The sequence below is a fragment of the Ornithorhynchus anatinus genome, chromosome 8, assembly GCF_004115215.2.
Source record: "Ornithorhynchus anatinus isolate Pmale09 chromosome 8, mOrnAna1.pri.v4, whole genome shotgun sequence".
In the NCBI taxonomy this organism is placed as follows: domain Eukaryota; kingdom Metazoa; phylum Chordata; class Mammalia; order Monotremata; family Ornithorhynchidae; genus Ornithorhynchus; species Ornithorhynchus anatinus.
This window is the reverse complement of record NC_041735.1, coordinates 33,052,686-33,182,696: the sequence shown is the minus strand read 5'-3', so window position 1 is coordinate 33,182,696 and position 130,011 is coordinate 33,052,686. Positions and strand designations below refer to the sequence as shown.

General features: G+C 46.4%; 1 protein-coding gene and 5 pseudogenes across 1 annotated transcript; all 6 read right to left on the bottom strand.

Moving 5' to 3' along the window:
• Positions 8,531–9,424, bottom strand: ORNANAV1R-PS3869 (vomeronasal 1 receptor ornAnaV1R-ps3869 pseudogene; annotated as a pseudogene).
• On the bottom strand, positions 27,020–27,609 carry ORNANAV1R-PS3928 (vomeronasal 1 receptor ornAnaV1R-ps3928 pseudogene; annotated as a pseudogene).
• Positions 43,760–44,700, bottom strand: LOC114813683 (vomeronasal type-1 receptor 100-like). The gene is given in 2 exon segments (XM_039912823.1): positions 43,760–44,238; positions 44,241–44,700. Coding segments are annotated over 2 exon segments (939 nt in total).
• Positions 55,671–56,283, bottom strand: ORNANAV1R-PS3583 (vomeronasal 1 receptor ornAnaV1R-ps3583 pseudogene; annotated as a pseudogene).
• ORNANAV1R-PS3682 (vomeronasal 1 receptor ornAnaV1R-ps3682 pseudogene) lies at positions 72,503–73,641 on the bottom strand (annotated as a pseudogene).
• On the bottom strand, positions 87,029–87,982 carry ORNANAV1R-PS3440 (vomeronasal 1 receptor ornAnaV1R-ps3440 pseudogene; annotated as a pseudogene).

Below are 130,011 nucleotides of genomic sequence, written 5' to 3'. Positions count from 1 at the left end.
CCCAGACTGAGCTTTCCCTTTTTCCTCTGCTGCCTCTCTGCCCCACCTTCCCCTCCCTCAGCTAAGCTCCCTTTCCCCCAACTTCCCTCTGCTCTTCACCTTTTCCCTTCCCTTCCCTCAGCACTGTGCTCGTCCGCTCATTTGTATATATTTATTACCTAATTTATTTTGTTAATGAGATGCACATCCCTTTGATTCTATTTATTGCTATTGTTTTTGTCTGTCCGTCTCCCCTGATTAGACTGTAAGCCCATCAATGAGCAGGGATTGTCTCTGTTGCCCAATTGTACATTCCAAGTGCTTAGTACAGTGCTCTGCACATAGCAAGTGCTCAGTAAATACTATTGAATGAATTGTCAGGGTTTGGGGGAACAGCCACTTCTAACAGTCATGATTTTGTTGATCAGCCCTCTCCTGGTCCACGTCTACATGACCTCTTTGGCTCACAAATAAAAGATGATCTCCTCTCCATGCCTGACCATAGAGTCAGGAAGAAGGAGAAACTCACCGTGCTGCCATTTGATTCCAGAACCATGCTTCTCTCAGCCCAGTGCGGTGACCAGGTAGATGTTTATAGGGAAGGGTTTCATGTACTCATCTGCCTCCAGGCCAGTGATTTTCTTTTCAGTAGCAGGATCCTGACACTGTCAAGAATGAGCTGGAGATGAGGAGTCCCCAGTGTCCAGAAACCACCTTTGTCGGTGCATCATAGTAATCAGGCAGATTCAGCTGGGCCCCAACTCCTCTGGCTTTCTGAACTAAATCATCATAATAATGAATATCATAATTATAACAGTAATATAAGTAAAGATAATTACCTTGACATCAGTTATGCTCTTTCTAAGTGCAGGCACTGCATTAATGATGGGGTAGATAGAAGATCAGACACAGCAAATTACCCTCGTGGGGCTTGCATTCTAAGTAGGAGGAAAGACAGCTACTGAATCCTCAGTTTACAGATGTGGAAATTGAGGCGTATAGAAGTTAAGTGATTTGCCCAAGGTCACACAGCAGGAAAATGGCAGGACCAGGATTAGAATCCAGGTCCTTTGACTCCCAGGTGTGGCATCTTTCCACTAAGCAACTCTGCTTTACATTATTAAGCATTCATTCATTCATTCATTCATTCAATAGTATTTATTGAGCGCTTACTATGTGCAGAGCACTGTACTAAGCGCTTGGGATGAACAAGTCGGCAACAGATAGAGACAGTCCCTGCCGTTTGACGGGCTTACAGTCTAATCGGGGGGACGGACAGACAAGAACAATGGCACTAAACAGCGTCAAGGGGAAGAACATCTCGTAAAAACAATGGCAACTAAATAGAATCAAGGCGATGTACAATTCATTAACAAAATAAATAGGGTAACGAAAATATATACAGTTGAGCGGACGGGTACAGTGCTGTGGGGATGGGAAGGGAGAGGTGGAGGAGCAGAGGGAAAAGGGGAAAATGAGGCTTTAGCTGCGGAGAGGTAAAGGGGGATGGCAGAGGGAGTAGAGGGGGAAGAGGAGCTCAGTCTGGGAAGGCCTCTTGGAGGAGGTGATTTTTAAGTAAGATTTTGAAGAGGGAAAGAGAATCAGTTTGGCGGAGGTGAGGAGGGAGGGCGTCCAGGACGCGGGAGGACGTGACCCAGGGGGTCGACGGCGGATAGGCAGAGACCGGAGGGACGGCGAGGAGGTGGGGCGCAGAGGAGCGGAGCGTGGGTGGGCGGTAGAAAGAGAGAAGGGAGGAGAGTAGGAAGGGGTGAGGTGATGGAGAGCCTTGAAGCCTAGAGTGAGGAGTTTTTGTTTGGAGCGGAGGTCGATAGGCAACCACTGGAGTTGTTTAAGAAGGGGAGTGACATGCCCAGATCGTTTCTGCAGGAAGATGAGCCGGCAGCGGAGTGAAGAATAGACCGGAGCGGGGCGAGAGAGGAGGAAGGGAGGTCAGAGAGAAGGCTGACACAGTAGTCTAGCCGGGATATAACGAGAGCCCGTAATAGTAAGGTAGCCGTTTGGGTGGAGAGGAAAGGGCGGATCTTGGCGATATTGTAGAGGTGAAACCGGCAGGTTGGTAACAGATAGGATGTGTGGGGTGAACGAGAGGGACGAGTCAAGGATGACACCGAGATTGCGGGCCTGCGGGACGGGAAGGATGGTCGTGCCATCCACGGTGATGGAGAAGTCTGGGAGCGGACCGGGCTTGGGAGGGAAGATGAGGAGCTCAGGTCTTGCTCATGTTGAGTTTTAGGTGGCGGGCAGACATCCAGGTGGAGACGTCCCGGAGGCAGGAGGAGACGCGAGCTTGAAGGGAGGGGGAGAGGACAGGGGCGGAGATGTAGATCTGCGTGTCATCTGCGTAGAGATGGTAGTCAAAGCCGTGAGAGCGAATGAGTTCACCGAGGGAGTGAGTGTAAATGGAGAACAGAAGAGGGCCAAGAACTGACCCTTGAGGAACTCCAACAGGTTAAAGGATGGGAGGGGGAGGAGGCTCCAGCGTAGGAGACCGAGAATGATCGGCCAGAGAGGTAAGAGGAGAACCAGGAGAGGACAGAGTCCGTGAAGCCAAGGTGAGATAAGGTACGGAGGAGGAGGGGATGGTCGACAGTGTCAAAGGCAGCAGAGAGGTCAAGGAGGATCAGAATGGAGTAGGAGCCATTGGATTTGGCAAGAAGGAGGTCATGGGTGACCTTAGAGAGAGCAGTCTCGGTAGAGTGGAGGGGACGGAGCCAGATTGGAGGGGGTCTAGGAGAGAATGGGAGTTAAGGAATTCTAGGCATCGATTGTAGACGACTCGTTCTAAGATTTTGGAAAGGAAGGGTAGTAGGGAGATAGGGACGATAACTGCGAGGGGGAAGTGGGGGTCAAGAGCGGGTTTTTTTAGGATGGGGAGACGTGGGCGTGTTTGAAGGCAGAGGGGAAGGAGCCCTTGGAGATTGAGTGGTTAAAAATAGAAGTTTAAGGAAGGGAGGAGGGCAGGGGCATGGTTTTAAGAAGGTGAGAGGGAATGGGGTCCGAGGCGCAGGTGTGGAGGGGTGGCACTGTGCCGAGAGGGGAGGAGATCTCCTCTGAGGATACTGCAGGAAGGATGGGAAAGTAGGGGAGGGGTTGTTGGGGGGAGGGGAGAGGCGGAGGGGTGACTTTGGGGAGCTCAGAACCTGATCGGTGTTGATTTTCGTGAGGAAATAGGTGGGCCAGATCATTAGGGGTGAGAGATGGGGGAGGGGGAGGAACAGGGGGCCTAAGGAGAGAGTTAAAGGTCCGGAAACAATCGGCGGGGGTGACGGGCATGGGTGTCCGTAAGTGGCATTCAGTAAGTGCCACTGATGGGTTGATTAACTGAGTGTGGAACTTGCAATCAGTTAGCACAGCAGATCTGAGACACTGATACTCAGTGTGGCAGCGTTGCTCAGTGGAAAGAGCCTGGGCTTCGGAGTCAGAGGTCAGGGGTTCGACTCCTGGCTCTGCCACTTGCTAGCTGTGTGACTTTGGGCAAGTCATTTAACTTTTCTGGACCTCAGATACCTCATCTGTAAAATGGGATTAAAACTGTGAGCCCCACGTGGGACAATCTGATCACCCTGTATCTCCCAGCACTTAGAACAGTGCTTTGCACATAGTAAGCGCTTAACAAATACCACCATTATTATTCTCTATTTCCTCACCACACACATATACATGCGTATTATACTGACATTATAAATGCACTCACTGATTTCCACTTCCCTATAAATATCTCAAAGGGATAAAGATATGTGAACATGTATATAAATATACATGTAACAGTATATCCCTATTGAAGAGAGATACATGGATATGTGGAAGGTGGAGGGGGGCGGTGTGTAGAGATTTAGAAAGAGAAAGGATATATTTCTATTCTTTGAGAGATAACGAGGTAGAACAGCATGAAGCAATACATTTCCAGCCCAACTGAAGATCCACAGAAGGGTAGCTGAGTCCCAAACTTCTGTATGGTCATGGTGCATGGTCCTTCCATAAGCGATTTTACCGGACTCCTTGAGCAGTTCTGTTTGTATAATGTCTGAACCATACTCAACATTGACTTTGGGAAGCAGTGTGGTCTAGTGGAAAGATAACAGGGCTGGGAATAGACGTCCTGGGTTCTAATCCCGGTCCCACCATTTTCCTGCTGTGTGACCTTGGGCAAATCACTTAACTTCTATACGCCTCAATTTCTACTGTTTTTGTCTTTCTCCGCCGATTAGTCTGTAAGCCTGTCAAAGGGCAGAGACTGTCTCTGTTACTGATTTTTACATTCCAAGCGCTTAGTACAGTGCTCTGCACATAGTGAGAAGCAGCGTGGTGCAGTGGAAAGAGCACGGGCTTTGGAGTCGGGGCTCATGAGTTCGAATCCCAGCTCTGCCACTTGTCAGCTTGTGTGACTGTGGGCAAGTCACTTAACTTCTCTGTGCCTCAGTTCCCTCATCTGTAAAATGGGGATTAAGACTGTGAGCCCCACGTGGGACAACCTGATTCCCCTGTGTTTACCCCAGCGCTTAGAACAGTGCTCGGCACATAGTAAGCGCTTAACAAATACCAACATTATTATTATTATAGTAAGAGCTCAATAAATATTATTGAATGAATGAATGAATAATCATGACTCTTCCTCTTGCCTGCTGAGTGACCTTGGGCAATTCACTTAACTCCTCTGTACCTCAGCTTCCTCAGCTGTAAAATAGGGGTTAGTGCTGTAAACCCCATGGGTTACATGGATTCTGTCCATCTGGATGATTTTATATCTACCCCTCTGCTTAGTACAGTTGGTATTTGTTAAGCACTTACTCTGTGCAGAGCACTGTTCTAAGCACTGGGGGGATACAAGGTGATCAGGTTGTCCCTCATGGGGCTCACAGTCTTCATCCCCATTTTACAGAGGAGGTAAGTGAGACCCAGAGAAGTTAAGTGGCTTGCCCAAAGTCACACAGCTGACAAGTGGTGGAGCCGAGATTTGAACTCATGACCCCTGACTCCCAAGCCCGTGCTCTATCCACTGAGCCATGCTGCTTCTCACAGTGCCTGGCACAGAAAAAGCACTTAACAAATGCTATTTCTTTGAGTCAATTAGTGATCACAAACACCAAAGCCACCTAACCACAGTATCTTTATTCATTCACTCATTCATTCAGTCGTATTTATTGAGCACTTTCTGTGTGCAGTCCACTGTACTAAGTCCTTGGAATGTCCATTTTGGCAACAGATAGAGACAATCCCTGCCCAACAAGGGGCTCACAGTCTAAAAGGGGGAGAGAGACAGCAAAACAAAGAAAGAGTCAGGCATCAATACCATCACAATAGATGGATAGAATCATAGATATATACACATCATTCATTAAATAAATTGGGTAATAAATGATATATACAATTATGCACAAGTGCTGTGGGGAGGGGAAGGGGTAGAGCAGAGGCAGGAAAGGGAGGGCTCAGTCTGGGAAGGCTCCTGGAGGAGGTGGAGCTCTCAGTAGGGTTTTGCAGAGGGGAAGAGAGTTAATTCGGCAAGATGTGAGGAGAGAGAGGCGTTCCAGGTCAGTGGTAGGATGTGGGCCGGGTGTCGACCACAGGACAGGCGAGAATGAGCAACATGAGGAGGTTAGTGTAGCAGATGAGCTGAGTGAACTGGGTAAGCTGTAGGAGGAGAGAAGGGAGGTCAGGTAGGAGGAGGCAAGGAGATGGAGAGGCAAGGGGATGGAGAGCTTTGAAGCCAAGAGTGGGAGTTTTTGCTTGCTGCGAAGGTTGATTGGCAACCACTGGACGTTTTTGAGGAGTTGAGTGACATGCCCAGAGCATTTCTGCAGAAAGATAATCTGGGGAGTGAAGTGGGGAGAGAAAGGAGGTTGGGAGATCAGAAAGGATGCTGCTGTAACAATCCAGTCAGGGCATGATGAGTGTACCAACAAGGTATAGGTTTGGATGGAGGAGAAAGGGCGGATCTTGGCGATGTTGTGAAGGCAAGACTGGTAGGTCTTGGTGATGGATTGGTTGCGTGGTGTGAATGAGAGTGCTGAGTTAAGGATGACACCAAGGCTGCAGGCTTGTGAGACAGGAAGGATGGTAGTGTCATCCACAGCGACAGGAATGTCAGGGAGAGGACAGGGTTTGGGAGGGAAGATAAGGAGCTCAGTCTTAGACATGCTGAGTTCATTCCAGCACTCCAAGATCACTGGGCTGGCTTCTCCCCACATTCATCCTGAATTGGGTCTGGAGGACCTAATTGTCTCTCTGCAAAACAGAGTCCAGCTGAGATTCCATATGTCCTGTACTTTCTTCATTTAACTTGTCTTGCCCAGCAAAGGCAAGGTGTGACTGGCCTGAGCACTTGGAAGAGTCCAGTAAAATAAGGTTAGTAGACACATTCCCTGTGCATAAGGAGCTCACAATCTAGAGGGTATTTTTGGTGTCTACTGCCTGTCCACCTGCCCCTCCCTGTCCCAGTCACATGTCTTTACCTTGTTCATTTCCTCTCTCAGTAGGTTAAACACCATGAAAGTAAGGAGCGGAGTAAAAAAATAAAATAATTACTCAGGACACATCGGCAGACACCTACACTTGTAAATTCTTGGTTGCAATGCTATTCCCATTTGATTTAATGGGGAAAGGAACTATAAAAATGGAGGTGAGCTTCCTGTTCTCTCTATCCCTTTGACTGTGATCTTCATGTGGGACGGGAACTGTCAGATGTGATTATCTTGCATTTATGTCGGGATTTTACATAGTACTTGGCAATACCAAGTGCTACACCCCCAGTCAGGTTCTCTCCAGCCCCCTAATGTCAGCCCCTTGTACTTGTCTTCCTTGGTCTTGAGTTCCCCTATAATGCAGTTAGCACTGAGCCCCTTCCATCACATAGAACATGCCAAGTCTCCAAGCCGCCCAGCCTCATCCTTCCCTCACCTTCTTCTGGTGACATGGTACCCTCACATGGAACTGATGCTGTTACAAGACACTAGCAAGTTGCTGCAATTGTTTCTCTTCAATCCCCCTCTTCCCTTTACCTCCTCCACAGTAAGCACTTAACAAATGCCGCAGGTTTTTAAGTTATTATTATTATCTTTGATGTCCGGGTGTTTTGCACTAATCCAGACTGAATTCAAAATCAGTGAAACTATCAATCGTTTGAAGTTATTAAGAGCTTCCTATGTGCAGATACTGTACTAATCTCTTTGGAGAGTATGATACAACAGAGTTGGTAGACACATTCTCTGCCCACAGTGAGTTTACAGTCTACGGTGGGAGACTGACAGTCACTAATATAAAAGAATTGCAGATATGCACATAAGTGCTGGGTTCTGAGGGAGGGAGTTCAAAAAAAGGGATAAATCTAAATTCAAGGGTGATGCAGGAGGCAGTGGGAGCTGAAGAATGGAGGGCTTAGACAGGGAAGGCCTCTTGGAGGAGATGGACCTTCAATAAAGCTTGGAAGATGGAGAGAGAGTAACTTTCTGTTATATAGAAATGGGAGGACTTTCCAGGCCAGTGGCAGGATATGAGCAAAAGATTGCCAGAGAGATAGATGAGATCTAGGTAGGGTGCATAGGGTGCCATTAGGGGAGTGAAGTGAGCAGGCCGGATTATAGTGAGACAACAGTGAGGAAGGGTAGGAGAAGGCAAGGTCACTGAATGCTTTAAAGCCAAGGGTAAGGAGTTTCTGTTTGATGCAGAGGTTGATGGGCAACCACTGGATGTTCTTGAGGAGGGGGGAAAGATGGACTGAACATTTTTGTAGAAAAGGGAAAGGAAGATATTTGCAGGATGCAACTGTTATGCTTTTGTGAGAGAACCTTCCTTCTTTCAAGCATTGATAATAATATATTACTAGTTGTTAAGCACTTACAGTGTACCAGATGCAACCTAATCAGATAATAAATAATTGTCCTGTTTGTTAAGTCCTTACTAGGTGCCTAGCACTGTCCTAGGCACTGGGGTAGATACAAGATCATCAGTTCGGGCATAATGGGTGTCCCACATCGGGCTCACAGTCTAAGTAGGAGGGAGAAAAGGTCTGCAATTCCCATTTTACTGTTGACGGAATGGAGCTACAGTGAAGAATATGACTTGCCCAAGATCACACAGCAGATAAGTGGCAGAGCTGGGTTTAGCACCCTGGACATCTGAATCTCAGACAGGTTCTCTTTCTACTAGGCTTCTCTGTTTCCCCACATCAAGAGAGATGGAGGGCAGACCCCGTGAATGTTCGAGAGAGATCCAGAGAGATCCAGCTAAGCATTGTGGGAGTTGCTAGAGCCACTAGAGGTTCTTGGCCATGAGACGGGGAAAGTTTCCAGAGGAGGGATGGCTGGACAGAAATTCTCAGTGCCATAACCCCTCACCTGCCCCCAGCAAGTGAAGTCCTGATTTTCTGCAGGGATTGGGTCTGGGAATATTCTTTGTTTAATGGTGTTATTGTTCTCCTAAGATCTCATTGCTAGTGAAACAGGATTTCCACTTGGATTTTCATATCAAAGAGGATTGGCAGAGAGCACTGTGGTCTCAGAGGATTTGAGGGTCCTATTTCCCAGAAAATCAGCTAGGAACTTAATGACTCTTCTGTCACAGGTGAGCAACACATAGGGGCTGAGAGTGGTTTATATACTGGTCAAAAATCTGGTAACATTGAAGACGGCAGCATTTTTCTTATTGGATGTCCCTAGAAACAGGGAAAAGACAAGGTCTTCACAATAGAAGACTACAGAGCAGCTCACCAGCAGCACAATGGTCTGGGTGGCTCATCTCTCTGGCGATATTTCATGGGCTTGGCTGGGGCTGTGAAGATGCTGGACCTGGTGCCCATGTCAGTGCAGGAGAAGGACCATGTACCCACTGCAGGGGCTCATGAGCCCCAGGGAGAGGATGTCGCGGAGAGCCATGAAGGTGAGAATCAGCCCCTGGAGGAGTGTGTTTATAGGCCCCAAATAACAGTTGATATCTCTGTTGGTTGTATTGGGAGAGGCAAACATTTGGAATAGAAGGTTGGTGCTTATCAGCAAGTTGGGAATCCACAAGATGACTAAGACCAGACGGATGGCATTTGGGATCTGAACCTTGAGCTGGAACAGATAGGAGGTGCTAGGATTGATGGTGATGGCCTGAACCATACTCAGGAGGGAGGTGGTGCAGACGGAAAGGGCCCGGGTGATGCGGTAAACAAAAGCCAAGAGCTTACACTCAGCATCATTCTGGACAAGCTGCAGCCCCAACACCCCTGCTGCTATGACGATCCACCTTGTAAGAAGCATCACGGTGTGGACCAGGGCCAGGTGGATGATGGTCAGGTCTGTGAGCTTCGGTTTCGAACCCAGGAGAAATGAGGAGAGATAGAGTGTGATGAGGAGAGAGTTCCCCAGGATACCTACTCCAGTCTGGGAGAGGAAACAGATTCCCAGAGCTACATCAACGGCCATCGCTTCCTGATACGAATTTCTGCAAGACCATGAGAGAAATCAGGATGGACCAGAGACATGAGAATTAGTACCTGGAGATGAAAAGAAGACTTGCAAAAGATCCAAAATGAATTGAGTATGTCAGTCAGATTGGTAGGCAAATAGTCAAGTTTCCACAGTCCATTTTGATCAACCTTGCGGTTTCAAACGTCATTTGAACTTCCAGCACATTATGTCCACCACTTACCCTGACACCTACAGACTGAATGGTCAATTCAAACAATTCCAGCACATGAATAGGATGCAATGACCCTTAACAAGCACTCAGAACAGTGCTCTGCACATAGTAAATGCTCAATCAATATAATTAATTGATTTACTGATTAACACAGTCAAAGTTGTCTTTCTTGCAGAAGACAGTAGTTTTCTATGGGCCTACACTTTATCACAACCCCTCAACCATTTACAGTTAGAGAAAGGACTAAACAATCCTGACGGGAAAAGTGATAGGTAAATGCTTTTCCACGTTGGGTTCTGGAGGTTAGGATCCCTGAGGAGTGGGGCTCCCATCCCTGGGGTTTTTTCCTGGGGCTCAGAAAATCAGGAGAGGGTGGACCTGCAATCAGGGATTCCTGGAGAGGCTGAAGGGCAAGGATCAGAAAGCACGATGCTTTACAGGGAAGTAGGGTCCTGGGGAAGGGAAGTGTATGGAAGGAAAGGTCAAGGCATTTTTATAGAGGAATCTTTTCACATTAACTAATTCGTTTGTTACAGATCCTGTGGATTCAAGTGGTACAAATCCAGTAGCATTCTAACATTTCCATGTAGCCAGGGTAGAGGGTCGGTGAACCGCTGGGTGTTTGAGGGACAAATTTGCCTAGGACACCAAGGGAGGGAGAATGAAGAACTGGGAGGGTGACTGACAGGACTCTGAATGATCCCATTGCAGTTCGGGGGCTTATATGACATTCAAATTCTGTCCTGTTCCTGGATGGGAAACAACGGAGGGCCTTAGGATGCAGCTGACATAACTGGAGGCCTGACCCCTCCTGAAGTGACTCTAAGGCCATTTTCATCCAGGGGAAGAGCTGAGGAGATCAGTGATCACACAAAGATTAAAGTGCGATTCACTTGCCTTGTTTTCAAGACTCAGTGTAGTGAGTAATTTGAAGATGGACCGTGAGTCAGATAATATGACCAAATTTAAGGAATTTGTCATGGAATGTGATTTCCTTCTTCTTCCTTAGTGTTCGGGATACTCTCGGTCGAATGACAGCCTCAAATGTGGTCAAAATAATCAACTGACAGGCCATTTGGAAATCAAAAGATTCATTTGAAGAGCAGTGCTGTATGGCACTGGAGCCAAGGGCCAGGTGTATTTTGAGCCAAAATCCCAGAGTGATCAACCCTATCTCTGTGGCCCACCATCCTGGAGAGAATCTCCTCCCCACTCTCAATCATGGCTCATACAGGCCCCTGTTCCAGTTGGGGAGTAGTCATATGGTGGCAATAGCTTGACTCATCCATGATCACTGGAGGTTGACTTGCTCCTATATCCATATCATTCATGAACTTTCCCCCAGCATTTAGCCCTGTATTCTGCATATAATAAGCCTTAATTGAATACTGCTACTGAGAGTGAAATGTTGACAGTGAAAGAGTTTTTGTGTGTGGTAGCATACTGCTCTACCTATGTGAAGACCAAATCAGTGTGGAAAGGAATCCATCCTATCATTCAATCGTATTTATTGAGCTCTTACTGTTTCCTTGAAGGACTGGAGAAGAGACAAGAGAGATGAGATGAGAGACAAGGGAGAAGTAACCTAAGAAGAGAGATTGAGGAGACACAACTAGTCAAATCCAGATAAGGCTGCTACCTTGATGGAGTCACCTGAGGCCAGGGAGAAGTGATTGGGTATAGTGCCGAACTGTGTCCTGGGACAGGCAGCCTGCTGGGCTTCCCCATTTGGCAATAAAGTCCTGGTTACTGGAACCATGGACTCCTTTTCCTGTTCTGCCAGACAGTCCACCGGAGTTTTGGGCTAAAATGTTGGCTCTGAGAGCACGACCTTGAAACATAAGACCCAGGTCCTGGATTGATCACCTGGAGAGGATGAGTAAGACCACAGTTTGACCACCAGCCCGGCAAGCCTGGGTCTTCATTGGACAGTTTTTTGCCAAATATATTCAGAATTGGCGTAGGCCCTTCAAGGTCCCAAGACATCCCAGAAGGTGAGGTAAGATGTCAATCTAGGACCTAAAGGGACTCCAAAAGGATAGCCAACAGTGGTCATTGGGTGTCTTGTAGGGGGCATTTACTCACTGAGTAGAGGAAGTTTGCTCTCCTGGTAATACCATCAGCAAGGACAAAAAGGGGCCATTCTATTTCAGTCATTACTGGAAGAGATAAGGGTCCTCTTGGAGGAAATGGAGACTATGTGCACCAACCTAGTTCTCCCCCTATCTTTCTGGCATCTCATTCTCAGTCTTTTTCATGGGTTTCTCCTCTACCTTCCACCCACTAACTGTGGGCTTTCCTCGAGGTTCGGTTCTGGGTCCCCTTCTATTCTCCAGCTACACCCATTCCCTTGGAGAACTCATTTGCTCCCCTGGCTTCAACTACCAACTCTATGCAGATGATACTCAAATCTACATCTCTGGGCACCATCTCTCTCCCTCTGTGCAGTCTCGCATCTCCACCTGCCTTCAAGACAACTCTACTTACATGTCCTCCCGTGACCTCACATTCAACATGCCCAAAACAGACCCCCTCATCTTCCCACCCAAATCCTGTCCTCCGCCGGACTTTCCCATCACCATACACAGCACCACCACCATTTCCGTTTCACAAGCCCGTAACCTTGGCCTTATCCTTTCATTCAATCATTAGTACTTATTGAGTGCTTACTCTGTGCAGAGCACTGTACTAAACGCTTGGAATGTACAATTTGGCAACAGATAGAGAGAATTCCTGACCAATGACGGACTCATAATCTAATGAGGAGAGACAGATAGACAAAAACAAGACAACATAATCACGATAAATAGAATGAAGGGGATGTACACTTCATTCGCAAAATAAATAAGGTAATAAAATATATACAAATGAACACAGTGCTGAGGGGACGGGTAGGAGGTGGGGGGAGCGGAGGGAAAGGTGGCTTAGCTGAGGTGAGGAGAAGGGGGGAAGGGGGAGGAGCAGAGGGCGGAGGGGAGCAGAGAGGGAACAGAGGGAGCAGAGGGAAAAGGGGAAGCTCAGTCTGGGAAGGCCTCTCGGAGGAGGTGAGCTCTCAGTAGGACTTTGAAGAGGGGAAGAGAGTTAGTTTGGTGGAGGTGAGGAGGGAGGGCATTCCAGGACAGTGGAGGGATGTGGGCCAGAGGTCGACGGTGGGATAGGCATGAATGGGGGACGGTGAGGAGGTGAGCGGCAGAGGAGCGGCTGCTCTACTGAGCGGGCTGCTCAGTAGAAGGAGAGAAGGGAGGTTAGGTAGGAAGTGGCAAGGTGACGGAGAGCTTTGAGGCCAAGAATGAGTAGTTTTTGCTTCGTGCAGCGGTTGATAGGCAACAACTGGAGGTTTTTGTGGAGGGGAGTGACATGCCCAGAGCGTTTCTGTAGGAAGATGATCGGGGCAGCGGAATGAAGAATAGACTGGAGTGGAGAGAGACAGGAGGAAGGGAGATCAGAGAGAAGGCTGAGACAATAATCCAGCTGGGATATTATGAGAGCTTGTACCAGCACGATAGCTGTTTGGACGGAGAGGAAAGGGCGGATCTTGGCGACACTGTAAAGGTGAGACCGGCAGATGATGATGACGGATTGGATGTGTGGGGTGAATGAGAGAGCTGAGTCAAGGATGACACCAAGGCTGTGGGCCTGTGAGACGGGAAGTATGGTCGTGCCGTCCACAGTGACAGGGAAGTCAGGGAGAAGACAGGGATTGGGAGGGAAGATAAGGAGCTCAATTTTGGAGATGTGAAGCTTTAGATGGCGGGCAGACATACAGTTGGAGATGTCCTGGAGGCAGGACGAGATATGAGCCTGAAGGGAGGAGGAGAGAACAGGGGAGAAGATGTCGATTTGCTTATCATCAGCATAGAGATGATAGTTGAAGTCGTGGGAGCGCATGAGTTCACCAAGGGGAGTGAGTATAGATGGAGAACAGAAGAGGGCCAAGAACTGATCCTTGACTGATCCTTGACTCCTCTGTCTCATTTAACCCACATATTCAATCCACTATGATGTTCTGTCAGTTCCACCTTGAGGACACCGCTAAAATCTGTCCTTTCCTCTCCACCCAAACTGCTACCATGCTACTACAACCACTTATCCCATCCTGCCTTGATTACTGCATCAGTCTCTTTGCTGACCTCTTGGCCTCATGTCTCATCCCTACCACGTTTTCCACGTTGGGGTCTGGAGGTTAGGATCCCTGAGGAGTGGGGCTCCCATCCCTGGGGTTTTTTCCTGGGCCTCAGAAAATCAGGAGAGGGTGGACCTGCAATCAGGGATTCCTGGAGAGGCTGAAGGGCAAGGATCAGATCTGCCTCTGATCACTGGAGACGCCTGAAGCCTGAGCTGGGATATGAAAGCATCAGGATAAGGGGAGTGGTCTGGTAGATCACCTGGTCCAGGAAAAACAGGCAGGGACATCATCTGAAGAAAGATAAGGGCTTCCTAACCATAGGGACATTAATTGCTTTTATTTCTCCCCAAACTGGCATGAATCATTGGATGCCATTTTCTATCTACTAATAATAAGATTAATAATTGTGGTAATGTCTGAACCATACTCACCATCAACATTGGGAAGCAGTGTGGTCTAGTGGAAAGATCCCAGGCCTGTGAATACAGGTCCTGGGTTCTAATCATGGCCGTACCACTTGTCTGCTGAGTGACTTTGGGCAAGTCACTTAACCTCTCTGTACCTCAGCTTCCTCAGCTGTAAAATAGGGGTTAGAGTTGTAAGCCCCATGGGTTCCATGGACTCTGTCCAGCTGGATGATCTTATATCTATCCTGGTGCTTAGTACAGTGACTGGCACATAGAACACACCTAACAAACAATATTCTTAGGGGACAATAAGTGATCACAAACACCAAAGCCATCCACCTATGAAATCTTTATTCATTCATTCATTCATTCGTTCATTCATTCATTCATATTTACTGAGTGCTTACTGTACGCAGAGCACTGTACTAAGCATGGGCTGTACAATTTGGCAACAGATAGAGACAATCCCTGCACAACAAGGGGCTCATAGTCTAAGAGGGGGAGACAGAGAGAAAAACAAAGCAAGTAGACAGGCAACAATACCATCAAAATAGATAGAATCATAGATATATACACATCATTAATAAAATGGAGTAAAAAATAATATATGCAGTATATGTGCTGTGGGGAGGGGAAGGGGGTAAAGGGAGCAGAGGAGGGGCAGATGGAAAGGGAGGGCTTAGTCTGAGAAGGCCTCCTGGAGGAGGTGAGCTCTCAGTAGGGCTTTGAAGAGGGGAAGAGAGTTAATTTGGCAGATGTGAGAAGGGAGGGCATTCCAGGTCAGTGGTAGACGTGGATCAGGAGTCGACAGTGGGACAGGTGAGAATGAGGTCCAGTGAGGAGGTTAGTGGCGGCAGATGAGCAGAGTGTATGGGGTGGGCTGTAGGAGGAGAGAAGGGAGGTGAGGTAGGAAGGGGCAAGGGGATGAGAGGTTTGAAACTGAGTGAGGTGTTTTTGCTTCATGTGAAGGTTGACAGGCAACCACTGGAGATTTTTGAGGAGTGGTGTGAGCGTTTCTGTGGAAAGATAATCCGGGCAGAGGATTGACCTATAGATTGGAGCAGGGAGAGACAAGAGGATGGAAGATCAGAAAGGATGCTAATGCAGCAATCCAGGTGGGGTATGATGCGAGATTGTACCAACAAGGTAGCGGTTTGGATGGAGAGGAAAGGGCAGATTTTGGTGATGTTGTGGAAGTGAGACCAGCTGGTTTTGCTGACATTGACTGTATGGGGAGAATGAGAGAGCGGAGTCAAAGATGACACCAAGGTTGCGGGTTCATGGTACTGGAAGGATGGTAGTGCCGTCCACAGTGACAGGAAAGTCAGGGAGAGGACACGGTTTGGGAGGGAAGATAAGGAGCTCAGTCTTAGACATGCTGAGCTCAGTTTTAGACATTCTGAGTTCATTCCAGCACTCCGAGTTCACTAGGCTGGCTCTCCCCACAGTCATCATGAATTGGGTCTGTGAGGACCTAATTTTCTCTCCTCTGTATAACAGAGTCAGCTGAGTTTCCATCTCTCCTGTATTTTCTTGATTTAATTTGTCTTGCTCAACAAAGGCAAGACATGGCTGTCCTGAGCACTTGGGAGAGCTATCCATGAGGTTGACAGACACATTCGATTAGACTGTAAGCCCGTCAAACGGCAGGGACTGTCTCTATCTGTTGCCGACTTGTTCATCCCAAGCGCTTAGTACAGTGCTCTGCACATAGTAAGCGCTCAATAAATACTATTGAATGAATGAATGAACATTCCCTGCCCATAAGGAGCTCACATTCTAGAGGGCATTTTTTGGTGTCTACTACCTGTCCACTTGCCCGTCCCTGTCCCAGTCACATGTCTTTACCTTGTTCATTCCCTCTCTCACTAGGTCAAACACAGTGAAGGTAGTGAGGGAAGTACACAAATACAAGAATTTCTCTCATTCCCCCCCCATATCCAATCCGTCACCAAGACCTGCCAGTCTCACCTTTATAATATCGCCAAGATCCGCCCTTTCCTCTCCACCCGAACGGCTAATTTACTGGTACAGTCTCTCAGGATATCCTGGCTGGATTATTGTGTCAGCCTTCTCTCTGATCTCCCTTCCTCCTGTCTCTCCCCGTTCCAGTCTATTCTTCATTCCGCTGCCCAGCTCATCTTCCTGCAGAAACACTCTGGGCATGTCATGCCCCTTCTTAAAAACCTCCAGTGGTTGCCTATCAACCTCAGCATGAAACAAAAACTTCTCACTCTAGGCTAACAAGGCTCCCCATCACCTTGCCCCCTCCTACCTCTTCTCCATTCTCTCTTTCTACTGAACACCTCGCATGCTCCACTCCTCTGCCGCCCACCTCCTCACCCTCCCCTGTTCTCACCTATCCCACCATCGACCCCTGGGCCACGTCCTCTTACTGTCCTGGAATGCCCTCCCTCCTCACCTCCGCCAAACTAACTCTCTTCCCCTCTTCAAAGCCCTACTGAGAGCTCACCTCCTCCAAGAGGCCTTCCCAGACTGAGCTTCCCCTTTTCCCTCTGCTCCCTCTGCTCCCCCTCTACCTCCCTCTTCACCTCCCTACAGCTAATCCCCCTTTCCCTCCCTTCCTCTCTGCTCCTCCCCCTCTCCCTTCCCCTCCCCTCAGCACTGTGCTTGTCCGCTCATTTTTATATATTTTCATTACCCTATTTATTTTGTTAATGAGATGTACATCACCTTGCTTCTATTTATTGCTATTGTTTCAATGAGATGCACATCCCCTTGATTCTATTTACTGTTATTGTTTTTGTCTGTTTGTCTCCCCCGTCAATGAGCAGGGACTGTCTCTATCTGTTACCGATTTGTATATTCCAAGCGCTTAGTACAGTGCTCTGCACATAGTAAGTGCTCAGTAAATACTATTGAATGAAGAATTACTCAGGACACACTGGCTGACACCTACGCCTGTTAAATTATTGCTTGAAATACCATTCTCATTTGATTTAATGGGGAAAAGGAGTAGAAAATGGGGGTGAGCTTCCTGTTCTCTCTAACCCTCAGACTGTGATCTCCATGTGGGACAGGGACTCTGTCAGATGTATCTTGCATTTATCTCAGTATTGAACATAGTGCTTGGTGATACTAAGTGCTACACCCCCAGTCAAGTTCTGTCTGGCCTCCTCTTGTGAGCCCCTTCTATTTTTCTTCCTTCGTTTTGAGTTCCACTGTGATGAGGTTAACACCAAGCCACTTCCACCAAAAAGGCCATGCCAAATCGCCATGCTGCCCAGCATCCTCCTTCCCCCACCTCTTCCTGGTGACATGAGGCGCCCATGTGGAAGTGATACTGCTATGAGACACCTGCAAGTTGCTGCAATTGCTTCTCCTCAATCTCCCTCTTCTTTCCAGCTCCTCCATAATAAGCAGTTAACAAATGCCACAGTTTTTTTAATTATTATTATTATCTTCGGTATCCGTTTGTTCTGCAATTACCCAGACTAAATTCAAAATCAGTGAAACCATCAATCGTTTGAATTTACTAGAGATTCCTATGTGCAGAGCACTCTACCTAACTCTTTGGAGACTACAATACAACAGAGTTGGTAGACACATTCCCTGCCCACGATGAGCTTACAGTCTACAGGGGGAGCCTGACAGTCACTAATACAAATAAATAAATTACAGCTATGTACATAAGTGCTGTGTTTTGAGAGAGGGGTCAAAAAATAATAAATCTATATTCAAGGATGATGCAGAAGGCAGTGGGAGAAGAAGAAAGGAGGGCTTAGACAGGAGGGAAGGCCTCTTGGAGGAGATGGGCCTTCAATAAAGCTTTGAAGGTGGAGAGAATAGCTGTCTGTCAGATAGAAAAGGGAGGGTTTTCCAGGCCAGTGGCAGGACACGAGTGAGAGATTGGCATAGTGCGTAGGGTGACATTAGGGGAGCAAAGTGTGCAGGCCAGAAACTAGTGAGACAGCAGTGAGGGAAGGTAGCAGCGGGCAAGGTCACTGAATGCTTAAAAGTCTAGGGTAAGGAGTTTCTGTTTGATGCAGAGGTTGATTGGCAACCACTGGATGTTCTTGACGAGGGGATTAACATTGACTGAACGTTGTTGAAGAAAAGGGAAAGGAAAATAAATTGCAGGATGCAACTATTATGGTTTTATGAGGGAACCTTCTTCCTTTAAAGCAATGCCAGTTGTTACGTTGTTGTTGTTAATAGTTGTTTAGCACTTACAATGTGCCACAGGCAACCTAATCAGATAATGAATAATTGCCATGTTTGCTAAGCCCTTACTATGTGTTTAGCACTGTTCTGGGCACAGGGGTAAATACAAGATCATCAGTTGGGGCATCATGTTGGTTCCACAGTTCAAGAGTGAGTGAGAAATGGTCATCTCCATTTTACAGATGAGGAGACTGAAGGCCATATCCCCTTTTCTGATGTTTTTGCATCACATTTCAGGCTGAAGGAAGAGTCCAATAATGACAGCTTCAGGGTGTTCTGTCATCACCCGAGGCCCAAGCATGGCCTATAGGATAGAGAATGGGCCTGGGAGTTAGAAGGCCTGAGTTCTTATCCCAGCTCTGACGAATGTCTGCTGCGTGACCTTGGGAATGTCACAACTTCTCTGTGTCTCAGTTACCTCACGTATAAAAATGGAGATTAAGACTGTGATCCCCATGTGGGACAGGGACTGTGTCCAATCTGATTAGCTTGTATCTACCCCAGTACTTAGAACAGTGCTTGAAACATAAGAAGCGCTCAAACAATACAATCATTGTCATTATCATTACCTGGAGAAAGTCTCGGGAGATGCAATTAATTGCTAGGCCGACAAGGACGCGGCTGGATCAGGTACCCAGACATGAATGAGATCCATCACGTATTCAACGATTGTTACCTTTGTGTTATGACTTCTGATAGCTAGCAGGACCAAATAACCTGTTCCCCTGGTCCTCATCCAACCAGCTTTTCAACAGCAAGTGACCCTCTTTGGGTGAGTTTATGGTCGGGATCCCCTGTGGACCCTTGTCCTTGGATGGGCACCCCTTTCTGCCAGAGGAGTCAGAGACCCAAGTGGCCCAGAACCCCAGTAGCGAAGCCCCGGCACACAGACTCCTGGGTTAAAAAGGCCCCTGTCCTGTCCTCACCATCACATTAAATCTCACTCAAGTTGTGTGAATGCCATCTAGAGGGAGGAGCAAGAGTGGGTCATTTCCTTCCCTGCCTATCTTGTCCGCTGCATACTATACCCCAATCAGTTAATCGAGCAGTCACATTTATTGAGTGCTTACTTTGTAGAGCGCATGGTAGCAAACTCTTGGGAGAATTGAATATAACACTATGACAGACATATTCCCTGCTCACAGTAAAGCTTTTAACTTTCATTCATTCATTAAATAGTGTTTATTGAGAGCTTACTATGTGCAGAACACTGTACTAAGCGCTTGGATTGAACAAGTTGGCAACTGATAGAGACAGTACCTGCCGTTTGACAGGCTTACAGTCTAATCGGGGGAGACAGACAGACAAGAACAATGGCAATAAATAGAGTCAAGGGGAAGAGCATCTCGTAAAAACAGTGGCGACTAAATAGAATCAAGGGGATATACATTTCATTAACAAAATAAATAGGGTAATGAAAATATATACAGTTGAGCAGATGAGTACAGTGCTGAGGGGATGGGAAGGTAGAGGGGGAGGAGAAGAGGGAAATGGGGGGAAAAGAGGGTTAAGCTGCGGAGAGGTGAAGGGGGGCAGTAGAGGGAGTAGAGGGAAAAGGGGAGCTCAGTCTGGGAAGGGCTCTTGGAGGAGGTGAATTTTAAGTAGGGTTTTGAAGAGGGGAAGAGAGTTAGGTGGAGGTGAGGAGGGCATTCCAGGACCGCGGGAGGACGTGGCCCAGGGGTCGACGGCGGGATAGGTGAGACCGAGGGACCGTGAGGAGGTGAGCGGCAGAGGAGAGGAGCGTGCAGGGTGGGCGGTAGAAAGAGAGAAGGGAGGAGAGGTAGGAAGGGGCAAGGTGATGGAGAGTCTTGAAGCCTAGAGTGAGGAGTTTTTTGTTAGGAGCGGAGGTTGATAGGCAACCACTGGAGATGTTTGAGAAGGGGAGTGACATGCCCAGATCGTTTCTGCAGGAAGATGAGCCGGGCAGAGGAGTGAAGAATAGACAGGAGCGGGGCAAGAGAGGAGGAAGGGAGATCAGAGAGAAGGCTGACACAGTAGTCTAGCCGGGATATAACAAAAGCCTGTAGCAGTAGGGTAGCCGTTTGGGTGGAGAGGAAAGGGCGGAATTTGGCGATGTTGTAAAGGTGAAACTGTCAGGTCTTGGTAACGGATAGAATGTGTGGGGTGAACGAGAGAGACGAGTCAAGGATGACACTGAGATTGCGGGACCGAGAGACAGGACGGATGGTCATGCCATCCATGGTGATAGGGAAGTCTGGCAGAGGACCGGGCTTGGGAGAGAAGATGAGGAGCTCAGTCTTGCTCATGTTGAATTTTAGGTGGCGGGCTGACATCCAGGTGGAGACATCCTGGAGGCAGGAGGAGCTGCGAGCCTGAAGGGAGGGAGAGAGGACAGGGGCAGAGATGTAGATCTGTGTGTCATCTGCATAGAGATGGTAGTCAAAGCCATGAGAGCGAATGAGTTCACCAAGGGAATGAGTGTAAATGGAGAACAGAAGAGGGCTAAGAAATGACCCTTGAGGAACTCCAACAGTTAAAGGATGGGAGGGGCAGGAGGCGCCTGCAAAGAAGACCGAGAACGACCAGCCAGAGAGATAAGAGGAGAACCAGGAGAGGACGGAGTCCGTGAAGCCAAGGTGAGATAAGGTATGGAGGAGGAGGGGATGGTCGACAGTTTCAAAGGCAGCAGAGAGGTCAAGGAGGATTAGAATGGAGTAGGAGCCATTGGATTTGGCAAGAAGGAGGTCATGGGTGACCTTAGAGAGAGCAGTCTCGGTAGAGTGGAGGTGACAGAAGCCAGATTGGAGGGGGTCCAGGAGAGAATGGGAGTTAAGGAATTCTAAGCAGCGATTGTAGATGACTCGTTCTAGAATTTTGGAAAGGAAGGGTAGTAGGGAGATAGGGCGATAACTGGAAGGGGAAGTGGGTTCGAGAGCGGGTTTTTTTAGGATGGGGAGACATGGGCATGTTTGAAGGTAGAGGGGAAGGAGCCATTGGAGATTGAGTGGTTAACCTAGAGGGGCAGACTCACGTGAATATAAACAGTTGAATTACAATAATGTACCTAAGTGCTGTGGATTACTGTGTCAGCCTTCTCTCTGATCTCCCTGCCTTCTGTCTCTCCCCGCTCCAGTCTATTCTTCATTCCGCTGCCCAGCTCATCTTCCTGCAGAAACAATCTGGGCATGTCACTCCACTTCTTAAACACCTCCAGTGGTTACCTATCAACCTCTGCACGAAACAAAACTTCTCACTCCAGGCAACAAGGCTCTCCATCACCTTGCCCTCCCACCTCTCCTCCCTTCTGTCTTTCTACTGCCCACCCCATAGGCTCCACTCCTCTGCCACCGACCTCCTCACCGTCCTCTGTTCTCGCCTATCCTGCCGTTGACCACTGGCCCACGTCCTCCCGCTGTCCTGGAATGCCCTCCCTCCTCACCTCCGCCAAACTAACTCTCTTCCCCTCTTCGAAGCCCTACTGAGAGCTCACCTCCTCCAAGAGGCCGTCCCAGACTGAGCTGCCCTTTTCCCTCTGCTCCCTCTGCTGCCTCTCTGCCCCCGCTTCACCTCCCCTCAGCTATCCCCTTTCCCTCCCCCTTCCCTCTGCTCCTCCCACTCTCCCTTCCCCTCCCCTCAGCATTGTGCTCATCTGCTCATTTGTATATATTTTTATTACCCTATTTATTTTGTTCATGAGATGTACATCCCCTTGATTCTATTTATTGCTATTGTTTTTGCCTGTCTGTCCCTCCCGATTAGACTGTAAGCCTGTCAGTGGGCAGGGATTGTCGCTATCTGTTGCCAATTGTGCATTCCAAGCGCTTAGTACAGTGCTCTGCACAAAGTAAGCGCTCAATAAACACTATTGAATGAATGAATGAATGGTGCTGGGGTGGGGGAATGAATAAAGACAACAAGTCAGGGCGATTCAGAAGGGTGTGGAAGAAAAGGAAACAAGGCCTTAGTCAGAGAAGGCCTTTTGAAGAAAATGTGCTTTCCATAAAGTTTTAAAGGTGGGAAGAGAAATTGTTGGATAAGTCAGTGGGGAACAGGAATGGGGAAAGGGAGTAGGAGCAGGAATGAGGAGTCTTCAATTCTTCCACTTTCATTTATAATTGCTGTCCCCTCCATCATGCTATTTTGGTTCTTAATCTATGCCTTTAACTCCCCTGACCTCTTTTCTGCTGCCTTTGTTATTGCTGCCCTCCTCTCACTTCAAGATAATCTCCTCTTAATGTTTTTAATGTATTATGTGTCAAACGCTGGGACAGATATATGCTAATTGGATGGGACACAGCCCTGCCCAACATGAGGCTCATAGTCTAAATTGGAGGCAGGAAGATTTAATCCCCATTTTACAGTTTAGATAACTGAGGTGCAGAGAAGTTAAGTGGCTTGCCCAAGGTCACATAGCAAAGAAGTGGTGGAACCAGAATTAGCAACCAGGTCCTTTGACTCCCAGGCCTAACCTCTTTCCACTAGGTCCTGCTGCTTCCTAGCTCAGGATCACTGCTTCTTTCAGATTATTCCTAAATCCTAACCATTTGGCTCACAATCTATTACCTCACACCCCTCCCCAACCTTCCAGGTGCCAGTGGAACCCAAATATCCCAAACCTTATCTCACAAGACACACCTCCCAACCCAGTTCCACAACACTTAGGTACAAAACTGTAATTTATTTATTGGTATGAATGCCTGTCTGCTCCTCTAGACTATAAGCTCCTGGTGAGCAAGGAATACGTCTTTTTATTATTATAATATACTCTCCCACGTACTTATTTCAATGCTCTGCACACAGATTTGATTGAATGAATGAATGAATGAATGAATGAATATTCATTCGGAATGGTGTTTATATACCAAGTACCAGCTAGAAGCAGCATGACCTATTGGCCCAGTGGAAGGAGGATGATTCTGGGAATCAGGGGACCTGGGTCCTTGTTCCTGCTTTGTCACTTTATCTGCTATGTGACCCTGGTCGAGTCACTTTATGTCCCTCGGTCTCAGGGAAAACTGCGAAATGGAGACTTAATACCTGTTCTCTCTCCTACTGAGACTGTGAGCCCCATGTGCGATCTGATTATCTAAACCTTCCCCAGCACTTAGCAGAGTGCTCAGCACTTAGTAAAAATTTAACAAAAACCATAACTGTTTTTATAATCATTTTTTTATTAGACTAGTGTAAATCCAACAGATTACACCCATGAGGCTCACAATCTAAATTGTGGTAGGTAGTTATGTAGAGAAATGTTGATGGACTACACAAAAAGTCAGATCAAAACTTTGGCAATTCAAGGTATTTTAGCTAAGTAGCTATAAATGGTACAGAAATCCTCAGACTCTTCCTGGCTCCAGGTAACAGAATGGTGATTCAGGCAGTATTGTGTATTGTAGAATTTGTGTCTTCTTGACAGTGCTAGTCTTAGAGTAAGAACTTAACAAATACTGTAGTTAACTTACCTCTGGAGCTGGCGACTAACAGGGTTAGTGCCTGTCATTCTCCCTATCTTCATTACCCTGTTTAGGAGGGAGGAGTTACAGCGTGGCTTAATGGAAAGAGCCCGGGCTGGGGAGTCAGGGGTCGTGGGTTCTAATCCCTCCTCTGCCACTTGTCTGCTGTGTGACCTTGGGCAAGTCACTTAACTTCTCTGTGCCTCAGTTCTCTCATCTGTAAAACGGGGATTAAGACTGTGAGCCTCTTGTGGGACAACCTGATTACCTTATATCTACCCCAGTGCTTAGAACAGTGCTTGGCACATAGTAAGTGCTTAACAGGTCCCATCATCATCATCGTCATCATCAAAGTATGAGGAGAAACAGAACGGCCTAGTGGCAAGAAAATGGGCTTGGAAGTCAGAGGAAGTGGGCTCTAAACCCGGCTCCATCTCCTGTCTGCTGTGTGAAATTGGGCAAGTTACTTAGCTTCTCTGTGCCTCAGTTACCTCATCTGTAAAATGGGGATTAACTGTGAGCCTCAAGTGAGACAACCTGATTACCCTGTATCTACCCCAGCACTTAGAATAGTGCTCTGCACATAGTAAGCGTTTAACAAATACTAACATTATTATAATTATTATTATTTATTGAGTGCTTACGGTGTGCAGAGCACCGTATCATATGGGCCAGGGACTGTGTCCCATCTGATTACCTTATGCCAGTGCTTAGAACTGTGGTTAGCACAGTTATCACTTAACAAAAAACGTAAAAAAAAGAGAAAGGAGAGAGTATGTAAATCTGGTGATTCCATGGGCCTCAAGTCCATGGGCCTCAACTGGACTCTTAAATAATAATAATGATGGTAATAACAAACAATGATGATGACAGTGTTTGTCGAGTGCTACCTACGTACATTCATTCATTCAGTCAGTCAGTCATATTTATTGAGCGCTTACTGTGTGCAGAGCACTGTACTAAGCTCTTGGAAAGTATAATCCAGCAACAAATGGAGACAATCCCTGCCCACACCGGGCTTACAGTCTAGAAGGGAGGAGACAGGCATCAAAACAAGTAAACAGGCTTTAGTGGCATCAATATGAATAAATAGAATTACAGATACATACACATCATTAATATAAACAGAATTATAAATATGTACATAGATACACAAGTGCTGTGTGGTGGGGAGGGGGTTAGAGCAGAGGGAGCAAGTCAGGGTGATGAGAAGGAGAGGGGGAGCAGAGGAAAAGGGGGGCTTAGTGTGGGAAGGCCTCCTGAAGGAGGCTAGCCTTCAGAAGGGTTTTGAAGCAAGGAAGTATGCTAGTTTGGTGGATTTGAAGAGGGAGGACATTCAAGGCCAGGGGTCAGCCGTAAGACAGAGGTTGATGACAAGACAGGGTAGAAGGAGGTCCAGTGAGGAGGTTAGAGGCATCAGAGGAATGGAGTGTGTGGGCTGGGCTGGAGAAGGAGAGAAAGGAGGTGAGGTAGGAGGGGACAAAGGGATGGAGAGTTGTGAAGCCAAGCGTGAGGAGTTTTTGCTTCATAGGAAAGTTGATAGGCAACCCCTGGAGATTTTTGAGGAGAGGGGTGACATGCCCCAAACGTTTCTGTAGGAAGATAATCTGGGAGGCAGAGAGAAGTATAGAATGAAGAGGGCAAAGAAAAGAGGATGGGAGATCAGAAAGGATGTTGATACTGTAATGTAGTCGAGATAGCATGAGCAATTGTACTGACGTGGTAGCGGTTTGGAGGAGACGAAGGGGTGGATCTTGGCGATGTTATGAAGGTGAGACTGGCAGGTTTTGGTGACTGGATATGTGGGGTGAATGAGAGAGCAGAGTCAAGGGTGACACTGAGGTTGCAGGTTCGTGGTACGGGAAAGATGGTAGAGCCATTCACAGTGACGGGAAAGTCAGGGAGAAGACAGGGTTTGGGAGGGAAGATAAGGAGCCCAGTCTTGTACATGTCGAGTTTTGAGTGGCAGGAGGACATCCAGGTGGAGGTGTCCTGAAGGCCGGAGGAGATGCAAGCCTGGAGGGAGGGAGAGAGAACTCTTCTAAGTGATGGGGCAGATACAAATTGATTATGTCATGCACACTGCCTACTCCACAAAGGACTCATAGTCTAAGTAGGAGGGAGAAAAGGTATGGAATCCCCATTTTAAAGTTGAGGGAATGTAGCTACGATGAAGTGAAAGACTTGTCCAAGGTCACACAGCAGATAAGTGGCAGAACTGGGTTTAGCCTACGGACTTCTGAATCGCAGATCTGTTCTCTTTCCACTAGGCTTCTCTGTTTACCCACATCAAGAGAGACAGAGAGCAGATCCTGTGAATGTTACAGAGATATCCAGCATAGCATTGTGGGAGTTGCTAAAGCCACTAGAGGGATCTTGGCCACGAGACGGAGAAAGGTTCCAGAGGAGGGATGTCTGGACAGATTCTCGGTGCCATAACCCCTCACCCAGCCCCACCAGTGAAGCCCTGATTTTCTGCAGGGATTGGGTCTAGGAATATCCTTTGTTTACTGCGTGGCGCAGTGGAAAGAGCACGGGCTTTGGAGTCAGGGCTCATGAGTTCGAATCCCAGCTCTGCCACTTGTCAGCTGTGTGACTGTGGGAAAGTCACTTAACTTCTCTGTGCCTCAGTTCCCTCATCTGTAAAATGGGGATGAAGATGTGAGCCCCACGTGGGACAACCTGATTCCCCTGTGTTTACCCCAGCGCTTAGAACAGTGCTCTGCACATAGTAAGTGCTTAACAAATACCAACATTATTATTATTACTGGTTATATTGTTCTCCCAAGATCTCACTGCTTGTGAAAAAGGATCTCCACTTGGATTTCCATGTCAAAGAGGGCTGGCAGATTGATTGTGGTCTGAGGGGATTTGAGAGTTCTACTCCCCAGAAAATCAGCTAGGAACTTAATGACCCTTCTGTCACAGGTGAGCAACACAAAGGGGCTGATAATGGCATATCCGCAGGCCACAGACATGTTAACATTAAAGAGGACATTATACTTCATGGATGTCCCTAGAAACATGGAAAAGACAAAGTCTACACAATAGAAGACTACAAAGCAGCTCACCAGCAGCATAATGGTCTAGGTGGCTCGTCTCTCTGGCGAGGGTTTGGGAGCTTGGCTGGGGCTGTGAAGATGCTGGACCTGGTGCCTGAGTCGATGCAGGAGGACCATGTACCCACTGCAGCAGCTCATGAGCCCCAGGGAGAGGATGTCATGGAGAGCCATGAAGGTGAGAATCAACCCCTGGAGGAGTGTGTTTATAGGCACCAAATAACAGTTGGTATCCATGTTGGTTGTATTGGGAGAGACAAACATTTGGAATAGAAGGTTGGTGCTTATCGGCGAATTGGGAATCCACAAGATGGCTAAGACCGGGTGGATGGCATTTGGGATCTGAACCTTGAGCTGGAACAGATAGGAGGTGCTAGGACTGATGGTGATGGCCTGGACCACACTCAGGAGGGAGGTGGTGCAGATGGAGAGGGCCCGGGTGATGCAGTAGACATAGGCAAAGAGCTTACACTCAGCATGATTCTGGACAAGCTGCAGCCTCAGCATCCCTGCTGCTGTGACGATCCACCTTGTAAGAAGCATCATGGTGTGGACCAGGGCCAGGTGGATGATGGTCAAGTCTGTGGGTTTCAGTTTGAAACCCAGGAGGAATGAAGTGAGGTAGAGTGTGATGAGGAGTTCCCCAGGATAATTACTCCTGTCCGGGAGAGGAAACAGACTCCCTCAGCCACATCAACAGCCATCGCTTCCTGATACAAACTTCTGCAGGACCACTGGAGAAGTCTGGATGGACCAGAGACATGAGAATTAATTCCTGGGGATGAAAAGAAAACTTGCAAAGACTCCAAAATGAATTAAGTGAGTCAGATTGGTAGGGAATGGTCAAGTTTCCACAATCCATTTTGATCAACCTGTGGTTTGAAATGCCATTTGAAATTCTCAGCATAGTATGTCCACTTCTTACCTGACACCATCAGACTGAATAGTCAACTCAAAGAATTCCAGCACATAAGTAGGACTCAATGACCCTTAACCAGCACTTAGAACACTGCTCTGCAAGTAGTCAGTGCTCAATCAATACCATTAATTGATTGATTGATTTACACACGTGATGTTGTCTTTCTCCCAGCAGACAATAGTTTTTTATGGGCCTAAACTTGATCGCAACCCCTCAACCATTTGCAGTTAGAGAAAGGACTGAGCAGTCTTGAAGGGAAATGTGATAGGTGAATGCTTTTCCACACTGGGGTCCGGAGGTTAGGGTCCCTGAGGAGTGAGGCTTCCATCCCTAGGGTTTTTTTCCTGGGACTCAGGAAATCAAGAGGGGGTAGACATGCAACCTGGGATTTCTGAAGAGGCTGAAGGGCAAGGGTCAGAGAGAACGAAACCTACAGGAAAACAGGGTCCTGGGGAAGGGAAATGTATGAATGGAAAGGTCAGGGCATTATTATAGAGGAATCATTTCACATTAACTAATTCGTTTGTTAAAGATCCTGTCGATTGAAGTGTTACAAATCCAGTAGCATTCTAACATTTCTGTGTAGCTGGGGTAGAGGATCAATGAGCCGCTGGGTGTTCGAGGGCCAAATTTGCCTAGGTCTCCAAGGGAGGGGGGTGAAGAGACAGGAGGGTGACTGACAGGATTGTGAATGATCCCACTGCAGTTCGGGGGCTTATATGAAATTCCAATTCTGTCCTGTTCCTGGATGGGAAACAACAGAGGGCCTTAGGATGCAGCTGACATAACTGGAGGTCTGAGCTCTCCTAAAGTGACTCTACGGCCATTTTCATCCAGGGGAAGAGCTGAGGAGATCAGAGTGATCACACAAAGATAAAAGTGCGATTCACTTGTCTTGTTTTCAAGACACAGTGTAGTGAGTAATTTTAAGATGGACCATGAGTCAGATAATTTGACCAAATATAAGGAATTTGTCATGGAATGTGATTTCCTTCTTCTTCTTTAGTATCAGGAATACCCTCAGTCGAATGACTTAGCCTCAAATGTGGTCAAAATAATCAACTGACAGGGCATTTGGAAATCAAAAGATTCATTTGAAGAACAGTGCTGTATGGCAGCTGCAGCCAAGGGCCAGGAGTATTTTGAACCGAAACCCCAGAGGGATCAACCCAATCTCTGGGACGCACCATCTTGGAGAGAATCTACCCATCACTCTCAACCATGGCTCACATAGGCCCCTGTTCCAGTTGGGGAATAGACATATGCTGGCAACAGCTTGATTCAACCATGATCACTGGAGACATCCCTGCTCCTATATCTATATCGTTCATGAACTTTCCCCCACAGTATTCTGCATATAAATAGACATTAATTGAATACGGCTGCTGAGAGTGAAATGTTGACAGTGAAAGGGTTCGTGTGTATATTATAGCATACTGTTTCTGCCTACGTGAAGCCCAAATCAGTGTGGAAAGGAACCCACCCTATCATTCATTCATTCAATAGTATTTATTGAGCGCTTACTGTTTCCTTGAAGGACTGGAGAAGAGACAAGAGAGACCTAATGAGAGATAAGGGACAGATAACCTAAGAAGAGAGACTGAGGGGACACAACTAGCGAAAACCAGATAAGGCTACTACCTTGATAGAGTATCCTGAGGACAGGGAGAAGTGATGGGGTATAGTGCTGAACTGTGTCCTGGGACAGGCAGCAGGCTGGGCTACTCCATTTGGCATTAAAGTCCTGCTCGCTGGAACCATGGACTCCTTTTCCTGTTCTGCGGGAGGGTCCACTGGAGATTTGGGCTCAAATCATGGTTCTATGAGCATGATCCTGAAATGTAAGACCCAGGTCCTGATTTGATCAACTGGAGAGGATGGGCAAGACCACAAGCTGATAGCCAGTTCCGCAGGCCTGGGTCTTCAGAAGTGAGTTTATTGTCAAACATATTTGAAATTGGGGTGGGCCCTTCAAGGACCCAAGGCACCCCAGGAGGTTATACAAGATGTCAATTTTGGACCTAAAGGGACTCCAAAAGGAGGGCCAACAGTGGTCATTGCGTGCCCTGTGAGGGGGACTTACTTTTTAGAGGAAGTTTGCTCTCCAGGTAATAAGGTCAGCAAGGACAAAAATGGGCCATTCCATTACAAGCAGTACTGGAAGACATAAGGGTTCTCTTGGAGAAAAAGAAGGCCATATGCATCAACCTAGTTCTCTCCCAAATTTCTGGCCTTTCATTTTCAGTCTATTTCACAGGCTTTTCCTCTACCTCCCATCCATTACTGTGAGTTTCCCCCAAGGTTCACTTCTGGGTCCTCTTCTATTCTCCAACTACACCCATCCCCTCGGAGAACTCATTTGATCCCATGGCTTCAACTATCAACTCTATTCAGATGAGAATCAAATCTCCATCTCCGGCCACCATCTCTTTCCCTCGCTATGGTCTCGCATCTCTATCTGCCTTCAAGACATCTCTACTTGGATGTCCTCCCATGACCTCACACTCAACATGCCCAAAACAGACCTCCTCATCTAACCACCCAAACCCTATCTTCCTCCTGACTTTCCCATTATCACAGACAGCACCACCACCATTCCTGTCTCACAATCCCGTAACCTGGGCCTTATCCTTGACTCCTCCCTCTCATTTAACCCACATATTCAATCCACCACAATGTTCTGTCAGTTCCACCTTCACGACACCGCTAAAATCTACCCTTTCCTCTCCACCCAAACTGCTACCATGTTCCAACAACTGCTTATCCTATCCTGCTTTGATTACTGCATCAGTCTCTTTGTCGACCTCCCGGCCTCATGTATCACCCCTACCCACTCCATACTTCACTCTGCTGACCAGATCATTTTTCTGCAAAAAGGTTCAGGGCATTTCCCCACTCCCCCACATCAAGCAGAAACTCCTCACCATTGGCTTTGAAGCACTCAATCATCTTGCCCCCTCCTACTGCACCTCACTACCTCCTAGTACAACCCAGCCCCCACACTTCCTTCCTGTAATGCTAACTTTCTCACTGTACCTCAGTCTCGTCTATCTTGCCACAGACCTTTCCCCCACGTCCTTTCTCTGGCCTGGAACCCCCTCCATCTTAAAATCCAACAGACAATTACTCTCCCCCCCTTCAATGCCTTGTTGAAGGCACATCAGAGAAGCAGCGTGGCTCAGTGGAAAGAGTACGGGCTTTGGAGTCAGGGCTCATGAGTTCAAATCCCAGCTCTGCCACTTGTCGGCTGTGTGACTGTGGGCAAGTCACTTAACTTCTCTGTGCCTCAGTTCCCTCATCTGTAAAATGGGGATGAAGACTGTGAGCCCCACGTGGGGACAACCTGATTCCCCTGTGTCTACCCCAGCGCTTAGAACAGTGCTCGGCACATAGTAAGCGCTTAACAAATACCAACATTATTATTATTATTATCTCCTCCAAGAGGCCTTCCCTGGCTAAGTCCTCCTTTCCTCTTCTTCCTCTCCCTTCCAAATGCCCTGAATTGCTCCTTTCATTCCTCCCCCCTTCCAAGCCCCACAGCACTCAAGAAGGTATATGTAATTCATTTATCTATATTGATGTCTGTCTCTGCCTCTTGACTCTAAGCTCACTATAGGCAGGGAATGTGTCTGGGATAGTGTTCTATTGTTGTTTCCCAAGTGGTTAGTGTAGTGTTCTGCACACAGTATATGCTCAGTAAATGCTCAGTATATGCTCAGTATCCTGAAGGGTGGCACAAGCAGGAAATAAAATTGAACCTAAGGAATTTGTGTGAGGTGCAGGGCAGCCTACTCTGTAAGATAAATTTACTTTAAAAAGACATATTGATTGGGGTGTTTGCTAGAAGTAAGGAGACATCCAGAGTGGGAGTGGAATAATGGGAGGAAATTTGGGGAGATGGATTGATTTAGAAATTCAACCAATTAAAGAATTAAAGAGGAAATTTGCACTGTGGAGTAGTGACAAGCAGAGAAATGGGATGACATAAAGGTGTGATAGAGTGCAGGGGAGAAAGATGAAGTTGAAAAAGAGTTCAGACATTATTTACACGAAGAATGCACCTTCTTTTTTAGATCTCATAATCAATTAAATCAATCTATCTATGGTATTAATGAGTCTATATTATATGCAGCCCCTCTCATGATTAGAGAAGCAGTGTGGCTTAGGGGAGGGAGCACGAGCTTGGGAGTCAGAGGACATGGGTTCTGATCCCGGCTCTGCCACTTGTCTGCTGTTTGACCTTGGTCAAGTCACTTAGCTTCTCTGCCTCAGTTATCTCATCTGTAAAATGGGCAATAAGACTGTGACCCCCAAGCAGGATAACCACATTATCTTGGATTTACTGAACGGTTAGAACAATGTTCCACACATAGTAAGAACTTAACAAATGCCATCATTTTTATTATCACACCTGCAGAATTTCCAGTACTCTACCAGTATCTGCTATGTGAGGGAGAGTCAAGCAGAGGCAAACCCTTTCTATTCCTAGCTTGGGCAGTGGCTTGCGAGTGGAAGGCAGTCTGTTACAAGTCAAAATTCACCCGTGCTGCGCAGCAGCTGCATGAGAGAGATTCGAGGGCAGAAACACTAGTGTACTACGGGTAAGAAGGTTATGCTAAACCAATTCCATATTTTTACCAAGAAACCTCTATGGATACACCTACCAGAATGGCTGATGGAGAGTGGGGCTTTCTGGGAGAAGCATGTCTTTAGAATCGCTATGGGTCCAGAGGACTCGACAGCATGTGACGAGATATTGTATGCAGATTACTGTGCTTGGAACTGCTTGGAAGAGTATTGTGAGTTTGCAATAAAAGCCTATACATTAATATGTCTCTTAAGAGTTAATTTTTGATTGATTTATTTGGAAGAAGGATTTCTCTGGATTTCTCTTTTAATGCAAATTGTGTTTTCTTCTGAAGGGACTCAGGAAAGTTTTAGTATTTGGATTCTTAGGATTTAGGCATTTGCAAGGAGGGTCATTTTGTGATAGTGAGTATGATCAGAAGAGAATTCTTTCAGATTTTACCAATCGTGTCTGAGTAGCTGACTCTACTGGGCGTTCATCTGCCTGGTAATCGTTTGGTTAGGATTGAATCTTCTTAGGATTTTTCAGGACTTCACTGATGCAATGGGACACTCTACCTCTGATCACTGGAGATGCCTTAGGCCTGAGCTGGGATATGAAAGCATCAAGATAAGCGGTGTGCTCTGGCAGATCACCTGGTCCAGGAAAAACAGGCAGGGACATCATACAGGCAGGGACATCATCTGAAGAAAGGCAGGGACTTCCCAACCACAAGGACATTAATCATTATTATTTCACCCCAAACTGGCATCAATCATTGGATGCCATTTTCTATCTAGTAATAATAACAATTATTAATTATGGTATTTGTTAAGCACTCACTATGTGCCAAGCACTATTTTATGCACTGAAGTATATACAAGCTCATCAGCTTGTCCCAAGTGGGGCTCAGGGTTTTAATAGCTCTTTTACAGTTGAGGTAACCCAGGCCCAGAGAAGTTAAGTGGCTTGCCCAAGGTCCCACAGCAGGAAAGGTGGCAGAGCAAAAATTTGAACCTGTATCCTCTGACTCCCAAGCCCGGGCTCTTTCCACTAAAGCACTCTGCACTGATTTATGAGTAGAGAAAGAACTGATTTCAGAAAAGTTTGTTTCATCATTTCCTCAATCACGAGATCCCAGCACATACCAGGAAAACAAGCCATACAGACTTCCATTTTATGTAAGAAACATGATTTAAAGAGCATTTTGTGAAAGCTTAAAGATGGTTCAAGTAGTAAATAAAATCATATGTATCCATCTAGACAGAATAAAGTTAAATAGCAAAGCAGGATGGCACCAATACAAGATCAAAGAACAAAAAGAGAGTTTGGTCACAAAGTAAATCCTGTCTTGGAATTAGTCATTTAGTTAGAAGTTGGGAGTGAATATAAGTAGGTATTCCACAAATCACTGAAAGAATAAAAAGAATACTTACGTCCAAGACTGAGTCTGCCTACCACATGGCAATATTAATTTGTCAAATCACTCTTTAAGCAGTTGAAGTGTCACCAGTAGTAATAATAATACTAATGTTGGTATTTGTTAAGTGCTTACTATGTGCCGAGCACTGTTCTAAGCATTGGGGTAGACACAGGGGAATCAGGTTGTCCCACGTGGGGCTCACAGTCTTAATCCCCATTTTACAGATGAGGGAACTGAGGCACCGAGAAGTTAAGTGACTTGCCCAAAGTCACACAGCTGACAAGTGGCCGAGCCAGGATTTGAACCCATGACCTCTGACTCCAAAGCCTGTGCTCTTTCCACTGAGCCACGCAGTCAGGACAAGCCTTTCAATGTATCTGGAAATGAAACCAGAGGGCTAGAAGATGATGAACAGAGGTAGGATGACCAGGCTGTGGCAAGACCAGATTGCCAAACAACTTGTTAAAGTTAAATTAACCCAATTTGAGTTCAATGAAAAGTAGAGAGGAGGTCTTTTTTAGGGAGATGGTATCATACCCCTAGGAAATTATAATATGCAGGAGCAGATCTACAGGAGGAATCAGAATCATTTAAAACTAATACTCACTGAGGATTCAACAGAGGATGTAGACAATGTGGACTTGGAAGGAACTGGATTCAAGGAAAATTAGTGAAGATATCCCATACCTGCTGGAGCACCGGGTAAAGATGGGGGAAGGAAAGCGTGAGAAGTGTATTAAGGTAAACCAGTATCCTCAATGATTGTTTGAATATATTCAAAGCCTAAATGCAAGTGTTAAGAACATAAATAATTAAATCATTCTTAGGGAGATTTGGGATTAGTTTAGTCCAGTGAAGTGTTGAGGGACTAGATTGTTTCTGGTGTGAGGTAAAATGGGACTATATTTGTCTTGCCAGAGTTCTAGGTTTATATTTGTGTGTGTGTGTGTTTATGTTGGTAATAATAATGTTGGTATTTGTTAAGCGCTTACTATGTGCCGAGCACTGTTCTAAGCGCTGGGGTAGACATAGGGGAATCAGGTTGTCCCACGTGGGGCTCACAGTCTTAATCCCCATTTTACAGATGAGGGAACTGAGGCACAGAGAAGTTAAGTGACTTGCCCACAGTCACACAGCTGACAAGTGGCAGAGCTGGGATTCGAACTCATGAGCCCTGACTCCAAAGCCCGTGCTCTTTCCACTGAGCCACGCTGCTTCTCATTCATTTGTGTGGTATCATTTGTGTGTGTGTGTGTGTATTGGTGAATCCATGTCTGTGTAAGAGTGTTTGGGGGACAGAGTTTGCCTTTGAATCAGGGGTCGAAAGTGAAGAGAGAAAGTCAGCAGTAATCTGTTCATTTCAGGAAAAGACCCAGTCTAGTGGTCGTAAAACCCATCCTGTTCCCCTTCCCAGCCTCTGGCCAGCCCCAACACAGGTGGCCCTTCAGCTCTGCGATCAGCAGAGGGGTGGGGAGAAGTGAGAGAGTGTTTGTCTGAACCTCAAATAGGAGAGACTTTCTGAAAATCTGGGGGGCATAGGTGTCCTGGGAAAAGGGCTCTCTCTCTGCTGAGAGGTCCCCAAATCTGGGAGGGAGAGGCCTGCACTAGACATACAGCTATGAGGCAGGAAAATGATGGAGAAAGTGACTGAGGATACAGTCAGGAGTAGGCAGCTCGCTCAATACAGCCAGCCCATCTGCTAGAGGGTAGAAGGACCAAGGAAGCATGGGAAATCTGCCTTTGTCTGGTGAGGGTGCTGAGGTAGTGTCATTGTCAGGGTGTGGGGGAACGGCCACTTCTAACAGTCATGATTTTGTTGATCAGCTCTCTCTTGGTCCACGTCTACATGACCTCTTTGGCTCACAAAAGAAGATGATCTCCTGTCCTTTCCCAACCATACAGTCAGAAAGAAGGAGAAACTCACCATGCTGCCATTTGATTCCAGAATCGTGCTTCTCTCGGCCCAGTGTGGTGACCAGGTGGATGTTTATAGGGAAGGATTTCATGTGTTCATCTCCCACCAGGCCAGTGATTTTCTTTTCACTAGCAGCATCCTGACACTGTCAGGAATGAGCAAGAGATGGGGAGTCCCCAGTGTCCAGAAACCACCTGTGCAGGGGCATCATAGAAATCAGTCAGATTCAGCTGGCCCACAACTCTTCTGGCTTTCTGAACCAAATCATAATATTAATGAACATCATAATTATAACAGTAATATAAGTTATGATAATTACCTTGACATCTGTTATGCTCTTTCTAAGTGCAGGCACTGCATTAGCAATGGGGTAGATAGGAGATCAGACACAGCAAATGACCCTCGTGGGGCTTGCATTCTAAGTAGGAGGGAAGAGAGCTATTGAATCCTCATTTTACAGATGTGGAAATTGAGACATTTAGGAGTTAAGTGATTTGCCCAAGGTCACACAGCAGGAAAATGGCAAGACCAGGATTAGAATCCAGGGTCCTTTGACTCCCAGGTCTGGCATCTTTCCACTAGGCAAATCTGCTTTACATATATTAAGCATTCAGTAAGTGCTACTGATAGGTTGATTAACTAAGTGTGGAACTTGCAATCAGTTAGCACAGCAGATCTGAGACACTGATTCTCTATTTCCTCACCATGCAGATATGCATGCGTATTGTATTGACACTATTAATGTACTCATTGATAGAGAAGCAGCGTGGCTCAGTGGAAAGAGCACGGGCTTTGGAGTCAGGGCTCATGAGTTAGAATCCCAGCTCTGCCACTTGTCGGCTGTGTGACTGTGGGCAAGTCACTTAACTTCTCTGTGCCTCAGTTCCCTCATCTGTAAAATGGGGATTAAGACTGTGAGCCCCACGTGGGACAACCTGATTCCCCTATGTCTACCCCAGCGCTTAGAACAGTGCTCGGCACATAGTAAGCGCTTAACAAATACCAACATATATTTACCTATAAATATCTCAAAGGGATAGAGATATGTGAACATGTATATAAACACACATGTAACAGTATATCCCTACTGAAGAGAGATACATGTATTTGGTGGTGGGGGGAGGTTATGGAGATTTAAAACGAGAGAGAATGTATTCCTATTCAATCAAGAGATAATGAGGTAGAGCAGCATGAAGTAATAAACTTCCAGCTAAACTGAAGATCCACAGAAGGGTAGCTGAGTCCAAACTTCCCTATGATCATAGGACGTGGTCCTTCCATAAGCAACTCACCGGACTCGTTGAGCAGTTCTGTTAGTATAATGTCTGAACCATTCATTCATTCATTCAATAGTATTTATTGAGCGCTCACTATGTGCAGGGCACTGTACTAAGCACTTGGGATGAATAAGTCGGCAACAGATAGAGACAGTCCCTGCCGTTTGACGGGCTTACAGTCTAATTGGGGGAGATGGACAGACAAGAACAATGGCAGTAAATAGAGTCGAGGGGAAGAACATCTCGTAAAAACAATGGCAACTAAATAGAATCAAGGCGATGTACAATTCATTAACAAAATAAATAGGGTAATGAAAATATATACAGTTGAGTGGGCGAGTAAAGTGCTGTGGGGATGGGAAGGGAGAGGTGGAGGAGCAGAGGGAAAAGGGGAAAAAGGGGGTTTAGCTGTGGAGAGGTAAAGGGGGGGTGGCAGAGGGAGTAGAGGGAGAAGAGGAGCTCAGTCTGGGAAGGCCTCTTGGAGGAGGTGAGTTTTAAGTAGGGTTTTGAAGAGGGAAAGAGAATCAGTTTGGCTGAGGTGAGGAGGGAGGGCGTTCCGGGACCGCGGGAGCACGTGGCCCGGGGGTTGACGGCGGGATAGGCGAGACCGAGGGACGGTGAGGAGGTGGGCGGTGGAGGAGCAGAGCGTGCGGGGTGGGTGGTAGAAAGAGAGAAGGGAGGAGAGGAAGGAAGGGGCAAGGTGATGGAGAGCCTTGAAGCCTAGAGTGAGGAGTTTTTGTTTGGAGCGGAGGTCGATAGGCAACCACTGGAGTTGTTTAAGAAGGGGAGTGACATGCCCAGATCGTTTCTGCAGGAAGATGAGCCGGGCAGCGGAGTGAAGAATAGACTGGAGCGGGGCGAGAGAGGAGGAAGGGAGGTCAGAGAGAAGGCTGACACAGTAGTCTAGCCGGGATATAACGAGAGCCCGTAATAGTAAGGTAGCTGTTTGGGTGGAGAGGAAAAGGCGGATCTTGGCGATATTGTAGAGGTGAAACCGGCAGGTCTTGGTAACGGATAGGATGTGTGGAGTGAACGAGAGAGACGAGTCAAGGATGACACTGAGATTGCGGGCCTGAGAGATGGGAAGGATGGTCGTGCCATCCACGGTGATAGAGAAGTCTGGGAGAGGACTGGGTTTGGGAGGGAAGATGAGGAGCTCAGTCTTGCTTATGTTGAGTTTTAGGTGGCGGGCAGACATCCAGGTGGAGACGTCCTGGAGGCAGGAGGAGAGGCGAGCCTGAAGGGAGGGGGAGAGGACGGGGCAGAGATGTAGATCTGCGTGTCATCTGCATAGAGATGGTAGTCAAAGCCGTGAGAGCGAATGAGTTCACCGAGGGAGTGAGTGTAAATGGAGAACAGAAGAGGGCCAAGAACTGACCCTTGAGGAACTCCAACAGTTAAAGGATGGGAGGGGGAGGAGGCTCCAGCGAAGGAGACCGAGAATGACCGGCCAGAGAGGTAAAAGCAGAACCAGGAGAGGACAGAGTCCGTGAAGCCAAGGTGAGATAAGGTATGGAGGAGGAGGGGATGGTTGACAGTGTCAAAGGCAACAGAGAGGTCAAGGAGGATTAGAATGGAGTAGGAGCCATTGGATTTGGCAAGAAGGAGGTCACGGGTGACCTTAGAGAGAGCAGTCTCGGTAGAGTGGAGGGGACGGAAGCCAGATTGGAGGGGGTCTTCGAGAGAATGGGAGTTAAGGAATTTTAAGCATCGATTGTAGACGACTCGTTCTAGGATTTTGGAAAGGAAGGGTAGTAGGGAGATAGGGCGATAACTGGAGGGGGAAGTGGGGTCGAGAGCGGGTGTTTTTAGGATGGGGTAGACGTGGTCATGTTTGAAGGCAGTGGGGAAGGAGCCATTGGAGATTGAGTGGTTAAAAATAGAAGTTAAGGAAGGGAGGAGGGCAGGGGCGATGGTTTTAATAAGGTGAGAGGGAATGGGGTCCGAGGCGCAGGTGGAGGGGGTGGCACTTGCGAGGAGGGAGGAGATCTCCTCTGAGGCTACTGCAGGAAAGGATGGGAAAGTAGGGGAGAGGGTTGGTGGGGGGGGAGGGGAGAGGCGGAGGGGTGACTTTGGGGAGCTCAGACCTGATTGTGTTGATTTTCGTGAGGAAATAGGTGGCCAGATCACTGGGGGTGAGAGATGGGGGAGGGGGAGGAACAGGGGGCCTAAGGAGAGAGTTAAAGGTCCGGAACAATCGGCGGGGGTGACGGGCATGGGTGTCGATGAGGGAGGAGAAGAAGCTTTGCCTGGCGGAGGAGAGGGCAGAGTTAAGGCAGGAAAGGATAAATTTGAAGTGTGAGAGGTCGGCTTGGTGCTTAGACTTTCGCCAGCAGCGCTCAGCAGCTCGAGTATAGGAGCGTAGGAGGAGGACAGAGGAGGTGATCCAGGGCTGTGGGTTAGTGGAGCGAGAGCGGCGGAGGGAAAGGGTGGCGAGAGAGTCGAGATGAATAGAGAGGGTGGAGTTGAGAGCGGAGACCTGATCGTCGAGAGTGGGAAGAGAGGACAGGGCGGCAAGGTGAGGAGAGATGCTATTGGAAAGACGGATGGGATCGAGAGAGCGGAGGTCTCTGTGGGGCAGTAGCGAAGATTTGCAGGGGGAGGGAGTGTGAGAGATGAGGCAGGTCACTGTCAGTATAGAGAAGCAGTATCGCCTAGTGGAAAGATCCCAGGCCTGGGAATAGAGGTCCTTGGTTCTAATCATGGACCTACCACTTGTTGGCTGAGTGACCTTGGGCAAGTCATTTAATTACTCTGTACCTCAGCTTTCTCAGCTGTAAAATAGAGGTTAGAACTGTAAGCCCCATGGGTTACATGGACTCTGTCCAGCTGGATGTTTTTATATCTACCCCACTGCTTAGTACAGTGCCTGGCACATAGAAAACACTTAACAATTGCTAATTTTTTGTGTCAATAAGTGATCACAAACACCAAAGCCATCCAACTATAATATTTTTATTAATTCGTTCATTCATTCATTCATTCATTCATTCAATTGTATTTATTGAGTGCTTACTGTGTGGAGACAAAGTACTAAATACTTGGAATGTACAATTCGGCAACAGATAGAGACATTCCTTGCCCAGGAAGAGCTCACAGTCTAAAAGGGAGAGGCAGATAGCAAAACAAAACCAGTAGTCAGGCATCAATACCATCAAAATAGAATCATAGATATATACATATCATTTATAAAATAGAGTGATAAATAATATGTACAAATAAACATGAGTGCTGTGTGGAGGAGAAGGGAGTAGAGTAGACAGAGGGGGTAGGGGGAATGGGGAGAGGGAGGAGATGGATAGGGAGGGCTCAGTCTGGGTAGGCCTCCTGGAGGAGGTGAGCTCTCAGTAGGGCTTTGAAGAGGGTAAGAGAGTTAATTTGGCAGATGTGAGAGGTGAGGGCATTCCAGGTCAGTGGTAGGACGTGAACAAGGGGTCGACGGCGGGATGGGTGAGAACGAGGCCCAGTGAGGAGGTTAGTGGCAGCAGATGAGCGGAGTGTACAGGGTGGGCTATAGGAGGAGAGAAGGGAGGTGAGGTAGGAGGGGGCTAGGGGATGGAGAGCTTTGAAGCCAAGAGTGAGGAGTTTTTGCTTCATGAGAAGGTTGACAGGAAACCGCTGGAGATTTTTGAGGAGGGGGGGTAACAAGCCCAGAACGTTTCTGTAGAAAGATAATCCAAGCAGAAGAGTGTAGTATAAACTGAAGTGGGGAGACAGGAGTTTGGGAGGTCAGAAAGGATGCTGATGCAGTGATGTGGTCAAGATAGGATAGGCGATTGTATTAATGTGGTAGCGGTTTGGATGGAGAGGAAAGGGCAGATCTTGGCGATGCTGTGAAGGTAAGCCTGGCAGGTTTTGGTGACTGATTGCATATGTGGGTTGAATGAGAGAGCAGAGTCAAGGATGACACCGAGGTTGCGGGCTTGTGAGATGGGAAGGATGGTAGTGGTGTCCACAGTGAAGGGAAAGTCAGGGAGAAGACAGGGTTTGGGAGGGAAGATAAGGAGCTCAGTCTTAGACATGCTGAGTTCATTCCAGCACTCCAAGATCACTAGGCTGGTTCTCCCCACAGTCATCATGAATTGGGTCTGTGGGGACCTAATTTTCTCTCCTCTGTATAACAGTCAGCTGAGATTCCATCTCTCCTGTATTTTCTTCATTTAACTTGTCTTGCCCAGCAAAGACATGGCATGGCTGTTTTGGGCACTTGGGAGAGTGCAATACAATAAGGTTAGTAGGCATATTCCCTGCTCACAGTCTAGAGGGTATTTTTTGGTGTCTACTGCCTGTCCACCAGCCCGTCCTGTCCCAGTCACATGTCTTTACCTTGATCATTCTCTTGCTCACTAGGTTAAAAACCATGAAGGTAGCGAGAGAAGTAAAAAAATACAAGAATTACTCAGCACACACAGACATTTTTACACCTGTTAAATTATTGGTTGAAAGGCTATTCCCATTTGACTTAATGGGGAAAAGGACTATAAAATGGGGATGAGCTTTCTGTTCTCTCTATCCTTTATACTGTGATCTCCAAGTGGGACAGGGACTGTGTCAGGTGTGAGCATTTTGCATTTATCTCAGTATTTAACAAAATACTTGGCAATACTAAGTGCTACACCCCCAGTCAGGTTTTGTCTAATACCATCTTGGCAGCCCCTTCTACTTTTCTTCCTTGGTCTTAAGTTCCACTTTGCTGAGATTAGCACTGAGCCACTTGAACCACAAAGGCCATGCTAGGTCACCAAGATGCCCAACCTCATCCTTCCCCTACCACCTCCTGGTGTCCGGTTGTACTCCAGTAATCCAGACTGAACTCAAAATCAGTGAAACAATCAATCGCTTGAATTTATTGAAAGCTTCCTATGTGTGGAGCACTGTACTCAACTCTTTGGAGGCTATGATACAACTGTAGGATGGCTGTAGGAAGAGAGAAGGGAGGAGAGGCAGGAGGGTGCAAGGTAATGGAGAGCTTTGTAGCCAAGAGTGAGGAGTTTTTGCTTCACGTGAAGGTTGATAGGCAACCACTGGAGGTTTTTGAGGAGGCGAGTGACATGCCCAGAGCATTTCTGTGGAAAGATAATCTGGGCAGCAGAGTGAAGTATAGACTGAAGTGGGGAGAGACAGGAGGATGGGAGATCAGAAAGGATGCTGATGAAGCAATCCACTTCGGGTATGATGACATTGTACCAGCAAGGTAGAGGTTTGGATTGAGAAGAAAGAGCAGATTTTGGCGATGTTGTGAAGGTGAGACCTGCAGATTGTGGTGACGGATTTGTTGAGTGGGTTGAATGAGAGAGCGGAGTCGAGGATTACACCAAGGTTGTGGTCTCGGGATACAGGAAGGATGGCAGTGCCATCCACAGAGACGGGAAAGTCAGGGAGAGGACAGGGTTTGGGAGGGAAGATAAGGAGCTCAGTCTTAGACATGCTATCTTCATTTCAGCACTCCAAGATCAATAGGCTGGTTCTCCCCACAATCATCATGAATTGGGTCTGTGAGGACCCAGTTTTCTCTCGTCTGTATAACAGATTCAGCTGAGATTCCATCTCTCCTGTATTTTCTTCATGGCATGGCTATGTCCTGAGAGTTTGGGAGAATTCAGTACAATAAAGTTAACAGACACATTCCCTGCCCCTACGAAGCTCACAGTCTAGAGGGTATTTTTTGGTGTCTCTATCTGTCCATCTACCCCTCGCTGTTCCAGTCACATGTCTTTACCTTGTTCATTCTCTCTCTCACTAGGTTAAACACCATGAAGGTAGCAGAGGAAGTACAAAAATTCAGGAATTACACTGGACACACCAGCAGATACATAAGCCTATTAAATCCTTGGTTGAAATGCTATCCTTATTTGATTTAATGGGGAAAAGAAGTATAAAATGGGGGTAAACTTCCTGCTCTCTCTATCCCTTAGGCTGGAATTGTCATGTGGACTGTGTCAGATGTGATTATCTTGCATTTATCTCAGTATTTAACATAGTACTGGGGGATATTGAGTGCTACACCCCCAGTCAGGTTCTCCCTGGTCCCGTATTGTCAGCCCCTTCTACTTGTCGTCCTTCGTCTTGAGTTCCACTGAAGAGGTTAACATTGAGCCACTTCCAGCACATAGGCCATGCCAAGTCACCATGCTGCCCAGCATCCTCCTTCCCCCACCTCCTCCTGGTGACATGGGGCCTCCATGTGGAACTGATGGTTCTACGAGACACCCGCAAGTTGCAGCAATTGCTTCTCCTCAATCCCCCTCTTCTCTCCACCTCCTCCATAGTAAGCACTTAACAAATGCTACAGTTTTTTTCTAATTTTTCTTATTATCTTTGGTGTCTGGTTGTTCTGCAGTAATCCAGACTGAATTCAAAATCAGTGAAACAATCAATCGTTTGAATTGATTGAGAGCTTCCTATGTGCAGAGCACTGTACTAAACTCTTTGGAAAGTATGAAACAAAAGAGTTGGTAGACACATTTCCTGCCTACGATGAGGACACATTCCCTGCCCACGATGAGCTTACAGTCTACAGAGGGAGACCGACAGTCACTAATATAAATATATAAATTTCAGGTATGTACCTAAGAGCTGTGTTTTGAGGGAGGGGTCAAAAAAAGGAAATCTAAATTCAATGGGTGATGCAGAAGGCAGTGGGAGAAGAAGAAAGGAGGGCTTAGACAGGGATGGCCTCTTGGAGGAGATGGGCTTTCAGTAAAGCTTTGAAGATTGAGAGAGTAACTATCTGTCAGATCAAAAATGGACTGCTTTCCAGACCAGTGTCAGGACACGATAGAGCGATTGGCAGAGAGACAGATGAGATCTAGGCAGAGTGCATTGCTTAACTCCACTTGGATTTCCATATCAAAGAGGGCTGAAAGATAGCATCCTGGTCTGAGAGAATTTGAGGGTTCTATTCCCCAGAAAATCAGCTAGGAAGTTAATGACCCTTCTGTCACAGGTGAGCAACACAAAGGGGCTGATAATGGCATATCCACTGGCCATAAACATGGCTGCATTCAGGAGGGCAGCGTTATTCTTCATGGATGTCCCTAGAAACAGGGAAAAGACAAGGTCTCCACAGTAGAAGACAACAAAGCAGCTTACCAACAGCACAATGGTCTGGGTGGCTCGTCTCTCTGGCGATGTTTCGGGGGCTTGGCTGGGGCTGTGAAGATGCTGGACCTGGTGTCCGTGTCGGTGCCAGAGAAGGACCATGTACCCATTGCAGCAGCTCATGAACCCCAGGGAGAGGATGTCGCGAAGAGCCATGAAGGTGAGAATCAGCCTCTGGAGGAGTGTGTTTATAGGCACCAAATAACAGTTGGTATTTGTGTTGGTGTATTAGAAGAGGCGAACATTTGGAACAGAAGATTGGTGCTTATCAGTGAGTTGGGAATCCACAAGATGGCTAAGACCAGGCGGATGGCATTTGGGATCTGAATCTTGAGCTGGAACAGATAGGAGGTGCTGGGACTGATGGTGATAGCCTGGACCACGCTCAGGAGGGACGTGGTGCAGATGGAGAGGGCCCAGGTCATGAGGTAGACATAGGCGAAGACCTTACACTCAGCATCATTCTGGACAAGCTGCAACCCCAACATCCCTAATGCCATGACCATCCACCTTGTAAGAAGCATCACGGTGTGGACCAGGGCCAGATTGATGATGATCAGGTCTGTGGGCTTCGGTTTGGAAACCAGGAGGAATGAAGTGAGGTAGAGTGTGATGAGGAGAGAGTTCCCCAGGATGCCTACTCCTGTCTGGCAGAGGAAAATGACTCCCTGTGCCACATCAACCGTCATTGCTTCAGAAACAAATTTCTACAGGACCAGTGGAGAAATCAGGATGGACCAGAGACATGCCAATTAGTGCCTGGAGATGAAAAGAAAACTTGCAAAGGATCCAAAATGAATTAAGTCAGTCAGATTGGTAGGGAATGGTCAAGTTTCCACAATCCGTTTTGATCAACTCAGGTTTCAAGCACCTTTTGAACTTCTCTGCATATTATCCCCACTTCTTACCTAACACCTACAGACTGAACGGTCAATTCAAAGAATTCCAGCACATGAGTAGGACACAGTGACCTTTAACAAGCACTTAGAACAGTGCTCTGCACATAGTGAGTGCTCAACTAATGCCATGAATTGATTTACTGAGTAACACACGTGATGTTGTCTTTGTCCCAGCAGACAGTAGTTTTCTGTGGACCTAATCTCTATCGCAACCCTTCAACTATTTACAGTTAGAGAAAGGACTGAGCAATCTTGAGGGGAAAGGTGATAGGTGAATGCTTTTCCACACTGGGGTCCAGAGGTTAGGATCCCTGAGGAGTGAGGCTCCCATCCCTGGCTTTTTTTCCTGGACCTCAGGAAATCTGGAGAGGGTGGACCTGCAATCTGGGATTCCTGGAGAGGCTGAATGGCAAGGATCAGAAAGCACAATACCTACAGGAAGGTAGGGTCCTGGGAAAGGGAAATGTATGAAAGTAAAGGTCAAGACATTTTTAAAGAGGTATTTCACATTAACCCATTCATTTGTTAGAGAACCTGTGGATTCAAGTGTTAAAAACCCAGTAGCATTCTAACCTGTCCGTGTAGCCTGAGTAGAGGGTCGGTGAACTGCTGACTGTTCGAGGGACAAATTTGCCTAGGACACCAAGGGAGGAGAGTGAAGAGAAAGGAGGTTGACTGACAAGATTCTGAATGATCCCACTGCAGTTCGGGGCTTATATGACATTCAAATTCTGTCCTGTTCCTGGAAGAGAAACAGCAGAGGGCCTTGGGATGCAGCTGACATGACCGGCGATCTGACCCCTCCTAAGGTGACTTTAGGGCCATTTTCATCCAGGGGAAGAGCTGAGGTGATCCCAGTGATCACACAAAGATAAAAGTGCGATTCACTTTTCTAGTATTTGAAACACAGTGTACTAAGTTTAAGATTGGCCATGAGTCAGATAATGTGACCAAATTTAAGGAAGTTGTCATGGAATGTAGTGTCCTTCTTCCTTAGTGTCCAGGATACCCTCAGTCGAATAACGTAGCCTCCAATGTGGATAAAATAATCAACTGACAGGTCATTTGGAAGTCAAAATATTCACTTGAAGAGCAGTGCTGTGTGGCAGCTGAAGCCTTGGGCTAGGGGTATTTTGAGCCAAAACCCCACAGTGATCAACCCGATCTCTGGGGACCAACATCTTGGAGAGAATCTGCTCCCAACTCTCAACCATGGCTCACACAGGGCCCTGTTGCAGTTGGGGAATAGTCATCCGGTGGGCACAGCTTGACTCATCCATGATCACTGGAGGCTGCCCTGCTCCTATATCTATATCATTCACGTCCTTTCCACCCCGCCCCCCGCAGTGTTTAGCACATCATTTTGCACATAGTAAACATCCAATGAATAATGCTGATGAGAGTGAAATGTTGACAGTGAAAGGGTTCGTGTGTATATATAGCACACTACTTCTGCCTACTTGAAGGTCAAATCAGTGTGGAAAGGAACCCACCCAATCATTCAATCATTCAGTCATATTTATTGAGTGCATACTGTGTCCTGGAAGGACTGGAGAAGAAAAGGGAGACCAGATGAGAGACAAGGGAGAAGTAACCTAGGAAGAGAACCTGAGGAGACACAACTAGCCAAATCCAGATAAGGCTGCTACCTTGATGGAGTCACCTGAGGCCAGGGAGAAGTGATGGGGTATAGTGCTGAACTCTGTCCAGGGTCAGGCAGTCTGCTGGGCTACTCCATTAGGCAATAAAGTCCTGCTTGTTCAAACCATTGACTCTTCTTCCTGTTCTGCGGGAGGGTCCATTGGAGATTTGGGCCTGAATCATGACTCTCTGAGCACGATCCTGAAAGGTAAGATCCAGGTCCTGAACTGATCACCTGGTGAGGATGAGCAAGACTACAGGCTGACCACCAGCCGTGCAGGAGTCGATCTTCAGTGGAATTTGGAATTGGGGTGGGCCCTTCAATAACTCAAGGCACCACAGAAGGTCAGTCAAGATGTCAATCTAGGATGTAAAGGGATTCCAAAAGGGGGGCCAACAATGGTCATCGGGTGTGCCATGGGGGACATTTACTCACTGAGTAGAGGAGGCTTGCTTTCCAGTTAATAAGGTCAGCAAGGACAAAAAGGGGCCATTCTATTTCAAGCCTTAATGGAAGAGGTACGGGTCCTCTTGGAGGACAAGGAGGCCATGCGCATGAACCTAGTTCTCCCCCGTCTTCCTGACCACTCATTCTCAGTCTCTTTTATGGGCTTCTCCTCTCCTTCCCACCTCCTTACTGTGGGTTTTCCTCAGGGTTCAGTTCTGGGTCCCCTTCTATCCTCCTTCTCCACCCATTCCCTTGGAGAACTCATTTACCCCCGTGGCTTCAACTACAAACGTTATGCTGATGATACCAAATCTATATCTTCGTCCACCATCTCTCTCCTTCTGCAGTCTACCAGCCTTCAGGATATCTCTACTCGGATATCCTCACACTCAAAATGCCCAAAACTGAAATCCTCATCTTCCCACCTAACCCCTGTCCTCCTCCTGACTTTCCCATCACCATAGATAGCACCACCACCATTCCTGTCTCACAAGTCCATAACCTGGGCCTTATCCTTGACTCCTCCCTCTCATTTAACCCTCATATTCAATCCACCGAAATGTTCTGTCAGTTCCACCTTCATGACACTGCTAAAATCTGCCCTTTCCTCTCCAGCCAAACTGCTACCATGTTCTTACAACCACTTATCCTATCCTGCCTAGATCACTGCATCAGTGTCTTTGCTGACATCCCAGACTCTTGTCTCCTCTCCCCTCTCCAGTCCATACTTCACTCTACTCACCAGATCATTTTTCTACAAAACGTTCAGGATGTTTCCCCACTCCTCCTCACCAAGCAGAAACTTCTCACGACTGGCTTTGAAACACTCAATCATCTTGCTCCCTCCTACTGCTCCATGTTATCCTTCTCGTACAACACAGCCCACTCACTTCCCTCCTCTAGTGCTAACTTTCTCAATGTACTGCAGTCTCGTCTATCTTTCCACAGACCTCTCCCTCATGTCCTTTCTCTGGCCTGGAAGCCCCTCTATCTTAAAATCCAATAGACAATTACTCTCCCCATGTTCAATCCCTTGTTGAAGGTACATCTCCTCCAAGAGGCCTTCCCTGGCTAAGTCCTCCTATCCTCTTCTTCCTCTCCCTTCTCCATGCCCTGAATTGCTCCCTTCATTCATTCCCTCCCTCCCCAAGCCCCACAGCACTCAAGTACGTATACGTAATGTATTTATATTGATGTCTGTCTCTGGCTCTTAACTCTAAGTTCACTGTTGGCAGGGAATTTTTTTGGCCTAGTGTTCTATTGTTCTCTCCCAAGTGCTTAGTATAGTGTTCTGCACAAAGTATATGCTCAGTAAATATGACTGACATCACAGCCTTAATGGAAGAGGATAGAGCCTCCAAGAGGTTAAGGAGACCAATCAGGCATTCATGAGTCAGTTGACCATGGTCGTGGAGCTGAGGTCACCACAGTTACAGGAGAAGACAAAGGAGAGAAGGGGCAATTGAAAGGCATAGCGAAGACGTTCTGAGGTCTCTAAGAGATCTTAGCTCAAGTGGGGGGTATGAACTCCTGGAATCTGTCCCCTGGCATCCTCAGAAAAATAGGGGACATTGTACCCAGAACCACTGAGGGCACAGAACGATCCCATGCCTGTGAAAGGTATGGTGATTTCCCCAACCTAGGGAGGGACCATAAGGATAGAAGCAATGTGGCCAAGTGGAAGAAGTGAAGGCTTGGGAGTCTGAGGATCCGGGTTCTAATACAAACACCACCACTTGTTGGCTATGTGACCCTTGGAAAGTGACTTCAATTTTCTTTGCCTCATTTATGTCATGTTTAAAATGGAGTTTGAGACCGTGAGGCCCACATGGGACTTGAACTGTGTTCCACCTGATTACCTTGTATCTATTCCAGAACTTAGTACAGTGTCGGGCCCACAGTAAACACTTAAATAACATTATCGAATTAACCTCGGCCCAAACTAAACTGCCAGGGAGGTTCTGTGTGGACACGTGGACATCGACCCTTGATTTCCCAGCAGTCCACAGACCTCTGGACCCTGGGGCAGTATTCACGCTTTCACACTAGACCTTTGTATTCTCCTCTCCCCATTACTTAATATAGTTCCCTGCACTAAATAAGCTCTCAGTAAATACCACTGATGGATGGAGCGATTACTTCTACCATTCATTCGAGGAGGCAAACTGAGGGGTGGCACAAGCAGGAAATAAAAGAGACCCTAAGGAATCTGTGTGAGGTGCAGGGCAGCCTACCCTGTACGATCAAGTTACTTTAAAAAGACATATTAATCGGTGTGTTTGCTTGAAGTAGGGAGACATCTTGAGAGGGAGTCGAATAATGGGAGGAAATTTGGGGAGATGGATTGATTTAGAAATCCAACCAATTAAGGAATTAAAGAGGACACTTGCACTGGGGAGTATGGACAGAGAAATGGGATGACATAAAGGTGTCATAGAGTGTAGTGGAGAAAGTTGAAGTTGAACAAGAGTTCAGACACTATTTACATGAAGAATGCACCTTCTCTTTAAAACCTCATAATCAATTAAATCAATCTTTCCATGGTATTAATGAGTATATATTCTATGCAGCCTCTCTCACGATTAGAGAAGCAGTGTGGCTTAGGGGAAAGAGCATGGGCTTGGAAGTCGAGGATGTGGGTTCTGATCTTGGCTCTGCCGCTTCTCTGCTGTTTGACCTTGGGCAAGTCACTTAACTTCTGTGCCTCACTTATCTCATCTTTAGATGAGCAATAAGACTGTGACCCCCAAGTGGGATAACCTCATTATCTTGGATCTACTGCATGGTTAGAACAATGCTTGGCACATAGTAAGAGCTTAACAAATGCCATTGTAATTATTATCACACCTGGAGAATTTCCAGTACTCTACTAGTATCTGCAATGTGAGGGACAGTCAAGCAGAGGCATACCCTTTCTGTTCCTAGCTTGGGTGGTGGCTAGCGAGTGGAAGGCAGTCTGTTACAAGTCAAAATTCGCCCATGCTGCCCAGCAGCTGCATGAGAGAGATTCGAGGGTGGAAACTCTAGTGTACTGTGGGTAAGAAGGCTATGGTAAACCAGTTCCATATTTTTACCAAGAAACCTCTATGAATACACCTACCAGAATGACCGATAGGGAGTTTGGCATTCTGGGAGAGGTGTGTGTGTGGACTCGCTATAGATTCAGATGACTCGACAGCATATGACAAGACATTATATGAAAATCACTGTCCATGGAAGAATATTGTGAGCTTACAAAAGAAGCCTAAACTTTATCATGTCACTTAAGAGTTCATTTTCAATTAATTTATTTGGGAGAAGGGTGCATCATAACATGGTGGGGTGCTTAATTGCCAAGCACTACAAAAAAAAAGAATGGCAAAGAAAAATTGTGGATTTCTGTTTTAATGCAAATTGTGTTTTTTTCTGAAGGCACTCAGGCAAGTTTTAGTATTTGGATTCTTAGGATTTAGGCATTTACAAGAAGGGTCATTTTGTGATAGTGAGTATGATCAGAAGAGAATTCTTTCAGATTTTACCAATCATGTCTGAGTAGCTGACTCTACTGGGCGTTCATCTGCCTGGTAATCGTTTGGTTAGGATTGAACCTTCCTAGGATTTTACAGGACGTTACTGATGCAATGGGACACTGCCTCTGATCACTGGAGACAACTTAAGCCTGAGCTGGGATATGAAAACATCAAGATCAGGGGTGTGCTCTGGCAGATCACCTGGTCCAGAAAGAACAGGCAGGGACATCATCTGAAGAAAGATGAGGACTTCCCAACCAAAATGACATTAATCGTTATTATTTCACCCCAAACTGGCATCAATCATTGGATGTCATTTTCCATCTTGTAATAATAATAATTAGTAATTCTGGTATTTGTTAAGCACAAATATGTGCCAAGTACTATTTCATGTGCTGAAGTAGATACGAGCTCATGAGATTGTCCCATGTGGGGCTCACAGTCTTAGTACCTATTTTACAGATGAGGTAACCAAGGTACAGAGAAGTTAAGTGGCTTGCCCAAGATCACCCCACAGGCAAGGTAGTGAAGCCAGGATTGGAATCCATGTCCTCTGACTCCCAAGCCCTAGCTCTTTCCACTAAAGCACACTGTACTGACTTACAAGTAGAGAGAAAACTGATTTCAGAAAGGTTTCTGTCTCATCATTTCCTCAATCACGAGATCCCAGGACATACCAGGAAAACAAGCCATACTGACTTCCATTTCATATAAGAAACATGATTTAAAGAGCATTTTGTGAAAGCTTAAAGATAGTCCAAGTAGTAAGTAAACTCATAAGTATTGGTTTAGACAGAATAAGGTTAAATAGCAAAGCAAGAAGGCACCAATACATGATCAAAGAACAAAAAGAGAGTTCAGTCACAAAGTAAATCCTGTCTTCGAATTAGTCATGTAGTTCCTGGTACAATTTGGGAGTGGATATAGTATGTTTTCCACAAATTATTAAAAGGATAAAAAGAATACATCCAAGACTGAGTCTGCCTACCACATGGCAATATTAATTTATGAAATCACTCTTTAAGCAGTTGAAGTGTCACCAGTAGTCAAGATGAGCCTTTCAACGAATCTGGAAATGAAACCAGAGGGCTAAAAGAAGATGAACAGAAGTGGGATGACCAGTCTGTGGCAAGACCAGATTGCCAACAATCTGTTAAAATTAAATTAGCCCAAGTTGAGTTCAATGAAAAGTAGAGAGGATGTCTTTTTAGTGAGATGGCATCATGCCCCTAGAATGTTTTAATATAATAATAATAATGTTGGTATTTGTTAAGCACTTACTCTGTGCAGAGCACTGTTCTAAGTGCTGGGGTAGATACAGGTTAATCAGGTTGTCCCAAGAGAGGCTCACAGTTAATCCCCATTTTACAGATGAGGTAACTGAGGCACAGAGAAGTTAAGTGACTTGCCCACAGTCACACAGCTGACAAGTGGCAGAGCCAGGAGTCGAACTCATGACCTCTGACTCTGAAGCCCAGGCTCTTTCCACTGAGCTACGCTGCTAGCAAAACTACAGGAGGAATCAGAATCATTTAAATAGTCACTGAGGATTCAACAGAAGATTTAGGCAAGGAGGGCTTGGAAGGAACTGGATTCAAGGAAGATTAGTGAAGATATTCCACACCTGCTGGAGCCCATGGTAAAGACAGGGGAAGGAAAGAGGGAGAAGAGCATTAAGATAAAACAGCAGCCTGAATGACTGTTTGAATCCATTCAAAGCTTAAATACAAGTGTTAAGAACATAAAGAATTAAATCATTCTTATGGAGATTTGGGAATAGTTTAGTCCAGTGAACTGTTGAGTGACTAGATTGTTTCTGGTGGGAAGTGAAATGAGGCTGTAATTGTCTTGCCAGAGTCCTAGGGATATATTTGTGTGTGTGCCTATGTATGTTGCTGTCATTTGTGTGTGTGTGTGTGTGTGTGTGTGTCTGTGTGGGTGTGTGGGTAGGTGTGTACTGGTGAATGGTGAATCCCTGGCTGTGTTAGAGTGTGTGGGGTACAGAGTTTGCCTTTGAATCAGGGGTCGAGAGAGAAGAGAGAAAGGCAGCAGGCAGCAGTAACCTGTTCATTTCAGGAAAAGACCCAGTCTAGTGACCCTAAAACCCATCCTGTTCCCCTGCCCAGGCTGTGGCCAGCCCCAGCGGAGGTGGCCCTGCAGCTCTGGGACCAGCAGAGGGATGGGGAGAAGTGAGAAAGGGTTTGTCTCAACCGCAAATAGGAGAGACTTGCTGAAAATCTGGGGGGCATGGTTGTCCTGGGAAAAGGGCTGACTCTCTGCTGAGAGGTCCCCAAATCTGGGAGGAAGAAGCCTGTGCCTGATATACAGCTGGGAGGCAGGAAAATGATGAAGAAAATGACTGAGGATACAGTCAGAAGCAGGCAGCTCTCTCAGTACAGCCAGCCCATCTGCTAGAGGGTAGAAGGACCAAGGAAGGATGGGAAATCTGCCTTGGTCTGTCGAGGGTGCCGGGGTAGTGTCATTGTTAGGGTTTGGGGGAACGGCCACTTCTAACAGTCATGATTCTGTTAACCAGCCCTTTCCTGGTCCAGGTCGACATGACCCCTTTGGCTCACAAAAAAGGATGGTCTCCTGTCCTTTCCCGATGATAGAGTCAGGAAGAAGGAGAAACTCACCGTGCTGCCATTCGATCCAGAACTGTGCTTCTCTTGGCCTATTGTGGTGACCAGATGGGTGTTTATAGGGAAGGGTTTCATGTGCTCATCTCCCTCCAGGCCAGTGATTTTCTTTTCACTAGCAGCATCCTGACACTGTCAGGAATGAGCGGGAGATGGGGAGTCCCCAGTGTCCAGAAACCACTTTTGTCGGTTCATCATAGCAATCAGTCTGATTCAGCTGGGCCACAACTCTTCTGGCTTTCTGAACCAAGTCATAATATTAATGAACATCATAATTATAACAGTAATAAAAGTAATGATAATTACCTTGACATCTGTTATGTTCTTTTTAAGTCCCAGGCACTGCATTAAGTGCTGGGGTGGATACAAGATGAGAAACAGCCCATAACCCACGTGGAGCTTGCATTATAAGCAATAGGGAAGGCAGCTATTGAATCCTCATTTTACAGATGTGGAAATTGAGGCATATAGAAGTTTAGTGACTTGTCCAAGGTCACACAGCAGGAAAATGGCTGGGGCAAGATTAGAACCCGGGTCCTCTGACTCCCAGGCCTGATTCTCTTTCCACTAGGAAATTCCCCTTTACATATATTAAGCATTCAGTAAGTACCACTGATAGGGGGATTAACTGAGTGTGTCACCTTGCAATCAGTTAGCACAGCAGATCTGAGACACTGATTCTCGATTTCCTCACCTCGCAGATATACATGCATAGTATACTGACGTTATTAATATACTCATTGATATACACTTAGATATAAATATCTCAAAGGAATAGGGACATGTGAACATGTATATAAACATACATGTAACAGTATATCCCTACTGAAGAGAGACACATGGATAGGTGTGTGAGGGGTGTACAGAGATTTTAAAAGAGAGAGAATATATTCTCATTTGTTCGAGAGATAATGAGGTAGAACAGCATGTAGTAATACATTTCCGGTCAAACTGAAGATCCACAAAAGGTTAGCCGAGTCCAAACTTGCCTATGATGATGGCACGAGGTCCTTCCATAAGTGACTCACCCGACTCCTTGCACAGTTCTGTTAGTATAATGTCTGAACCATACTCAACATCAACATCGGGAAGCAGTGTAGCCTAGTGGAAAGATCCCAGGCCTGGTAATAGAGGTCCTGGGTTCTAATCATAACTTTTCCTCATGTCTGCTGAGTGACCTTGGGTAAGTCACTCAACTCCTCTGTACCTCAGCTTCCTCAGCTATAAAATAGGGGTTAGTGCCGTAAGCTTCATGGATTACATGAACTCTGTCCAGCTAGATGATTTTATATCTACCCCTCTGCTTAGTATAGTGCCTAGCACAGAGAAAGCACTTGACAAACACTATTTTTCTGAGTCAATAAGTGATCACAAATACCAGAGCCATCTAACCATAATATCTTTAATCATTCACTCATTCATTCAATTATATTTATTGAGCACTTCTGTGTGCAGAACACAGTACTAAGTGCTTACAATGTAGAATTCGGCAGCAGATAGAGATAATCCCTGCCTAACAAGGGGCTCACAGTCTAAAATAGGGAGACAGACAGCAAAACAAAACAAGTAATCAGGCATCAATACCAAATAATAATAATGTTAATATAATAATGATAATAATGTTGGTATTTGCTTACTAAGTGCAGAGCACTGTTCTAAACTCTGGGGTAGATACAAGGTAATCAGATTGTCCCACATGAGGCTCACAGTCTTAATCCCCAATTTACAGATGAGGTAACTGAGGCACAGAGAAGTTAAGTGACTTGCCCACAGTCACACAGCTGACAAGTGGCTGAGCCACGATTTGAACCCATGATCTCTGACTCCCAAGCCCGTGCTCTTTCCACTGAGCCACGCTGCTTCAGAATACCATCAAAATAGATAGAATCATAGATACATACACTCGCCTATCCCGCCGTCGACGCCTGGGCCACGTCCTCCCGCGGTCCTGGAATGTCCTCCCTCCTCACCTCCGCCAAACTGATTCTCTTCCCCTCTTCAAAACCCTACTTAAAACTCACCTCCTCCAAGAGGCCTTCCTAGACTGAGCTCCTCTTCTCCCTCTACTCCCTCTACCACCCCCCCTTCACCTCTCCGCAGCTAAACCCTCTTTTCCCCCCTTTCCCTCTGCTCCTCCCCCTCTCCCTTCCCATCCCCTCAGTACTGTACTCATCCGCTCACCTGTATATATTTTCATTACCCTATTTATTTTGTTAATGAAATGTACATCGCCTTGATTCTATTTAGTTGCCATTGTTTTTACGAGATGTTCTTCCCCTTGACTCGATTTATTGCCATTGTTCTTGTCTGTCCATCTCCCCCGATTAGACCGTAAGCCTGTCAAACGGCAGGGACTGTCTCTATCTGTTGCCAACTTGTTCATTCCAAGCACTTAGTAAAGTGCTCTGCACATAGTAAGTGCTCAATAAATACTATTGAATGAATGAATCATTCATTAAAGAAATCAAGTAATAAATAATATATACAAATATGCAGAAGTGCTGTTGGGAGGGAAAGAGGGTGCTGGACCTGGTGCTCGTGTCAGTGCAGGAGAAGGACCATGTACCCACTGCAGCTGCTCATGAACCCCAGGGAGAGGATGTCGTGGAGAGCCATGAAGGTGAGAATCAGCCCCTGGAGGAGTGTGTCTATAGGCACCAAATAACAGTTGGCATTCATGTTGGCTGTATTGGAAGAGGCAAGCATTTGAAACAGAAGGTTGGTCCTTATCAGCGAGTTGGGAATCCACAAGATGGCTAAGACAGGGAAGATGTCTTTTGGGATCTGACCCTTGAGCTGGAACAGATAGGAGGTGCTAGGACTGATGGTGATGGCCTGGACCATGGTTAGGAGGGAGGTGGTGCAGATGGAGAGGGCCCGGGTCATGCGGTAGACAAAGGCGAAGAGCTTACACTCAGCATCATTCTGGACAAGCTCCAGCCCCAACATCCCTGCTGCTATGGCGATCCACCTTGTAAGATGCATCACGGTGTGGACCAGGGCCAGGTGGATGATGGTCAGGTCGGTGGGCTTCAGTTTGGAACCCAGGAGGAATGAAGTGAGGTAGAGAGTTTCCCAGGATACCTACTCCTGTCTGGGAGAGGTAACAGACTCCCAGAACCACATCAACGGCCATCACTTCCTGATACAAATTTCTGCAGGACCACTGGAAAAGTCTGGATGGACCAGAGACATGATAATTAATTCCTGGAGATGAAAAGAAAACTTGCAAAGGATCCAGAATGAAGTATGCCAGTCAGATTGGTAGGGACTGGTCATGTTTCCACAGTCCATTTTGATCAACCCCAGGTTTCAAAAGCCTTTTGAACTTCTCAGCATATTATGCCCACTGCTTACCTACAGACTGCATGGTCAATTCAAAGAATTCCAGCACATGGGTAGGACACGATGACCCTTAATATCTCTCAGAACAGTGCTCTGCACATAGAAAGTGCTCATTCAATATCATTAATTGATTGACTGATTAGCACACACGATGTTGTCTTTCTCCAAGAGGACAGTAGTTTTCTATGGGCCTAAACTATATCACAACCCCTCACCAATTTAACCTTAGAGAAAGGACTGAGAAATATTGTGGGGAAAATTGATAGGTGAATGATTTTCCACATTGGGGTCCCGGGGTTAGGATCCCTGAGGAGTGAGGCTCCAATCCCTGGCTTTTTTTCCTGGGCGTTAAGAAATCAGGAGAGGGTTGACCTGCGAGCTGGGATTCCTAGAGAGGCTGAGGGCAAGGATCAGAAGTCATGAAACCTCCAGGAAAGTAGGGTCCTGGGGAAGGGAAATGTATGAAAGGAAAGGTCAAGGCATTTTTATAGAGGAATCATTTCACATTAACTAATTCATTTGTTAAAGATCCTATCAAATCAGGTGTTAAAAATCCAGTAGCATTCTAACCTTTACGTGTATCTGGGCTAGAGGGCCAATGAGCCGCTGGTTGTTCAAGGGACAAATTTGCCTAGGTTAACAGAGCTGGGGGAAGAGCCGGAAGGGTGACTGACAGGACTGTGAATGAGCCCATTGCAGTTTAGTCACTTATATGACATTCAAATTCTGTACTGTTCCTAAGCAGAGGGCCTTAGGATGCAGCTGACATAACTGGAGGTCTGACCCTTCCAAAAGTAACTCTAGGGCCATTTTCATCCAGGGGAGGAGCTGAGGAGATCCCAGTGATCACACCAAGATAAAAGTGCGATTCACTTCTCTGGTTTTCGAGACACAGTGTACTGAGTTAGTTTAAGAGGAACCACGTGTCAGAAATGTGACCAAATATAAGGAATATGTCACAGAATGTGACTTCCTTCTTCTTCATTAGTGTCCGGGATACCCTCAATCGAATGACTTAGCCTCGAATGTGGTCAAAATAATCCACTGACAGGCCATTTGGAAATCAAAAGATTCATTTGAAGAGCAGTGCTGCATGGCAGCTGCAGCCATGGGCCGGAGGTATTTTGAGCCAAAAACTCCACAGTGATTAACCCATTCTCTGGGGCCCACCATCTTGGAGAGAATCTACTCCCAACTCTCAGCCGTGGCTCACACAGGCCCCTATTCCAGTTAGGGAGTAGTCATATGGTAGCCACAACTGGACTCATTCATGATCACTGGAGGCTGCCCTGCCTCTATATCTATATCATTCATGAACTTTCCCCCCAGCATTTAGCATAGTATTTTGCACGTAATATGCATTCAGTGAATAATGCTGCTGAGAGATGAAATGTTGACAGTGAAAGGGTTCTTGTGTATATCATAACATACTGCTTCTGCTTTTGTGAGGACCAAATCAGTGAGAAAAGGAACCCACCCTATCATTCAGTGATTCAAATGTATTTATTGAGTGCTTTCTGTGTCCCTGAAGGACTGGAGAAGAGACAAGAGAGACTAGATGAGAGACAATGGACAAGTAACCTAGGAAGATAAATTGAGTAGACACCACTAGCTAAATCCAGATAAGGTTTCCACCTTGATGGAGTCACCTGAGGACAGGGAGAAGTTGTATACTGCCGAACTGTGTCCCAAGACAGGCAGCCTGCTCGGCTACTCCATTTGGCAATGAAGTCCTGCTTGCTGGAACCATGGACTCCTCTTCCTGTTCTGCGGTAGGGTCTACTGGAGATTTGGGCTAAAATCTTGGTTCTGTGAGCACGATCTTGAAACATAAGACCGAGGTCCTGAAGTGATCACCTGTTGAGGATGGGCAAGATCATAGGCTGAACACCAGCTCTGCAGGTCTGGGTCTTAAGTGGCATGTTTACTGTCAAATATATTTGGAATTGGGGTGGGCCCTTCAAGATCCCAAGACACTCCAGGAGATCAGGCAAGATGTCAATATAGAACCTAAAGGGACTCTTAAAGAGGGGCCAACAGTGGTCATCGGGTGCTCTGTGGGTGGGCACTTACTCACTGAGTAGAGGAAGTTTGATCTCTAAGTAATAAGGTCAACAGGGACAAAAAGGGGCCGTTCTATTCCAAGCATTACTGGAAGAGATAAGGGTCCTCTTGGAGAAAAAGGAGATCATGTGCGTAAACCTAATTCTCCCCCTATCTTTCTGGCTGCTCTTTCTCAGTCTCTTTTACGGGATCATCCTCTACTTCCCAACCCCTGACTGTGGGTTTCCCTCAAGGTTCAGTTCTGGGTCCCCTTCTATTCTCCATCTCCATCCAATCCCTTGGAACACTCATTTACTCCCATGGCTTTAACTACCAACTCTATGCAGCTGATACTCAAATCTACATCTCCCACCACCATCTCTCTCCCTCTCTGCAGTCTCTCATCTCCACCTGCCTTCAAGACATCTCTACTAGGATGTTCTCCTGTGATCTCATGCATAAAATGCCCAAAATAGACCCTCTCATCTTCCCACCCAATCCCTGTCCTCCTCCTGACTTTCCCATCACCATAGACAGCACCACCACCATTCTTCCTGTCTCACAAGCCTGTAACCTTGGCCTTATCCTTGAATCCTCCGTCTCATTTAACCCACATATTCCATCCACCACGATGTTCTGTCAGATCCACCTTCACGACACCGCTAAATTATGTCCTTTCCTCTCCACCCAAACTGCTACCATGTTACTATAACCACTTATCCTATCCTGCCTTGATTACTGCATTAGTCCCTTTGCTGACCTCCCGGCTTCCAATCTCTCCCCTTTCCAGTCCATAGTTCACGCTGCTGACCGGACCATTTTTCTACAGAAAAGTTCAGGACGTTTCCCTACTCCTCCACACCAAGCAGAAACTCCTCACCATTGGCTTTGAAGCACTCAATCACCTTCCCCCCTCCTATTGTACCTCGCTATTCTTCTAGTACAACCCAGCCCACACAGTCCCCTCCTCTAATGGTAACTCTCTCACTGTAGCTGAGTCTCGTCTATCTTGCCAAAGACCTCTCTCCCACGTCCTTCCTCTGGCCTGGAATCCCCTCTATTTTCCAATCTAGCAGACAATTACACTCCACCCCTTCAAGGCTTTTCGAAGGCACATCTCCATGAGGCCTTCCCTGACTAAGCCCTCCTTTCCACTTCTTCTCTCTTCTGCAAGCCCTAACTTTCACCCTTCATTCATCCCCCCTCCCAGCCCTACAGCACTCAAGGACGTAAATGTAATTTATTTATTTATATTGATGTCTGTCTCTGCTTCTTGACTCTTAGCTCACTGTGGGCAAGGAATGTGTCTGGTATATTGTTCTATTGTTCTCTCCCAAGTGCTTAGGATAGTGTTCTGTATGCAGTATATACTCAATAAATAAGATTGAATGACATCACAGCCTTAAAGAAAGAGGACAGAGCCTCCAGAAGGTTACAGATGCCTATCAGGCAGTCATGAGTCAGTTGATCATGGTCTTGGAGCTAATGTCACCACAGTTATAGGAAAAGACAAAGGAGAGAGGGACAATTGAAAGGCATAGCGAAGAAGTTCCGAGTCCTCTAAGTGACATTAGCTCTACTCGGGGGATAAACTCCTGGAGTCTGTCCCTTGGTGCCCACAGAAAAATAGGGGACATTGTAGCCAGAGCCCCTGAGGACATAGAACGATCCCATGTCTGGTGATTGGTATGGTGATTACCACAACCTAGGGAGGGATCGTAAGAGAGAAGCACTGTGGCCAAGTGGAAGAAGCGCAGGCTTGGGAGTCGGAGGACCTGGGTTCTAATCCCAGCGTCACCACTTGTTGGTTGTGTGACACTTGGAAAGTCACTTCATTTTTCTGTGCCTCAGTTACCTCATGTGTAAAATGGGGTTGAGTCCATGAGGCCCACGTGGGACATGGACTGTGTCCAACTTGATTATCATGTCTCTATTCCAGTACTTAGTACAGTGTCTGGCACACAGTAAACACTTAAATAACATTATCAAATTATCCTCAGCCAAAACTAAACTGCCAGGGAGTGTCTGTGTGGACACGTAGACAGGGACCCTTGATTTACCAGCAGTCCACAGACCTCTGGACCCTGGGGCAGAATTCACTCTCTCACACTAGACTTTTGCATTCTCCTCTTCCCAGTGCTTAGTTCAGTTCCCTGCACTAAATAAACAATCAGTAAATACCAGTGATCGATTGGTTTTAGCATTCATTCGAGGAGGCAACCTGAGGGGTGGCACAAGTGGGAAATAAGAGACCCCAAGGAATATGTGAGAGGTACAGGGCAGCCTATGCTGTAAGAAAAAGTTACTTTAAAAAGACCGGTGCATTTGCTAGAAGTAAGGAAACAACTCGAGAAGGAGTGGAATAATGGGAGGAAATTTGGGGAGATGGATTGATTTAGAAATCCAGCCAATTAAGGAATTAAAGAGGACATCTGTACTGGGGAGTACTGACAAACTGAGAAACGGGATGACGTAGAGGTGTGAGAGAGTGCAGTGGAGAATGATGAAGTTGAACAAGAGTTCAGACATTATTTACATGAAGCATGCACCTTCTCTTTTAGACCACATCATCAATCAAATCAAGCTATCAATGGTATTTCTGAGTATATATTATATGCATCCTCTCTCATGATTGGAGAAGCAGCATGGCTTAGTGGAAAGAGCATGGGCTTGGGAGCCAGAGGACATGGGTTCTGATCCCGGCTCTGCCGCTTGTCTCCTTTGTGATCTTGGGCAAGTCACTTAACTTCTCTCTGCCCCAGTTATGTCATCCATAAAATGGGGATTAAGACTGTGAGCCCCAAGTGGGACAACCTGATTATCTTGGATCCATCCCAGCTGTTAGAACAATGTTTGGCACATAGTAAGAGCTTAACAAATGCCATCATTATTATTATCACACCTGGAGAATTTCCACTACTCTACCAGTATCTGCTATGTGAGGGAGAGTCAAGCAGAGGCAAATCCATTCTATTCCTAGAGTGGGCAGTGGCTAGTGAGTGGAAGACAATCTGTTACAAGTCAACACTCAACCATGCTGGGCAGCAGTTGCATGAGAGAGATTTGACGGCAGAAACTCTAGTGTACTGCAGGTAAGGCTATGTAAACCACTTGCATATTTTTACCAAGAAACCTCTATGGATATACCTACCAGAATTGCAGATGGAGAGTGGGGCGTCCTGGGAGAGGCCAGTCTGTGGAGTCGCTATGGGTCCAGACGACTCGACAGCATGAGACAAGATATTATGTGGAGATCCTTGTGCTTGCAACTGCTTGGAAGAGTACAGTGACTTTACAATAAAAACCTAAACATTAACATGTCTATCAAGAGTTAATTTTGGAATAATCGATTTGCGAGAAGGGTGCAGCATAGCCTGGTGGGGTGCTTAAGGTCCGGCACTACAAAAAAAAAAAAGAATGGCAAAACAATTCAGTTTATATAAGAAACATGAGTTAAAGAGCATTTTGTGAAAGCTTAAAGATGGTCCAAGACACAAATAAATTTATAAATATCTATCTAGACTGAATAAAGTTGTATAACAGAGCAAGACTGCACCAATACAAGACCAAAGAACAAAAAGAGAGTTCAGTCACAAAGTAAAATCTTTGAATCAGTTGTGTAGTTCCTGGTACAGTTCGGGAGTGAATATAGGGACGTTTTCCACAAATTATTAAAAGGATCAAAAGAATACTCACATCCAAGACTTGGTCTGCCTACCAGGAGGCAATATTAATTTGTGAAATCACTCTTCAAGCAGTTGAAGTGTCACCAGTCATCAAGACGAGCGTTTCAGCCAATCTGGAAATGAAACCAGTGGGCTACAAGATGATGAAGAACAGAGGCAGGTTGACCAGGCTGTGGTAAGACCAGATTGCCAACAATTTGTTGAACTTAAATTAACCCAGTTTGAGTTCACTGAAAAGGATAGAGGAGGTCTTTTTTAGGGAGATGGCATCATGATCCTAGGAAGGTATAATATGCAGGAGCGGATCTACGAAAGGAATCAGAATCATTTAAAACTGAGAGTCACTGAGGATTCAACAGAAGATGTAGGCAACGAGGACTTGGAAGGAACTGGATTCAAGGAAAATTAGTGAAGATAACCCGCGCCTGCTGGAGCCCAGGGTAAAGAGGGAAGAAGGAAAGAGGGAGAAGAGGATTAAAATAAAACAGCAGCCTGAATGATTGTTTGAATTTATTCAAAGCCTAAATGCAAGTGTTAAAAACATAAAGAATTAAATCATTCTTATGGAGAGTTGGGAATAGTTTAGTCCAGTGAACTGTTGAGGGAGGTGAAATGAGACTGTAATTGTCTTGCCAGAGGCCTAGGATGTATTTGTGTGCGTGCATGTGTATGTTGGTGTCATTTGTGTGTGTGTGTGTGCGTGCGTGTGTGTGTGTGTGTGTGTGTGTTGGTGAAACCATGTCTGTATTAGAGTGTCTGGGGGACAGATATTGCCTTTGAATCAGGGGTCGAGAAAGAAGAAAGGCAGCAGTAACATCTTCATTTCAGGAAGGGACCCAATCTAGTGGCCCTAAAAGCCATCCTGTTCCCCTGCCCAGCCTGTGGCCAGCCCCAGCAGAGGTGGCCCTGCAGCTCTGGGACAAGCAGAGGGACAGGGAGAAGTGAGAAAGGGTTTATCACAACCACAAATTGGAGAAACCTGCTGAAAATCCGGGCATATGGGTGTCCTGGGAACAGGGCTGGCTCTCTGCTTAGAGGTCCCCAAATCTGTGAGGGAGAACCATGTGCTGGACATACAGCTGGGAGGCAGGAAAATGATGGAGAAAGTGATTCTGGATGCAACCAGAAGCAGGCAGCTCTCTAAGTACAGACAGCCAATCTGCTAGAGGGTAGAGGGACCAAGGAAGGATGGGAAATCTGCTTTGGTCTGGCAAGGGTGCCAGGGTAATATCATTGTCAGAGTTTGGCGAACCGCCAGTTCTCATACCTTTCCTACTGATTTTGTTGACCAGCCCTCTTCTGGTCCAGGTTTACATGACCCCTTTGGCTCATGGAAATAGACGATCTCCTCTCCTTTCCAACCATAGAGTCAGCAAGGAGAAACTCACCGTGTTGCCATTTGATTCCTGAACCGAGTTTCTCTCGGCCCTGTGTGGTGCCCAGGGGGGTGTTTATAGGGAAGGGGTTCATGTCCTCATCTCCCTCCAGGCCAGTGCTTTTCTTTTCACTAGCAGGATTCTGACACTGTGAGGAAGGAGCAGGAAATGTGGAGTCCCCAGTGTCCAGAAACCGCCTGTGTCGGTGCATTAGAACAACTGGACCTATGCAACAGGGCTACAGCACTTCTGGCTTGCTGAACCAAATCATAATAATAATGAACAACATAATTATAACAGTGATAACAATAATGATAATTGTCTTGACATCTTTATGTTCTTTCTAAGTTCCAGGCACTGCATTAAGTGCTGGGATAGATAAAAGATCAGACACAGGGCATAACCTGTGTGGGGCTCACATTCTAAGTAAGAGAGAAGACAGCTACTGTATCCTCATCTTACAGATGTGGAAATTGAGGCCTATAGAAGTTAAGTGACTTGCCCAAGGTCACACAACAGGAAAATGGCAGCTCAGGATTAGAACCCAGGTCCTCTGACGTCCAGGCCTGGTCACTTTCCACTAGGCAACTCCCTTTACACATAGTAAGCAATCAGTTAGTACCACTAATGAGTTGATTAACTGAATGTGGAACTTGAAATCAGTTAGCACAGCAAATCTGAGACACTGATTCTATTTCCTCATCACGCAAATATACATGTGTATGATATGGACATTATTAATGCACTCACTGATTTACACTTACCTATAAATTTCTCAAAGAGATAAAGATACGTGAACATGTATTTATATATACGTGTAACAGTATATCCCTACTGAAAAGGAATACATGAATGATAATAATGTTGGTATTTGTTAAGCACTTACTATGTGCAGAGCACTGTTCTAAGCACTGGGTAGATACAGTGTAATGAGGTTGTTCCTTGTGAGGCTCACAGTCTTAATCCCCATTTTACAGATGAGGTAACTGAGGCACAGCGAAGTTAAGTGATTTGCCCACAGTCACACAGCTGACAAATGGCAGAACCAGAATTTGAACCCATGACCTCTGACTCCCAAGACTGTGCTCTTTCCACTGAGCCATGCTGCTTCTCTGTATTTGTTAAATGCTTAGTTTGTGCAAAGCACTGTTCTAAGTCCTGGGTTGGGGGGGAGGGCAGGGGAGGGTACAAGGTGATCAGGTTGTCCCAAGTGGGGCTCACAGTCTTAATCCCCATTTTACAGATGAAGGAACTGAGGTTCAGAGAAGTTAAGTGACTTTCCCACAGTCACACAGCTGACAGGTGGCAGAGCTGGGATTCAAACGCATGACCTCTGACTCCCAAACCCATGCTCTTTCAACTGAGCCATGCTGCTTTGTATGGAGATTTAAAAAGAGAGAGAATTTAGTTCTATTTTTTTGAGAGATAATGAGGTAGAACAGCATGAAGTAATACACTTCCAGCCAAACTGAAGATACACAGAAGGGTAGCTGAGTTCAAACTTCCCTATGGTCATGGCACGTGGTCCTTCCATAAGTGACTCACCTGACTCCTTGAGGAGTTCTGTTAGTCTAATGTCTGAACCATACTCACTATCAACATTAGAAACCAGTATGCCCTAGTGGAAAGATTTCAGGCCTGGGAATTGAGGTCCTGGGGTGTAATCATGGCTCTACCTTTTGTCCGCTGAGTGACCTTGGGCAAGTCACTTAACTTCTCTTTACCTCAGCTACCTCAGCTGTAAGATAGGGGTTAAAGCTGTAAGCCTCATGTCTTACAAGGACTCTGTCCAGCTGGATGATTTTATATCTACCCCACTGCTTAGTACAATGCCTGGTACATAAAAAGCACTAAACAAACTCCATATTTTTTGTGTCAGTAAGTGATCACAGACACCAAAGCCATCCAACTATAATAGTCATTCATTCATTCATTCATTCATTCAATCATATTCACTGAGCACTTACTGTGTGTTGAGCACTGTACTAAGTGCTTGGACTGTACAATTTGTCAACAGATAGAGACAATCCATGCCCAACAAGGAGCTCACAGTCTAAAAGGGGGAGACAGCAAAACAAAACAAGTATTCAGGCATCAATACCATCAAAATAGATAAATAGAATCATAGACATATACACATCATTAATAAAATGAATAGAGTAATAAATAATGTATACTAATATACACAAGTTCTGTGGGGAGGGGAAGGGGTTGGAGCAGAAGGAGGGAGTAGAGGCAGTTGGAACGGGAGGGCTCAGTCTGGGAAGGTCTCCTGGAGGAGTTGAGCTCTCAGTAGGGCTTTGAAGAAGGGAAGAGAGTTAGTTTGGTGGATGTGAGGAGGGAGGGCATTCCATGAAAGTGGTAGCATGTGGGCCAGGGGTCAATGGCTGGATGGGTGAGAACGAGGCCCAGTGAAAAGCTTAGCCAGGGCAGAGGAGTGGAGTGTACGGGGTGGGTTGTAGGAGGAGAAAAGGGAGGTGAGGTCGGAGGGGGCAATGTTATGGAGAGCTATGAAGCTAAGAGTGAGGAGTTTTTGCTTCTTGTGAAGGTTGATAGGCAACCACTGGAGGTTATTGAGGAGGAGAGTGATATGCCCAGAGCATTTCTGTGGAAAGGTAATCCGGGCAGTGGAATGAAGTATAGACTGAAGCGGGGAAAGACAGGTTGATGTGAGATCAGAGAGGAAAAATATTTTCTTCCTATGTGCCAAGCACTATTCTAAGTGCTGGGGGAGATAGAAGATAATTAGGTTGTCCCACAATCTTCATCCCCATTTTACCGATGAGGTCACTGAGGCCCAGAGAAGTGAAGTGACTCGCCCCAAGTCAGCCAGCTGATCAGTGGTGGAGGTGGGATTAGAACTCACAACCCCGAGTCCCAAGCCCGTGGTCTTTCCACTAAGGCACACTGCTTCTCATAAAGGGAGGGGAGCGGAGGAAGGTTTGAAACAAGTTATTGTGGGAATGGTTCAGGTAGTGGGGGACATGATCGTCATCAGTGATTTTCAGAAATCACTGGTCCTAGGTATCGGGAAGCTAGAAAAATAGAAAAAAAGACAGGCCTTCTCCTACTTGGACTGTGAGACCCATGTGGAAAAGGACTCTGTCGGAAGTGATTGACTAGTATCTATTCCACTGCATAGCACGGTACTTAGGACGTAATAAGCCCTAAACAAATACCTAAATTTATAACCAGAATCTATAACAGCTGTCCTGTTTCTCTGAGTTTCCAACCATGCTACTGCTCTGCCCTGTTCTTCTTCCCTCTCCAAGTCTGGTTATTTCAGAAATGACTGCAGAGATATAGCTGGAGGTGTAGCCAGGAACAGGACAAGAATTCACAAGAGAAGCCATAAAAAGACATGGACCAGGAGTCGAGGCTTTTTCACATTTTAGCTAAGGAAACTCTGGGACATTTCCCATTGTGTGCTTGGGAGGTGCAATCCCCACTGGATGGGTCTGATGGTCTTAGTAGCAAATTCAGGCAGTGGTAGTAGGCAGTAAGTTTGCAATCAACAAATAGCTCTAATTGCTTGATAAACTGGGTGCTTGAGCAAGTAGGGCCGTAGATGAATTCAAATACTTTTTGCCTAGGGGAAAAGGAGAGAACTGAGGGTAGCAGAGCCAGGAACAAGAGGAGTGACATGACAGGTAGGAGAGGGTGAGGGAGAATGATTAAACATCCCATAAAAAGATGAATGTCCACCCAGAGGAAATTTCTTTAGACTGTAACTTCTTCCTTAGGCTGCAAGCCCCTGGTGGGCAGAGAACGTGTCTCCGAACTCTGTTATGTTGGACTCTCCCATGTTCGAAGTAAAATGTTCTGCAGTCAGTAAGCACTCAATAAAAGCCAATAATGAAGATGTGCCTATTAATAATAATAATAATAATAATAATAATGTTGGTATTTGTTAAGCACTTACTATGTGCCGAGCACTGTTCTAAGTGCTGGAGTAGACATAGGGGAATCAGGTTGTCCCACGTGGGGCTCACAGTCTTAATCCCCATTTTACAGATGAGGGAACTGAGGCACAGAGAAGTTAAGTGACTTGCCCACAGTCACACAGCCAACAAGTGGCAGAGCTGGGATTCGAACTCATAAGCCCTGACTCCAAAGCCCATGCTCTTTCCACTGAGCCACGCTGCTTCTCCTATTATCTACAGTAGCTCTGAAAGAGCCACTGGGGGAGGGTTTTGGTTGCCTTTACAAGCCTGTCAGTGTCGGGGGCAACTGCTGAGGTTATTATATACATGGAGGGTCCATGTGCCTGATGGAGGATTCCTCTGGGAGGTTCTTCCCAAATCAGTGAACAGATTAATTGAGTTGGGTGTGGTGGAAGTATAAGGGAAGATTCATCATAGAGGGGAGGGGGGTGGGGCGGGAATCACTTTTGGCTGAGAGTGAAGAGTGATGGTCAATCAATCAATCAATCCATCAATTGTATTTATGAAGCACTTACTCTGTGCAGATCACTGTATTAAGAGCTTGGGAGAGTACAGTGCAACTGAAACTTTCCCTACCCACAATGATCTTATAGTTTAGAGGCTAAGACAGACATTGAATAAATAATTCATTAAATAAATGAATTACAGATATATGCATAGGTGCTATGGGGCTGAAGTTGTCTGGTGAATAAAGGGAGCAAATTGGGGTGACACAGATGTAAGGGGAAGAAAAGGAAATGCTGGCTTACTCAGAGAAGGCCTCTTGGAGGGTAAATGCCTTCCAATATGGATTTGAAGTGCATGTTGGAAATGAAAAGTGACAGCATTCCAGATCAGAGGCAGGATGTGGGTGAGAGGACAGTTTTGAGATGGATAAGATCGGAGTACAGGGAGTAGGTTGGCCTTAGAGGAGCGTCGTGTGAGTACTGGACTGTAGTAGGAGAGCGGTGAAGTGAATTAGGAGGGGGCAAGCAGACTGAATACTTTAAAGCCATCAGTAAGGAGATACTGTTTGACGTGGAGGTGGATGGGCAACCACTGGAGCTTCTTGAGGAGTAAGGAAATAAGGACTGAACGATTGTGTAGAAAAGTGATACAGGAGAGTGGAGAGAGACAAGAGCCAAGGAAGTCTGCAAGGAGGCTGATAGAGTAATCAAGGTGAGATAGAATAAGTGCCTGGATGAACATGGGCACGGTTTAGATGGAGAAGAAAGGGTGGATTTTAGTGGTGTTGTGAAGGTCAAACCAACAGGATTTTAGATTTGGTATGTGTATTGAATGAAAGAAATAATTCACAGATAAAGCTCATATTACTGGCTTATGAGGCAAGAAGAATGGTGGTGCTGTCCACAATGATAGGAAAATCAGGGGAAGGACAGGGTTTGTGAAGGAAGATATTGAATTCAATTTGGACGTGTTTAGTTTATTGGTGATGGCAGGACATCTAAGGAGATATGTTTTGAAGTCAGACGGAAATGAGAAATTACAGGTAGGGAGGAGATGAGGCCTGGAGGTATAGATTTGGGAATCATCCGCAGGCAGTTGGTAGTTGAAGCCGTGACAGTGAATGAGTTCAAGGGAGTGGGTGTAGATGGAGAATAGAAAGGAATCCAGAAATGAAACTTGAGGGACCCTCATAATTAGGGGATGGGAAGCAGAAGAAGAGACTGTGAAAGAGATTGGGGGAAAGTGCCCAGGGAGATAGAGGCAGAAGCGGGACAGGAAAGTATTAGGGAAGCTGAGGTTGGAAAATGTTTTCAGGTGAAGGGGGTTGTCAAAGTGTCAAAAGCAGTTGAAAGGTCAAGGAGGATTAGGATGGAGTAGAGGCCTTTGGATATAGTAGGAAGGTGATCTTCTCTGACCTATGAGACAATGGCGCCAGGAGAGTGAAGGGGAGAGAAGCCAGATTGGAGGGGTTTAAGGCGAGAACTGGAGGAGGGGAACTCAAGACATCTGGCATAGAAAACTTGCTTATGGAGTTTGAAAAGAAATGGTTGTAGGGGGCTGGGGTGATAGCCGGATGGAGCCATGGGGTCAAGGGAGGTTTTTTTTAGGATAGGGGAAACAGGCATGTTTGCAAGCAGTAGGGGAGGAAACCATTGGAGAGAAATCAGATGAAGATGGCAGTCAAGGAGAGAAGGAGGGAGGGGGCAAGTGTTTTGAGAAGATGTGAAGGGATGGGATTGTTTGAGCAGATGGAAGTAGTGGATTTTGAGAGAAGACAGGAAATCTCCTCTTGAGATACTCTTGGGAAAAATGAGAGAGTTGAAGAAGAGACAGAAGGAAGGAGGGACCAGAGAGGAGCAAAGGGAGACTTAGGGATGTCATGTCTGATAGTTTCAATTTTCTCAAGAAAGTAGGTAGCTCAGTCATTAGGGGCAGGACATGGGGGAGGTAGGGACAGGGGATTTGAAGAGAGAGTTCAACATTTGAAACAACTGGCTTAGGCAATGATCTATTTGGTACTGCCACTCTGATTCATTGAGCCCCCAAACAAATGCCGATTTTCTACTGTGAGAGCACTGCTGAATGGGGAGGGGTAGGAATGACTGATTCATTCTCAGGTTTCATTCATTCAAAAATATTTATTGTACAGAACAATGCTTAGGAAAATGAAAAAAGTAAAAGTCAGTCTGTGCCTTCAAAGAGTGTACAAGTCTGATGTGGGGAGACCAAAAGACATAAATTGAGGAATGGAGTGATATTCATTTGTAATGTCATCTATATGCTAAATAATGGCTAGTATTCAGTATATAGATATAGTTGTATATATCTATACAACTAGTTAGTTGTATAGATGTACACTAGTTGTAGTGTGTCCAAGTGGAAAAAGCATAAGTCTGGGAGATAGAGGACCTGGTTTTTAATCCAGCCTCTAGGTATTACCTGGTCTTTGACCTTGGGAAAGTCACTTAAATTTTTCTCTGTCTCATTCTCTCATCTGCAAAATGGGGATTCAATATCTGTTCTCACTCCTATTTAGACTGGGAGCCCCCTGGGGCAACTGATGATCTTGGATCTACCCATAGTAAACATAGTAAATGCTTTGCCGATACTACAATTATTATTATCATTATTATCATTGTTAGTATTATCACTAGATACTAAATACAAGGCAGAATTACTCATACAAGGTGCATAATTTATATATTAAACAACGATGGTGGATTATAAAACAATTTGAAATTACCGATTCAACAATCTGTGGTATCAATGTTCACACTACGTAGCTAAAAATGGTACTGGGAAGGGAAGCCTCAGGCTCCTCCTTGCTCTGGGCAACAGAGTAGGTGTTCAGAACAATGATCCAGGTAGAAGAGTGTATTAAAGAATTTGTGAAGCTCTGAGTGCTTACCACAGTGCCTGGCATGTAGTAGGCTCTAAATAAATAACATGACTAATTTAGAATGAAAAGTTTGGAAGCCCAGAGACAAGTGAGGAGGTCCATGAATAGAATAGTCCTCAGGTGAAGAAAGTTTGTTGCGGGGATATTGCCATGAAGTTGGAGAGGAAACGGCAGATACAAAATATCAGATTTAGGGTTTTCTCATCTCCCTTGGAAATTCTTAGCTGCTTCTGGTTCTGAGATGAATCTCTCAGGTTTTGCCCATGAGATTTTCTTTAATATGGCCCAAAGAGCAGTGGTGAAAAGAATGCATTTACCTCAACATCTGGACACTCACAGGATTGATACCTATGGGTATTCTTAGGTGTGGGTGTCCTAAGGTAAGCAGCATGGCATAATAGGTAGAGCACAGGCTGGGGAATCAGAAGGTCATGGGTTCTTATCCTGGCTCTGCCATATGATCTGCTGTGTGGCCTTGGGCAAGTTACTTAACTTCTCTGTGTCTCAGTAAGATGGGGATTAAGACACTGAGAGCCCCATGCAGGACAGGGACTGTGTCTAACCAGATTTGTTCATTTATTGATTCAATGGTATTTTTTGAGCATTTAAAGTGTGAGAGGACTGTACTAAGCACTTGGAAAGTAAAATTCAGCAACAGATAGAGGCAATCCCTACCCAACAATGGACTCAGTCTAGAAATTTGCTCGTATCCACCCCAGTGCTTAGTATAGTGCCTGGCACATAGTAAAGTACTTAAATACCACAATTATTATTATCATTATTCTCCCTATCTTTGCTAAACTCTTTGTCTTTGTATGCTGTTTTAAGTGAGAAAAATGGAGATGACAAAAAATGAGGAGAAATGAGGAAGTATGAAAATCTGTTCACACCATGAGTCTCAAGTGGTTTCTCTAATAATAATAATAATGATGATATGATTATGGTGATGATAATGATAGGTCTTTGTTAAGTGCGTCCTCTGAGTCAGATACGGTGTTAAGTGCTGGGATAGGTACAAGTTAATCAAGGTGGGCACAGTGTCTGCCTTACAGGGAACTTACAATCTATGTAGGAGGGAAAAGTGGTATTGAATCTTCATTTTACTGTGGAGGAAACAGAGGCTCAGAAGTGCAAAGTGACTTATCTAAGGTCACACATCGGGTGTGTGTTGGAGCTGTGATTAGAGTCCAGGACCTCTGAATCCCAGCCTCCTGTTCTTTTCATTAGGCCAAGCTGCTATCCAGATAAAGATCATATGAGGAGACAGAACGTGCTGTGTCCAGATCCAGCCACTGAACGAGACATAGAGCTGTAGCAAAGCAAAATAAGGAGAAGGAGGGACCGTAGTCAGGAGTCGGGGAAAGCTTCCTGAGGAGAGCTGTTTCCAGTAGAAATTATCAGTACTGCAAACTCTCACTGACTAATAAAACCCTGATTATCTCCAGGGACTGTGGCTAGTAACGTCCTTGGTTTAATGGTGATATTGCTCTACCATGGTCTTCCTCGCTTGAGACACAAAATCGTCACTGGGTTCCCATATCGAAGGGGGTTTGCAGTTAGAAGAATGGTCTGAGAAGATCTTGGGGTCTTATTCCCCAGAAAATCACTTAGGAATTTAATGACTCGTGTCACAGGTGACCAAGACAAAAGGGCTGACAGTGGCATACCCACTGACCACAAACATGCTAATATTCATGAGGGTGACATTATTCTTCATGGATGTCCCTAGAAACAGGGAAAGGAGAAAGTCTGCACAGTAGAAGACTACAAAGCAGCTCACAAGCAGCACAATGGTCTCGGTGGCTCGTCTCTCTGGTGATGTTTTAGGGGCTTGGCCGGTACTGTGGAGATGCTGGACCCGACGCCTGTGTCAATGCAGAAGGAGGACCATATAGCCACTGGAGCAGCTCATTAGCCCCAGGGAGAGGATGTCACGGAGAGCCATCAGAATGAGAATCAGCCCCTGGAGGAGAGTCCTTACGGGCACGACGTAACAATTGCTCTCAGTGGAGGTTGCATTATGTGAAGCAACCACTTGGTACAAAAGGTTGGTGCTTATCAGCAGGTTGGGAATCCACAAGATGGCTAAGACCAGGAGGATGACGTTTGGGATCTGAGCCTTGAGCTAGAACAGATAGCTGCAACAAACTTTCTTCACCTGAGGACTATTCTATTCATGGACCTCCTCACTTGTCTCTGGGCTTCCAAACTTTTCATTCTAAATTAGTCATGTTATTTATTTAGAGCCTACTACATGCCAGGCACTGTGGTAAGCACTCAGGGCTTCACAAATTCTTCAATCCACTCTTCTACCTGGATCATTGTTCTGAACACCTACTCTGTTGCCCAGAGCAAGGAGGAGCCTGAGGCTTCCCTTCCCAATACCATTTTTAGCTACGTAGTGTGAACATTGATACCACTAGGACTGATGGTGATGGCCTGGAGCATGCTCAGGAAGGAGGTTGTGCAGATGGAGAGGCTCCGGGTGATGCGGTAGACATAGGCAAATGACTTATATTCAGCACTGGTCTGTAAAAGCCGCAGCCCCAGTATTCCTGCAGTTCTGGTTATCTACCTTGCAAGGAGCATCGTGGTGTGGACCACAGCTAGGTGAATGATGACCAGGTCCGTGGGCTTTGGTTTGGAACCCAGGAGGAACGAGGAGAAGTAAAGCATGTTGGGAAGGGAGTTCCCCATGATACCTACTCCAGTCTGGGAGAGGAAAAAGACTTCCTGAGCTACAGCTGTGTTCATCGCTTCCTCATCCAAATATCTGCAGCAACACTGGAGGAAGAAGGATAGGCCAGAGATTGTGAGAATTTCATTCCTTTAACTGAAAGAAGTTTAGCAAAGGATCCAGAAAGAAATGAGTATTTCATCCAATTGTCAGGGAATGGTAACATTTACGCAATTATGCCACAATCCATTTGCATGTAAACTGTTGTTATAAGAGGCCCTATGAAAATCTAAATCTACATGTTTCATCTAACTCCAGCCAATGTGTAGGGCTTAATTTCCCCTTAACAGGTGGCATGTTCTCTTACTCCCAGGAGAGAATGATTTTCCATGGGCCTCCTGAGCCTAAATCTTCTTACAGACTGCACTGGTGTGGCCAGGCTGAGAGAGTCACTCAGACTAATCTCACACAAAGTGGTCAGAGGGGCAGACTGTCAGAAGTTGCTAAAACTGATAGAAGCTCACTCCTGATGACCTCCTCCCTGCGGGGCAGGTAATGGATTTCAATGAAAGGTAAGAGGTAAGACGTAACTTAGTAAAATGGTAAGAGCCATCTCAGGGGAAAACTGAGACAAGAGAAAGGGTCTGATAAATTGGTATGCCCCTCAAGCATTTTGAGTTAGAGATGGGAATGAGCAATCCTGGGGAGACAGGGAATAGGAGAAATGGTTATGAGATTAAGAGCCCTGAGGAGTCAGGCAACTATCAGAGGGGTAAGAAAGAGATCATGTAAACTGAAAGGCCTTTTGCCCTGGTCTCAGAATATCCTGACAGAAGAATTATGAGAGGGTGGACCTGAGACCTGGGATTCCTTGAGGAGTCTGAGTGGCAAGGACCAGAGAGCACGATGCATACATGAAGCGTAGGGTCCATGGGAAGGGAAATGAGATATAAGCTCACTGTGAGCAGGGAACGTATTGCCACCTCTCTTGTATTATACACTGCCAAATGTTTAGTACAGTGCTCCGCACATAGTAAGCACTCAAGAAAAACTACTAATGATGGTGAGGAAAAGCCAAGACATTTTCTATAGGAATTATTTTGTATTGGCCAATTCTTTTGTTAAAGATCCTTTCAATTTAAGTATTAGAAAATAATCTTTTTGTACTGCTGGAGTAGTATTTCATTTAACTCTTCAGAAGAAAAAGGAACAAATCTGCCTCGACAGCTAAAAGGTAGCGGGAAGAGCAGGCTCTCCAGGCTTAGTGCATCCAAGGAGGGAAGACGATTAACAGAGCTTCAGATGAGGCACTTAAGGATTGGGGGTGCTTATTTTGCCAGCCAGTGGATATAGTGGTGGTCTAAGGGATGGAGGAATTGAGATTCACTTGATAGGACCCCAGATTCTGGGCCCTTCCTGAAAGGAAAAAAACAGAGGGTTATAGGATGCAGTCGACATTTTCAGGTGTGCAATCTCTCCAAAAATGACTCCCCATTTTGGTTGGGGAAAGAGTTGAGGTGATCCCAATTACTCACACAAAGTGTGCCTCACTCATTTATCTTTTAAGACAAAATATACCAAGTAAAATTAAGATGGACATTGAGCGTCTTTCCATTACCACATTTAAGAAATTTGGCAGTGGAATTTGGCTCCCTCTCCCTTCTTCTTCTTCAAATGCTGCCGAGTCATTTCTGACCCTTAGCGACTCCCTGGAGACACACCGTCCTCAGAATGTCCCATCTTCTGTCATCAAGTCATTCTGGTGTGTGTATCCATAGAGTTTTCTTGGTAAAGATATGGAAGTGGTTCAATTAATGATGGTATTTCTTAAGCGCTTAGTATGTGCCAGGCACTCTTCTAAGCTCTGGGGTGGATACGAGCAAATTGAGTTGGACACAGCCCCTGCGCATGTGGGTTCACAGTCTCAATTCCCCACGTTAGAGATAAAGTAACTGAGTCCCAGAGAAGTAAAGTGAATTGCCCCAGGTCAACCAGCAGACAAGTGGCAGAGCTGGGATTAGAACCCATGACCTTCTGACCTCCAGGCCAGTGCTATATACCACTCTACTTCTACGGTTGCCTTCTTCCACGCCGTAAAAAGTGAATATCTGTCGTCGTCTTTCATCAATGTTTTGATCATTTGATCAACTGCCTTTGACTCCCATGCCCCTGCTGTCCAGCACAGGTGAATCGACTTCAGTGCTTCGGCTTTGACCTGTCCATTATGGCATAGCTTTTGACTTCATCAGTGCACACAAACCCTTCTGCCACATTAAGGTTTTGATTCCCTTATTCAAATGAATTAGCTTCAAAGGGGGCCAGAATAATTGCTTGAGAGGCCATATGGAAATCGAAAGAGTCACTTGAAGACCTGTGCTCCATGGCAGCTGCAACCTTGCATTAGGAGCATTCTGAACCCCAACCCCTCAGTGATCAACCTGACCTCTGGGACCTGACGCCTAGGAGAGAAGCTTCCCAAGTCTCAACTCTGGCTCCTGTTGGGCCCTGCTCAAGCCCCAGAAAGGGCCAAACTGCAGCAACAGAAGTGGGAACCCTCCAACATCACTGATGGCTGGCCCACCCTCATAACCCCAGGGTTCCCTCCCATCTGTGTATTTTATCCCCTGCACTCAGTTCATCTTTAGGCCTCAGGCTTATGAAATTCTAGGAGTAGCAAAAGAAGGGTAATGTTCTGATACTAAGTATGATCAGAATACAATTATTTCAGATTTTACCCCTTAGTCTCGGTAGCTGAACCCCCTGGTTATTTTTCTCCCTAGAAGTCACTGGTTTAGGACTGTGCCTTCCTGGGATTTCAAAGAACATCAGGGAGGGCAATGGGACACTCTGCCTAAACAGACGGTTTCATCTAAATGATCATTAGAGCCATCTTTGACCTGAGCTGGGATGTGAAAACTTCAGGCAAAGCCATGTACTCCCGGCAGATTACCTGGTCCAGGAAAAATGGGCATTGGCATCACCTGGAGAAAGATGGGGAATTCAAAACCATAAGGAAGCCATGTTGCCCCCACAGTGATAAAGCATGGGCCTGGGAGCCAGAGGACCTGGGTTCTACTCCTGGCTCTGCCATTTGCCTGTTGTGTGACCTTGGTCAGTCACTTAATTTTTCTGTGCCTCAGTTTCCTCAACAGCAAAAAATGGGGATCCATTACTGATCTTGGTCCCACTTGATTGGGAACCCCGTTTGGGATACGGCCTATCTAACCCGTACCTACAGCAAAGCTTAGGATGATGCTTGACACCCAGTGAATGCTTTACCAATACCATTAAAAAAGAGATATTTTTCTTTCTTTGTTGGCTTATTTTATAAAATTATTGGGTGGGTCTTTATTGACTTAAAATGTGAGTTTTAAGGTTCATAGACTCTGCATGGGATTTGCTCAGAATCTTGTAGTGGGGTGTAATGGGCCATGGGACTAGATCACGGGAGGAGAGGAAATTGATCTACCGCATGGCAGAGTGAGCAGCCGCTTGGTGTAGGGGGCAGAGCACCCAGCCTGGGAGTTAGCTGGGATTCTAATTCCAGCTCCGCCATAAATCTGCTGTGTGACCTTGGACAAGTCACTTTACTTCTCTGTACCTCATTTACCTCATCTGAAAAATGGCAATTGAGACTGTGGGCTCCACTGTAAGCCCGTCAGTGGGCAGGTATTGTCTCTATCTGATGCTGAACTGTAAATTCCAAGCGCATAGTACAGTGCTCTGCACATAGTAAGCGCTCAGTAAAAACTTCGAATGAATGAATGAAAAGACCCTAATTGGCTTGTATCCAGCCCAGAGCTTAGTACAGTGGCTTAAACAATTTGAGCGTGACTAGAGAAATGATGTTGTGGTGACATTTGTGGATAATTTGTTGGTGGAGCTCCTTCATGGGCTCCTCTTTGGCCTCCCACCTCCTAATTGTGAGGGTCCCTCAAGGTTCAATTTGGATCCCCTTCTATTCTCCATCTAAACCCACTCCCTTGGAGAACTCATTTACTCTCGTGGCTTCAGTGACTATTCAGATGATCCCCAAATCTACATCTCTAGCCCTCATCTCTCAACCTCTCTCAACTTTCACATCTCCTCCTGCATTCAAGACATCTCTACCCAAATGTCCTCCAGTCACCCCAAACGTAACTTGTCGAAAACAGAGGTCTTTACCTTCCCACCCAAACCCTCTCCTCCCCCTGACTTTCCCATCACTGCAGACACCATCCTTCCTGCCTCAAAACGTCATTACCTTGGTGCTATCCTTGATTCCACTCTCTCATTCGATCCATCTATTCAACCTGTCACCAAATCCTGTCGGTCCCACCTTCACAAAATCGCTAAAATCTGCACTTTCCTCCCAATCGGAACTGCTACCATGTTAATGTAATCACTCATTCTATCCTACTTGTATTACTGAATCAATCTCCTTGCTGATCTCCCAGCCTCCTATCTCTCCTGACTACAGTCCATTCTTCACTCTGCAGTTCAGATCGTAGTTTTACAAAAACGTTCCAGACACTTCACTGCCCTCCTGAAAAAAAATCCAGTGGTTGTCAATCCATCTTCTTATCAAACAAAAACTCCAATCCATCTGCTTATCAAACAAAACTCCTCACCAATGGCTTTAAAGCATTCCTTCACATTGCCCCCTCCTACTTCACCTCATTTCTATCCTTCTACAACCCAGCCCACGCACTTCGCTCTTCTATTGCTAATCTTCTCACTGTGCCTCGATTTCAACCTGTCTCACTACCAATACCTAGTGCATGTCCTGCCTCCGGCCTGGAATGCCCTTCCTCCTCAAAACCGACAGACAATTACTCTCCCCACCCCCTTTTAAGCCTATTGAAGACACATCTCCCCAAGAGGTTTTCCCAGACAAAGCTCCACTTTGCCTCATCTCCCACTCCTTTCTGCATCATCCTGACTTGTTCCCTTTGCTCTTCCCCTGTCCCAGACCCACAGCAGTTATGTACATCTCTATAATTTTATTCATTTCTATTGATGTCTGTCTCTCCCCTCTAGACTGTAAGCTTGTTGTGGGCAGGGAATGTCACAATTTATTGTTGTGGTACTTTTCCAAATGCTTAGTAAAGTGCTATGAACACAGTGAATACTCACTAAATACGATTGATTGATTGAATGAATGAATGAATAACAGCTTGAGCACAATTAGGGATTAATCCACTTGTAACCACTTGAGACCTATTCACTGCAGCACAATTTCACTACCAGTAGCCACACATCCTTATGTCCCACTCTCACCCATATCCCACTTACTACTGTTGACTTACATGCTCATCCCCAAGCAGCCGGTTTGGGATTGGGTGGATGGGTGTGAGAGTGTAGGGTGAGACACTCCTCCATTTTGTATCCCTGATTCTTTGATCTTGTGTTCAATACAGAAGCAGGAGTATTAGATCAAAATTGGAATTCAGAGTGTATTATAAGCATTGCAGCTGGGTAAAAGTCATATACATTTCACTCAAAGACTTAATCCCAAAGCCAGACCCCAAACAATAAAGAACTCTGACAAATGAGATAGAAAATACTGAGGAGGAGACCCTAGCTGCTAGACCCTGTGGGCTACTAAACTCTCGCTCTCTCAATCCAAGATATATAGCTCTAGGAGAGAGAGAGAGAGAGAGAGGGAGAGAGAGAGAGAAATAAAGGAGAGAGCTGTGGTTAGGGAAATGTTGAGAGTGAAAGGTGTAATGCAAACATTATAGCAAACTGCTTCTACCAATGTGTGGACCAAATCTTTGTGGAGAGGAACCTACTGTAAGCTAGAAGTACCAGATAAATGAAGAGAGATCAGAGAAGAGACAAGAGAGAAGTTGCCCAGTTGGACATATTGTGGAGAGAAAGCTAGTCAAATCCAGATAGTGCCACTATCTTGGTTGAGTAACTTGGAGGCATGGTGAGGGGATGGGATAAAAGTTCAGGCTGCTTGCTGGGATAGCAGTCTGCAAGGTCTACTGATAAAACATTGTTATATATATATATATATATAAGGATATATATAAAGCCCTATATATCCTTAGGGCTCGATCCATATCCCACTGATGTCGTGAATGTCACTACTGAAGGCTCAGATCCAAGTGGCCAGTTGGGGATTTGGAGGTTGGGTGCATGACGGTGGGGTGAGATACTCCCAGTAATTTATTTCTGATGCAGGGCTCTGGCATTAATTATGGAAGCTGGAGTACTGGACTCACTCCTTTCTGCAACATTCTTGCATTTGGATGTTCACCCTTTATTCACTCCTCAGCCCCAAAGCCTAGGTGTACAAAACCATAATTTATTTATTTATATTAATGCCTGTCTCCCCCACCAGAACATAAGCTCACGGAGGGCAGGGAACGTGTCTACCACCTTTTATGTTACACTCTCCTAAACACTTAGGCCCCTCTCAGGATTGCACCTGGAGAGTTTCCAGTACTCTACCTGTCTCTTCTATGGGAGGGAGAGACAAGCAGAAACATACCCCATTCCATTCCTAGCTTAGGCAGTGGCTAGCTAGGGGAAGACAATATGCTACAAATCCAAACTCCCCTATTCTGGGCAGCAGTACATGGGTGAGAGTCAAGGGCAGACACTCAGGTTTACTGCACAGAGGATGGCAGTGGTAAACCGCTTGCATATTTTTACCAAGAAATCTCTATGTAAACACTACTAGAATGATTGCAGATGGAGGTGGGGCATTCTGGGAGAGATGTGTCCATGGAGTAGCTATGGATCAGAGATGACTAGCCAACCTAAGATAAGACAAGCACTTTTGGAGTGCTCTGCCCAAAATGAGGGCTCAGTGAATGTGAATGATGGATTGATTGTTTACCTCAAGATTGGAAATGAGACTGGACTCTCGGGGTGGATGCTAGGGAAAAGTCACATACATTCACTTAAAGTCTTGATACCAGATCCAGGCACTGTCCCATGCAGGTCTCTGACCACTGAGGCAGAAAAAATGAAGGTTCATTGGTGGAGAGTAAAGCTTATTGTCAAATGCATTGAAAGTGCCTGTGGGATTCTGGGCTTTCTCTTTCTCTTCATCCCAGCTCAAGCTGTAGGCAGCTCAAGTGATCACTTAGCTGGGACTGTCTCAAGTCAGATTGCCCCATTTCCATCACTGACATTCTGTAAAATCCTAGGAAGCTTCACTCCTAACCAAAGAATTGTAGGCAGACACATCCCCAGCAGGGTCAGGTACTTAGATGCTATTGGCAAAATATTTATCTCTCTAAATAAAAAGAGAGAATAAAGTGGAATTGTGTTGGCAGTTGAATTGCTGGGCATGAAAGGGTTAGTGCACATGTTATGGCAAACCTCTTCTGCCAAGTTGCAGACCATGGCATTGTGGAGAAGAACCCACTTTTATCATGTCCTTCCAGGCTAGAGACAAGAGAGACCAGAAGGGAGAAAAGAGAGAAGAAGAAGAGAAGTAGCCCCAGGACCTTGAGTCATTGGTCGGAGCTCTTCACCTTCTAAATCCTTTGCAGAAGTATAACATGGCTCCAGAATGCCACAGAGCCATCACCATCCACTGAACGCTCGGTGCTCATTCTCCACCACCATGCTAAGGCAAGTACCATAATTATTAATTGTTATTATTTCACCCCATATTGGCATGAATCATTGGATGACATTTTCTATCTAGTAATAACAATAATTAAAGGTTATGGTATTTGTTAAGCACTTCGTATGTGCCAAGCACTATTCTATGCACTGGAGTAGACACAAGCTAATTAGGTTGAGCCACATGGGGCTCACAGACTTAATCCCCAATTTACAGATGACTTAACCAAGGCCCAGAGAAGATAAATAGCTTGCCCAAGGTCACAGAGAGGACAAGGTAGCGGAGTCAGGATTAGAACCCATGTTCTCTGACTCCCAAGCCGGGATGCTTACCAGTAAACCACACTGTACTGATTTATGAATAGAGAGAGAACTGATCTTGGAAAGTTTTTTGTCCCACCATGTGCTCAATCACAAGCCCCCAGGGCAAACTAGGAAAACAAGCCCTACAGACTTCCAGTTTATAGAAAAACATAATTTAAAGAGCATTTTGTGAAAGCTTAAAGATGGTCCAAGTAGTAAGTAAAATAGAAGCAGCGTGGTCTAGCGGAAAGAGCACAGACCTGGGAGTCAGAGGTCTTGGGTTCTAATCCGGACCCCGCCACTCGTCTGCTGTGTTCCCTTGGGCAAGTCACTTAGCTTCTCTGGGCCTCAGTTACTTCATCTATAAAAATGGGGATTAAAAAATGAGCCCCACGGGGGACAATCTAATTACCCTGTATCTACCCCAGGACTTAGAACAGCGCTCTGCACATAGTAAGTGCTTAACAAATACCATAATTAGTATTATCATTATCATAAGTACCAATCTAGACCAAAAAAGTTATATAACAAAGCAAGACTGTACCAATACAAGATCAACGAACAAAAAGAGAGTTCGGTCACAAAGTAAATCTTGTCTTTGAATTAGTCTTGTAGTTCTTAGTAATGTTCAGAAGTGAATTTAAGTACATTTTACACAAATTAGTAAAAGGATAAAAAGAATACTCACATCCAAGACTTGGTCTGCCTACCAAAGGGCAATATTAATTTGTCAAATCACTCTTTAAGCAGTTGAAGTGTCACCAGTAGTCAGGACAAGCCTTTCGGTGAATCTGGAAATAAAACCAGTGGGCTAGAAGATGATGAACAGAGGCAAGATGACCAGCCTGTGATAAGACCAGACTGCCAAGTAATTTGTTAAGGTTAAATTAACCCATTTTAAGTTTAGTGCAAAGTATAGAGGAAGTCTTTTTTAGGGAGTTGGTCTCATGGCTCTAGGATGTTATAATATGCAGGAGCAGATCTACAGGAGGAACCAGAATCACTTAAAACTGATACTCACTGAGGATTCAACCCAAGATGTAGACATCAAGGACTTGGAAGGAACTGGATTCAAGGAAAATTAGTGAAGATAACCCACGCCTGTTGGAGCCCAGGGTAAAGAGGGGAGAAGAAAAGAGGGAAAAGTGGATTAAGATTAAACAGCAACCTGAATGACTGTTTGAATCTGTTAAAAGCCTAAATGCACATATTAAGAAGATAAAGAATTAAATCATTCTTATGGAGATTTGGGAGTAGTTTAGTCCAGTGAACTGTTGAGGAACTAGATTATTTCTGGTGGTAGGTGAAATGAGAATGTAATTGACATGCCAGAGTCCTAGGGATATATTTGACTGTGTGCGTGTGTATGTCTGTGTTGTGTGAGTGTGTGTGTTGGTGAATCCATGTCTGTGTTAGAGTGTTTTTTGGGGACAGGGTTTGCCTTTGAATCAGGGGTCGAGAGAGAAGAGAGAAAGGCAGGAGTAACTTGTTCATTTCAGGAAAAGATCCAGTCTAGTGGCCCTAAAACCCATCCTGTTCCCTTGCCCAGCCTGTGGCCAGCCCCAGCGGAGGTGTCCCTGCAGCCCTGGGAGCAGAGCAGAGGGATGGGGAGAAGTGAGAAAGGGTTTGTCTCAGCCACAAATTGGAGAGATGTGCTGAAAATCTGGGGGGACATGGGTGTCCTGGGATGAGGGCTGGCTCTCTGCTGAGAGGTCCCCCAATCTGGGAGGAAGAGGCCTGTGCCAGATATGCAGCTGGGAGGCAGGAAAATGATGGAGAAAGTGACTGAGGATAGAGTCAGAAGCAGGTGGCTCTCTCAGTACTGCTAGCCCATCTGCTAGAGGGTAGAGGGACCAAGGAAGGATGAGAAACCTGCCTTGGTCTGGCGAGGGTGCCGGGGTAGTGTAATTGTCCATTTGGGGGCAAGGATTGTCTCTATCTGTTGCTGAATTGTACATTCCAAGCCCTTAGTACAGTGCTCTGCACATAGTAAGTGCTCAATAAATACTATTGAATGAATGAATTGTCAGGTTTTGGGGGAGCGGCCACTTCTAACAGTCATGTTACCTACTGATTTTGTTGACCAGTTCTCTCCAGGTCCAGGTCCACAAGACCCCTTTGGCTCAGGAAAAAAAATGACCTCATCTCCTTTCTGACCATAGAGTTGGCAAGAAGGAGAAACTCACCGTGCTGCCATTTGATTCCAGAATCAAGTTTCTTTTGGCCCTGGGGGGTGGTCAGGTGGGTGTTTATAGGGAAGGGTTTCGTGTGCCTATCTCCCTCCAGGCCAGTGATTTTCTTTTCACTAGCAGGATCCTGACACTGTCAGGAATGAGCAGGAGATGGGGAGTCGCCATTGTCAAGAAGCCACCTGTGTCGATGCATTAGAACAACCGGCCCGACGCAGAAGGGCCGCTGTTCTTCTGGCTTCCTGAACCAAATCATCATAATAATGAACATCATAATTATAACAGCAATAATACTAATGATAATTTTCATGACATCTGTTATGCTCCTTCTAAGTCCCAGGCACTGCATTAAGTGCTGGGGTGGATACAAGATCAGACACAGCCCATAACCCTCGTGGTGCTTGCATACTAAGTAGGAGGGAAGCCAGCTATTGAATCCTCATTTTACAGGTGTAGAAATTGAGGTATATAGAAATTAAGTTACTTGTCCAATCTCACACAGCAAGACAATGGCAGGGCCAGGATTAGAATCTGGGTCCTCTGACTCCAAGGCCTGGCCTCTTTCCACTAGTGAACTCCCCTTTTCATATATTAAGCATTCAGTAAGTACCACTGATGGGTTGATTAACTGAGTGTAGAACTTGCAATCAGTTAGCTCAGCAGATCTGAGACAGTGATTCACTATTTCCTCACCACGCAGATATACACTCCTATTATACTAATATTATTAATGCACTCATTGATTTATACTTACCTTGCAATATCTCAAAGGGATAGAGATAAGTGAACATGTATATAAACATACATGTAACACTATATCCCTATTGAAGAGAGATACCTGTATTTGTGTGGGGGGGAGGCGTTTATGGAGATTTAAAAAGAGAGAGAATATATTCCTATTCAATCGAGAGAGAATGAGGAATGAGGTAGAGGAGCATGAAGTAGTACACTTGCAGCCAAAGTGAAGATCCACAGAAGGGTAGCCAAGTGCAAACTTCCCTATGGTCGTGGGACATGGTCTTTCCATAAGTGACTCATCTGACTCCTTGAGCAGTTCTGTTATTATATTGCCTGAACCATTCTCAACATCAACATGGGGAAGCAGTCTGGCCTAATGGAAAGGTCCCAGGCCTGGGTTCTAATCATGGCCTTACCACTTGTTGGCAGAGTGATCTTGGGCAAATCACTTAACTTCTCCGTACCTCATCTTCCTCAGCTCTAAACTAAGGGTTAGAGTTGTAAGCCCCGTGGGTTGCATGAACTCTGTCCAGCTGGATGTTTTTATAGCAAACCCACTGCTTAGTACAGTGCCTGGCACATGGAAAGCACTAAACAAACTCTATTTTTTTTGTGTCAGTAAGTGATCACAAACACCAAAGCCATCAAACCATAATATTATCATTCATTCATTCATTCATTCATTCATATTTATTGAGTGCTTATTATGTGCAGAGCACAGTACTAAGCACTTGGAATGCACAATTGGGCAACAGATAGAGACAGTCCCTGCCAATCAAGGTGTTTACAGTCTAAAGAGGGGAGACCGACAGCAAAATAAACTAGTCAGGCATCGATACCATCAAAATAGATAGAATCCATTTTATGTCATTCATAAAATGAACAGAATGATAAATAATATGTACAAATATGCACAAGTGCTTTGTGGAGGACGAGGGAGTAGAGTAGAGGTAGGGGTACTGGGGAGGGGAGAAGGGGCAGAAGAAAAGGGATGGTTCAGTCTGAGAAGGCCCCCTTGAGGAGGTGGGCTCTCAGTAGGGCTTTGAAAAAACAGCGGATGTGAGAAGGGAGGGAGTTCCGGTAGAATAATGTGAGAATGGTAGGACGTGGATCAGGGGTCGATGGCAGGATGGGCGAGATGGAGGCCGAGTGAGGGGGTTAGCGGCCCCAGTGGAGTTGAATGTACCAGGTGGGCTGTAGGAAGAGGGAAGGGAGGTGAGGTAGGAGGGGACAAGGGGACAGAGAGCTGTGAAGTCAAGAGTGAGGAGTTTTTGCTTCATGGGATGTTTGATAGGCAACCCCTGGAGAGTTTTGAGGAGGGTGTGACATGCAAGTCAGGTAGAGGACAGGGTTTGGGAGGGAAGATAAAGAGCTCAGTCTTAGACATGCTGAGTTCATTCCAGCACTCCAAGATGACTAGGTTGGCTCTCCCAACAGTCATCATGAATTGAGTCTGTGGGGACCTAATTTTTTCTCCTCTGAATAACAGAGTCAGCTGAGATTCTGTCTCTCTTGTATTTTCTTCATTTAACTTGTCTTGCCCATCATAGGCATGGCATGGCTGTTTTGAGCGCTTGGGAGAGACCGGTACAATTAGGTTGGTAGATACATTTCCTGCCCATAAGGAGCTCACAGTCTAGAAGGTATTTTTCGGTGTCTACTGTCTGTCCATCTGCCCCTCCCTGTTCCAGTCACATGTCTTTACCTTGTTCATTCCCTCACTCACTAGGTTAAAAACCATGAAAATAGCGAGAGAATAACAAAATTAAAAGAATTACTCAGTTCACCCTGACACGTTTTACGCCTCTTAAATTCTTGGTTGAAATGTTATTCCCATTTGATTTAATGGGGAAAGGTCTATAAAACGGGGGGTGAGCTTTCTGTTCTCTCTATCCCTTATACTGTAATCTCCATGTGGGACAGGGACTGTGTCAGATGGGAGTATCTTGCATTTATCTCAGTATTTAACGTAGTACTTGGCGATACTAAGTGCTACACCCCCAGTCAGGTTCTGTCTGGCCCCGTCTTGACAGCCCCTTCTACTTGTCTTCCTTGAACGTAAGTTTCACTTTGCTGAGGTTAGCACTGAGCCACTTCAACCACAAAGGCCATTCTATGTCACCAAGCCGCCCAGCCTCCTCTTTCCCCTACCTCCTCCTGGTGTCCGGTTGTTCTCCAGTAATCCAGACTGAATTCAAAATCAGTGTAACAATCAATCGTTTGAATTTATTGAAAGCTTCCTATGTGTGGGGCCCTGTATTAAACTCTTTGGAGACGACAATACACAGAGTTGGTAGACACATTCCCTGCCCATGATGAGCTTACAGTCTACAGGGTGAGTCCGACAGTCACTAATATGAATAAATGAATTGCAGGTATGTATATAATTCCTGTGTTTAGACGGAGAGGTCAAAAAAAGGAATAACTCTAAATTCAAGTGTGATGCAGAAGGCAGTGGGAGAAGAAGAAAGGAGGGGTTAGACAGGGAAGGCCTCTTGGATGAGATGGGCCTTCAGTAGAGCTTCGATGGTAGAAAGCATAACTGTCTGTCAGATCAAAAAGGGAGGGCTTTCCAGGCCAGTGTCAGGACCTGATTGAGAGATTGGCAGAGAGAGAGATGAGACCTACGCAGAGTGCCTAGCTTGACTCCACTTGGATTTCCATATCACAGAGGGCTGGCAGATAACACCATGGTCTGAGGGGATTTGAGGGTTCTATTCCCCAGAAAATCATCTAGGAACCTAATGAGCCTTCTGTCACAGGTGAGCAACACAAAGGGGCTGATAGTGGCATACCCACTGGCCACAAATATGGCTGCATTAGAGAGGGCAGCATTATTCTTCATGGATGACCCTAGAAACATGGAAAAGACAAAGTCTCCACAGTAGAAAACTACAAAGCAGCTCACCAGCAGCACAATGGTCTGGGTGGCTTGTCTCTCTGGCGATGTTTTGGGGTTTTGGCTGGGGCTGTGAAGAAGCTGGACCTGGTGCCCATGTCGGTGCAGGAGAAGGACCATGTACCCACTACAGCAGCTCATGAGGCCCAAGGAGAGGATGTCGTGGAGAGCCATGAAGGTGAGAATCAACTCCTGGAGGAGTGTGTTTATAGGCACCAAATAGCAGTTGGTATCCGTGTTGGTTGTTTTGGAAGAGCCGCACACTTGGAACAGAAGTTTGGTGCTTATCAGTGAGTTGGGAATCCACAAGATGGCTAAGACTGGGCAGATGGCTTTTGGGATCTGAACCTTGAGCTGGAACTCAAGGTTCCAGTGCTAGGAGGTGCTAGCACTGATGGTGATGGCCTGGACTACGCTCAGGAGGAAGGTGGTGCAGATGGAGAGGGCCCGGGTCATGCGGTAGACATAGATGAAGAGCTTACACTCAGCATCATTCTGGACAAGCTGCAGCCCCAACATCCCTGATGACATGACGATCCACCTTGTAAGAAGCATTATGGTGTGGACCAGGGCCAAGTAGATGATGGTGAGGTCTGTGGGCTTCAGTTTGGAACCCATGAGGAACGAAGTGAGGTAGAGTGTGATGAGGACAGAGTTCCCCAGGACACCAACTCCTGTCTGGGAAAGGAAACTGACTCCCTGAGCCACATTAACAGCCATCACTTCGAAACTAAATTTCTGCAGGACCACTGGAGAAATCAGGATGGACCAGAAACATGAGAATTAGATCCTGGAGATGAAAAGAAAACTTGCAAAGGATCCAAAATCAAGTATGTCAGTCAGATTAGTAGGGAATGGTCAAGTTTCCACAATCCATTTTGATCAACCCCAGGTTTCAAAAGGCTTTTGCACTTCTCAGCATACTATGCCCACTGCTTACATGACATCTACAGATTAAATGGTCATTTCAAAGAATTCCAGCACACGTGCAGGACACAATGACCTTAACAAGCAGCTGCAGCCAATGGCCAGGGGTAATTTGAGCCAAAACCCCACAGTGAACCACCCGTTCTCTGGAAACCAACATCTTAGAGAGAATCTACTCTCCACTCTCACCAATGGCCCACCCAGGCCTCTGTTCCTGTTGGGAAGTACGGTGGGCACAGTTTTACTCATCCATGCTCACTGGAAGCTGCCCTGCTCCTATAGCTATATCGTTCATGAACTTTCCTCCCAGCATTTAGCACAGTATTTTGCACATAATAAGCATTCAATGAATAATACTGTTGAGACTGAAATGTTGACAGTGAAAGGGTTCTTGTGTATCTTATAGCATACTGCTTCTGCCGACGTGATCACCAAATCACTGTGGAAAGGAACCCACCCTATCATTCAATCATTCAATCATATTTATTGAGCGCTTACTGTGTCCTGGAAGGACTGGAGAAGAGACAAGAGAGACCAGATGAGAGACAAGGGGAAGTAAACTAGGAAGAGAGATTGAGGAGACACAATTAGCCAAATCCAGATAAGGCTGCTACCTTGATGGAGTAACCTGAGGACAAGGAGAAGAGATGGGGGTATAGTGCCGAACTGTGTCCCGGGACAGGCAGCCTGCTGGACTACTCCATCAGGCAATAAAGTCCAGCTTGCTGGAACCACAGACTCCCCTTCCTGTTCTGCAGGAGGGTCAAATCATGGCTCTACGAGTACGAACTTGAAAAGTAAGACGCAGGTCCTGAATCGATCACCTGGTGCTTGATCGAGCAAGACCCCAGGCTGACCACCAGCGTGGCAGGCCTAGGGCTTCAGAAGTGAGTTTACTGTCAAATATATTCGAAATTGGGTGAGCCCTTCAAGGACCCCAGGCACCCCTGGAAGTCAGACAAGATGTAAATCCAGGACCTTAAGGGACTCCAAAAGGAGGGCCAACAGTGGTCATTGCATGCCCTGTCGGGGGCACTTACTTTGTAGAAGAAGTTTGCTCTCCACGTAATAGCTTCAGCAAGGAAATAAAGGGGCCATTCTATTCCAAGCAGTACTAGAAGAGATGTGTCCTCTTGGAGAAAAAGGAGGCCATGTGCATCAACCTAATTCTTCCCCATATTTCTGGCCATTCATTCTCAGTCTCTTTCATAGGCTTTTCCTTTACTTCTCCCCCCCAACCCCCGACTGTGGGTTTCCCTCAAGCTTCACTTCTGGGTCACCTTCTATTCTCCAACTACACCCATCCCCTTGGAGAACTCATTTGCTCCCATGGCTTCAACTATCAACTCTATTCAAATTAGAATCAAATCTACCTCTCTGGCCACCATCTCTCTCCCTCTCTACAGTCTCGCATCTTCATCTGCCTCTAAGACATCTCTACTTGGATGTCCTCCCAAGACCTCACACTCAACATGCCCAAAGTATCCCTCCTCATCTTCCCACCCAAAACCTGTCCTCTTCCTGACTTTCCGATCACCATAGAGAGCACCACCACCATTCCTGTCTCACAAGCCCATAACCAGGGCCTTATCCTTGACTTCTCCCTCTCATATAACCAACGTATTCAATCCACCTTGAATTTGTTCTGTCAGTTCCACCTTCACGACATCGCTAATATCTGCCCTTTCCTTTCCACCCAAACTGCTACCATGTTAATAAAACCGCTTATCCTATCCTGCCTTGATTACTGCATCAGTCTCTTTGCTGACATCCCAGACTCTTGTCTCCTCTCCCCTCTTCAGTCCAAACTTCACTCTACTGACTAGATCATTTTTCTACAGAAACGTTCAGGACGTTTCCTCACTCCTCCACACTAAGCAGAAACTCCTCACCATTGGTTTTGAAGCACTCAATCATCTTGCCCTCTCCTACTGCACCTCACTACCCTCCTAGTACAACACAGCCCACACACTTCCCTCTTCTCATGCTAAATTTCTCACTGTACTTCAGTCTCATGTATCTTGCCACAGACCTCTCCTCCACGTCCTTCCTGTGGCCTGGAACCCCCGCCATCCTAAAATCCAACAAACAGTTAGTCTCCCCTCCATCAATGCCTTGTTGAAGGCACATCTGGTCCAAGAGGCCTTCCCTGGCTAAGTCCTCCTTTCCTCTCCTTCCTCTCCCTTTTGCATGCCCTGAATTGCTCCCTTTCTTCATCCCCACTCCAAGCTCCAAAGCATTCAAGTATGAATATGTAATTTATTTCTTTATATTGATGTCTGTCTCTGGCTCCTGACTCTAAGCTCACTGTGGGCAGGGAATATGTCTGGCATAGTGTTGTATTGCTTTCTCCCAAGTTCTTAGTAGAGTGTTTTGCACACAGTACATGATCAGTAAATATGATTGATGGACATCTCAGCCTTAATGGAAGAGGCTAGAGCCTCCAGGAGGTTAAGGAGGCCCATCAGGTAGTCATGAGTCAGTTGACCAGGGCTGTGGAGCTGAGGTCACCACAGTTACAGGAAAGGACAAAGGAGAGAAGGGACCGATGAAAGGCATAGAGAAGTAGTTCTGAGACCTCTACGAGACCTTAGCTCAAGTGGGGGGATGAACTCCTGGAGTCTATCCCTTGGCATCCTCAGAAAAATAGGGGACATTGTACGCAGAGCCACTGAGGGCATAGAACAATCCCACCTCTGTGAACATTATGGTGATTACCCAACCTAGGGAGGGACCATAAGGATAGAAGCAGTGTGGCCACGTGGAAGAAGCACAGGCTTGGGAATCTGAGGACCTGAGTTCTAATCCTAGCACTACCACCTGTTGGCTGTGTGACCCTTGGAAAGTCACTTCAATTTTCTGTGCCTCAGTTGTGTCATGTTTAAAATGGAATTTGAGACATTGAGGCCCATGAGGGACTTGGACTGTGTCCCACCTGATTACCCTATATCTATTCCAGAAGTTAGTATAGTGATTGGCCCACATTAAGCACTTAAATAACATTATCAAATTAACTTCGGCCAAAACTAAGCTGCCAGGGAGTTTCTTTGTGGACACATGGACATGGACCCTTGATTTACCAGCAGTCCACAGACCTCTGGACCCTGGGGCAGTAGTCACTCTCTCAGACTAGACTTCGGCATTCACCTCTCCCCAGAGCTTAACACAGTTTCCTGCACTAAATAAGCACTCAATAAATACCACTGATGGATGGAGTGATTGGTTTTATAATTCATTCGAGGAGGCAACCTGAGGGGTGGCACAAGCAGGTAATAAAAGAGACCCTCAGGAATTAGTGCGAGGTGCAGGGCAGCCTACTCTGTAAGATAAAGTTACTTTAAAAAGACATATTAATTGGCGCATTTGCTAGAGGTAAGGAGACATCTTAAGAGGAAGTGGAGTAATGGGAGGAAGTTTGGGGAGATGGATTGCTATAGAAATCCGATGATTTAAGGAATTAAAGAGGACATTTGCACTGGGGAGTTTGGACAGAAAATGGGATGACATAGTGCAGTGGAGAAAGATGAAATTGAGCAAACATTCAGACATTGTTTACATGAAGAATGCAACTTCTCTTTTAGACCTCATAATCAATTAAATCAATCTATCGATGGTATTAATGAGTATATATTATATGCACCCCCTCTCAGGATTAGAGAAGCAGTGTGGCCTAGGGGAAAGAGCACGGGATTGAGAGTCGGAGGATGTGGGTCCTGCTCCTGGCTCTGCCACTTGTCTGCTGTTTGACCTTGGTCCAGTCACTTAACTTCTCTGCCTCAGTTATCTCATCTGTAAAATGAGAAATAAGACTGTGACCCCCCAAGCGGGATAACCTCATTATCTTGGATCTACTACATGGTTAGAACAGGTCTCAGGATATAGTAAGAGCTTTACAAATGCCATCGTCATTATTATCACACCTGGAGAAATTTCCAGTACTCTACCAGTTTCTGCTATTTGAGGGAGAGTCAAGCAGAGGCATACCCATTCTATTCCTAGCTTGGGCAGTGGCTAGCAAGTGGAAGGCAGTCTGTTATAAGTCAAAATTCACCCTTGCTGCACAGCAGCTGCATGACAGAGATTCGAGGGCAGAAACTCTAGTGTACTGCGGGTAAGAAGGCTATGGTAAACCAATTCCATATTTTTACCAAGAAATCTCTATGGATACATCTACCAGAATGGTCGATGGAGAGTGGGGCTTTCTGGGAGAGGTGTGCCTGTGGAGTCCCTATGGGTCCAGAAGACCTGACAGCTTACAACAGGACATTATATGTAGATCACTGTGCTTGGAAGAGAACTGTGAGCTTACAATAAAAGCCTAGACATTAACATGTCTCTTAAGAGTTAATTTTCAATTGATTTATTTGGGAGAAGGGTGAAGCATAACATGGTGGGGTGCCTAACTGCCAAGCACTCCAAAAAAAAAAAATTAGATGAATGGCAAAGGAAAATTGTGGATTTCTGTTTTGATGCAAATTGTTGTTTCTTCTGAAGGGACTCAGGAAAGTTTTAATATTCAGATTCTTAGGATTTAGGCTTTTACAAGAAGGATCATTTTGTGATAGCGTATATGACCAGAAGAGAACTGTTTCAGAGTTTACCAATTATGCCTGAGTAGCTGACTCTACTGGCCGTTCATCTGCCTGGTTAGGATTGAACATTCCTAGGATTTTACAGGACGTCACTGATGCAATGGGACACTCTGCCTCTGATCACCAGAGACGACTTAAGCCTGAGCTGGGATATGAAAGCATCAAGATAAGGGGCATGCTCTGACAGATCACCTGGTCTAGGAAAAACAGGCAGGGACATCATCTGAAGAAAGAGGAGGACTTCCCAACCACAAGGACATTAATTGATATTATTTCACCCCAAACTGGCATCAGTCATTGGATGCCATTTTCCATCTAGTAATAGTAATAATTACATATTTGTTAAGCACAAATATGTGCCAAGCACTATTTCATGCGCTGAAATAGATACAAGCTCATGGGGTTGTCCCAGGTTGGGCTCACAGTCTTAATACCTATTTTACAGATGAGTTAACCCAGGCCCAGAGAAGTTAAGTGGCTTGCCAGAGGTCACATTGCAGGCAAGGTGGTGGAGCCAGGATTGGAATCCATGTCCTCTGACTCCCAAGCCTAGGCTCTATCCACTAAAACATACTGTAATGACTTAGTACATAGTAAGAGCTTAGCAAATTCCATCATTATTGTTATCACACCCGGAGAATTTCCATTACTCTACCAGTATCTACTATGTGAAGGAGAGTCAAGCAGAGGCATAACTCTTTCTATTCCTAGCTTGGGCAGTGGCTAGTGAGTGAAAGGCAATCAGTTACAAGTCAAAACTCACCTGTGCTGGGCAGCAGCTGCATGAGAGAGATTCGAGGGCAGAAACTCTAGTCAACTGTGGGTAAGAAGGCTATGGTAAACCATTTCCATATTTTGACCAAGAAACCTCTATGGATACACTACCAGAATTGCAGATGGAGTGGGGCGTTCTGGGAGAGGCACGTCTGTAGAGTCACTGTGGGTCCAGATGACTGGAAAGCATAATACAAGACTTAATATGAATATCATTGTGCTTGGAACTGCTTGGAAGAGTACAGTGAGCTTAGAATAAAAGCCTAAACTGTAATATGTCTATTGAGAGCTAATTTTGGAATCATTTATTTGGGAGAAAGGTGCAGCGTAACATGCTGGGGTGCTTAATTGCCAAGCACTACAAAGAAAAAAATGAATGGCAAAGAAAAATTGTGGATTTCTGTTTTAATGCAAATTGTGTTTTCTTCTGAAGGGACTCAGGAAAGTTTTAGTATTCAGATTCTTAGGATTTAGGCATTTGCAAGAAGGGTCATTTTGTGATAGCGAGTATGATCAGAAGAGAACTGTTTCAGATTTTACCAATTGTGTCTGAGTAGCTGACTCTATTGGGCATTCATCTGCCTGGAAATCGTTTGGTTAGGATTGAACCTTCCTAGTATTTTACAGGATGTCACTGATGCAATGGGACACTCTGCCTCTGATCACTGGAGATGCCTTAAGCCTGAGCTTATGGAAGCATCAAGATAAGGGGTGTGCTGTGGTAGATCACCCATCCCAGGAAAAACAGGCAGGGACATCATCTGAAGAAAAATGAGAACTTCCTAACCACAGGGACATTAATTGCTCTTATGTCACCCCAAACTTGCATGAATCATTGGATGCCATTTTCTATCTAGTAATAATAATAATTAATAATTATGGTATTTGTTAAGCATTCAGTATGTGTCAAGTACTATTGTAGGTACTGAAGTAGATACAAGCTCATGAGGTTGTCCCACGTGGGGCTCACAGTCTTAATACCAATTTTACAGATGAGGTAACGGAGGCACAGAGAAGTTAAGTGACTTGCCCCAGGTCGCAAAGAGGACAAGGTGGTGGAGCTGGAATTGGAACCCACGTCATCTGACTCCCAAGCCCGGGCTCTTTCCAATAAAGCACACTTTACTGACTTATGAGGAGAGGGAGAACTGATCTCAGAAATGTTTCTGTCTCATCATGTCCATCGGGAGATGCCAGGACGTACCAGGAAAACAAGTCATACAGACTTCCATTTCATATAAGAAACATAATTAAAAAGCATTTTGTGAAAGCTTAAAGATGGTCCAATTAGTAAGTAAAATCATAAGTATCAATCTAGACTGAATAAAGTTGTATAGCAAAGAAAGACTGCTCCAATACAGGATCACAGAACAAAAGGAGAGTTTGGCCACTCAGTAAATCCTGTCTTGGAATTAGTCATTTAGTTACTGGTACAGTTTTGGTGTGAATATAAGTACGTTTTCCACAAATTATTAAAAGAATAAAAAGAATACTCACATCCAAGACTGAGTCTGCCTACCACATGGCAATATTAATTTGTGAAATCACTCTTTAAGCAGTTGAAGTGCCACCCCTTGTCAGGACGAGTCATTTAGCGAATCTGGAAATGAAACCAGTGGGCTAGAAGACGATGAACAGAGGCAGGCTGGCCAGGTTGTGGTAAAAGCAGATTGCAAACAATTTGTTAAAGTTAAATTAACCCAATTTGAGTTCAGTGAAAAGTAGAGAGGAGGTCTTTTTAAGGGAGATGGCATCATGGCCCTAGGAAGTTATAATATGCAGGAGCAAATCTGTGGAAGGAATCAGAATCATTTGAAACTGATGCTCGCTGAGGATTCAACAGAAGATGTAGACAACGAGGACTTGGAAGGAACTGTATTCAAGGAAAATTAGTGAAGATATCCCATGCCTGCTGGAGCCCAGGGTAAAGAGGGGAGAAGGAAAGAGAGAGAAGTGGATTAAGATAAAACAGCAGTCTGAAGGACTGTTTGAATCTATTCAAAGCCCAAATGCAATTTTTAAGAACATAAACTATTAAATCATTCTTTTGGAGATTTGAGAATAGTTTAGTCCAGTGAACAGTTGAGGCACTAGATTGTTTCGGTGGGACTTGAAATGAGACTGTAATTGTCTTGCCAGAATTCTAGGGATACATTTGTGTGTGTGCGTGTGAATGTTGGTGTCATTTGTGTGTGTGTGTGTGTGTGTTTGTGTGTGTTGGTGAAAACATTTCTGTGTAAGAGTGTTTGGGTGACAGAGTTTGCCTATTAATCAGCCGTCAAGAGAGAAGAGAGAAAGTCAGCAGTAACCTTTTCATTTCAGGAAAAGACCCAATCTAGTGGCCCTAAAACCATCCTGTTCCCTTCCCAGCCTGTGGCCAGCCCTAGCGGAGGTGGGCCTGACACTCTGGAACCAGGAGAGGGATGGGGAAAAGTGAGAAAGTGTTTGTCTCAACCACAAATTAGAGAGACTTGCTCAAAATCCAGGGGCTATGGGTGTTGTGGGACCTGGGCTGAGAGATCCCCAAATCTGGGAGGGAGAAGCCTGTGCCGGATATACAGCTGGAAGGCAGGAAAATGATGGAGAAAGTGACTCAGGATACAATCAGAAGCAGGCAGTTCTCTCAGTACAGCCAGTCAATCTCCTAGAGGGTAGAGGGACCAAGGAAGGATGGGAAATCTGCCCTGGTCTGGCCAGTGTGTTGGGGCAGTATTATTGTCAGGATCTGGGGGAATGGCCACTTCTCATAGTCATGTTTCCTACTGATTTTGTTGACTAGACTTGTCCAGGTCTACATGACCCCTTTGGCTCCTGAAAATAGGTAATGTAGTAGAAAGTCACCATGCTGCCATTTGATTCCAGAACAGAACTTTTCTTGGCCCAGTGTGGTGACCAGGTGGATATTTATAGAGAAGGGTTTCATGTGCTCATCTCACTCCAGGCCAGTGATTTTCTTTTCACTAGCAGGATCCTGGCACTGTCAGGAATGAACAGGAGATGGGGAGATGACACCAGGGTTGCAGGTTCGTGGTACGGGAAGGATGGTAGTGCCGTCCATTCATTCATTCATTCATTCATTCAATAGTATTTATTGAGCGCTTACTATGTGCAGAGCACTGTACTAAGCGCTTGGGATGAACAAGTCGGCAACAGATAGAGACAGTCCCTGCCGTTTGACGGGCTTACAGTCTAATCGGGGGAGACGGACAGACAAGAACAATGGCACTAAACAGCGTCAAGGGGAAGAACATCTCGTAAAAACAATGGCAACTAAATAGAATCAAGGCGATGTACAATTCATTAACAAAATAAATAGGGTAACGAAAATATATACAGTTGAGCGGACGAGTACAGTGCTGTGGGGATGGGAAGGGAGAGGTGGAGGAGCAGAGGGAAAAGGGGAAAATGAGGCTTTAGGTGCGGAGAGGTAAAGGGGGGATGGCAGAGGGAGTAGAGGGGGAAGAGGAGCTCAGTCTGGGAACGCCTCTAGGAGGAGGTGATTTTTAAGTAAGGTTTTGAAGAGGGAAAGAGAATCAGTTTGGCGGAGGTGAGGAGGGAGAGCGTTCCAGGACCGCGGGAGGACGTGACCCAGGGGTCGACGGCGGGTTAGGCGAGACCGAGGGACGGCGAGGAGGTGGGCGGCAGAGGAGCGGAGCGTGCGGGGTGGGCGGTAGAAAGAGAGAAGGGAGGAGAGGTAGGAAGGGGCAAGGTGATGGAGAGCCTTGAAGCCTAGAGTGAGGAGTTTTTGTTTGGAGCGGAGGTCGATAGGCAACCACTGGAGTTGTTTAAGAAGGGGAGTGACATGCCCAGATCGTTTCTGCAGGAAGATGAGCCGGGCAGCGGAGTGAAGAATAGACCGGAGCGGGGCGAGAGAGGAGGAAGGGAGGTCAGAGAGAAGGCTGACACAGTAGTCTAGCCGGGATATAACGAGAGCCCGTAATAGTAAGGTCCACAGTGACAGGAAAGTGAGGGAGAGGCAGGGTTTGGGAGGGAAGATTGAGGAGCTCAGTCTTAGACATGCTGAGCTCAGCCTTAGACATTCTGAGTTCATTCCAGCACTCCGAGATCACTAGGCTGGCTCTCCCCACAGTCATCATGAATTGGGTCTGTGAGCACCTAATTTTCTCTCCTCTGTATAATAGAGTCAGCTGAGTTTCCATCTCTCCTATATTTTCTTCATTTAATTTGTCTTGCTCAGCAAAGGCAAGGAATGGCTGTCCTGAGTGCTTGGGAGAGTCCAGTACAATAAGGTTGATAGACCATAAGGAACTCACATTCTAGAGGGTATTTTTTGGTGTCTACTGCCTGTCCACTTGCCCATCCCTGTCCCAGTCATATATCTTTACCTTGTTCATTCCCTCTCTCACTAGGTCAAACACAGTGAAGATAGCGAGGGAGGTACACAAATACAAGAATTTCTCTCATTCCCCCCACACATCCAATCCGTCACCAAGACCCCCCGGTCTCACCTTTATAATATCGCCAAGTACCACCCTTTCCTCTCCACCCAAATGGCTATTTTACTGGTATAGACTCTGATAATATCCTGGCTGGATTATTGTGTCAGCCTTCTCTCTGATCTTCCTTCCTCCTGTTTCTCCCCATTCTAATCTATTCTTCATTCTGCTGCCCAGCTCATCTTTCTGCAGAAACGCTCTGGGCATGTCACTCCCCTTCTTAAAAACCTCCAGTGGTTGCCTATCGACCTCCGCACGAAACAAAAACTTCTCACTCTAGGCTCCAAGGCTCTCCATCACCTTGCCCCCTCCTACCTCTCCTCCATTCTCTCTTTCTACTGCATACCTCGCATGGTCCGCTCCTCTGCCGCCCACCTCCTCACCGTCCCCCCTTCTCGCCTATCCCACCATCGACCCCTGGCCCACGTCCTCTCTCTGTCCTGGAATGCCCTCCCTCCTCGCCTCCGCCAAACTAACTCTCTTCCCCTCTTCAAAGCCCTACTGAGAGCTCACCTCCTCCAAGAGGCCTTCCCAGACTGAACTTCCCCTTTTCCCTCTGCTCCTTCTGTTGCCCCTCTACCCCCCCTTCACCTCCCCACAGCTAAACCCCCTTTTCCTTCCCTTTCCCTCTGCTCCTCCCCGCCCCTTCCCCTCCCCTCAGCACTGTGCTTGTCTGCTCATTTTTACATATTTTTATTACCCTATTTATTTTGTTAATGAGATGTACCTCACCTTGATTCTATTTATTGCTATTGTTTTTGTCTGTCTGTCTCCCCCAATTAGACTGTAAGCCCATCAATGGGCAGGGACTGTCTCTATCTGTTGCCCATTTATATATTCCAAGCGCTTAGTACAGTGCTCTGCACATAATAAGCGCTCAATAAATACTATTGAATGAAGAATTATTCAGGATACACCGGCAGACACCTACGCCTCTTATATTCTTGGTTGAAATGCTATTCCTATTTGATTTAATGGGGAAAAGGAGTATAAAATGGAGGTGAGCTTCCTGTTCTCTCTACCTCTTAGACTGTGATCGCCATGTGGGACATGGACTCTGTCAGATGTGAGTATCTTGCATTTATCTCGGTATTGAACATACTGCTTGGTGATACTAAGTGCTATACCCCCAGTCAGGTTCTGTCTGGCCCCCTCTTGTGAGCCCCTTCTATTTGTCTTCCTTGGTTTTGAGTTCCACTGTGATGAAGTTAACACTGAGCCACTTCCACCACAAAGGACATCCCAAGTGGCCATGCTGCCCAGCATCCTCCTTCCCCCACCTCTTCCTGGTGACATGAGGGCCCCATGTGGAAGTGATGCTGCTACGAGACACCCGCAACTTGCTGCAATTGCTTCTCCTCAATCCCCCTCTTCTCTCCAGCTCCGCCATAATAAGCACTTAACAAATGCCACAGTTTTTTTAATTATCATTATTCTCTTTGGTATCCAGTTGTTCTGCAATTACCCAGACTAAATTCAAAATCAGTGAAACCATCAATCGTTTGAATTTACTGAGATATTCCTATTGCAGAGCACTCTACCTCTTTGGAGGCTACAATACAACAGAGTTGGTAGACACATTCCCTGCCCACGATGAACTTACAGTCTACAGGAGGACCCTGACAGTCACTAACATAAATAAATAAATTACAGCTATGTACATAAGTGCTGTGTTTTGAGGGAGGGGGGCAAAAAAAGTAATAAATCTATATTCAAGGGTGATGCAGAAGGCAGTGGGGGGAGAAGAAAGGAGGGCTTAGACAGGGAAGGCCTCTTGGACGAGATGAGCCTTCAATAAAGCTTTGAAGGTGGAGAGAGTACCTGTCTGTCAGATAGAAAAAGGAGCGTTTTCCAGGCCAGTGGCAGGACACGAGTGAGAGATTGGCATAGTGCGTAGGTTGACATTAGGGGAGCAAAGTGTGCAGGCCAGAAAATAGTGAAACTGCAGTGGAGCAAGGTAGGAGCGGGCAAGGTCACTGAATGCTTTAAAGTCAAGGGTAAGGAGTTTCTGTTTGTTGCAGAGGTTGATTGGCAACCACTGGATGTTCTCGACGAGGGGGCTAACATAGACTGAACGTTGTTGAAGAAAAGGGAAAGGAAGATAATTTGCAGGATGCCACTGTTATGGTTTTATCCCTTCTTCCTTTTAAGCAATGATAATGACAGTTGTTAAGTTGTTGTTGTTAATAGTTGTTTAGCACTTACAATGTGCCACATGCAACCTAATCAGATAATGAATAATTGTCATGTTTGCTAAGCCCTTACTATGTGTTTAGCACTGTTCTAGGCACGCGGGTAAATACAAGATCATCAGTTGGGGCATCATGTCGGTTCCACAGTTCAAGAGAGAGTGAGAAACGGTAATCTCCATTTTACAGATGAGGAGACGGAAGGACGTATCCCCTTTTCTGATGTTTTAGCATCACATTTAAGGCTGAAGGAAGAGTCCAATAATGACAGTGTCAGGGTGTTCTGTTCTCACCGAGGCCCGCGCGTGGCCTATACGATAGAGAATGGGCCTGGGAGTCAGAAGAACCTGAGTTCTAAACCCAGCTCTGACAAATGTCTGTTGCATGACCTTGGGAATGTCACAACTTCTCTGTGTCTTAGTTACCTCACATATAAAAATGGGGATTAAGACTGTGATCCCCATGTGGGACAGGGACTTTGTCCAATCTGATTAGCTTGTGTCTACCCCAGTACTTAGAACAGTGCTTGAAACATAAGAAGCGCTCAACCAATACCATCATTATCGTTATCATTACCTGGAGAAAATCTCGGGAGATGCAATTAATTGCTAGGCCGACAAGTACGCGGCTGGATCAGGCACCCAGACATGAATGAGATCCATCACGTATTCCAGATCGTTAGCCTTGTGTTATGATTTCTCATAGCTAGCAGACCTAAATAACCCGTTTCCCTGGTCCTCATCCAACCAGCCTTTCAACAGCAAGTGACATCCTTTGGGTGAGTTTATGGTCGGGGTCCACTGCGAACCCTTGTCCTTGGAGGGGCACCCCTTTCTGCCAGAAGACTCAAAGACCCAAGTGGCCCAGAACTCCAGTACCCAAGCCTTGGCACACAGACTCCTGGGTTAAAAAGGCCCCTGTCCTGTCCTTACCATCACATTAAATCTCACTCAAGTTGTATGAATGCCATCTAGAGGGAGGAGCGAGAGTGGGTCGTTTCCTTCTCTGCCTCTCTTGTCCACTGCATACTATACCCCAATAAGTTAATCGAGCAGTCGCATTTATTGAGTGCTTACTTTGTAGAGAGCATGGTACCAAACACTTGGGAGAATAGAAAATAAAACTATGACAGGCACATTCCCTGGCCACAGTAAAGCTTTTAACCTAGAGGGGGAGACTCACGTTAATATAAACAGTTGAATTACGATAATGTACCTAAGTGCTGTGGATTATTGTGTCAGCCTTCTCTCTGATCTCCTTCCTCCTGTCTTTCCCCACTCCAGTCTATTCTTCATTCCGCTGCCTGGCTCATCTTCCTGCAGAAACGCTCTGGGCATGTCACTCTCCTTCTTAAAAACCTCCAGTGGTTGCCTATCAACCTCTGCATGAAACAAAAACTTCTCACCCAAGGCTTCAAGGTTCTCCAACACCTTGCCCCCCCACCTCTCCTCCCTTCTCTCTTTCTACTGCCCACCCCATAGGCTCCACTCCTCTGCCACCCACCTCCTCACTGTCCCCCGTTGTCGCTTATCCCGCCGTCGACCCCTGGCCCATGTCCTCCCGCTGCCTTGGAATGCCCTCCCTCCTCACCTCCGCCAAACTACCTCTCTTCCCCTCTTCAAAGCCCTACTGAGAGCTCATCTCCTCCAAGAGGCCTTCCCAGACTGAGCTTCCCCTTTTCGCTCTGCTCCTTCTGCTGCCTCTCTGCCTCCCTTTCGCCTCCCTTCAGCAATCCCCCTTTCCCCTTCTTTCCCTCTGCTCCTTCCCCTCTCCCTTCCCCTCCCCTCAGCACTGTGCTCATCTGCTCATTTGTATATATTTTCATTCCCCAGTTATTTTGTTAATGAGATGTACATCCTCTTGATTCTATGCATTGCTATTGTTTTTGTCTGTCTGTCTCCCCCAAGTGCTTAGTACAGTGCTCTGCACACAGTAAGCGCTCAATAAATACTATTAAATGAATGAATGAATGGTGCTGGGGTGGGTGATTCAGAAGGCTCTGAAAGAAAAGGAAACAAGGCCTTAGTCACAGAAGGTCTTTTGAAGATGTGCCTTCAATAAAGGTTTAAAAGTGGGAAGAGAAATTGTTGGATAAGTCAGTGGGGAACAGGAATGGGGAAAGGGAATAGGAGCAGGAATGGGAAGTCTTCAATCCTTCTTGTTTCAGTTATAATTGCTGTCCCCTCCATCATACTATTTTGGTTCTTAATCTATGCCTTTAACCCCCCTGACCACTTTTCTGCTGCCTTTGTCATTGCTGCCCTCCCCTCACTTGAAGATAATCTCCTCTTAATGTTTTTAATGGTATTATAGGTCAAACACTGGGACAGATATATGCTAATCGAATGGGACACAGCCCTGCCCTACATGGGGCTCATAATCTAAATTGGAGGCAGGAAGATTAAATCCCCATTTTACAGATTAGATAACTGAGGCACAGAGAGGTTAAGTGGCTTGCCCAAGGTCACATAGCAAAGAAGTGGTGGAGCCAGAATTAACTGCCAGGTCCTTTGACTCCCAGGCCTAACCTCTTTCCACTAGGTCCTGCTGCTTCCCAACTCAGGATCACTGCTTCTTTCAGAATTATTCCTAAATCCTAACCATTTGGCTCACAATCTATTACCTCACACCCCTCCCCAACCTTCCAGGCCCCAGTGGAACCCAAATAATACAAACCTTACATCACGAGACACACCTCCCAACCCAGTCCTACAGCACTTATGTACAAAACTGTAATTTATTTATTGGTATGAATGCCTGTCTGCTCCTCTAGACTATAAGCTCCTTGTAGGCAAGGAATATGTCTTTTTATTATTATAATATACTCTCCCAAGTACTTATTTCAATGTTCTCCACACAGATTTGATTGAATGAATCAATGTTCATTCGGAATGGTGTTTATATATCAAGTACCAGCTAGAAGCAGCATGATCTGTTGGCCCAGTGGAAGGAGGATGATTCTGGGAGTCAGAGGACCTGGGTCATTGTTCCTGCTTTGTCACTTATCTGCTATGTGACCCTGGTCGAGTCACTTTATGTCCCTCGGTCTCAGGGAAAACTGCAAAATGGGAATTTAATACTTGTTCTCTCTCCTACTCAGACTGTGAGCTCCATGTGCTATCTGATTATCTATACCTTCCCCAGCACTTAGCAGAGTGCTCAGCACTGAGTAAGAATTTAACAAATACCACAATTGTTTTTATAATCATTTCTTATTAGACTAGTGTAAATCCAAAACAGATTACACCCATGAGGCTCACAATCTAAATTGTGGTAGGTATCTATGTAGAGAAATGTTGATGGACTACACAAAAAGTCAGATCGAAACTTTGGCAATTCAAGGTATTTTAGCTAAGTAGCTAAAAATGGTACGGAAACCCTCAGACTCTTCCTGGCTCCAGGTAAGAGAATGGTGATTCAGGCAGTATTGTGTATTGTAGAATTTGTGTCTCCCTGACTGCTTAGCACAGTGCTAGTCTTAGAGTAAGAATTTAGCAAATATTGTAGCTACTTACCTCTAAGTTACCTCTGGAGCTGGTGACTAACAGGGCTAGTGCCTGTCATTCTCCCTATCTTCATTACCCTGTTTAGGAGGGAGGAGTTACAGCGTGGCTTAATGGAAAGAGCCCGGGCTGGGGAGTCAGGGGTCGTGGGTTCTAATCCCTCCTCTGCCACTTGTCTGCTGTGTGACCTTGGGTAAGTCACTTAACTTCTCTGTGCCTCAGTTCTCTCATCTGTAAAATGGGGATTAAGACTGTGAGCCTCGTGTGGGACAACCTGATTACCTTATATCTACCCCAGTGCTTAGAACAGTGCTTGGCACATAGTAAGTGCTTAACAGGTCCCGTCATCGTCATCATCATCATCATCAAAGTATGAGGAGAAACAGAATGGCCTAGTGGCAAGAGAATGGGCTTGCAAGTCAGAGGAAGTGGGTTCTAAACCCGGCTCCATCTCCTGTCTGCTATGTGACATTGGGCAAATTACTTAAATTCTCTGTGCCTCAGTTACCTCATCTGCAAAATGGGGATTAACTATGAGCCTCACGTGGGACAACCTGATTACCCTGTATCTATCCCAGCTCTTAGAACAGTGCTCTGCACATAGTAAGCGTTTAACAAATACCAACATTATTATTTTATTTTTATTATTAATTGATTGTGCAGAGCACCGTATCATATGGGCCAGGGACTGTGTCTCATCTGTGTCCCATCTGATTACCTTATGCCAGTGCTTAGAACTGTGGTTAGCACATAGTTATCACTTAACAAAAACTGTAAAAAAAGAGAAAGGAGAGAGTATATAAATCTGGTGATTCCATGGGCCTCAAGTCCATGAGCCTCAACTGGACTCTTAAATAATAATAATGATGGTAATAACAAACAATGATGACAGTGTTTGTCGAGTGCTACCTATGTACATTCATTCAGTCAGTCATTCATTCAGTCATATTTATTGAGCGCTTACTGTGTGCAGAGCACTGTACTAAGCTCTTGGAAAGTACAATCCAGCAACAAATGGAGACAATCCTTGTCCACACCGGGCTTACCGTCTAGAAGGGGGGAGACAGGCATCAAAACAAGTAAACAGGCATCAGTAGCATCAATATGAATGAATAGAATTACAGATACATACAGACCATTAATATAAACAGGATTATAAATATGTACATATATACACAAGTGCTGCATAGTCAGGGGGAGAGGAGTAGAGCAGATGGAGGGAGTCAGGGCGATGAGAAGGGGAGGGGGAGCAGAGGAAAAGGGGGGCTTAGTCTGGGAAGGCCTCCTGAAGGAGGCTAGCCTTCAGAAGGGTTTTGAAGTGAGGAAGTGTGCTAGTTTGCTGGATTTGAGGAGGGAGGACATTCAAGGCCACGGGTCAGATGTAGGACAGGGGTTGATGGTGGAACAGGGTAGAAGGAGGTTCAGTGAGGAAATTAGAGGCACCAGAGGAGTGGAGTGTGTGGGCTAGACTGGAGAAGGAGAGAAGAGAGGTGAGGTAGGAGGGGAAAGGGGGATGGAGAGCTTTGAAGTCAAGAGTGAGGAGTTTTGCTTCATAGGAAAGTTGATAGGCAACCCTTGGAGATTTTTGAGAAGGGGGGTGACATGCCCCAAAGGTTTCTGTAGCAAGATAATCTGGGAGGCAGAGAGAAGTATAGACTGAAGAGGGCAAAGAAAAGAGGATGGGAGATCAGAAAGGATGTTGATGCTGTAATGTAGTCGGGATAGCATGAGCGATTGTACTGACGTGGTAGTGGTTTGGAGGAGAAGAAAGGGTGGATCTTGGTGATGTTATGAAGGTGAGACTGGCAGGTTTTTGTGACTGGATATGTGGGGTGAATGAGAGAGCGGAGTCAAGGGTGACATCGAGGTTGCGGTTTCGTGGTATGGGAAGGATGGTAGCGTAATTCACAGTGATGGGAAAGTCAGGGAGAAGACAGGGTTTGGGAGGGAAGATAAGATAAGACAGGGTTTGGGAGGGAAGATAACTTGGACAGGTTGAGTTTTGGGTGGCAGGAAGACATCCAGGTGGAGGTGTCCTAAAGCACGGAGGAGATGCAAGCCTGGAAGGAGGGAGAGAGAATTCTTCTAAGTGGTGGGGCAGATACAAATTGATTATGTTGGCTACAGTGCCTACTCCACAAAGGACTCACAGTCTAAGTAGGAGGGAGAAAAGGTATGGAATACCCTTTTTACAGTTGAGGGAATGTAGCTACGATGAAGTGAAAGACTTGTCCAAGATCACACAGCACATAAGTGGCAGAACTGGGTTTAGCACCCCGGACTTCTGAATCCCAGACAGGTTCTCTTTCTACTAGGCTACTCTGCTTCCCCACATCAAGAGAGATAGAGGGCAGATGCTGTGAATGTTCCAGAGAGATCCAGCATAGCATTGTGGGAGTTGCTAAAGCCACTAGAGGGATCTTGGCCATGAGAAGGGGAAAGGTTTCAGAGGAGGGATGTCTGGACAGATTCTCCATGCCGTAACACCTCACCCGGCCCCCACAGGGTCCTGGGGAAGGGAAATGTATGAATGGAAAGGTCAGGGCATTATTATAGAGAAATCATTTCACATTAACTAATTCGTTTGTTAAAGATCCTGTCGATGCAAGTGTTACAAATCCAGTAGCATTCTAACATTTCTGTGTAGCTGGGGTAGAGTGTCAGTGAGCCGCTGGGTGTTCGAGGACCAAATTTGCCTGGGACTCCAAGGGATGGGGGGTAAAGAGACAGGAGGGCGACTGACAGGACTCTGAATGATCCCACTGAAGTTTGGGGGCTTATATGAAATTCAAATTATGTCCTGTTCCTGGATGGGAAGCAACAGAGGGCCTTAGGATGCAGCTGACATAACTGGAGGTCTCACCCCTCCTAAAGTGACTCTACGGCCATTTTCATCTGAAGAGCTGAGGAGATCAGAATGATCATACAAAGATAAAAGTGTGATTCATTTGTCTTGTTTTCAAGACAGTGTAGTGAGTAATTTTAAGATGGACCATGAGTCAGATAATATGACCAAATATATGGAATTTGTCATGGAATGTGATTTCCTTCTTTTTCTTTAGTATGCGGAATACCCTCAGTCGAATGACTTAGCCTCAAATGTGGTCAAAATACTCAACTGACAGGTCATTTGGAAATCAAAAGATTCATTTGAAGAACAGTGCTGTATGGGAGCTGCAGCCAAGGGTCAGGAGTATTTTGAACCAAAACCCCAGAGGGATCAACCCGATCTCTGGGGCGCACCATCTTGGAGAGAAAATACCCATCACTCTCAATCATGGCTCGCACAGGCCCCTGTTCCAGTTGGGGAATAGTCATACGCTGGGAACACCTTGACTCAACCATGATCACTGGAGGTATCCTTGCTTCCATATCTATATTGTTCATGAACTTTCCCCCACAGTATTTTGCATATAATAAGTATTAATTGAATACTGCTGCTGAGAGTGAAATGTTGACAGTGAAAATGTTCGTGTGTATATTATAGCATATTGCTTCTGCCTACGTGAAGCACAAATCAGTGTGGAAAGGAACCCACCCTATCATTGAATCATTCAATAGTATTTATTGAGTGCTTTCTGTTTCCTTGAAGGACTGGAGAAGAGACAAGAGAGACCAGATGAGAGTTAAGGGAGACATAACCTAAGAAGAAAGACTGAGGGGACACAACTAACGAAAACCAGATAAGGCTGCTACCTCAAAGGAGTAACCTGAGAACAGGGAGAAGTGATGGGGTATGTCCTGTGATATGAACTGTGTCCTGGGACAGGCAGCCAGCTGGGCTACTCCATTTGGCATTAAAGTCCTGCTTGCTGGAACCATGGACTCCTTCTCCTGTTCTGCGGGAGGGTCCACTGGAGATTTGGGCTCAAATCTTGGCTCTGTGAGCACCATCCTGAAACGTAAGACCCAGGTCCTGATTGGATCACCTGGAGAGGATGGGCAAGACTACAGGCTGATAACCAGTTCTGCAGGCCTGAGTCTTCAGAAGTGAGTTTATTGTCAAACATATTTGAAATTGGGGTGGACCCTTCAAGGACCCGAGGCACCCCAGGAGGTCAGACAAGATGTCAATTTTGGACCTAAAGGGACTCCAAAAGGAGGTCCAACAGTGGTCATCGTGTGCCCTGTCGGGGGGACTTACTTTGTAGAGGAAGATTGACTGCAGGTAATAAGGTCAGCAAGGACAAACAGGAGCCATTCTATTCCAAGCAGTACTAGAAGAGATAAGGGTTCTCTTGGAGAAAAAGAAGGGCATCTGCATCAACCTAGTTCTCCCGCAAATTTCTGGCCTTTCATTCACAGTCTATTTCACAGGCTTTTCCTCTACCTCCCACCCATTACTGTGGGTTTCCCTCAAGGTTCAGTTATGGGTCCTCTTCTGTTCTCCAACTACACCCATGCCCTTGGAGAACTCATTTGCTCCCATGGCTTCAACTATCAACTCTATTCAGATGAGAATCAAATCTCCATCTCCGGCCACCATCTCTCTCCCTCACTACAGTCTCACATCTCTGCCTTCAAGACATCTCTACTTGGATGTCTTCCTGTGACCTCATACGCAACATGCCCAAAACAGAATTCCTCATCTTCCCACCCAAACCCTGTCCTCCTCCTGACTTTCCCATCACCAAAGACAGCACCACCACAATTCCTGTCTCACAAGTCTGTAACCTGGGCCTTATCCTTGACTCCTCCCTCTCATTTAACCCACATATTCAATCCACCACGATGTTCTGTCAGTTCCACCTTCACGACCGCTAAAATCTACCCTTTCATCTCCACCCAAACAGTTACCATATTCCTACAACTGCTTATCCTATCCTGCCTTGATTACTGCATCATTCTCTTTGCCGACCTCCTGGCTTCATGTATCACCCCTACCCACTCCATATGTCACTCTGCTGACCAGATCATTTTTCTGCAAAAACGGTCAGGACGTTTCCCCACTCCTCCACATCAAGCAGAAACTCTTCACCATTGGCCTTGAAGCACTCAATCATCTTGCCTCCTCCTACTGCACCTCGCTACCTCCTAGTGCAATACAGCCCACACACTTCCCTCCTCTAATGCTAACTTTCTCATTGTACCTCAGTCTTGTCTATCTTGCCACAGACCTTTCCCCCACATCCTTTCTCTGGCCTGGAACCCCTTCCATCCTAAAATCCCATGGACAATTACTTTCCACCCCTTCAATGCCTTGATGAAGGCACATCTCCTCCAAGAGGCCTTCCCTGGCTAAGTCCTCCTTTCCTCGTCTTCCTCTCCCTTCTCCATGCCCTGAATTGCTCCCTTCATTCTTTCCCCCCTTCCAACCTCCACAGCACTCAAGAAGGTATATGTAATTTATTTATTCATATTGATGTCTCTCTCTGGCTCTTGACATTAAGCTCACTGTAGGCAGGGAATGTGTCTGGGATAGTGTTCTATTGTTGTCTCCCAAGTGGTTAGTGTAGTGTTCTGCACACAGTATATATTACTCAGTAAATATTACTGACTGACATCACAGCCTTAATGGTAGAGGATAGAGCCTCCAAGAGGTTAAGGAGACCAATCAGGCAATCATGAGGTAATTGACCATGACTTTGGAGCTGATGTCACCACAGTTACAGGAAAAGACAAAGGAGAGAAGGGACCAATGAAAGGCATAGAGAAGTAGTTCTGAGGCCTCTAAGAGACCTTAGCTCAAGTGGGGGACATGAAGTCCTGGGGTTTGTCCCCTGGCATCCACAGAAAAATAGGGGACATTGTACCCAGAGCTGCTGAGGGGACAGAATGATCCCACGTCTGTGAACGGTATGGTGATTGCCCCAACCTAGGGAGGGACCATAAGGAGAGAAGCAGGATGTCCAAGGGGAAGAAACCAAGTTTTGGGAGACTGAGGACCTATGTTCCAATCCCAGGGCCACCCCTTGTTGGCTGTGTGACCCTTGGAAAGTGATTTCAATTTTCTGTGCCTCAGTTATGTCATGTTTATAATTGAGTTTGAGACCGTGAGGCCCACGAGGGACTTGGACTGTGTCCCACCTGACTACCTTGTACCTATTCCAGAACTTAGTACACAGTTGGGTCCACATTGAGCACTTAAATAACATTATCAAATTAACGTGGGCCAAAACTAAACTGCCAGGGAGTTTCTTTGTGGACACGTGGACACGGACACTTCATTTACCAGCAGTCCACAGACCTCTGGTCCCTGGGGCAGTATTCACACTCTCACACTAGACTTTTGCATCCTCCTCTCCCCAGTGCTTAATACAGTTCCCTGCACTAAATAAGCACTCAATAAATACCACTGATAGAGGGAGCAGTTGGTTTTACCATTCATTCGAGGAGGCAACCTGAAAGGTGGCACAAGCAGGAAATAAAAGTGAACCTAAGGAATTTGTGTGAGGTGTAGGGCAGCCTACTCTGTAAGATAAATTTACTTTAAAAAGACATATTGATCAGTGGGTTTGCTAGAGGTAAGGAGACATCTTGAGTGGGAGTGGAATAATGGGAGGAAATTTGGGGAGATGGATTGATTTAGAAATCCAACCAATTAAGGAATTAAAGAGGACATTTGCACTGTGGAGTAGTGACAAGCAGAGAAATCAGATGACGTAAAGCTGTGACAGAGGGCAGCGGAGAAAGATGAAGTTGAACAAGAGTTCAGACATTACTTACATGAAGAATACACCTTCTCTTTTAGACCTCATAATCAATTAAATCAATCTATCAGTGGTGTTGCTGAGTCTATATTATATGCAGCCCCTCTCATGATTAGAATAGCAGTGTGGCTTAGGGGAAAGAGCACGGGCTTGGGAGTCAGAGGGCATGGGTTCTGATCCCGGCTCTGCCGATTGTCTGCTGTTTGACCTTGGTCAAGTCACTTAACTTCTCTGACTCAGTTATCTCATCTGTAAAATGAGCAATAAGACTGTGACCCCCAAGTGGGATAAACTCATTATCTTGGATCTACTGCACGGTTAGAACAAGGCTCAGAACATAGTAAGAGCTTAACAAATGCCATCATTATTATTATCACACCTGCAGAATTTCCAATACTCTACCAGTATCTGATATGTGAGGGAGAGTCAAGCAGCGGCAAACCCTTCCTATTCCTAGCTTGGGAAGTGGCTTGCGAGTGGAAGGCAGTCTGTTACAAGTCAAAATTCACCCGTGCTGGGCAGCAGCTGCATGAGAGAGATTCAAAGGCAGAAACTCTTGTGTACTGGAGGTAAGAAGGCTATGCTAAACCAGTTCCGTATTTTTACCAAGAAACCTCTATGGATACACCTACCAGCATGGCTGATGGAGAGTGGGCCTTTCTGGGAGAGGCATGTCTGTAGAGTCGCTATGGGTCCAGAGGACTCGACAACATGTGACAAGACATTATATGCAGATCACTGCGTTTGGAACTGCTTGGAAGAGTACTGTGAGACTACAGTAAAAGCCTATACATTAACATGTCTCTTCAGAGTTAAGTTTTGATTGATTTATTTGGGAGACGGCTGCAGCATAACATGGTGGAAGTGGCGTCCACAGTGACGGGAAAGTCAGGGAGAAGTCAGGGTTTGGGAGGGAAGATAAGGAGCTCAGTCTTAGACATGCTGTGTTCATTCCAGCACTCCAAGATCACTAGGCTGGCTCTCCCCATAGTCATCATGAATTGGGTCTGTGGGGACCTAATTTAGTCTCCTCTTTATAACAGAGTGAGCTGAGATTCCATCTCTCTTGTATTTTCTTCATTTAAATTGTCTTGCCCAGCAAAGTCATGGCATGGCTGTTTTGAGCACTTGGGAGAGTTCAATACAATAACGTTAGTAGGCATATTCCCTGCTCACAGTCTAAAGGGTATTTTTTGGTCTGCCCGTCCTGTCCCAGTCACATATCTTTATCTTGATCATTCTCTTGCTCACTAGGTTAAAAACCATGAAAGTAGAGAGAGAAGTACAAAAATACAAGAATTACTCAGGACACACGGACATCTTTTATGCCTGTTAAATTCTTGGTTGAAAGGCTATTCCTATTTGACTTAATGGGGAAAATGATTATAAAATAGGGGTGAGCTTTCTGTTCTCTCTATCCCTTATACTGTAATCTCCATGTGGGACAGGGACTGTGTCAGGTGTGAGCATTTTGCATTTATCTCAGTATTTAACAAGTACTTGGCAATACTAAGTGCTACAGCCCCGATTAGGTTTTGTCTGGCCCTGTCTTGACAGCCTTTTCTACTTGTCTTCTTTGGTCTTAAGTTCCACTTTGCTGAGGTTAGTCCTGAGCCACTTCAACCGCAAAGGCCTTGCTCAGTTGCCAAACTGCCCAGCCTCTCCTTCCTCCACCTCCTCCTGGTGCCCGGTTGTTCTCCAGTAATCCACACTGAATTCAAAATCAGTGAAACAATCAATTGTTTGAATTTGGTGAAAGCTTCCTATGTGCGGAGCACTGTACTCGACTCTTTGGAGACTATGATACAACTGTAGGAGGGTTGTAGGAGGAGAGAAGGGAGGTGAGACAGGAGGGTGAAAGGTAATGGAGAGCTTTGAAGCCAAGAGTGAGGAGTTTTTGCTTCACGTGAAGGTTGATAGGCAACCACTGGAGGTTTTTGAGGAGGGGAGTGACATGCCCAGAGCGTTTATGTGGAAAGACAATCAGGGCAGTGGAGTGAAGTATAGACTGGAGCGGGGAGTAACAGGAGGATGGGAAATCAGAAAGGATGGTGATGAAGCAATCCACTTCAGGTATGATGAGAGACTGTACCAGCAAGGTAGAGGTTTGGATGGAGAAGAAAGAGCAGATCTTGGCAATGTTGTGAAGGTGAGACCAGCAGATTGTGGTGACGCATTGGTTGTGTGGGTTGAATGAGAGAGCGGGGTGAAGGATGACAACGAAGTTGCAGGCTCGTGATACAGGGAGGATGGCAGTGCCATCCACAGAGATGGGAATGTCAGGAAGAGGACAGCTTTAGGGAAGGAAGATAAGGAGCTCAGTCTTAGACATGCTGAGTTCATTCCAGCACTCCAAGATCACTAGGCTGGCTCTCCCCACAGTCATCATGAATCGGGTCTCTGAGGACCTAATTTTCTCTCCTCTGTATAATAGCTGAGATTCCATCTCTCCTGAATTTTCTCCATTTAACTTGTCTTGCCCAGCAAAGACATGGCATGGCAGCCCGTCAAACGGCAGGGACTGTCTCTATCTGTTGCCGACTTGTTCATCCCAAGCGCTTAGTACAGTGCTCTGCACATAGTAAGTGCTCAATAAATACTATTGAATGAATGTCCTGTGAGCTTGGGCGAATCCAGTACAATAAGGTTAGAAGACACATTCCCTGCCCCTCAGGAGCTCACAGTCTAGAGGGCATTTTTTGGTGTCTACTGCCTGTTCATCTGCCCCTCACTGTTCCAGTCACATGTCTTTACCTTGTTCATTCTCTCTCTCACTAGGTTAAACACCATGAAGGTAGCAGGGGAAGTACAAAAATTCAAGAATTACTCTGGACACACCAGCAGACACCTAATCCTATTAAATTCTTGGTTGAAATGCTATCCCTATTTGATTTAATGGGGAAAAGGACTATAAAATGGGCGTGAGCTTCCTGTTCTCTCTATCCCTTAGACTGGGATCGCCATGTGGGACAGAGACTGTGTCAGATGTGATTATCTTGCATTTATCTCACTATTTAACATAGTACTGGGCGATATTGAGTTGCTACACCCCCAGTCAGGTTCTGACTGGTCCCATATTGTCAGCTCCTTTTACTTGTTTTCTTTGGTCTTGAGTTCCACTGATGAGGTTAGCATTGGGGCACTTCCACCACATAGGCCATGCCAAGTCACCATGCTGCCCAGCATCCTCCTTCCCCCAACTCTTCGTGGTGACATGGGGCCTCCATGTGTAACTGATGCTGCTACGAGGCACCCGCAAGTTGCTGCAATTGCTTCTCCTCAATCCCACTATTCTCTCCACTTCCTCCATAGTAAGCACTTAACACATGCTACAGTTTTTTTTTAAATTGTTATTATTATCTTTGGTGTCTGTTTGTTCTGCAGTAATCCATTCTGAATTCAAAATCAGTGAAACAATCAATCGTTTGAATTGAGTTAGAGCTTCTTATGTGCAGAGCACTGTACTAAACTCTTTGGAGAATATGAAACAACAGCGTTGGTAAACACGTTTCTGTTCACGATGAGCTTACAGTGTACAGGGGGAGAATGACAGTCACTAATATAAATATATAAATTGCAGGTATGTACATAAGTGCCGTGTTTTGAGAGAGGGGTCAAAAAAAAGGCAATCTAAATTCAGTGGGTGATGCAGAAGGCAGTGGGAGAAGAAGAAAGGAGGGTTTAGACAGGGAAGGCCTCTTGGAGGAGATAGGCCTTCAATAAAGCTTTGAAAATGGAGAGAGTAACTATCTGTCAGATCAAAAAGGGAGGGCTTTCCTGGCCACTGTTAAGACACGATGGAGAGATTGGCAGAGAGATAGATGAGATCTAGGAAGAGTTCACTGCTTGACTCCACTTGGATTTCCATATCAAAGAGGGCTGGCAGATAGCACTGTTGTCTACGAGGATTTGAGGGTTCTATTCCCCAGAAAATCAGCTAGGAACTTAATGACCCTTCTGTCACAGATGAGCAACACAAAGGGCCTAATAGTGGTCTATCCACTGGCCACAAACATAGCTGCATTCAGGAGGGCAGCATTACTCTTCAGGGATGTCCCTAAAACAGGGAAAAGACAAGGTCTCCACAGTAGAAGACTACAAAGCAGCTGACCAGCAGCACAGTGGTGTGGGTGGCTCATCTCTCTGGCAAGGCTTCGGGGGCTTGGCTGGGGCTGTGAAGATGCTGGACCTAGTGCCCGTGTCGGTGTAGAAGAAGGACCATGTACCCACTGCAGCAGCTCATGAGCCCCAGGAAGAGGATGTCACGAAGAGCCATGAAGGTGAGAATCAGCCCCTGAAGGAGTGTTTATAGGCAACAAATAACAGTTGGTATTCGTGATGGTTGTATTAGAAGAGGCAAACATTTGGAACAGAAGACTGGTGCTTATCAGCGAGTTGGGAATCCACAAGATGGCTAAGACCGATCGGAGGGTACTTGGGATCTGAACCTGGAGCTGGAACAGATAGGAGGTGCTAGGACTGATGGTGATGGCCTGGACCACGCTCAGGAGGGAGGTGGTACCGATGGAGAGGGCCCGTGTGATGTGGTAGACATAGGCGAAGAGCTTACACTCAGCATCATTCTGGACAAGTTGCAGTACCAAATCCCTGTTGCCATGACGATCCACCTTGTAAGAAGCATCACGGTGTGGACCAGGTCCAGGTGGGTGATGGTCAGGTCTGTGGGCTTCAGTTTGGAACCCAGGAGGAATGAAAAGGTAGAGTGTGATGAGGAGAGAGTTCCCCAGGATACCTACTCCTGTCTGGGAGAGGAAACTGACTCCCTGAGCCACATCAACAGTCATCGCTTTGGAAACAAATTTCTACAGGACCACTGGAGAACTCAGGATGGACCAGGGACATGAGAATTAGTGCCTGGAGATGAAAAGAAAATTTGCAAAGGATCCAAAATGAAGTGAGTATGTCAGTCAGATTGGTAGGGAATGGTCAGGTTTCCACAATCTATTTTGATCAACCCAGGTTTCAAACACTTTTGAACTTCCCAGCATATTATGCCCACCGCTTACCCAACACCTCTAGACTGAACAGTCAATTCAATCAATTCTAGCACATGAGTAGGACACAATGACCCTTAACAAGCATTTAGAAGAGTGCTCTGCACATCGTATGTGCTCAACCAATATCATTAATTGATTGACTGATTAACACATGTGATGTTGTCTTTGTCCCAGCATACAGGAGGTTTCTATGGGCCTAAACACTATCGCAACCCTTCACCTATTTACTCAGTTAGACTGTAAGCCCGTCAAACCGCAGGGACTGTCTCTATCTGCTGCCGACTTGTTCATTCCAAGCGCTTGGTACAGTGCTTTGCACATAGTAAGCGCTCAATAAATACTATTGAATGAATGAATAGAGAAAGGCTGAGCAATCTTCAGGGGAAAGGTGATAGGTGAATGCTTTTCCATGTTGGGGTCCAGAGGTTAGGATCCCTGAGGAGTGAGGCTCCCATCCCTGGCCTTTTTTCCTGGACCTCAGGAATTCTGGAGAGGGTGGACCTGCAACTTGGGATTCCTGGAGAGGCTGAATGGCAAGGATCAGAAAGCACGATACCTACAGGAAAGTAGGGTCCTGGGAAACGGATATGTATGAAAGTAAAGGTCAAGGCATTTTTATAGAGGAATCATTTCACAATAACCCACTCATTTGTTAGAGATCGTGTGGATTCAAGTGTGAAGAACCCAGTAGCATTCTAACCTGTCCGTGTAGCTGAGGTAGAGCGTCGGTGAACTGCTGATTGTTTGAGGGACAAATTTGCCTAGGACACCAAGGGAGGAGGGTGAAGAGACGGGAGGGTGACTGACAGGATTCTCGATGATCTCACTGCAGTTCGGGGGCTTATATGACATTCAAATTCTGTCTTGTTCCTGGAAGAAGAACAGCGGAGGGCTTTGGGATGCAGCTGACATAACTGGAGGTCTGACCCCTCCTAAAGTGACTCTAGGGCCATTTCCATCCAGCGGAAGAGCTGAGGAGATGAGAGTGATCACACAAAGATAAAAGTCCGATTCACCTTTCTAGTTTTCGAGACACAGTGTACTGAGTAAGTTTAAGATGGACCCTGAGTCAGATAATAAGATGAAATTTAAGGAATTTCTCATGGAATGTAGTTTCCTTCTTCTTCCTTAGTTTCCGGGATACCCTCAGTCGAATAACATAGCCTCCAATGTGGACAAAATAATCAACTGACAGGTCATTTGGAAACCTAAAGATTAATTTGAAGAGCAGTGCTGTATGGCAGCTGCAGCCATGGGCTAGGGGTATTTTGAGCCAAAACCCCACAGTGATCAACGTGATCTCTGGGAACCAACATCTTGGAGAGTGTTTACTCCCAATTCTCAACCATGGCTTGCACAGGCCCCTGTTCTAGTTGGGGAGTAGTCATCTGGTGAGCACAGCTTGACTCATCCATGATTACCGGAGGCTGCCCTGCCTCTATATTTATATCGTTCATGTCTTTTCCAATCAACATTTAGCATGCTATTTTGCACATGATAAACATTCAATGAATAAGCTGATGCGAGTGACATGTTTGGCAGTGAAAGCATTCTTGTGTATATTATAGCATACTCTTTCTGCTTACTTGAAGACCAAATCCCTGTGGAAAGTAACCCACCCAATCATTCAATCATTCGGTCATATTCATTGAGTGCATACTGTGAGCTGGAAGGACTGGAGAAGAGACAAGAGAGACCAGATGAGAGACAAGGGAGAAGTAACCTAGGAAGAGAGATTGAGGAGAGACAATTAGCCAAATCCAGATGAGGCTGATACCTTGATGGAGTCACCTGATGCCAGGGAGAATTGATGGGGTATAGTGCTGAACTCTGTCCTGCAACAGGCAGCCTGCTGGGATACTCCATTAGGCAATAAGGTCCTGCTTCCTGGAACCACAGACTCCTCTTCCTGTTCTGTGGGAGGGTCCACTGGAGATTTGGGCATAATCATGGCTCTCTGAGCACGATTCTGAAAGGTAAGACCCAGGTCCTGAACTGAGCACCTGGTGAGGATGAGCAAGACTACAGGCTAACCACCAGCCCTGCAGCCGTCGGTCTTTAGTGCAATTCAGAATTGGTGTGGGCCCTTGACGAACTCAAGGCACCCCAGAAGGTCAGACTAGATGTCAATTCAGGATGTAATGGGACTGCGAAAGGGGGAGCTGACAGTGGTTATCGGGTGCCCCGTGGGGGGCATTTACTCACTGAGTAGGGGAGGTTCGCTTTCCAGGGAATTAGGTCAACAAGGACAAAAAGGGGCCATTCTATTTCAAACATTAATGGAAGAGATAAGGGTCCTCTTGGAAGACAAGGAGGCCATGCGCATGAACCTAGTTCTCCCCTGTCTTCCTGACTGCTATTCTCAGTCTCTTTCACGGGCTTCTCCTCTCCTTCCCACCCCTTGACTGTAGGTTTCCCTGAGCCTTCAGTTCTGGGTCCCCTTCTATCCTCCTTCTCCACCCACTCCCTTGGAGAACTCATTTGCTCCCATGGCTTCAACTACCAACTCAAAGCTGATGATACTCAAATCTACATCTCCGGCTACCATCTCTCTCCCTCTCAAGTCACATGTCTTTGCCAGCCTTCAAGATATCTCTACTTGGTTATCCTCACCCTCAACAAGCCCAAAACAGACCACTTCATCTTCCCACCTAAGCCCTGTCCTCCTCCTGACTTTCCCATCACCATAGACAGCACCACCACCATTCCTGTCTCACAAGCCCGTAACCTGGGCCTTATCCTTGACTCCTCCCTCTCATGTAACCCACATATTCAATCCACCACAATGTTCTTTCAGTTCCACCTTCACGACACCGCTAAAATCTGCCCTTTCCTCTCCAGCCAAACTGCTACCATGTTAATACAACCACTTATCCTATCCTGCCTTGATTATTGTATCAGTCTCTTTGCTGACATCCCAGACTCTTGTCTCCTCTCCCCTCTCCAGTCCATACTTCACTGTACTGACCAGATCAATTTTCTACAAAAATGTTCAGGACGTTTCCCCACTCCTCCTCAACAAGCAGAAACTCCTCACCATTGGCTATGAAGCACTCAGTCATTTTGCTCCCTCATACTGGTCTTTGCTATCCTTCTAGTACAACACAGCCCACACACTTCAATCCTCTAATGCTAACTTTCTCATTGTATCGCAGTCTCATCTTTCTTGCAACAGACCTCTTCCTCACATCCTTTCTCTGGCCTGGAACCCCTTCCATCCTAAAATCCAACAGACAATTACTCTCCCACCCTTCAATGCCTTGTTGAAGGCACATCTCTTCCAAGAGGCCTTCCCTGGCTAAGTCCTCCTTTCCTCTTTTTCCTCTCTCTTCTCCATGCCCTGAATTGCTTCCTTCATTCATCTGCCCCCCAAGAGCCACAGGACTCAAGTACGTATATGTAATGTATTTATTTATATTGATGTCTGTCTCTGGCTCTTGACTCTAAGCTCACTGTGGGCAGGGAATGTGTCTGGCATAGTGTTCTATTGTTGTCTCCCAAGTGCTTAGTATAGTGTTCTGCACACAGTAAATGCTCAGTAAATATGACTGACATCACAGCCTTAATGGAATAGGACAGAGCCTCCAGGAGGTTAAGGAGACCAATCAGGCATTCATGAGTCAGTTGACCACGGCCGTGGAGCTGAGGTCACCACAGTTACAGGAAAAGACAAAGGAGAGAAAGGGCAATTGAAAGGCATAGCGAAGAGGTTCTGAGGCCTCTACAAGACCTCAGCTTAAGTGGGGGGATGAACTCCTGGAGTCTGTCCCGTGGCATCCTCAGAAAAATAGGGGATATTGTAGCCAGAGCCGCTGAAGGCACAGAACAATCCCATGCCTGTGAACGGTATGGTGATTTCCCCAACCTAGGGAGGGGCCATAAGGATAGAAGCAATGTGGCCAAGTGGAAGAAGTGCAGGCTTGGGAGTCTGAGGACCTGAGTTCTAGTCCAAGCACCACCACATGTTGGCTCTGTGACCCTTGGAAAGCCATTTCAATTTTCTTTGCCTCAGTTATGTCATGTTTAAAATGGAGTTTCAGACCGTGAGGCCCACGTGGGACTTGGACTGTGTCCCACCTGATTACCTTGCACCTATTCCATTCATTCATACAACAGTATTCATTGAGCGCTTACTATGTGCAGAGCACTGTACTAAGCACTTGGAATGTACAAATCAGTAACAGATAGAGACAGTCCCTGCCGTTTGACGGGCTTACAGGCTAATCGGGGGAGACAGAAGAACAAGAACAATGGCAATAAATAGAGTCAAGGGGAAGAACATCTCATTAAAACAATAGCAAATAAGTAGAATCAAGGTGATGTACATCTGATTAACAAAATAAATAGGGCAATGAAGATATATACAGTTGAGCGGATGAGTACAGTGCTGAGGGGATGGGATGGGACGGGAGGGGGTAGGAGCAGAGGGAAACGGGGGAGAAGAGGGTTAGCTTGGTAGAGGTGAAGGGGGGTGGAGGGAGCAGAGGGAAAACTGGAGCTCAGTCTGGGAAGGCCCCTTGGAGGAGGTGAGCTCTAAGTAGGGTTGTGAAGAGGGCAAGAGATTTAGTTTGGCGGAGGTGAGGAAGGAGGGCATTCCAGGACCGTGGAAGGACATGGCCCAGGGGTCGACGGTGGGATAGGTAAGAATGGGGGACATTGAGGAGGTGGGCGGCATTGGAGCGGAGCGTACGGGGTGGGCAGTAGAAAGAGAGAAGGGAGGAGAGGTAGGTAGGGGCAAGGTGATGGAGAGCCTTGAAGCCTAGAGTGAGAAGTTTTTGCTTTGTGTGGAGGTTGATAGACAACCACTGGAGGTTTTTAAGAAGGGGAGTGTCAGGCCCAGAGCGCTTCTGCAGGAAGATGAGCCGGGCAGAGGAGTGAAGAATAAACTGGAGTGGGGAGATAGAGGAGGAAGGGAAGCAGTGAGCTCAGTGGAAAGAGCACGGGCTTTGGAGTCAGAGGTCATGGGTTAGAATCCTGGCTCAGCCACTTATCAATTGTGTGACTTTGGATAAGTCACTTAACTTCTCAGTCCCTCAGTTACCTCATCAGTAAAATGGGGATTAAGACTGTGAGCCCCACGTGGGACAACCTTATTCCCCTGTGTCTACCCCACTGCTTAGAACAGTGCTCGGCACATAGTAAACGCTTAACAAATACCAACATTATTATTATTTTAAGGGAGATCAGAGAGGAGGCTGACACAGTAATCTAGCTGGGATATTACGAGAGCCTGTAGCAGTAAAATAGCCGTTTGGGTGGAGAGGAAAGGGCAGATCTTGGCGATATTATAAAGGTGAGACCGGCAGGTTTTGGTAACGGATCGGATGTGTGGGGTGAATGTGAGAGCCGAGTCAAAGATGACACCGAGGTTGCGGGGCCTGAGAGACGGAAGGGATGGTCGTACCATCCACGGTGATAGGGAAGTCAGGGAGAGGACGGGGCTTTGGAGGGAAGATGAGGAGCTCCGTTTTGGAGATGTTGAGTTTTAGGTGGCGGGCAGACAACCAGGTAGAGACGTCCTGGAGGCAGGAGGAGATACGAGCCTGAAGGGAGGGGGAGAGGACGGGGCAGAGATGTAGATTTGTGTGTCATCTGCATAGAGATGATAGTTGAAGCCCTGGGGCGAATGAGTTCACCAAGGGAGTGAGTGTAGATGGAGAACAAAAGGGGGCCTAGAACTGACCCTTGAGGAACTCCTACAGTTAGAGGACGGGGGGGGGGGGGGGCGGGGAGGAGCCTGTGAAGGAGACCGAGAATGAACGGCCAGAGAGATAAGAGGAGAACCAGGAGAGGACAGAGTCCGAGAAGACAAGGTGAGACAAGGTGTAGAGGAGAAGGGGATGGTCGACAGTGCCAAAGCCAGCTGAGAGGTCAAGGAGGATTAGGATGGAGTTGGAGCCATTGGATTTGGCAAAAAGGTGGTCATGAGTGACCTTAGAGGGAGCAATTTAGGTAGAGTGGAGGGGACAGAAGCCAGATTGGAGGTGGTCCAGGAGAGAATGAGAGTTAAGGAATTGTAAGCAGCGAGTGTAGATGACTCGTTCTAGGATCTTGGAAAGAAGGGTAGTAGGGAGATAGGGCGATATCCGGAAGGGGAAGTGGGGTCGAGAGAGGGTGTTTTTAGGATGGGGGAGACATGGACATGTTTGAAGGCAGAGCGGAAGAAGCCATTCGAAAGTGAGTGGTTAAAAATAGAAGTTAAGGAGGGGAGGAGGGAAAGGGCGATGGTTTTTATAAGATGAGCGGGAATGGGGCCCGAGGCACAGGTGGCCGGGGTGGCATTTGCGAGGAGGGAGGAGATCTCCTCTGAGGATACTGGAGGGGAAGATGGGAAAGTCGGGGAGAGGGTTGGGTTTCGGGGCGAGGCAGAAGGGTGAGGGGTGACTTTGGGGAGCTCAGACCTGATTGTGTTAATTTTCGTGATGAAGTAGGTGTCGTTGCCGGTGAGGATCGGGGAGGGGAGGAACAGGGGCCTGAGGAGAGAATTAAAGGTCCGGAACAATTGGCGGGGGTGACGGGCATGGGTGTCAATGAGGGAAGAAAAGTAGTTTTGCCTGGCGGAGGAGAGGGCAGAGTTAAGGCAGGAAAGGGTAAAGTTGAAATGGATAAGGTTGTCTTGGTGCTTGGACCTTCGCCAGCAGCGCTCAGCAGCTCGAGCATAAGAGCGTAGGAGGCGGACAGAGGCAGTGACCCAGGGCTGTGGGTTAGTGGAGCGAGAGCAGCGGAGGTAGAGCGGGGCGAGTGTGTTGAGATGAGTAGAGAGGGTGGAGTTGAGCGCGATGACCTGATTATCGAGAGTGGGAAGAGACGACGGGGGCCAAGGTGGGGAGAGAGGTTTTGGAGAGATGGATGGGATCAAGAGAGCGGAGGTCTGTGTGGGGAGTAGTACAGATTCGCAGGGGGAGAGAGTGTGAGAGAGGAGGCAGGTCAGAAGGTTTTGGTCAGAGAGAGATTTCGGAGGTGGTGAAGGTGGTCGACCTGATCAAAATCAAAGTTAAAAGGCTAGCGGCAAGGAGAGTCCTGGGACTCATGGTCCAAATGTTTCTGAGGCGGCGGCGGGAGCCCTGAAGATGTCCGATGTGAGTTGCGGGCGTAGATGGCTGCTAGGGTAAGGTAACACAGTGAGAACAAGGACATTATTGGCTCGGGTGGGGGAAATCAATCACCTCACGGGGGAAGAAGGGAGTGAGGGCTTCCCATAATGGCCGCTTCGGGGGGAGTAGGGGGAGGACGGTTGGGTAGCACAGTGTCCCAAGGCCCGGGGTGGGAGGAGCAGGGGAGCACAATGTCCCCAGGCCCGAGCAAGGGAGCACAATGTCCCCAGGGCCGAGCGGACGAGCACAGTGGGAGCTGATGGCTGGGGGGTCTGCAGGGGCGGTGGGGTGGAGATGCTTAGTGGCGGAGTGCTTGAGCAGGGGTGCAAAGGTCCGGGTTGCCGGGCTGACTATAAGCTCAGGGACAGGTGGTCGAGGACTAATAGCGCGGCTCCAAGGAAGCAGAGGTCTCGAGTCGACGTGGCGGCGATGACTGGAGGAGAAAGGTTCAGCCCCACACCCAGCCCCCAAACACTTACTGTACATATCCATAATTTCTATTAACGTCCATCTCCCCCTAGACTGTAAACTTGTGTCTGTCAACGCCATTATATTGTTCTCTCTCAAGCATATAATACAGTGCTCTGAACACAATGATTGATTTTATCTACGACAGGACTTAGAATGGTGTCTGCTGCATAGTAAGCACTTACAACCACGATTTTTTTTTTAAAAAAAGCAGAAAATTATGGCCCAGGATAAGGGAGGGGGTCAGGAGATCAGAGGTCTCTATGGGGGAACAAAGCAGATTTTCGGGGAGGGGGTGTGTGGGATTCAGTCAGTCAGTCGCATTTATTGAGCGCTTACTATGTGCAAAGCACTGTTCTAAGGGCTCGGAGAGTACAATATGTCAATTCAACAGACATGTTCCCTGCCCACCAAGAGCTTACCATCTAGAGGTGGAGCCAAACATTAATATGAATAAATAAATTAGAGATACGGACATAGGAGGGAAGAAAGGCGGGTGAGGAGGTTGGGGTCGGAGAGTGGGATTTCGGAGCTGGACAGGCCTCATTTACCTCATCTGTAAAATGGGGATTAAGACTGTGAGCCCTACGTGGGACAACCTTATTCCCCTGTGTCTACCCCACTGCTTAGAACAGTGCTCGGCACATAGTAAACGCTTAACAAATACCAACATTATTATTAGTTTAAGGGAGATCAGAGAGCAGGCTGACACAGTAATCTAGCCGGGATATTACGAGAGCCTGTAGCAGTAAGATAGCCGTTTGGGTGGAGAGGAAAGGGCAGATCTTGGCGATATTATAAAGGTGAGACCGGCAGGTTTTGGTAACGGATCGGATGTGTGGGGTGAACGAGAGAGCCGAGTCAAAGATGACACCGAGGTTGCGGGGCCTGAGAGACGGAAGGGATGGTCGTACCATCCACGGTGATAGGGAAGTCAGGGAAAGGATGGGGCTTGGGAGGGAAGATGAGGAGCTCAGTTTGGGTCATGTTGAGTTTTAGGTGGCGTGCAGACATCCAGGTAGAGATGTCTTGGAGGCAGGAGGAGATACGAACCTGAAGGGAGGGGGAGAGGACAGGGGCAGAGATGTAGATCTGTGTGTCATCTGCATAGATATGATGGTTGAAGCCGTGAGAGCGAATGAGTTCATCGAGGGAGTGAGTGTAGATGGAGAGCAGAAGAGAGCCAAGAACTGACCCTTAAGGAACCCCTACAGTTAGAGGATGGGATCGGGAGGAGGAGCCTGCGAAGGAGACCGATAATGAACGGCCAGAGAGATAAGAGGAGAACCAGGAGAGGACGGAATCCGTAAAGCCAAGGTGAGATAAGGTGTGGAGGAGAAGGGGATGGTCGACAGTGTCAAAGGTAGCTGAGAGGTCAAGGAGGATTAGGATAGAGTAGGAGCCATTGGATTTGGCAAGAAGGAGGTCACGGGTGACCTTAGAGAGAGCAGTCTCGGGAGAGTGGAGGGGACGGAAGCCAGATTGGAGGGGGTCTTCGAGAGAATGGGAGTTAAGGAATTCTAGGCAGCGAGTGTAGACGACTCGTTCTAGGAGCTTGGAAAGGAAGGGTAGTAGGGAGATAGGGCGATAACTGCAAGGGGAAGTGGGGTCGAGAGAGGATTTTTTGAGGATGGGGGAGACGTGGGCATGTTTGAAGGCAGAGGGGAAGACTCCATTGGAGAGTGAGCGTTTAAAAATAGAAGTTAAGGAGGGGAGGAGGGAAGGGGCGATACCTTCTATAAGGTGAGCGGGAATGGGGTCCGAGGCACAGGTGGAGGGGGTGGCACTTGCGAGGAGGGAGGAGATCTCCTCTGAGGATACTGCAGGGCAAGATGGGAAAGTAGGGGAGAGGGTTGGGCGGGAGGCAGGAGGCAGAGGGGTGACTTTGGGGAGCTCAGACCTGATTGTGTTAATTTTCGTGATGAAGTAGGTGTCCAGATCGTTGGGAGTGAGGGATGGGCGAAGGGGAGGAACAGGGGGCCTGAGGAGAGAATTAAAGGTCCGGAACAATTGGCGGGGGTGACGGGCATGGGTGTCGAGGGAAGAAAAGAAGTTTTGCCTGGCGGAGGAGAGGGCAGATTTAAGGCAGGAAAGGATAAAGTTGAAATGGATAAGGTCGGCTTAGTACTTGGACCTTCGCCAGCAGCGTTCAGCAGCTCGAGCATAGGAGCGTAGGAGGTGGACAGAGGCAGTGACCCAGGGCTGTGGGTTAGTGGAGCGAAAGCGGCGGAGGTAGAGGGGGGCGAGAGTGTTGAGATGAGTAGAGAGGGTGGAGTTGAGCGCGGTGACCTGATCATCGAGAGTGGGAAGAGAGGACGGGGGGCAAGGTGGGGAGAGATGTTTTTGGAGAGATGGATGGAATCAAGAGAGTGGAGGTCTCTGTGGGGGAGTTGTACAGATTTGCAGAGGGAGAGAGTGTGAGAGAGGAGGCAGGTGAGAGATTTCGGAGGTGGTGAGGGAGGAGATAGTGCAGCGGTAGGAGATGACGAGATGGAGGGTGTGACCGAGTCAGTGAGTAGGCGAGGTATGTGGAGCAGGAGGTCGGCAGAGTCGAGGAGCGATAGCAGGTGGGCGGCAGAGGAGTCACCGTGTACATCCATGTGGATGTTGAAGTCTCTGAGGATCAGAGTGGGCAGAGAGAAGGGGAGAAGGAAGGTGAGAAAGGGGATTAGAACTCGGGTCCTTTTGACTTCCAGGCAAGTGCTCCATCCACAATCTCCCTTCTGACCTCGCCGAGGTCAACCCAGCCCCCGGTTTGGAGCCGGGGAGGAGAAAGAGCAAGGGGAAGTAGGAGCTCGGTGTGTGGGGGGCTCCTTGATAGAAAGAGCCAGGGGCTCCCCTCTCTGTCAAGGAGTCCGAAGAAAGCAAAGTTAACAATCGACATAAGCAATGGGGGCCTGAGGGCGGGGTGAAAAGCTGCCAGTGCAAGTATCAGGGCGATGCAGAAAGGAGTAGGAGAAGAGGAAAGGAAGATTTCACCAGGGAAGGCCTCTTGGAGGAGCTCAGCCTTCAGTAAGGTTTTGAAGGTGGTGAGAGTTTTCATCTGTCGGATATGAAGAGGGAGGGAGTTCCAGGATGGAGTCAGGTCAGGAGCAAGAGGACAGGGAGAGGTAGAAGAAATCGAGTAACGGTGAGTAGGTTGGTATATGGAGGGGCGAAGTGTGTGGGCTGGGAAAGCACCTGCTTTACCAAGGCGATAACAACGTGTTATCATTCATCCCCCTTGCAACGAGGGACGAGGGAGCTCTTTCACTGGGAACAACCCGCTTAATGACTCGCTAATTGCCGTTTAAGACTTGTGTATTACTCTCAGCTGGGAACTGACAGGTCGCCACCTTCTAGAGGAACCTGTATTGACCTCTGAATTCTACGCATCAACTGCTGCTGCTCTGGACTGTCTCTTTTTTAATGAAATTTGTTAAACTCTTACTACAATAATAATAAGGATGGTAATATATGCCTGGCACTGTTCTAAGAACTGGGGGAAATACAAGGTTCTCAGGTTGTCCTAGGTGCGGCTCAATTCTGTAATGCTTGTGGTATTTGTTAAGTGCTTACTATGTGCCAAGCATTGTTCTAAGCATTGGGAAAGATACAAGGTAATCCCGTCAGACAGTCCCCCACAGGACTGATAATGTAAATATCCTCATTTTCTAGCCCACTTGTCTGCGGGAGACCTTGGGCAAGTCACTTAATTTCCCTGTGACTCAGTTACCTCATCTGTAAAATGGGGATTAAGACTGTGGGTTCTGTGGGGGTTAAGACTCTGCCCCAGGTGGGACACCCTGATTATCTTCTATCGACCCCAGCGTTTAGAACGGTGCTTAGCACGCAGTTAAGCTTAACAAATACCGTTATTATTATCATTATTATTATTTTTAGAGTCTCTGGGAAAGGGGGAGGAGTCGGCTTCCCTGTCGCTTTCCAGTGACACTCTCGCACCATCCCATATCCCCCTTCTCCCCTTTCCCTAATGACTAGCCTCCCCCATTCCTAGCCCTTCATTTCCAGAAGGAAATTTGTAGATTCCTTGGTTGGTAGAGATCACGAAATTGATAGCGAATAGAGTGGTGGAAATGTGTCTTTGATTTTTAAACTGTGTGGAAGTGAATCATTTGTGTAGGCTGCCCCTATTCTCCACGGTCACAACGACATCCCCAAGGCCTTGGGTGTCCAGGAGCGTGAAGATATTTGATGCTGCCATGTAAGTATCATTCCTGGACCCCTTGGACATCGAATTTCCTCTCCTCCCACGCCCTTCTGTGTCGCACTTGGATTTGTCCTTTTCATTCACCCCTCTCTCAGCCCCATAGCACTAAAGTGCATATCCATAATTTATTTCTTTATATTAATGTCTGCCTCCCCCTCTCAAATTCCTTGTAGGCAGGGAACCTGTCTTCCAACTCTGTTATATTGTACTCTGTCCTGTGCTTTGCACAAAGTAAATGCTCAGTGTTAGTCACATACCTGTTAAACCTTGGGAGATGTCTCGGGGAGGTCCATGCTTCAAAGCCATCCCGAGAAGGTGCTCAGAAGTGGCAAGAAACAGCTTCAATCTTGTAGAGTCAATGTTGTAGGTGAGCGACAAGGAGGTACTCAGAGGCAGCAGTTCACATTTCCAGCTCAGGGGGTGGGAACTGCGAAGTTGCGGTGAGGAGATATTCTGAAGGAACACAACGCACCTTTTATGCTCCAGGGATGGGGGGAAGTCACAACAAGCAGGTACTAGGAAGGAGCAAATTGTAGGTTCGTTGCCATCGTACAGCAAGGAAAGGTGCTGCATCCGATCAGATGGATGTACTATTTGTTGATTGCAAACTGAGTGCTTACCTCCACCTCCTGAGTCAGCGACAAAGAGCCTTAGGCCCGTGAGGTGGGGAAATGTCCCGGAGTTTCCTTAGCTAAAATGCCAAAAAACCAGGCCTGCTGAGCCTTGTTATTTCATGGTGAAGTTCTGTCCTGGGCTTGGCTCCTTTTGCAGCTCTATCTCTTCAGGCATTTCTGCAGAGGAATGGAGGGTAGAGCAGCAGGGTTGTGGAATCTCAAAAGAACTGGACAGCCGCTATAAATTCCGTGTATGAATTTGGGTAATTGTTTAGAGCTTACTACTTGTGAAGCACTGTGCTATGCCCTGGAGTAGATAAACAGATAGAGTCTCTTTCCACAAATCTACATCTCTGTCCCTGTCCTTTTCCTCTCCCTTCAGGCTCGTATCTCGTCCTGCCTCCAGGTCGTCTCTACCTGGATATCTGCCCACCACCTAAAACTCAACATGTCCAAAGCTGAGCTCCTTATCTTCCCTCCCAAGCCCTGTCCTCTTCCTGACTTCCCTATCACTGTGGATGGTACCACCATCCTTCCCGTCTCTCAAGCCCGCAACATTGGTGTCATCTTTGACTCGGCTCTCTCATTCACCCCACACATCCAATCCGTCACCAAGACCTGCCGGTCTCACCTTTATAATATCGCCAAGATCCGCCCTTTCTTCTCCACCCAAACGGCTATCTTACTGTTACAGGTTGTCATAATATCCCGGCTGGATTATTGTGTCAGCCTTCTCTCTGATCTCCCTTCCTCCTGTGTCTCCCCGCTCCAGTCTATTCTTCATTCCGCTGTCCGGCCCCTCTTCCTGCAGAAACGCTCTGGCCATGTCACTCCACTTCTTAAAAACCTCCATTGGTTACCTATCAACCTCCGCACGAAACAAAAACTTCCCACTAGGCTACAAGGCTCTCCATCACCTTGCCCCCTCCTACTTCTCCTCCCTTCTCTCTTTCTACTGCCTACCCCATAGGCTCCGCTTTTCTGCCGCCCAACTCCTCACCGTCCTCCGTTCTCGCCCATTCCGCCGTCGACCCTTGGCCCACATCCTCCCGCTGTCCTGGAATGCCCTCCCTCCTCACCTCCACCAAATTAATTCCCTTCCCCTCTTCAAAACCCTACTGAGAGCTCACCTCCTCCAAGAGGCCTTCCCTGACTGAGCTTCCCCTTTTCCTTCTACCCCCTCTGCTCCCCCTCTAACCCCCTTTCACCTCCCTCAGCTAAGCCCCCTTTTTTCCCTCCTTTCCCTCTGCTGCTCCCCCTCTCCCTTCCCCTCAGCACTGGCTCGTCCACTCCTATGTATATATTTTTATTACCCTATTCATTTTGTTAATGAGATGTACATCCTCTTGATTCTATTTATTGCTATTGTTTTAATGAGATGTACATCCCCTTGAGTCTATTTATTGCTATTGTTTTTGTCTATCTGTCTCCCCCGATTAGACTGTAAACCCATCAATGGGCAGGGATTATCTCTATCTGTTGCCGATTTGTACATTCCAAGCGCTTAGTACAGTGCTCTGCACAGATTAAGCGCTCAATAAATACTATTGCATGAATGAAGTGGGGCTCTCGGTCAAAGTAGGAGAGCCTGATTTGTTCTTGTTTACCTCTTCCAAGGGCTTAGTTTCCCTGCTTTGTGTTTTTAAGGCGGTCAGGAAAAATCACTGAGGATGATGCTATCTCCCAGTCCCTGGCACTCCTCCCGCGATAAACTCATCTCCCACCCCTCCCCTCCCGTAACGTCTTCGTGTTCACAGTTGCTCACATCACACCTTGGCCAAGAGGTGGGGTGGGCGGTGCCGCGAGAACCCCCAATAATTATGTGAGAAAACTATAATCCTAGGAATTCGTAATGACATCGCCTTTTATGGCTTTCAGCTCAGTCAATAGCCAGCAGTCACCCAGAGAGGGCCACCCGTTTGGATCTGGCTCTCTCCCGGCTGCAGGATGACCAGCCTCGCTAACCACCTACCCAGCCCGCCAACGAGCCGTGGGGAATCTGTGTCCCTAGGAAGCAGGAGCGGTGGTCAGGGAGGTCCCGAGATGTCCTCACTAGCCAGGCCTCCTAGCATGGGAATGGGTTCGCCCTTGAAAGGCTGGATCTGCTCTACTGGAATCCAGGAGAAACAGAAACTAGGCTCGGAAAACTCCCCTAAGACAGAGAGGGATCAATCCCGTTCATTTTTTTTTCCTTCCAGCTCTGACAAGGATGGCCCACAGGCTCCCAAGGGTCACTGGGTCTGGATCTCTCCT